Source organism: Cibotium barometz, chromosome 31, assembly GCF_041138505.1.
Source record: "Cibotium barometz isolate CiBa-2024 chromosome 31, ASM4113850v1, whole genome shotgun sequence".
NCBI lineage: Eukaryota > Viridiplantae > Streptophyta > Polypodiopsida > Cyatheales > Cibotiaceae > Cibotium > Cibotium barometz.
In genome coordinates, this window is record NC_141076.1 from 46,165,386 (window position 1) to 46,309,564 (window position 144,179).

Consider the following 144,179-nt stretch of genomic DNA (forward strand, 5'->3'; position numbering starts at 1 on the left):
GAAAGGTTTGAGAGAAGAATCAAGCACTATCTTCACTTGAGAGCATACAAGAATGAGGATTTAGAGTTACAATTTGACCTTTATACTTGGCTCATAGTGTTCACACTTTGCCAGCCAATGTAAAAAAGAGGTCCTAGTGCATCCAAGAATGCCTACACTAGTGCAAACACCTTGTCCTAGCTAGTAACTCTAACCTTATTATCCCATGGTGTGCCTTTCATATGCAAGCAGTGATCACACATGTAAAATAATCCATTACAAGAGAAAAATGAATTCTCAAGTGCCTAGGCCAATGAATGTGAAAAATATGTGGTGGCCGATGTGGTGCACCATAGAAGTCTTTGACAACACTAACATACCCCCCTTCTGATGCAGATTCCATCCTCGAAAGATGTCGTTGAAGAAGATTTGAGGTCACAAGATGAAAGAAATGCAAGGCTTGGGATGATCAAAGAAGGCAGCAAAAGAGAGTCGAAGAAAACAGTTATGTCAAAGAAATCTTCGTGTGGGGAAGTACACACACATAGGCACACCTTCTGCCAATTTCCCATGCATGTTACCTATGTATTTCACTACGAGCATCACAATATTTTTCACTTCTCACACCTTACAACATGCACAAATACATGCAACTACAACTAACCTCATCAACCCTGCAGGTCCATCTTTGGATGGGTGGACCATGGCAAGTGCAAGTCTTGCCATGGTATGACCCATCGCATGGAGAACCCTTGACCTTATAGGTACCTCCAATGATCTTTAATGCATGTAATCTCTACTTTGACTACACTTCCTCACCAACATGTCCTTGCCCTAACCCTTGTGAGATCAAGACTTACTTTCATGTCGTGCCATGAAGATCTGGACTGCTATATATCTATACAAATCACTCCATGTGGGTCGTGGCACTCATTCCATAAATCATAGGGTGTAGACCACTTGGTGTAGACCACTTCTACCAACTATCTCATGATGAAGGGTCCACGCTCCATAACCTAGCATGAAGAAGCTCTATATCGCCTATCACTCTCCATGCTCCCTTAACATGCTATCTGCCACCATCACGGCTAACCAAAGCTTCCCAACACTTTTCCCTACATCCAATCACAGATCAGTCCTCCCGAACGATCCCACTTAATGCCCACCCTGCCAACTTTATGGTGTATCTTGGACCATCTACACCACACCTGGCAGCAACTTCACCCATCAACTTGAGTGACACAAGAATGCAGCTACCATCAGGACAGAGGGTATGTTAATCACTCCATATGTTAACATGGTTTCACCCGCCCAAGCTACCATAAGGCACCTAACCATCTTACCTGCTCAAATGGGCACTCATCTTTTATAAGACGATGTTGGTACATATGAAGCAACCTTACCTTATGCTTACTATCAAATAGAAAAAGTCTACGAACTCTGTGTACATAGTTGCTTATGGTTGGTAATAGAGACCGGATCATTTTAAGTTTTTTTTAAACTTGTGAGCTCTCCTTTTCCCTCTTCTTACTTGCTTGTATTCCATTGAATATTGCTTGCTTGATGGGGATGCATACTAGATAGTTTTGATTGTAATTTTTCTTCTTGCATTAGCTTCCCCTTCATTCCCCACATATTGTTGAGAGAGAACCATCATGAAAGACCATCTCTTTTTTCCTCCATCTAGGCATAAAGAGCTCTCAACCTTCACCCCATTGGTAAAGGAGCATTATGGTGTGACAACGGAATGCAAACGTGATGGAATGTGATAGATGAGCTAGCACTCCCACATAGGGAAGTTACAATTTGTAGCTCTAAGGCTACATCAAACGACACATGCTTTGGCAAGGCTAAGGTAAGCTCTTGACTTAAACACAGGGTTAGCCTTAATATTACTTTATCTTTGACTAGGCAAAGAAAAGAAGATAAACAGTATAAATATATATATTTTTTAAGGGTTATGTATCATTGGTTAATCATAACAATGTCATAGAGATGCTGCACAAACCCTATATATATATATATATATATATATATATATATATATATATATATATATCTACCATAAAGCACCTAACCATCTTACCTGCTCAAATGGGCACTCATCTTTTATAAGACGATGTTGGTACATATGAAGCAACCTTACCTTATGCTTACTGTCAAATAGAAAAAGTCTATGAACTCTGTGTACATAGTTGCTTATGGTTGGTAATAGAGACCGGATCATTTTAAGTTTTTTTTAAACTTGTGAGCTCTCCTTTTCCCTCTTTTTACTTGCTTGTATTCCATTGAATATTGCTTGCTTGATGGGGATGCATACTAGATCGTTTTGATTGTAAGTTTTCTTCTTGCATTAGCTTCCCCTTCATTCCCCACATATTGTTGAGAGAGAACCATCATGAAAGACCATCTCTTTTTTCCTCCATCTAGGCATAAAGAGCTCTCAACCTTCACCCCATTGGTAAAGGAGCATTATGGTGTGACAACGGAATGCAAACGTGATGGAATGTGATAGATGAGCTAGCACTCCCACATAGGGAAGCTACAATTTGTAGCTCTAAGGCTACACCAAACGACACATGCTTTGGCAAGGCTAAGGTAAGCTCTTGACTTAAACACAGGGTTAGCCTTAATATTACTTTATCTTTGACTAGGCAAAGAAAAGAAGATAAACAGTATAAATATATATATATATTTTAAAGGTTATGTATCATTGGTTAATCATAACAATGTCATAGAGATGCTGCGCAAACCCTATATATATATATATATATATATATATATATATATATATATATATATATATACCATAAGGCACCTAACCATCTTACCTGCTCAAATGGGCACTCATCTTTTATAAGACGATGTTGGTACATATGAAGCAACCTTACCTTATGCTTACTGTCAAATAGAAAAAGTCTATGAACTCTGTGTACATAGTTGCTTATGGTTGGGGTAATAGGAGACCGGATCATTTTAAGTTTTTTTTTAAACTTGTGAGCTCTCCTTTTCCCTCTTCTTACTTGCTTGTATTCCATTGAATATTGCTTGCTTGATGGGGATGCATACTAGATAGTTTTGATTATAAGTTTTCTTCTTGCATTAGCTTCCCCTTCATTCCCCACATATTGTTGAGAGAGAACCATCATGAAAGACCATCTCTTTTTTCCTCCATCTAGGCATAAAGAGCTCTCAACCTTCACCCCATTGGTAAAGGAGCATTATGGTGTGACAACGGAATGCAAACATGATGGAATGTGATAGATGAGCCCACATAGGGAAGTTACAATTTGTAGCTCTAAGGCTACATCAAACGACACATGCTTTGGCAAGGCTAAGGTAAGCTCTTGACTTAAACACAGGGTTAGCCTTAATATTACTTTATCTTTGACTAGGCAAAGAAAAGAAGATAAACAGTATAAATATATATATATTTTTAAGGGTTATGTATCATTGGTTAATCATAACAATGTCATAGAGATGCTGCGCAAACCCTATATATATATATATATATATATGAACAAAAAAAAATAACCTTTATACCAAACCAAATTGAGCATGGGTTCCTAGAAACATCAAACTTAACATCATTGAATCCCACTCCCCAATAAACCCAATTGTAGAGTCTTAATAAACCAATCATAGAGTCTTGACTTTTAGGATTTTCCACATCTTTATGACTACAATCTTAGAGTTTATTATTTTTATTTTCAAATGTCCAACCCTTAACAACTGAAGTAAGCGTGCTTCCTACGCTTGTTTTTTGTTTACAATTCTCTTGTTTTCACTTTAAAAAAAAAGAAGAAAACTACCCTTAAGCAAACCATTTTTATGCTAATAACTAGTAGTAATTCCCTCGGCCTGTGGATGTCCGAGTCTTGGATTCAAATTCAAATACTAACATAGTAAAATAATAACAGTTTAGACTCTTTATTATTTTGTGTCCTATTCACATTTTATTTCGTGTATTCACATTTTATCAAAAGATGCCACTGTGATGTGGCATCTTTTAATAAAATTTCTACCTAGGGTGTCTAACCTCATTCCCAGCCGCCTCTCTGTCACTCTCTCTCCTCCTTGTAGCACCCCCCTCTCTCTGTCCTTCTCTGTCCCCCCTCTCTGAGCCCTTGGCCTCCTGCCTTGCCCTCCCCTCTCCCTATCCCTCTCTCACTCTCTCTCTCTCTTGCATGGCTAGGAAGGAAAACAAGATGCCCTCATGCCTCCCCATCAAGATCATCACTACCCAACTACAAAAGAGAGAAAACCAGACATATCAAGATCATGAGAGAGAGAGAGAGAGAGAGAGAGAGGGAGGGAGGGGGAGACAGACTCTATAGAGCAGAGGGCGAGAGAAGCATGCGATGCACAGAGAGAAAGGGAAAGAGGAAAATCTGTAGGAAAATCGGCCCACACCACACCAAGCGTAGGCATCCAAGGATATCGAAGGCATCCATGCTTCCCCATCTCGTTAGAGATCCCATGAATTGTTACAATACTACAAGATTCCTAGAACAACAAAGCATGTAAGGGGACTACAAACACTATAATGACGATGAATGGAGAGAGTCACTAGCACGCATGAGAGTTCATACCTGTGTTTTTGCTTTCCCAAAAGCGCGAGACGGAGGTGATCAATGTTGGAGCTCAAAACTAAGTGCAGGGGGGTCCACCACAATGGGACGGTAGTCTTCATTTAGACAACACCAAATACATGTGAACTAATGAATGTTCAAACATGTTAAATTACTAGATCCCAAGAGGTCCGCCTCATCATCTTTTAAACTCTTCGACCCTTGCCCTTTTCTATCACCATGTGAAGTGGTCACCTGCTCTTCGCCCTATGCAGACTGATGCTCATCATCCTTGGAATGACTGTCCTTAGATTCCCCATCAATGTCATCCTCTTACCACTCTGGCTGGGACATTTTTTGGGATGATGGAGGCTCTTCGTTTGTGGATTTCTTGCCCTTTTTCTTCTCGGGGACCGATTGTTGGTAGGATTCTTGCCCTTTTTGGCTACTGCATTCAACTAACATTAGAACTTTAAATTCCCAAAAAACAAGCTTCATACTTCATACAAATTAAATACTATACACAAGGAAACGTACTCTGAAACTTCTCTGCCTCCTTTGGATGAAACTGCTGCTCTGGGTAGTCTAACCACCATGGGAAAAGTATCCATGTGTCCTTGCCTCGAAGCTCGTCGATCCACTCTTCACAGTACAATCCTATCTCCTCTGTCCCCCCAGACAGCACCCATGTTTGTGAAGGGTGCTTGGGAATGTAGACCCGATCACATACTCTACTTCTCCACCACCTAATACAGAAACATTAAAGAAGTCTAAGAAACCAATATAATACAAATGACAACTTCTCCACTATGTAAGGCAAAAAAAAAAAGAGTTATGCTACATACCTATACAAGAGGCATCGTGTTGTGCACGGAAGGTGTGGTTTGCTGGTCAGGATTCAAGGTGGCACACATTTTTCCTTTCCACCTTATGAATGCCTTCTCAAAATGAGACTTCCTGTGTAAGATTTCTGGCCATCCATGATACCTACTCCAGATTCACTATGGCTCTCTCATGCATGCTGGGAGCCTGCCTCCAACATCACGTACAATTGTAGCGTGTACTCGGTCAATTGGAACCAATACACATGACGATGGATCCACATACAGTCGAATGGCGGAATCTGTGCGTCCCTCATATAGCAAACTTGCCACCAGCCAATATGTCAAGGAGCCTACATTTCTTGCATTGTAAACAAGCATTATGTTTCTACTTACTTAAAAAAAAGAATGTAATGCATCGAGAGTTAGAGATCTTACTCTTCATTTGAAATATGTGCTCGAGCAATCTCTGCTAGCTTCGGAGTAGTGAATTTGCTAGCCTTTTCACACCGAGATCACTTTAAAAAAAACTATTTCCCCAGTCGGGGTTGGCAATTTGTGTGCGAGCTCGTCCCCTCTTAGTGAAAAGTGCCTCCATCTTCTCTTGAGGGCATCCCTATAGTTCTTGTCAAACATTTATATTCATCATTTATTCTCTACTCTCTCACTCAAGCTAGCCACTGATCTTGGCTTGGTACGTGGCATCAAACTCTGACTGCAATTTATATTTAAGAAACATATTTGGAAATCAAAACATGCTTTGAGAAAGAGACATGCACACACCTTGAAAACTAATTGTGATAGGAGTTCCCATCAAAAGCTTCAGCCACTTGGATCTGTTAGGTCCCCGATGGGTAAGCCCTTTTTGGACAACCCATGTACGATCAACGTCATTAAACTTTGACAACAATGATTGTGGATCGGAAAGACCCACACGCTGCATCATAAATATATCATGTGCTGTTGTGTTCGTGGCACATGAATGGTACTGACCCTAAAAAATTTGCATACATTTTAAACAAGGTAAATGATGACATATACAATGTTTGTTCATTTCATCCACAAGAAAACAATGTACAATCCACTTACTTGTTGATCATGTGCAGCACTAACAAGAACTCTGCCTTCTCATCCAAAAGGAATCAAACCACTCTGTAATTCACCTTGGGAATCCTCTCTTTTTTGACTCGATTGGTATTCACCCATTCTTGCCAAGCTTTGAGTCAATGGTTGCCATCCCAAACAATAAAAATCTTCCTAAACATGTGTTGCCATCCGGTCGAATGGAACGGGTGATTTGCCAAGGAATCCCTTAGAGATAATGAATGCCGCCATTGTCGATTGGTATGTGACCTCCTCGATGATTCTGATTAATCCCTCGATGGAATCCTCGTTCGTGCGAATTGTTGGGTTTGCAAGGAGGCGACAAAATGGCACTCTAGGAAGGTGGTTTTGGTTATCGGCCGACCAAGTGGTCCTCCACCCAATTTGTAGAGATGTGTCGATCAACCACTTGGCTGAAACTCTCTTTTACAGACTCCTCTTCTTCTACAATCATAGCACTACTGCTGGCCACATGATTGTCGACAGGCATTGAAGAACCGGCTCCCATAGTCAACTGCAATTGAGAGGTGTTAGTTACCTCGCTTGATGTGGCCACTTATGATATGCCCACGTCTTGCGAGAGAGTGGTCTCATCTTGCGATCCAGTGAACCCCTTCGATTGCAAACAAGTGCGTGGAGGAATTTTGTCTTGAATAGTTCTAAAATTGATATGCAACCATATTTAAGAATAGTTCTTAAATTATTGATTCAAATAAGATGTGATGCAACTATCTAAATTAGCATTGTATTAAATATTCCATTTATTTAGAAATTATGTCATTTATATAAATCGAAAGAAGATTACCTCGAGAATTTGGATGATTGAGGACTCTTGGGCGTTAAGGGCCTTGAGGGTGCATGAGGACCGCTTGAGCTTGAGAGCGTTGAGGGCACATGAGGACCACTTGAGCTTGAGAGCATTGAGGGAGCTTGAGGACACGTGAGGGGGCCGCTTGAGCTTGAAGGCATCGAGGGCGCTTGAGGGCTAGAGAGGGCAAGAGAGGGTGAGAGGTCTTGCATTGAAGGTCTTGCATTGATGAGGGCTCACAAAATGTGAGCCCTCAATGTTGGTTGTGCAATGGCTTTAAAGCCGTTGCACAGCCACGCAGGCCATGTGGCCTGCATGGTGGACAGCCACGAGGGCCATGCTGCGTCGTCGCCATGTGGAGTGCTCAGTCTACATGGTGGTGGACATGCAGAGTCATCAACGATGAGAATGAGAAACTAATTAGGAATTTGGCCCAATCAATGGTTGCACGTTGTAGAGCCTAATGAGTGTGTTTCCTAAGTATTGAATGTAGTAATAATGCTAGCGCTACTTCATAATGCCAACTTCTTTAACGTATTTGTCGAGTTTTTTATAGCTTAATGATGATTATGTTTTTCGATGTTCATCTTATAAACCGTGATCAGGGAGAGAGAGGAGAGAAAGAGGAGAGAGATGAGGGAGAGAGAAGAGGAGAAAGAGACCCTTTCTTTGTCCCCAAAGGTATTTCCTTGGTCTATATATATATATATATATATATATATATATATATATATATATATATATATATATATATATAATATTTATATTACAAGATTTAAAATTTTTGAAATTAATTTTTAAAAAACTTATTTTTTTTTTAAAAAAAATAATTAATTTAAAACAGTCGAATTAAAAATGGCCAACTTATTTAAGGGTTTTAACCACCATTCAATACTTGTGTGTACTCCCTACCTGTTGTTTGTGTGCCATTCTTTCTTGTTCTTGAGTACTTCTTTTTTGTTCCTCTTTACAATGAGCTATACAATCACATTCCCATCTTCTAAGAAGATTTTAAGTTTCAAAAATGGACTAGTTTTGGTGAGTGTAAAGTTTTTACATGAACAAGTAGCTCTCCACTCATTTTATGGATTGCAAGCCATAGTAAATATTGGGTCCCGAGAGTTTCATATCCCTCTTGAGGCAACCTATAGTCATGAGATGGAGGAGTTCTATATACTTAAGGACTCTCCTTCAGCCAATTACTTGGAAATAGTTGATGCTTCATTAAGCTCAAACCCACAACTAATAGCCTGTTAACAATCCTAATATGGGATTGATCATGGTGATAGACACAGGATTAAGCATAAGATTAAGGTGGATTATACCACACTAAAAACTCCATGAGAGAGAGAGAGAGAGAGAGAGAGAGATTGCACACTCAACATATCACCAAACAATGAACCATACAATGATATAAGCCTTCTAGTCTTATCCCACTTTACACATCATCATCCATGTGGCACTCCCTTTTCCACTCTTTTGGTCAACTCAGACACCATACAATATCATATGTGTCATTCTTATCTTACCACAATATCTTGCACCTCTAAGGTGCTTTCCCACACTCAACCAAATAACCCATTCATTTTACATTGCACATTTCAACACCCCTCCTTAATGTAAACTTGGGTGTGTGCATACAATCTCTTGATTTGACCAACTCACTTGTCACCTCCATCAATTTGGCATTGCCAATCTCAACACTCCCCCTCAATGCAAATTGGAGTGTTTAATAAGTGTGTGTGCATTTGTTTACCATCCTAGACACAAAGTCCATTTTGAGCCCACTTGCTCACAGCGGAACCACTGAGTCCAATTTGAACATAAATGTTCGGGTGGGAACCAACCCATGAAGTGTGACGCCTATGGGTGCACAACTCAACACACACCATAATTACAAACCATTTCAAGCACCCATGGGCTTGGGCAGGGGACCCTCATAAATTTGGGTGAGAAAATTTACATCTATTTTTATGCATATAAGCAAGGGCAGGGGACCCAACCATATGACATTGTGGTCAAAAAAATGCATGCCCATGAAAATGTGGACAGTAGGAGAAATTTTAATCTTGTACAAAAACTGTGTAGTAACATGCAATTTCAAGACTGTAGCTTCCCTAAAAACTTCATACAAAGAGCACCTTTATCCCATGGTGTGAACAACCTTTAAATTTTAGGGTTTCAAACCCTTATCCTTTACTCTTTAAAGATAACGTGAGGCCTATATTATCTCTCTTCTTGCCTTGCAATCATGGAGGCCACCTCCGCGCTCTATCTCTGTGATGCACTCTTGTTGTGGATGTTAGTCGTCTTGTCGCTCTGCCTCTACAATGGAATGATCACTAACTTCTCTCTTACAAGGTGTTATCGGTTCTTCTTTTTCTGAGGCGGATTGGTTGCTCAACCATCCACAAGTCATGCTCTTCCCATGTTGCTTGCTTTGTTGCTTCGTATTGTGCAGTAGAGGTCACTGTCACAACTACACTACTATCCCTCTCAATTACATTCATTGGATCATATGTATGGCAACCTCATTCTCTATGTGACTGTATGCTCTTTTTGTCTTTCTTAGGTGATTTCAATACTGACGTGAGGCTTTTGTCGACGACGACGACTACCACTGCTTCTTACCCTCCAACTTACTATTTTCCTACGTGCAGGTGCCATGCCACTTGTTATCTTCATGATGTGTGTAGATCTCACACACAAACTGCATACCATTTCCTTCTTTGCGACCCTCACCTCCTGTGCGTCTTCTCTTAGGCTTTACTACCACAATGACACACGCGGACTTCCCAATGGACGTGGCTATTTTAATGGACTGTCTTCAATGCCACCACCTTCACCGACCCTTTCTTCCAAGCCTAGCTTGGTCACCTCTTTTTCTTTATCACAATTTCTAGCCAAATTCATAGCTTCCAAAAAACTTCTCCTTGAATCCCTCATTCATGAGTTATTCTTACTGGTTCAACTCTTTTGTGTGTATGATATCTGCATATTATGAATCTATCTTTTGAGGCTTTTCAAAGCTTCCACAAGCTTTTCCACCATGACTATTGGTTGCACTCATCTACAGAGCTTCCAATCCAATGTAAGATTGCCCCCCAAGTGAGGCATCCAAATACTTCATTTGCCTTTGCACCAAGGCTCTTAAGGCGACTATGGCCTTCACCATTGCTCGTTAGAAAGAGTCCCCTCTCTTTTCACAAGCTTGCTATTCAAGCTTCCATTATGCACCCATTTGTGCACCAAAATGTGCTCTTTTCCACATGAAAGCACCCAAATATATGCTCAACCACCTTGAGCACATTCTAAGAGATTTCTTGCAGCAATAGTGCTTTCCATTAAAACATTGTCCATGTGTCCAACCAAGATGAGCACTAAAATGAGCTGTAAATAGACCACACTCTCTTGTTGATGCTAACACCGACAAGCATGCACCTGCTCCATCTTTTCCCACAAGCAAAGAACTATGGGATTCATGATCCCATCGCATATAGCAACCCTTTCATAGAGTATTCTTCCATGCTCAAACACCAAATTAGATGCAAAATCACCAAAATACCTTCACAAATCTCCTTGGCAGCTTCTCCTTGATGATGCCAACTCGATTTTGCATTCCCCATGATGCAAATATTCACTTTAATCTTGATGATGGTGGCTTCATTGCATCTCCCTTGATGCAATCTTCAATTGGCAACTTCTAGTCTAGATCTTCTAATGAAAATCTCTCTCAAATCCTCACAAATGCAAATATAAATGATAATATGAGTGCATAATTTTTTTCCTTAATCAAAATGCTAATACATAATGAAATGCTTAATCAAATAACCTCATAAATAAGAAAATTATACATAGATATTCACCATGACCAAGAGCCCACCCTAGCTCTGATACCATGTTAACAATCCTAATGTGGAATTGATCATGGTGATAGACACAGGATTAAGCATAAGATTAAGGTGGATTATACCACACTAAAAACTCCATGAGAGAGAGAGAGAGAGAGAGAGAGAGAGAGAGAGAGAGAGACTTCACACTCAACAGTTGCATATCACCAATGAACCATACAATGGTATAGATCTTCTAGCCTTATCCCACTTTACACATCATCATCCATGTTGCACTCCCTTTTCTACTTTTTTGGTCAGCACTCACACACCATACAATATCATATGTGGCGTTCTTATCTTACCACAATATCTTGCACCTCTAGGGTGCTTTCCCCCCACACTCAACCAAATAACCCATTCATTTTATATTGCACATTTCAACATAGCCATCTTAGACAGTCCGCCCCAGAGGTCTTCTAACTCAGAAGAATGTGATAGATTTATGCAGCCCTTTTCAAGATAACAATAAAACCACATATATCAATCTCATCCCACTGTTGCAACAAGAGGAGATGGTAAGAGGATTTTGGAATACCTTTGGAGCATGAATAAGGGAAACACATTAACAACGATTTTGTTGAATGTCAAAGAGGTTATCACTCAAGGCCGTGGAGATTCCTAGACAATATAATGGTGATATTACATTTGAGTTCCCACCGACCATGGAAACACGCTTAGGAATGGACTCCATGGAGCATAAGTATGATCCCCACTAGTGGTCAAAGCCGCAAACCTCTAACATTACCTTCCCTGGAGGAGTATGTCGGAGAATCCATTGCCTAGGTAGTTCAAAGTGTGTTACTGAACTTTGCCCACGTTTAAAGAACCATAGGGTGTCAAGTACATCACATTTTACTGGAAGCATGCTAAAGGCACCAACCGCCACTGAAGAGGAGTGTAGCAATACATCTAGAAAGCTCCTTTGCCATCTAGAAGAGTTATTAAAATCTAGATAAGTAAATTGTGATATTTGAACAATTTGATTTTTAGGTTTCGGAGGTCATGCACTCTACAGCGACAAGGGCCTTCAAAGGAGAGCTTTGGCTTGGATGCACTTCTGAAGTTGAAGCGAGAGTGCACTTACAACTTCTTCCACGGAAGCAAGTTCCCGGGTCAAGGGTCCTCATGTGAGAAGTGCTATGTTTTCAAGATGTCCACCATTGGACTTGCTTTAGGATGGCTTGTCATGGGTATGATCCAAGGTAGAATATTACCAATGTAGAGTATTTAGATAGTTAGAGCTAACTAATTTTGTAACCTCTTAAATGACTAGAGTTTTCATGCAACATACAAGATCTTCTCATGATTGTTGCAACATGTGAAATGAAAGAGGAGGATATGGAGGCCCAATGTCTGTTCTGGGAATGCATTAATGAATTGATGGCCAACCATTGTTGTGAGAGGGTAGATTTCTATGGTTTCATGGCAGATGAGGCTCAAGCTAATGGGAATGTAGTTCAGCATGTATTCAATGGTGGAAAAACAACGTCCTGAGATAGATAAGGAGAGGTCTTGCCTATTTCATTGTTTTTGGGAGTAGAGCATGGTTACCCACACAAAAAAGTATGTGGGTGTTACGTCTAAAGGAGAGCACAGCCAGAAGTGGCACATGGCTCCTACTAGTGAAACTGCATTAGTGGAGGCTCAACTAATACATTAATGGTGGTGCAATGGTCATGTGATGATAGGAATTTGTCAACAAATGGACTCTTGGTTGAGCTGGTGGGAGGTGTGCATATCACATTGGGGTTCAGTCATGAGACAACGATAGAGAGAAGTAATGATGGTCCAAATACCCCAAGAACAAACCTAGCAGAAAGCAAGCATGGAAGCTGGCAGGGGAAGGATATAGACGCAAGATTTCTCTTTATACTACCCATATGGCGAATGCAATGTTGCAAAGCACAAAAAGAGTCTCTTACTCTCAAGGCAAGCACAATGGGGGAGAGGTCCAAGGAGAAACTAAAAGAACGGTGCTCTATAAGCCCAACCCAAGTTGTCCAAACAGTTAATCAAGAAACTGAAGGAACACCCATGTATAAGGCGCCTACCCCTCTAACCGATAACAAAGAAAGTGCACATTATAAGAGACCATTTGTTGTGGTCATTGATATTGATGATGAGGCCATGCATCGACCAGAGTACAACACACGTGTAAGAGACCACAAGTATGTTGGGAGGCCATGAAAGATCAATTTCAAGGAACATGATACAAGCAGTACTCTAGAAAGAACAGCGAAAGTCATAGAGGGCAATGCTATTGAATGCAAGGTGAATGAACCAATGTGGGAAATCCAAAGGACAAGCATTGGCAGCAAGGTCACATGCAGCGGAATGCCTCATGGGGGTAAGAGGTGTGGGCAACGGATAGTCGAATCTGCTAAGGGTGTGCTTGCACCTTCCTTTGAAGGCTATCGCAAACAAGCACCCTAATGGTCTCATTAGACAATGGATGTGGTTCTTCCATGACCACATGCTTCATTACTATATTGTGGACACCAACATAGACCCAAAGTCCAATCCACCACCCAAGATATGGCCAGTTGCTATAGGAACCAACCTCACAGACGAGGAGGCATATTCATTATAGGAAGGTGGACACCATGTGGAGAGCAAGAATGCAAAAGGTTTTATGCCCACCCCATTGTGTAGCAGTGGGGCTTCAAGGTTATTTATAAAACTGCAACTTCAAAAGATCCGCCATATGGGTCCACTACTAGAATGGAGGCTGGTGGCTCAGGCATGAAAAATGGCATAAGAGTCAAATACCACACATCGATATATCAGAGGAAGCAGCCAAAAAAAATAAAGGCCGCTTTGAAAATGAAAGCTATGGTAGTAGAAGAAGTGCAAAGAGTGGAGCACAAGTATGAAGTTTTCAAGATCGAATCGCATGGGGATAATGCACACAAGGAAAAATATGATGTGCATGTGAAAGATGAACCGTGTTATGCATGTCCAGATTTTGCAGATAGAGAATCCAAGAAGAAGCCATATCTTGCATGCAAGCACTTCTACTTCATTTATTTACGTGTGCTAGGCTTAAGCCAGAGTGAGAATATGTTCATCCATCAACCCATCCTATCCGACCTTGAGCTTTACAATGCCTTGTCTTGTAGAAGAATGTACCCTAATTTAGATAATTGAATACATGGATAATCAGTTGACCTCTAGTATTTTTGGGACCTATGTAACCTTTGTGGAAGTAACCTCATTGTCGAGGATTCAATTGTGCAATATCTATATCCCCCCCCTCCCTCCCTCTTCCCCCTCTCGCTATGGGTTGTGAATTTTCAAGCAGGTCCAGTATTGTAGAATGTTATGTATTGATGAATGGTGTTCATGTTACGAGCATTCATGGGTTTGAAATCCTGCAAGAGGAGAGAAGAGAGAGAGGGTGAAGGTGCTCCAATACATACTCCCTCTTTCCCAAACAAGTTCAAAAGATGCCTTTATTATTGTGGTGTAGAAATTTACGAAAAGATGCTTTTATTATTAATATTAAAAAAGACATATTATTTTTTATTTTGTTTGTTGAAAAAGAAGAGTGCACCTCTCCCAATGCTATAAATATAGAGGTAAGCTCCAAATCACTTTGTTATACACCATTGCCACAAAGCCTTGTTAGTAGAGTACACCACTCTAAACCCTCCTTCGTTTTGTTTGTGATGGCCTCATCAAATGTTAGCATTGAAGTTGTTGCTGCGCGTATCCACCAAAGGGAGGCCACCAATGTGGAGGTCAAGTAGAAGACCATAGATGGTGCACAATCATGGAAAGGTCTCACACCGTTTCCACTTCCTGGAAATGATGATGCTATTTCTCAAGTTAAGGACAAAGTGGTAGGCTTAATTGCGATATGGCGAGCCCATGGTTTTATCGATGAACTGGCTAAGCGTGTCTTGCTAGAGGAAGTGCGGAAGGGTACGAACACCATTTGCTTACTTTGTGACTACACCTCGGGAGAACAAGCGAGGCCCATAGTAGTAAAGATGATGGTTCACATTTCTATATGTCGAAGGTGTACGTGAATGAACTTGGTTTTATTTTCAGTTTGAACCTATAACCTCAATGTAGAGGACGTGTTCACTCTCTCTAACTCACTATCGCCCTCTCTTCAAATAATTATGTCATGTTACTCTCTCCAACTTGCTTTGCCCCTCTCCTCTTCATGGAGAGGGGTTTCACAATTCTGTATTTGGAAGTAGGTGAATGAACTTAGTTTTATTTTCAGTTTGAACCAATAACCTCAATGTAGAGGATGTGATGTTGACATGTTTTTCTGTGTTCACTCCCTCTGGCTCACTATCGCCCTCTCCCTCTCAAATAATTATGTCATGTTGCTCTCTCCAACTTGCTTCGCCCCTCTCTCTCTCTTCATGGAGAGGGGGGGTATCTTTTTGGAATCTACTCGCCCGATTCCCAAAAAGCGCTTGCTCAAAAATGCTCGCCAAAAAAACCCCTCGGGGGCAGAGGGGGGGAGGATTTGAAGAGAGAACAAAGCACCAAACAATGAGTGTGAGGTGCTTTACACAAGGAGAAAGCCACCAAAAGGAAGAGATCTCCCCCACCCATTCTCATGGACGGGGAATCTCCGTGGCCCATCCGAGTGAGTCTAAAGTTACCCTAAGCTCAATAAGCACGTGTACACACACACCCCCCTCTTATTAAGTGGGTCACCACCTTTACCTTCACCTTCTCTAGCAGAACCACCACTTATATTAATGCTAAGCCTACCTCTTTCATCTGACTATGAAGGGTCTAACCCACCCATCCCAGCAACGACATAATTGGGAATCCCTAGTGATGCCCTGACCATTTAAAGCCACGCTTTGCTGCAAGTTTAACGTGCAGACGAATCATTGCTGAACATCTCAACATGTTAGTTGCAATGGTCATGTTAATGGAATAATAAAGTTAGGAACAAATGCAAAATTAGAGAATTTTTAGGTGTGAAAAACTAGGATGGTTTTTCATACGTGAATTTTAGGTAGAAATTCACGAGTAAGAAGAGTTAGTTTTATAGTGGAGAAATGGTTGGGGCCAGCTGGCGTGCACCACAAGTGTGAATATCAAAGATATTCACGCTAAAACTTCAAGGATGAAAACACCAAATTTATGCTCTAGGAAAGGCTGCCAAACGAGCAGTCCAGCTGTAAGCGCCCCCCTTCAAACTGCGCTGCCGCCTCATCTCCTCCTTCCGCACTACCTACGCTTGCGCCCCCTCTCTGTCGCTGTCGTCTCGCTGCTCCCTCTGCGCCTCCTCTCGACCCCCTCTACCTTGCGCCCGTCCCCTCTCCTCCTTCGTTCTGCCCTTGCCTGCGCCCCCTCTCTCCTCCCTTTGCTCTGCCCCCGCTTGGGCCCCCGTCTCACAATGCCCCCACCTTTGCCCCCTCTCTCTCTCGTGCTACCCCCACATGTGCCCCCTCTCTCTCGCTTACGCCCCCTCGCTCCAGCTCGCTACCTCCCTCCCTCGCTTCCGTCCTCCTCTCCCCCACGGCCTTGCCAATCCCTCCCCCCCCCCCTCTTCCTTCGGCTCCATCTCTCCACCCCGACTCGTCTCCTCCATTCTCATCTGGTAGTTTTTCTAGTTCTTGGTCCTTCAGCAAGTTTTGGCCTCTTCTGTTCTTTACCCTTCAAAAGGATTCCATGGCTACAGCTCCTTCATCCCCGATCGAGGCTATTGTCCCTTGCCTATCTTCTTAGAAGAGGACCTCGAGATCCTTGCTTCAACAATTGCATCCCTAGAGGCCTCCACTCTGGTGTGCAAGATTGTTGGTAGCCGCTCGGTGCACGGACAACAACTCAAGAATCCTAGCCTCTTGGAACGCTTGTAAATATTACCGATATTCATCCTTTGGGACACGGCTACTACTAGGTTGAGTTTCGCTCGTTAGCGACATCATATAGAGTCATGAAGCTGAGCCTTGTCGCATTGCGTATGGCCTAGGCTTTCTTTGCGAGGTGGCAGCATGGCTTCGACCCCGCATCCAGCCCATTGTGGTTGGCGTTCTAGGCTTTCTCATGAACAGTGTGCTTCCCAGGCCTCAAGAAAGAATACTTCCTCTTCTCTCGGCGTTGGTGGAGCCATTGGGACAGTGATGGAATTCTCCCCCTACTACTGCTTCTTTGGCCCTCGCATCCCTTCGCATCTGTATTGCCTCGCTGGAGACAGTGCCTCACGTCATATCCCTCCCTTGTCGCCTCCGGGGAAACCCCATTCTTCATAGAGTAGAGTACTCAGGCCTCCTAGGCCAATGCTTCATATGCATGCAGATGGGGCATCTTGCTAGAGCTTGTCCACTGGGCGAGCTCAGTGGATTACCATGAGGATCGAAGAGGACTGTGTGGGCTTCCTCAATGTTTTGCCCTGAACGTCAGGTAGAGCCACCTTCTAGAGTATACTCCATCAGTCCCTCCATCAGGCTGACTTTTGGTGCATGGGTGGAGACTTAACATGATCCAGTCACAGCAGCAGCAGAGGACAAACTTGGAGGAGACACGGCTAGAGTCTCAGGCTCAGAGTACTCTACTTGGGAGGAGTTGATCTTGGCACTTAGGGGACAGAATCCTTGGCACTTGCCAGAGTTTGGGCGCAGCCCCGAGAGTGTGTGCTTCTCACGGTTTGACAGGAGGAGCACCGGCCCCAATCTCCCTTAACTTGATAGATCCTATGCGGATGAGTGGGCTTGCGGCCGGGGGCGCATGATTGGTATCTTGGCAGGCACTACTTTCTCTGATCAATGCATGGTTATTTTTTCCTTGGAGGCAGGACATGCACTTGAGCACTAGGATTCCGAGACAGCTTCATACAAGACTCTGAGATATGGGAGGGACTGGACTTTATCTCAGGTTCTATCGCATGCACCTTGGATGCAGGCCTCAGCGAGATCAATAGCTTATTGCAAGAGGCAACACAGAGCAGATCGGCAGGATACCGAGCAAGAGAGGAGCATTCGATCGGGTCTTGCTGCTCTCCAGTGTCTTTAGGAGAGTTTCCCCGATAGCCCATGGATTAAGAGTTAGCTGGCTATCGCCTGTACAGAGATTAGATCCATAGAGGAGAGGAGGGTGGAGTACAGATACCATGCCAAAGCTTCCTTTTGGACCCAAGCCAGAGATAGTCATCACTGGGGATTTCTTTGCGATTGCAATTCCTCACAGGCAGAGAGATGGTATTTGCAGGTTATGAGGCCAACATGGAGCTATCGTTTTTCACTTCCCCCCCCCTCCCATGTGAGAGCCATGACCACATATTTTTTCAAATCCCTCCTCACGCGGGTGCCCCATTATCCTCACGAGTGGTGGACGCGCGAGAGAGGATCTACCGACACATGAGAGAGGTGGTACCCCCTACTCTCTCTAGACCTTCTTGTTGACTCCCTTCACATCAGAGGAGCTAGCAGAGGCCTTGACGACTCTTCCTAGGCTCGAGGGCAAGACGGGCTTCCAGTTTCCTTTTTTCTTCGCCACACAGAGATCTCATGACGGCGGCCTTCGAGCAACCTTCAATAGATTATGACTACAGGCGTCATGCCAGAGAGATTCTCAGAGAGGGTCTGATTCACTTGATTCCTAAGGAGGGTGGTGACAGATTATTGGAGATTCAGTAGTGGAGACCCATCCAATCCTTGGGACCACCTACAAGATTTTGGCCAAGGCCATCAGCCGGAGACTCCCCGACTTGATCCACGACACTAAGGCAGGTTTTGTTTAGGATCGGAGAATTTTGGACAATATCTTCACTTTCTGGGAGGCGACATCTTTGACTAGGATGCGGTAACATGACCTCATTGTGTTCCTTCTAGATTTTGAGAAAGCTTATGATAAAGTTGATTGGGGCTTTTGGAGGGCATGATGTATCGGATGGGGAGGTGACAGATTTCCCCTTTCTCGCTTGGTCCAGCAGAGCAGGGCTATCCACTAGGACCATACGTCTTCCTATTTGCCACCCAAGCCATGAGCGGTTTTCTCTCAGCTTAGGAGATGAGGCTCTAGGGATTGCATCACCCCATCCGTACTCAAAGAGGAGCTGTTGGACTCCGACTTTGCAGATGACACACTAGCATACTTATCCGGAGATGTGGGGAATCTCCAGAGATTCGTAGAGACGATAGAGATCTTTTGTCGTGCATGAGGAGCGTTGACCAATTGGCACAAGTCGTGTGGTTTTTGGGTAGGCTCTCCACCCACCTCGATTTGACGTCTAAATGAGGCTTTCCAGTGGATCCCGAGGGGCACTCGAGTCCTTAGCCGACCATGGGAGGCCTGCCCAGGCCAAGGTGGCCTAGAGAGTGATCATTCAATCACGACACAGAGGGGGCCTAGGCATCATAGACCCCACCATTCAAAGTCGTGCCATGATGGGCAAGTTGATGGTTAGAGCACTTCTCCCAAGTGGTGAGCCTTGGAAGGACACTCTTAGCCAGGATTTTAGCCCGCCGCCTAGGGGACCCTTGGCCGCAAAGCACTAGCTGGATCTTTATAAAGATGCAGGCTCACGACTTTAGCCCAGCTTTTGAGGAAAAATTTGCCACCAGCCTACTTTGAGCTTGGGATCACCCTAGGCGGCCCTCCAGCAATTAGTTCTAGTAACCTCAGAGAAGAATCTTCAACAACCCCTGATCTAGAACCCCATGATCCGTTTACCCAGTCGTCACACATGCTAGTGGCCTGGCCACATGTATATTGAGCATAGGACTTGCCATATCCCTTAGAGATTGGCTTGCATTCAAGCAGCTTTTCCACGAGGCTTAGGAGAGAGGCTTGAGTGGGATCCGGGGTGGGGACACACTCAACTGGGATCCAGGGTGGGGACACACTCAACTTTGACATCGACTTGGCTATTCCTCAGGAGTGGCTAACCCCATCCTTGACCCGACCCAACCCCCCCCCACAATGTCTAGGCGTGTTTACTAGGCATGATATTCTCTTGGGAGTTCATGGCACGAATGAGAGTTGTGCTTTGCTCACTTTTTCGATTGGACCCCATGGCAAATTAGAGAGATTAGAGCCCCCTTTGGATCACTTCAATGGATGCACCTTATAGAGAGTGAGGATGATCAGATTTCAAGCACATGAGTGGCACATTGAGGAGACTCTGGTGCTTATAGATTTAGGAGAGCCGGCCCACCACGAACCTCTAGTGGGACCCAAGGGAGTGGACTTGGCGTGATCCTACTGATAGGAAGGAGACGTTGGATACCGCGTTCTGCACTGCATGGCTAGGCCGCAAGATCCAGATGCCCGAGGTCGAGGACACCCTAGCAACAGTAGTAATTGGCAATCACAAGGCCTCTCACAACAATTTCTCTTAGATTTTTGGAAGAGGCTCTGGGACAATTTTATGCCTCGAAAGATCACCCTCTTTCTTTGGCTGCTAGCACACAAGAGTTTGGTGGTTGGCACATGGTTGGCCATTGGTGATCGATCAACAGCTTGTCCGAGGTGCTACCACCCTTAGGAGTCTCAGCGACATTGTCTTTGGGATTGCCAGAAGGCTCAACACGTTTGGCAACGGATTATCTGCAATAGATAGGACCTCGACCCATATCATTTCATGAGGCACTCTCGCTTGTGCCACTAAGACTGAGTTTGCCATGGCTTATGAGGAAGGTGTGGAGTTATCCATGTAGTTCTCTCACCTTCGCATTTCGACAATACCAATCCTAGTCCCATCTACTAATCATTGGACTTCGGGTTCGTGCTAGAGATGGAAGATTTGTAGCAGCATTACATGGCACATCTAGAGAACTCGATGCAACGAAGCCATTGAAGGCACCCACACTCTACATGCGTAGTCCATCAAGAGCATTTGGCTCAACATCATTCATACTCTCCGCGGCCAGTGGGGAAAGTTGCAAGGTGTCTCTAATCGCATGCGAAAGGGGTGACAAACCTTCTTGACGCTCTGGCAACCTGGCCCTTTCTCCAAATAGAGGTGGTGAACCCACTTGGCACTTCAGACCTGTGTGGTTATTCCCTCCCCCTCTCCCTATACCATGAGATAGCCTTCTCCTCATAGAGCGGCCAGCCGAAGGAAGAGTGCATCTTTCTCCACCCCTTGATTCTTTGATTCTCGCCCCGTACATAGAGGCAAGTTTGTATCTAGCCCTTCGTGGTTGTATTTAGCCCTTCATGGTTGGTTTTTGTTAACTAATAGAAGGATCTTTTTCCCCAAAAAAAAAATTATACTCTAAGGGGTGGTAATGGTTCATTTATGTCACTTGCCCCTTCTTTTTGGGATGGTGGATTTGGAATGAAAAACCAATCTGATTTTTCAAGAGCGTAAAAAACTAGACTAGTTTTTCACGTAGGATGTTGACATGCAAGCTAATGATTTAACGGACAAATAACATATTTAGATCTTCGAATTTTGTGCAAAAAAGCTTCCTCATTCTACGACCTCCGTGAAAACTCACGGCCCCCGACCATGAGGAATAGATGGTTATCCATGGGGTCACCTCCTTTGACAATTAGCATGATTTCAGCTTTTGGACTACTATTTTGGCCACGAAACAGTCCCCCTCTCTAGACATTTCACTCAAAGCATGCATTCATAAGGTTCACTTCCTAGTCTACTGGTCAGGATTTACCGAAGATAAGTGATAAGAGAACAGGTTGCACTCCATGCTTTCCTCGAAACGAGGGCATCAATGATAGTCCTTGATGGTGGTGGTGAGGCTGGTTGTGCATAAGTGAGGGGACCCTCCTCCATATGAGTTGGCACTTAAACAGTCCAGATACTAGAGGCCTTGGGGTGGCAGGCAAGTTAGAGTGAGTTTGAAAGCAAAATGTGAGAAGGCTTAACTCCATGCAAAATTTTGTATCATGGTAAAGGTTGATCTTGGTCTATGACTTGATAGGAAGGAAAGTGGACCACTTGTGGGTGTTGTGTTAGTTTTATCCATCAGCTCCCCACCCATCATTTTAGCATGTTAGAAATAGTTTTTTCCCGAGTTAAACAGCATGTTGGAAGTTTCTTAGCAGGTTCTCTCTTTAACTTTTATGTACATGAAACATTTAGTGACAGTATACAAAGCCCCTGGAGCCATATATGAATACATAGTTTGAGTGTCCATCTCATCACAAACCAAGGTCCCATTATAGAAGGAACCTTCTAGATCTTACAACTGCACCATCAGCAGACGTTCTTATTGGGATCTCAATTGGAACCATCGACCTCTAGGCCTTACTTACGAAATTGATTAGTTTTTTGGAGTTTCATGCATGTAAGATGGCTGGCATTCCAAGGCATTCCCATCAGGATCACGTGTGAAGATAACTGGCCTTCCCGACTTGCTCATGGTGTATGGTATACCTGTCACAGTACACATATACATTGTAAACAACACTGCTTATCACAAACTCGAGAGAGATTCTCATCAAGAAAATACACATGGCCTAAAATACCTGCATTCTCTAGTACTAATCTCAGCCGCATGGGATTTTTTATGGATACACAAATGTGTCGATCTTCACCACCATGTGCAGGGCGCCCAGTCACAGGGTCAGGGTTCGGAAGCTCCATCAAATGAATCATTTGATTGCCCACCCACAACCAAGCCCCTCGATAGCGGAGCCTTTCATTCGGCCTCAGATTGCACGTTTCCAAACCTGGTTCATCAACCGCATACATGCCTCCATTAGGTTATAATCTCACAGTAATGAGGGCAAAATGCAATCACAACTAGAAGAATCAAAGGAGCTTCATTGACAGCCAGTTGAAGACTGGGGGGTCGGAAACCATTGTGATATGAAGCTACTGCAACCATATGCTCAGTTATATGACTAATAAAAGGGTATGTTTATGAGCCAAAAATAGCACTCTTGGGTTCAGTGCATAAGCAGCTAGTACAAACCCTCCATGGTATGCCTAAAAAAAAGGGTCGTGCGTTTATGAGCCAAAAATAGCAGATTCTTTTGCGCGCAGTGTGTGTGTTTTGTGCAGTTCTCCAGGGATGAATGCCAAGTTTCTAGAGTTCCCACCGTTAGAGAACCAGACTTTGGCCCTCTCCCTCCGACAACCAAAGCTCTGCAGGTGCATGTCTACATGTGCTGCGTGTTCATGTTGAGTATGTGATCAACTTTAATATGAAGTCACATACCAAGTAAACCACAATAAAACTCCAACGAACGCTCCAAGTTCTCACATAAGATCCCCACATGATGAATTCCAATAAAGCCAATGCCTGCAAGCAAGCACTCACTTATTCTTAAATCTACACATTACACAAGAGAAGGATTTAATCATTGAGCACAAGGACAAAAAGGATTTCTTACTCTCATCTTCAGAATCGGTGGAGGATTCTGAGATGTCTAGGGGAACAGTAGATGCATTGATCAAACTTTGCCCCCTCTGTGCGCATGAAAATTTCCTACTATCAATTGTCTTGTGCCTGCTCGCACTCCCCCCGCTGAAGAGAAGTCCAGAATAATGCTTCTTCTGGCATTTTAAAAAGCACACTTTATGCATATAAAAAATCAAGCTCAATTCAAATGTAACATGCACTTGCTTGCGGATGCGTTTTTATGATAAGATATTGATGCTTGACACTCATCACTGAAAACTGTTTAGGTTTGAAAGACGTACACATGAACACCATATTTGGTTCCAATCCACCCTCTCAAGGGCACCCACCTTACAGGTGTATTTGCTTTATTGCTTGCAAGAGAATGACAGAGTACACTGCTGTCCACTGGACTGCACTTGACTTGGATTACACGGGACTCTTAGGACCAGAATATGATCTGATTTGGGCCACCCCTTTGAGGTGCATGTGACACACCTTGCCTGTGGTACACAGAAGATAGGCCCATGGCCAGGCGTGTTGGGGTAAAGGCACTATGCCCACCCTTATAGTGTGTACAAGCCCATAAGTTATAGTACATAGTACACTTAGTACTTTTAATGTACTAAGTGCACTAAGTGTACTAGTGCAATATACATGTGTGATAGGGGAGTCACACACTAATATCATTATGAGTCCCACAACTCTCTCTCTCTCTCCCTTGTTCTCTCTGTGTATGTCTCCCACATGAATCTCTAACCCTAATTCTTCATACTCCCACACAACTGGTATCAGAGCCTGTAGAAGAGCTTGACCGATGCAGGGAGAGGGCTGGCAATGCTTTTTCAACCCAAGCCTCAAATGAGGTGTCATTGAAGGGTTCAGCTCCGAAACTGTGCTGGGCGTAATAGGCGACAGTGAGTGAGGCCGGAGGAGGTCCAGTCGGCGGCAACAAGAAGCTGGGCAGCAATACGTGAGCTGTAGCGCTGACAGAAGGCCATATAGTGCAAGGCAGCAAGCATTGGTCGCTAATTGTGTAGCGCTACTAGGAAGGCGGCGAAGGCAGCGCTGGGCGTCAAAAGGCGTGGAACAGTCGCAGCAGCCATGCGTCAAGCGTGGAGCGAACACAAGCGCACAGCACTCCACCAGCCACGCCTCCTGCTATCAGCGACTTGCAGACAGTCACGACGTTGCTTCCAGGCGCCTCGACATCAGCCGTTGCGAGCTTCGCTTTTCCAGCAAGTGTAGCCAGGGTGGAGGCCGCAGATTCCTCACCATTAATATACAGAGGAGATCGTTGGCAGAAGGCTACGTTATCCTCTTCTGTACGAGCTTGGCTGCCATACTCCTTCCGTAGACTGGACGTTGTGGCCTCCGTCTGAGAAACCATCGAGAGCAGGCAAAGAACCGGAGCTACTCTAAGAGGCGAAAGCCGTAGCTGATTAGGGCAAAGAATCTGCAGCACGCCTGAAGAGCCCTCCAACAGCATCAGATTTTTGCAGAGCAGCACCAAATTCAGCACACCCCCCTTTCCTGCAACAAAATTCAGAAATTTACGAGGTACATGCTTCAATTTTTTTTTTGGGATTTGCAATTGAGCAGATACAATCATCAATTGAGTAGGTACAGGTGCCAAATTGCTCAATTTTTGAGCAAAATTGGCAAAATTGGGTGACATTGGTCACAATCAGGATCAATTTGCAGGAAATTGGTCACAATCAGGATCAATTTGCAAGAAATTGGATGTCGAAATTTGGGGCTTTTGATGTAATTGTGCAATTAAGCACTCATACATGCTGTATGATGTGAGAAATCGCACATTTGGGCAAAATTGCAGCAAATTGCAGTGCAAATCAAGGGGCTTTTGTGCCGATTAAGTTGATTTGCATGCAGGCACTCGCAGTTGATGCTGTGGATAATGTGTTGATGCCTTACAAGCACTCAATGTGCCTGTAAATCAAAGGGCTTTCATTTTTCGGATGTATATGTGGCCAGGGGGAAGCATCGTGAACACTCTGGATGCCTTCATGTGCTCAGAAATTGATCTTAAATCAAGGGGCTTTTCAAGTTCGTATGCTTGTTGAGCTTGGCAAAGCAGCAGGCAAGACTTTTATGCCTTGAATCCTCAGAAATCAGCTTGCAGTCAAGGGGCTTTTGCCCAATTTCTGTTCGGAACTGTTGTATGCAGTGTTCGGGACTGTAAAAGTCTGATTTTCACTCATTTGGACAGCCAGGAGAGCTTTTTTGCTACTGTACCTGCTGGTACAGATTTGGCACAACTTTGTGCAAGTTTTGGCATGGCTGTACACTGTTTTGAGTGACCAAAAGGCTCAATTTCAGCTGCTGTACTTGCCGGTACAGGTTTGGTACATCATTGGTGAGCACTTGGTACTGCTGTACAGTACTTTGGAAGGGCAACAGAGCACATTTAAGGTGCTGTCCAAAATCTGCAGCAACCAGATTTTGGTGATTTCATCACATAAAGTGGGAGAAAAGTTGCATTCTTGCTTCCGCAGTGGGAGATAAAGCTTGGGAGAACAACTGTGAGCACTTTGTGTGCTTTTGGTGCAGTGTTTGCACATTTTGCAGGGAGTCAGGCATTGACAGGTTGCATATTGCTATGGCAACCACAGCTGAGAGCTCTTCATTGCTTCACATCAAGAAGCTTGAAGGCTCGCATAATTATGATATTTGGCAAACCCAGTGCTACAATGTGTTGCTCCAGAAAAAGCAGCACAAGCCTATCAAAGAAAGGGGTGTAATGCCCGCTTCTCTTACTGCTGAAGAGTGGGAAGATATGGATGAGCTGGCAAGATCTACTATCATGTTGTCTGTGTCAGACTCATTACTTTTCAGCATTCGTGAAGAGAAGACAGCTTGGGGAATGTGGCAGAGATTGCAGGACTTGTATGCCCAACAAAGTGCCTCAAGCAAAGTGTATTGGTTGAAGAAACTCATAGGTCTTCAGATGAAGGAAGGGGCGTCTATGACAGCCCATCTAAATGAGTTTAATGGTATTGTCAGCCAGGTCATTAATCAAAAGTTGGCAATGGACGATGAGTTCAAAGCCACTTTTCTGTTATGCACTTTGCCACAGAGTTGGGACACATTCAGGACAGCCACTAGCAATTCGCATGCTATGCTGTCATATGCAGATGTTGAGGGTGCTCTTCTTCAAGAAGAGATGAACAGGAAAAACAACTCTGTTGGAAAGTCCAATGCAATGAATGCACGTGGGAGATCCCAGCAAAGGGGAAAAGCCAAGAACGGGGAAGGAGCAAGTCTCGCTCCAAAAAGGATTTGGAATGCCATTATTGTGGCAAGAAGGGACACATTAAAAAGCAATGCTACAAATGGAAAAATGATCAAAAGGAAAAGGGAAAAGGCAAAGACAAAGAGAAAGATGAAGCCAAAGATGTAAAGCCAAAGGGCAAAAGTGGAGTCAAGATTGAAGAAATCAATGTGTCACATGCAGGTGGCAGTGAGGATGAGGTCCTATTTACGTCTTCACTTGATGCCCATTCACTTCTTACAGGTGGTCATGGTATGCACTCATGGATCATTGATTCAGGTGCCTCCTTTCATGTCACAGGTTGCAGAGACTTGTTTGTCAGGTATACTGCTGGCAATGAAGGAGTGGTTTATTTGGGTGATAACCATGCATGCAAGATTCTTGGCAGAGGTGATGTGAGGCTTGTGTTTTCAGATGGCTCACAGCTTATGCTCCATGATGTCAGGCATGTGCCTGAGATCAAGAAGAATTTGCTTTCTACTGGACAGCTTGATGATGCTGATTATGTTACCACATTTGGTCGTGGAAAGTGGAAAATTAGTAAGGGCTCACTGGTTGTTGCCAGAAGCTCTAAGGTGGACACTCTTTACTTCATGCATACAGGTGTTTGTCACCATGCTAATGTAAATGCAACCGAGCTGGCGGAAATTTCTATGTGGCATAGCCGGTTGGGACACATGAGTGTCAAAGGAATGGAGCAATTGTCTCGTTTGGGTTACTTGCCTTCTCTAAAGTTTTCAAGTTTTCAGTTTTGTGAGCATTGTATATATGGTAGGCAACTACAGTGCCCCCACAAGAAAGCTCTTGGACAGAAAGATGCTCAGTTAGAGCTTGTGCATACAGATGTATGTGAGATGCCTCAGCTTTCTTTGGGAGGGGCAAAATATTTTGTGTCTTTTATTGATGATGCCACACGCAAGGTGTGGGTTTATCCTCTTCGCTTGAAGAGTGATACATTCTCAGTGTTTCAGAAGTTTGTTGCTCTTGTTGAGAATCAAACTGGCAAAACACTGAAGGCTTTGCGTTCCGACAATGGTGGAGAGTATATGTCCAAACAGTTTCAGGACTTTTGTGATGCTAAAGGCATCAAGAGGGAGCTCTCTACTCCTTATGATCCTCCACAAAACGGGACAGCAGAGAGGATGAACAGGACCATTCAGGAGAAGGTCCGTTCTATGTTGTCACATGCTGCGTTACCTCATGGTTTTTGGGCTGAAGCTGTTATGACAGCCGTTCATCTTACAAATAGGTCACCTAACACGAGGCTTGGTGGGAAAGTGCCAGAAGAAGTATGGACAGGGAAGCCTCCGTCATACAAGCACTTGAGAGTGTTTGGTTGCGTTGCGTACGTGCACATACGCAGGGAAATGCGCACCAAACTTGATCCTAAGTCTCACAAATGCATATTCCTAGGATATGGTGACAGAGGTGAAATGGGGTATAGACTTTGGGATCCCGTGAATAGAAAGATTATACGCAGCAATGATGTCATTTTTGATGAAACATGCATGTATAAGGAGCCTGCAAGGCAACAGGAGCCTGGCAGAGTCATCTTTGATGATGATGGACATCATGGACAACAACCAAGGGCTGTAAATCAGCCATTACAGCAGGAAAACCAGCCCTTAAATGGTGCTGAAAATGGTCCAAATGGACAGCCAGAGATGGCAGAAGATATCCCTACGGATATACCACAGTTAGAAGAAATACCGGGCATGATATTTCAGCCTTATGGCATGGAACAGGAGCCACCAATGGGTGATATGCAGGCTGGACAGCAACCTGCAAATGATGGTCATTGGGTACGGAGGTCCACAAGACCCTCCAGAGCCCCTGACAGGTTTGTTCCAGGGGTTGACTACTTGATGCTCACTGACTGTGGGGAGCCCTCATGTTATAAGGAGGCTTTACAGAGGGCAGACAAGGCTCTATGGGAGCGTGCCATGAAGTCAGAGATGGATTCTCTGCATAAAAATGGAACTTGGAAGTTGGTGCATTTGCCTGCAGGCAAGAAGGTTTTGCCATGCAAGTGGGTTTACAGGCTCAAAGTTGCACCAGATGCAAAGCCAAGATACAAAGCCAGGTTAGTGGCTAAGGGCTTCAAGCAGGAATATGGTGTGGACTTTGATGAGATCTTCTCTCCAGTGGTCAAAATGACCACACTTAGAGCTGTGTTGGCTTTGGTTGCGCATCATGATCTGGACTTGATTCAGATGGATGTGAAGACTGCTTTTCTTCACGGTGATCTCCATGAGGAGATATATATGCAACAGCCAGAGGGTTATGCAGTAAGTGGAAAGGAGAAGCTTGTATGCAAGCTGAAAAAGAGTCTTTATGGGCTCAAACAGGCACCAAGGGAATGGTATCATAAATTTGATACATTCATGAAATCACAGAAATTCAGGAGAAGTGACATAGATCACTGCTTGTACACCAAGAAAGCTTTGGATGGCAGTCTATTGATCCTCATCTTGTATGTTGATGATATGTTGATTGCCGGGAAATCTCGTAAAGAGATGGATGCCTTAAAGCAGAGGCTGCATCAAACCTTTGATATGAAGGATTTGGGTGATGCAAATCACATTTTGGGTATGCGGATACTTCGGGACAGAAATCAGCATGTGTTGTATTTGTCTCAGAAGGAATACATTGGCAAAGTCTTGCAGAGGTTCAATATGGACGGGGGGAAGAAGACTAGTACTCCTTTGCCTCCATATGTGAAACTCAGTGCTACGGACAGCCCACAGTCGGATAGTGACAGGGCTGATATGGCCAAGATTCCGTATGCTTCAGCTTGTGGCAGTCTCATGTATGCCATGGTTGCTACTAGGCCGTACATTGCATTTGCAGTGGGAGTGGTTTCTAGATACATGGCCAACCCTGGCAAGAAGCATTGGGAAGCAGTGAAAGGTGTCATGAGATACCTGAAGGGCACACAGGATATGTGCATTTGCTTTGGCAAACAGGATGCATTAGTGCATGGTTACACGGATTCGGATTATGCCGGTCATCCAGATAACCGGAAGTCTACTACCGGTTATGTGTTTACATTCACAGGAGGTGCTGTGTCATGGATATCCAGGATGCAGAAGTGCACTGCCTTATCTACTACAGAGGCCGAGTATATTGCAGCCACAGAGGCTTGCAAGGAGGCATTATGGCTATCTCGGTTAGTGGTTGATTTGGGTTATACAGGGGATATTCCATTGTTGCATTGTGATAGTCAGAGTGCCATCCAGTTGGCAAAGAACCCTGTCTTTCATGCAAAGACGAAGCATGTGGATGTGAAGTATCACTTCATCAGAGAGGTGATAGAGAACAAGCAAATTCAGCTTGTTAAGATTCATACGGATGACAACCCGGCTGATCTGTTGACAAAGAGTTTGCCTCCGGAGCGGTTTGCTCATTGCAGACACTTGATGGGCATTGGATGAGGCCAGTTTCAGCCTTGATATGGCCTTGTATATTATCATGTACATGCTGATTTTTCTTTTCCTTCATTTAAGGGCACTTTGCCTTTAAGTGGGAGGTTGTTGGGGTAAAGGCACTATGCCCACCCTTATAGTGTGTACAAGCCCATAAGTTATAGTACATAGTACACTTAGTACTTTTAATGTACTAAGTGCACTAAGTGTACTAGTGCAATATACATGTGTGATAGGGAAGTCACACACTAATATCATTATGAGTTGACTTATCCCCACAACTCTCTCTCTCTCTCCCTTGTTCTCTCTGTGTATGTCTCCCACATGAATCTCTAACCCTAATTCTTCATACTCCCACACAAGGCGCATGTGCCACATGGCACTGCCACGTGGTAGGTGATGATGTGGCACATCGTGGACCTAGCCTGACAGCAGCAAAACAAGCCGACTGTTGGGTGTTGGACTCACACACTCACACACACAAACCTGCACATTAGGGTTAGGTGCAGGGTGGAGAAGCTCACACACAGAAATGAGAGAGAGAGAGAGAGCCAAAAGTGTGGTATCCACAAAATGCAAGTCAACCCTTGCATGTGTGCCACATCCATATAATATAGAAGTACAAAATATTATATGTTAAGAGTGTCCTTTCACACTTGATGTCCAAGGGGAAAAACGACATGGGAAAAAGTGCCCTTGGTTAAGCCCTGTTCACACATAGTACTACCATAAGTGAGCATATGCCTACAAATCCCCCCTGTAGTGGAAGTGTGAACCTGCACAAGGTAGCAGATCACTCTCTGTATGAGAGTAAGCCCAAAGCTTTGCGGAAAGCTTCAAACCTTTTCTCGAGGTAAAGCCTTTGTGAATAGATCTGCAACATTATCCTGTGTAGGGCAATAAGATAAACTGATCTCCCCTGCATGTAGCCTCTCTCTGACATAGTGATAATGAATCTCTATGTGCTTGGTACGTGCATGAAATACTGGATTTCGTGCCACGGCCATAGCACTCTGGCTATCAGTGAGAATGGTGGTGGGTGTCTGCTGACACTCACGAAGATCAGCCAATAGTCTCCTCAACCATACACAATCTACTGTAGCTGTAAAGACTGCCCTGTACTCAACCTCACAAGTAGATGTAGCAACAGTGGGTTGCTTTTTACTCAACCAAGATATGCATGAACTGCCAAGAAAAAAACAATTCCCACTAGTGGATTGCCTGGTATCATAATCACCAGCCCAATCTGAATCACTGTATGCATAAAGCTGCAAGCTGCCCCCCCTGGGATAGAACAAACCAAGATCCAGGGTACCCTTAAGATATCGAAAAATGCGTTTGACTGCTTGCCAATGCTTTGTGCCTAGGCTGTGCATGAATTTGCTCAACAAAGACACCCCAAAAGATATGTCTGGCCTCGTGTTACACAAGTAAATGAGGCATCCCACTGCCTGGCTGTAAATGCCGGCCTCAAAAGGCTCTCCAATATCATGCATAGTAAGCCGTACACCAGGTTCTACCGGAGTAGAAATGGGCTTACATTCATCCATGTGAAACCTTTTTAGCAAACTTTTTATGTACTTAGTTTGCTACATAACAATGCCATCATCTCTATGCATAAACTGTATGCCGAGATAGTAGTGTTAAGGCCCCAAATCTGACATATCAAATTCAGCTTTCAAATCAGCTTTGAAATCTGAAATTTGTGCTTTGCTTGTACCTGTAATGAGCATGTCATCTACATACAAGATGACTATGAGAATATCGGCATCGGTTTTCTTCACATACAATGTGCTTTCAGCTGGACTATTCTCATAACCTTGGCTGGTTAGATGAGCATGTATCTTATCATACCAAGCTCTTGGAGCTTGCTTTAACCCATACAATGCTTTGTGCAACCTGCATACTTTATGTTCCTCACCAAGAACTACAAAACCAATGGGCTGATTTACATATATTTTCTCCTGTAAATCCCCATTTAAGAATGCAGTTTTGATATCCAATTGATGCACTTTCCATCCTTTATGGGCAGCCAATGCAATCACAGATCTTATTGTGGTCATTCTCGAAGTAGGAGCAAAAGTCTCTTCATAATCTATTCCCTTTTTCTGGGAGTAGCCTTTAGCCACAAGTCTTGCTTTGTACCTGTCAATAGTACCATCAGACTTTCTTTTGACTTTGTACACCCACTTTGTGCCAATTACATGCTTGCCTTTAGGCAATTCCACAAGATCCCATGTATTATTCTTCATGATAGAAGAAATTTCAGCTTGCATAGCTTGCAACCAATGCTCATTCTCATGTGCTTCTTCATAAGAAGAAGGCTCTTCTGAATCAAAGAGACCACCCATTGCGAATGCAGACTCCCCACGATGTACATTCAAAGCATGGCTGGAACTAGCCCTTGTTCTACCTGTGAGTGGAGCTGCAAGTTTGCTTTCTTGCAAAGTTTTCAGCAACCATCTCGGCACTGACTTGGCTGTGTCTACGGCTGTTTGCTCTTCCCTGACAAGATCTTCCACTTCTTCCATAGAAGGGGGCTGAATGGCTGGCTGGTCCACATGTTCTACATGTGGAGTTTCTTGTGTAGGGGCTGGCTGATCTGAATCCCCCCTAATTGCAATGGGTAAAAGTCCATCAAACATTTCCTGTAAGCCTGTATCATTGCTTTTATACAAGCTGTACATGGGCTGTTCTGAATTTTCAGCAAATACCACATCTCTACTGACAAAAATCCTTCGTGTAGTTGGATTATAAAGACGGTATCCTTTGCTTTCATTGCTGTAGCCCACAAAAATGCATTTAATTGCTTTGTCATCTAGCTTTGTTCGGAGTTGTTCTGGCACATGTGCATATGCCAAACACCCAAATGTACGCATATAATCAATTGTTGGCTTTCGGCTATACCAAGTCTCAAATGGTGTTATGGTTTTCAAAGCTTTTGTTGGACACCTGTTCAGGACACCTGTTCAACACATGAGTTGCACACATTATAGCTTCCATCCAAAATTTGTGAGGCAACTTTTGTGCTTTCACCATGCATCTTGCCATCTCCATGAGAGATCTATTTTTCCTTTTCAGCTACACCATTCTGCTGCGGTGTATAAGGCACAGTACATTGGTGTTTGATGCCCTTTTGAAGCATAATGCATTTGACATGTATTCTCCACCTCTATCTCAGCGGAGTGTTTGGACTTTACATCCACACATATTTTCAGCCATTGCTACAAAGTGTCGAAAGCATGTAAACACATCTGCTTTCGCTTTCAAAGGGTAAGCCCAAGCAAACCTGGAGTAGTCATCAATGAATGTGATGAAGTAAAGATGCCCCCCTATGGATGGTGTCCGCATTGGACCACATACATCACTATGTATGAGCTGTAATTTACTTTCAGCTCTAACAGCTCCATCTTTGGGGAATGGTTTTCGTTGCATCTTTCCCAAAATACACCCCTCACATACATGTCTTGGTGGAGACTCAAGAGGCGGCATATTATCAACCATATGATGCTTCTGCAAAAGCATCAAACTCTGAAAATTTACATGCCCAAAACGAGCATGCCATAGCTCTGCATCATGCATAGCAGGAGTGTGGGCAGCCACTGTATTTGCATCATAAGTGCGCTTGTCATAGCTGTCCAGCTTATACAAGCCTTTGTATCGTGTTCCAGAAGTGACTATTTCCTAACCCTTTGATGGGTCTTTTACCAAACACTTCCCCTCTTCAAATTCAACCTTTAAACCTTGGTCGTTTATGGCTGAGACGGAGAGCAGATTTTTCTTTTTTCCTAGAACATACAATACATTTTTCATACATATATTGGCACCATTGGCTGCAACAAGTATGACATTACCAATTCCCTTTACTGGATATGTGGTATGATCTGCACATGATACAGTGCGGCCATTTGAAGCATAAACCAAGTGCTGAAATACATCTTTGCATGAAGTGATGTGGCTCGAAGCACCACTATCAAAATACCATGATGCATTTTGTCTGTCAGATGCAATGCAAGACATATCAGTGTCTGAAGCACTTGGTGTGTCACTAGTGCATGTGACCAAAAAAGTGTACTCTTCCTGGATTACATTAGCTGATTGCTGTGCTTTGTCATCCGAAGAGTCTGCTACTGCATTGCCTGCTTCTTTCTTTTTCTCTTTTGCAATCCTTTTCCTACATTCACTCATGTAGTGTCCAGGCTCATGGCAGTAGTGACATTTTCCCTTCTTTTTGGGCTTGTTTGCATCCCCTTTGTCAGACTTTTCACCACTAGAAGAGGTGTCCATGACCAGCCTTGCTAGACTGTTGTCCCCCATGCCTAAAGCTCTTTGCTTTACCCTTATCCTTGGCTGTAAATGCCTTTTCTCCACCACGGTTGCTCGATAAGTTTGCTCTTGTTTGCTCTTCCTGCAAGAGTAAACCCACGAGCTCTTCAAAGGTGACGGGATCACCACCTCCTCTCATTGAGAGGTTGAGAGAGGTGTGAAAGCCCAAGTAGGAAGGCGGTAAAGAATGAAGAGTGTTGGTAACCATCTGTCTGTCTGGGATAACCTCATCAATGTTGAGCAATTGTTCCTGCAAATCTTTCACTTTGGTGAGATGATCTGCCATGGAGTCACCCTCATCCATAGAAAGAAGATCCAATTGCCTCTTCAAGTAGGCAACTCTTGCCTCGTTGCGTACCTGATACATTGCTTCCAATGTGTCCCATGCAAGCTTCGATGTCTTGCACGAACGAATGTGCGGAATAATAGTCCTTTTCACTGAAAGGGCTATCAATGACATGGCCTGAGCATCTCTAGAGTCCCATCTCTTCTGCTCTTGTGTGGGAGCAGGATCCCCCCAAAGCCCTTTGGCTACCAGCAAATTACGGATCATAAAACTCCAGAGGGAGTAGTTAGATCCATCCAGCTTGTCCTCCTGGGTGAGCACACCAAATACATCTGTAGCATTCTGTGCCATGTCAACAAAATATATCTGCAAGCAAACCAAGCACCAATGTGCACTGCCAGGCAACCAAATGTCCTGTGCAAATGTATGCCTGCAAACCAAAGCAAGTGTAAACCTGCACCAAATTGTCCAATTACACACAATGTGTATACATACGCGACAAATCGCAGCTGTAATGCCCAATTACATGCTCCAATCTGAAAATCCCCAGTTTTTATGCACTCCAATCGCTTCAATGTGCATCTAATTGGCCAATTTTCACAAAAGCCCCAAATTTCTACAAATGTAAGAGGTTCAATTTGCTGATTTTGACCTCAATTTCGAGAACCCCCAAATTTTTGCAAATAGGAGAGGTTCAATTTGCTGATTTTGACCTCAATTTCAAAAACCCCCAAATTGCAGGCAAAGCAAAATGCCCAATTTTTTTCAATTTGTCTTGAAATTGGTAAATTTCCCAAATTGGACCTGCAATTTTCCTGTGAATTTGATTTGCACAGAAGTGTCTGCTAAATCTGCATATGACCTGCACTGGAATGGCTGCAAAATATTGTATTTGTATTTGACCCAAAATGTGCACAGAGAAATACCTTCATGCAAGGGCAGCAGGCTTGGAGCATACAATCTAATAGAGTTGACGGCGGGAGCCAGTGGAGCTGTGCAGAGCTGCAGGTGTCGAGGAGGGCAGAGCTGCAGACGGTTGCAGTCGTTGCAGGTGGAGGCATTGGAGGGAGTGTTGCAGGGCGACGGTTGGCTGTGGGCAGCCGACGGGCCAGTCATAGGCGAGCAGCAGGCAGACGTGCAGGGAGGCCTGGAACGATGAGGATGTGTCGGACCCAGCTGCTGCAGGTGTCGAGCGAGCAGGTCAGAAGCGGAAGCCACTGTAGTCGCTGGCGGGAGCGAGCCGGAACGGAACGTCGAGCAGGTCGGCGCTGGACGACGGCGGTCGGGGTGCGGAGCAAGACGGACGTGAACGGGACGGAGGGGCGACGCCGCGTGCACGGAACACACCGTTGGAGTAGCGCCGGCGGAACGGGACAGCAACGTGAACGGGCGACGGTGAGCAGGGCAGTCGCGAGGAGACGGCCGGAACGGAGGGGCGACGTGTGGACCGTTGACGGCTTAGGCCGGAACAGAGTCGACGAAGGCATAGACTGGCCGGAACGGAGTCGACGGTGGGCACCGACGGACGGACGGACGGACCTGGCCGGAGGCTTTGCTGGGACGCCGGCTGCAGAGGAGGTGCCGCCCGGGAGGCTGGGCGGAGGTGGTGGGCTCCCCACTAGTGCCGCCCGTTCCCGACGGCCGGACGGTGGAGCAGTGACGGAACCGGCGGACGGAAACCACGGACGGACGGCGACGGAAATCCGCAGTCGACGGAAAAACACAGCGTCGACGGAATTTCGTAGTTTTTTCTGCAGATTCTGCACAGTCACTACTCCAGGGCCAGCTCCTAGCTCTGATACCAAATGTTGGGTGTTGGACTCACACACTCACACACACAAACCTGCACATTAGGGTTAGGTGCAGGGTGGAGAAGCTCACACACAGAAATGAGAGAGAGAGAGAGAGAGAGAGCCAAAAGTGTGGTATCCACAAAATGCAAGTCAACCCTTGCATGTGTGCCACATCCATATAATATAGAAGTACAAAATATTATATGTTAGAGTGTCCTGATGTCCAAGGGGAAAAAGCACATGGGAAAAAGTGCCCTTGGTTAAGCCCTGTTCACACATAGCACTACCATAAGTGAGCATATGCCTACACCGACCAGTAGCATTAGTGCATATATATATATATATATATATACGTGGGTAGCACCATGAAGCTTCCCCCAATGTCCACGGAGGGTGTGGATGATATCGAGCCATGTGCTCCAGATGGACTCCACTAGTGGGATGGGGGTGCTGTTACATGCACGGAAACTGTGTCGTCTTTCAGCCCTAAACACCTTTCATTGGAACACATAGATGCAGCCATGTAGAAGCAATGGAGAGAAGAGAGAGAAAAATGCAAAGTTTTCAAATGACCTACAGTATATTCAAAATATCCAAAAGAGTATATATGTCTATACAAATTCTTGGTGGCCTTATGCACACCTAAAAAGGAATCTTGAATATCAAAAAGCCCTACATCTGTCCTAGTCTACGAAGAGCCAGGAAGTGACCAGCCAACCAGCAACAAATCTGAGAAGAAAAAAACGCAGGAGGGAGAGGAGGGAGCATCCAACGTTGCATGTCACCAGCGCTCTGATACCATGATAGAATGCACAACGGAAGATGGAAAGTGAAAACACGAGAGAGAGTGAGAGAGAGAGATGGAGAGGAAACATAGATATAGACCTGCTCTCAATATCACCAACCAAGAATACAAGTCCTAAGCAAGAGGGGAGAAGGGCTCGTATGTGAGGGACTGCAGCAAACAATGCTAAGCAATGAATATGAGGGAGGGGATGCCCGGCTATATATATGCCCATGTAGAGGCAGCCGACCAGCCCTCCACGACTAGGATAAATGTCCAAGACTCCATAAAATGGAGAAAAATATGGGTACCGATGTGAGGGGTGACCAACCCCTCAAGCTAACATGGTCAGCCCTAAAGGCTAAAACAGGACACCACACAGGAAGCCAGCAGCAAGGGGATGATGATGTCTAACAAAGATTGCCAAGGTGGAGGCGGATCTTGAGAAGATTTCCATCAGTGAATCTGACAATATCGCTGATAAGATTGGGGACTTTACTCACATCAAGCGGCAACTTGAAGAATATGGAAGCGCAATCAACAACCCAATCCACAAGCTGCTTGGTAAATTGCCTCCCTCTTTGATTCCTTCAAAGATCGTATTTACTTTCGCCAGCCTCTTCCTTCTTTTGAAGAAGTTGTGAGTTATCTACATGACAAGTGTTTGATGAGAGGCAAAGGAAAGTTGGAATCTACATTTGTTGCCCAAGATAAGGGCAAGAACAAAGGAGGACGAGGAGGCCACAACAACAACAAAGCTGCCTAAGGAAAGGGCAAGAAGGATACTACAGAGGCCAAAGGTAATAAAACCTTGGAGTGTTCTTTTTGTGGCAAAGCATGCCATATGGAGGGACAGTGCTTTGCTTGACATGACAGTTCTCGGGCAGCCAAAGCCAAAGATAACTCTCAGGATTCTGACAAGGATTCTGATAAGAACAAAGGCAAGGAAAAGGTGAAGGATGAGGCAATGCCAAAGTGGCATATATGTAGGCATATGCTCACTTACGGTAGTGCTATGTGTGAACAGGGCTTAACCAAGGGCACTTTTTCCCATGTGGTTTTTCCCCTTGGATATCAAGTGTGAAAGGACACTCTACCTATAATATTTTGTACTTCTATATTATATGGATGTGGCACACATGCAAGAGTTGACTTGCATTTTGTGGATACCACACTTTTGGCTCTCTCTCTCTCTCTCATTACTGTGTGTGAGCTTCTCTATCCTGCACCTAACCCTAATGTGCAGGTTTGTGTGTGTGAGTGTGTGAGTCCAACACCAACGATTGGTATCAGAGCTTCAATCCAGGGCCTGCAGCTCACTGTGGCGTACCGCCGGCGAAATTGCCGTTCCGGCCGATTCCTTGTTTCCGCCGCCTGACCTGCCACTCTACCCCGCCGGCTTCCACAATGCTCAGCTCTCCGCCACCACCTAGCCCCGCCGGCGGTCTTACTGCGCAGAGAGTCGCCACCGCCCAGTCCAGCCGGCTGCAATAGTTGCTGGCCCTCTGCCGCCGCCGGGTCCCTGGCGCAGCTACGCCTGCTTGCGCCGCCTCCGCCTGGCCCGTCCACTCTATGCGCCGCCGCCTCCACGTCCGTCGATCCTGCGCTCCGGCTCCCCGTCGACTCTGCAGCTCCGGCGGCTCCCTCTCGCTCCATCTTCACTTGGGCTTGTCTATTGCTGCTCGAATGCCTCTGCACGCCCAGTACCTTGCGTGGCCAGCAACGCCCCCGACTGATGCCTGCGTGCTGCAGGTACTCTTTTGACAGAATTCTGCTCACGTAAAAATATGCAAATTTTGCAGACAAAACAGTGCAAGTCATATACAAAGAAAGGTTGCATGTGGTAAAGGGTTCAGGCGATTTGGGGGATTTCTCAATTTGAGGCCAAATTGAAAAATTGGACATGTTGCTTTGCTTGCAATTTGGGGGTTTTCCAAATTGAGGTCAAAATCAGCAAATTGAGCCTCTTTCAGTTGCAAAAATTTGGGGCTTTTGTGAAAATTGGCCAATTAAATGCACATTGAAGCCATTGGAGTGCATAGAAATTGGGGCTTTTGAGATTGGAGCATGTAATTGGGCATTACAGCTGTGATTTGTCGCGTATGTATACACATTGTGTGTAATTGGACAATTTGGTGCAGGTTTACACTTGCTTCGGTTTGCAGGCATACATTTGCACAGGACATTTGGTTGCCTGGCAGTGCACATTGGTGTTTGGTTTGCTTGCAGGTATATTTTGTTGACATGGCACACAATGCTACAGATGTATTTGGTGTGCTCACCCAGGAGGACAATTGACGAGGTTATCCCAGACAAACAGATGGTCACCAACACTCTTCATTCTTTACCACCTTCCTACTTGGGCTTTCACACCTCTCTCAACCTCTCAATGAGAGGAGATGGTGATCCCGTCACTTTTGAAGAGCTAGTGGGTTTACTCCTGCAGGAAGAGCAAACAAGAGCAAACTTATCGAGCAACCGTGGTGGAGCCAAGGCATTTACAGCCAAGGATAAGGATAATGCAAAGAGCTTTAAGCATGGAGAACAACAGTCTAGCAAGGCTGGTCATGGACAGCCCTCTTCTGGTGGTGAAAAGTCTGACAAAGGGAATGCAAACAAGCCCAAAAAGAAGGGCAAATGTCACTACTGCCATAAGCCTGGACACTACATCAGTGAATGTAGAAAGCAGATTGCAAAAGAGAAAAGGAAAGAAGCAGGCAATGCAGTAGCAGACTCTTCTGATGACAAAGCACAGCAATCGGCTAATGTAATCCAAGAAGAGTACACTTTTTTGGTCACATGCACTAGTGGCACACCAAGTGCTTCAGCCAATGATATGTCTTGCATTGCATCTGACAGACAAAATGCATCATGGTATTTTGATAGTGGTGCTTCGAGCCACATCACTTCATACAAAAATGTATTTCAGCACTTGGTTTATGCTTCAAATGGCCGTACTATATCATGCGCAGATCATACCACATATCCAGTAAAGGGAATTAGCAATGTCATACTTATTGCAACCAATGGTGCCAATTTTTGTATGAAAAATGTATTGTATGTTCCAGGGATAAAGAAAAATCTGCTCTCCATCTCAGCCATAAACGACCAAGGTTTAAAGGTTGAATTTGAAGATGGGAAGTGTTTGGTAAAAGACCCATCAAAGGGTTATGAAATAGTCACTTCTGAAACACGATACAAAGGCTTGTATAAGCTGGACAGCTATGACAAGCGTACTTATGATGCAAATACAGTGGCTGCCCACACTTCTGCTATGCATGATGCAGAGCTATGGCATGCTCGTTTTTGGCATGTAAATTTTCGGAGTTTGATACTTATGCAGAAGCATCATATGGTTGATAATATGCCGCCTCTTGAGTCTCCAACAAGACATGTATGTGAGGGGTGTATTTTGGGAAAGATGCAACGAAAACCATTCCCCAAAGATGGAGCTGTTAGAGCTGAAAGTAAATTACAGCTCATACATAGTGATGTATGTGGTCCAATGCGGACACCATCCATAGGGGGGCATCTTTACTTCGTCACATTCATTGATGACTACTCCAGGTTTGCTTGGGCTTACCCCTTGAAAGCGAAAGCAGATGTGTTTACATGCTTTCGACACTTTGTAGCAATGGCTGAAAATATGTGTGGATGTTAAGTCCAAACACTCCGCTCAGATAGAGGTGGAGAATACATGTCAAATGCATTCAAGGATTATATGCTTCAAAAGGGCATCAAACACCAATGTACTGTGTCTTATACACCGCAGTAAAATAGTGTAGCTGAAAGGAAAAATAGATCTCTCATGGAGATGGCAAGATACATGGTGAAATCACAAAAGTTGCCTCACAAATTTTGGATGGAAGCTATAATGTGTGCAACTCAAAAGCTTTGAAAACCATAACACCATTTGAGACTTGGTATAGCCGAAAGCCAACAGTGGATTATATGCGTACATTTGGGTGTTTGGCATATGCACATGTGCCAGAACAACTCCGAACAAAGCTAGATGACAAAGCAATAAAATGCATTTTTGTGGGCTACAGCAATGAGAGCAAAGGATACCGTCTTTATAATCCAACTTTTGTCAGTAGAGATGTGGTATTTGCTGAAAATTCAGAACAGCCCATGTACAGCTTGTATAAAAGCTTGTATAAAAGTAATGATCCAGGCATACAAGACATGTTTGATGGACTTTTACCCATTGCAATTAGGGGGGATTCAGATCAGCCAGCCCCTACACAAGAAAATCCTCATGTAGAACATGTGGAACAGCCAGCCATTCAGCCCCCTTCTATGGAAGAAGTGGAAGATCTTGTCACGGAAGAGCAAACAGCCATAGACACAGCCAAGTCAGTGCCAAGATGGTTGCTGAAAACTTTGCAAGAAAGCAAACTTGCCACTCCACTTACAGGTAGAACGAGGACTAGTTCCAGCCATGCTTTGAATATACATCGTGGGGAGTCTACATTAGCAATGGGTGGTCTCTGTGATTCAGAAGAGCCTTCTTCTTATGAAGAAGCACATGAGAATGAGCATTGGGTGCAAGCTATGAAAGCTGAAATCTCTTCTATCATGAAGAAGAATACTTGGGATCTTGTGGAATTGCCTAAAGGCAAGCATGTCATTGGAACAAAGTGGGTGTACAAAGTCAAAAGAAAGTCTGATGGTACTATTGACAGGTACAAAGCAAGACTTGTGGCTAAAGGCTACTCCCAGAAAAAGGGAATAGATTATGAAGAGACTTTTGCTCCTACTTCGAGAATGACCACAATAAGATCAGTGATTGCATTGGCTGCACATAAAGGATGGAAAGTGCATCAATTGGACATCAAAACTGCATTCTTAAATGGGGATTTACAGGAGGAAGTATATGTAAATCAGCCCATTGGTTTTGTAGTTCCTGGTGAGGAACATAAAGTATGCAGGTTACACAAAGCATTGTATGGGTTAAAGCAAGCTCCAAGAGCTTGGTATGATAGGATACATGCTCATCTAACCAGCCAAGGTTATGTGAATAGTCTAGCTGAAAGCACATTGTATGTGAAGAAAACCGATGCCGATATTCTCAGTCATCTTGTATGTAGATGACATGCTCATTACAGGTACTAGCAAAGCACAAATTTCAGATTTCAAAGCTGATTTGAAAGCTGAATTTGATATGTCACATTTGGGGCCTTTACACTACTATCTCGGCATACAGTTTATGCATATAGATGATGGCATTGTTATGCAGCAAACTAAGTACATAAAAAGTTTGCTAAAAAGGTTTTACATGGATGAATGTAAGCCCATTTCTACTCCAGTAGAACCAAGTGTACGGCTTACTATGCATGATATTGGAGAGCCTTTTGAGGCCGGCATTTACAGCCAGGCAGTGGGATGTCTCATTTACTTGTGTAACACGAGGCCAGACTTATCTTTTGGGGTGTCTTTGTTGAGCAAATTCATGCACAGCCCAGGCACAAAGCATTGGCAAGCAGTCAAACGCATTTTTTGTTATCTTAAGGGTACCCTGGATCTTGGTTTGTTCTATCCCAGGGGGGCAGCTTGCAGCTTTATGCATACAGCGATTGAGATTGGGCTGGTGATTATGATACCAGACAATCCACCAGTGGGAATTGTTTTTTCTTGGCAGTTCATGCATATCTTGGTTGAGTAAAAAGCAACCCACTGTTGCCACATCTACTTGTGAGGATGAGTACAGGGCAGTCTTCACACCCACAGTAGATTGTGTATGGTCGAGGAGACTATTGGCTGATCTTCGTGAGTGTCAGCAGACACCCACCACCATTCTCACTGACAGCCAGAGTACTATGGCCGTGGCACGAAATCCAGTATTTCATGCACGTACCAAGCACATTGAGATTCATTATCACTATGTCAAAGAGAGACTACATGCAGGGGAGATTAGTTTATCTTACTGCCCTACACAGGATAATGTTGCAGATCTATTCACAAAGGCTTTACCTCGAGAAAAGTTTGAAGCTTTCTGCAAAGCTTTGGGCTTACTCTCATACAGAGAGTGATCTGCTACCTTGTACAGGTTCACACTTCCACTACAGGGGGGATTTGTAGGCATATGCTCACTTATGGTAGTGCTATGTGTGAACAGGGCTTAACCAAGGGCACTTTTTTCCATGTGGTTTTTCCCCTTGGATATCAAGTGTGAAAGGACACTCTACCTATAATATTTTGTACTTCTATATTATATGGATGTGGCACACATGCAAGAGTTGACTTGCATTTTGTGGATACCACACTTTTGGCTCTCTCTCTCTCTCATTACTGTGTGTGAGCTTCTCTATCCTGCACCTAACCCTAATGTGCAGGTTTGTGTGTGTGAGTGTGTGAGTCCAACACCAACAATATATGGCAATTACAAATTCTCCCCCTACCTCTCCTCAGGATACTTTCCTCATGATCACAGATATAACTTCTTCCACAGAGGCTAGTGACCACTGACACACCAACAAAGGTTGAGTGGGCCAACGACAACGGTGCTTCCCCCATATGACCAAACATTCACATATTTTGGAGGATTACTAGCTGCCCTCTTCTTCGGTTCGCATTGGAGATGATTCTTCCTTACCCATTCTTGGTATTGGTGATGTTTCTCTTGGTTCCTCTACTACTCTCCATGAAGTTTTACATGTGCATCGGCTTTCAAAGAACTTGTTTTCAATTCACATGGCTGCTTAGAAGGGACGAATTTATTTTGATGATGAGGTGGTTGAGGTCATTGACAGAATGACACTCTCAATTGTAGCCATGGAGTTCATGATGGAGGCCTCAACAAAATCACCACTTTCTCTTCACAGATTCCCTCATCCAACTTTCATATCCATCAACTATTCTCTCCTTCTCATGCCTTAGTCTCCGTTGATGAGACGAGACCTCTTTGTGGCATTCACACTTTGGTCATGTACATGTTTCTGCTTTGTAGAAAATTTCTTCCCAGCATTTGGTTCTTGGTTTACCTAAGCTCCGACATCTATCACATATATGCTCGTCTTGCATGATGAGCAACATCACAGAGATGCTTTTCTAGAGGAGGCTACAGATCGGGCTACACAAAAGCTCGAGCTTATACATGCAGACTTGGCTAGACCTATGGAGGTCGAGTCCCTTGAAGGAGCTAAGTACTTCATGCTTTTGGTGGATGATTATACTCAGAAAGTATGGGTATCTTTCTTGGCTTGGAAGTCTGATGCTTTTGCCAGTTTTCGGGCTTGGATAGCCATGGTTGAGAATCACTACAGTTTCATTCTTGCGGACTGACAATGGTGGTGAGTTTGTACCCTTTGATGAGTTTCTTGCATCGAAAGGTATTTAACGGCAAACAACAGTTCCTTATACTCCTCAACAGAATACAGTTGAGAGGAAAGACCAAACCGCGAAGAAGATGGCGAGATCTTTATTGCATCATTCTCGTCTTTCTCCCACGTTTTGGGGAGAAGCTGTGGCTACTTCTGTTGATCTCATAAACCGCTCACTCACGAAGGCAATTGACGGGTTGACATCGGAGGAGGCATTTTCTGAACACAAGCCATCTGTATCACATCTTCGTGTTTTTGGTTGTGTTGCTTTTGTTCATGTGTCACAAGAGGAAGCTTTGGGAGTCTTCTTTCAGCCCTAAACACCATCTTGGAACATGCTGATGCAAAACGCATGCAAAAGAGAGAGAAGAGAGAAAGAAAGAAAGAAAGAAAGATTTTATTAACGTCTTCCAAAAGACCGAACTCGGCCTATGAGACAAATCGGAGTACATGTATGGGGTATCCTCTGTCATCCCAACAAAATGAAAAAGTACTGAATAAAAAAGCTGAATCTGGGTGTGCAGGGGATGGAGCTCTACTACTAGGAGAATGCAAAGCTATATGCATGGAGTATACAATCATGATATGCAACCTAGCTAGCTCCATCCTGTACCATACTGGGGGTATAAAATGGTATACATCAGTGAAGAGGGTGTCCACAGCTCCCTGAAGAACATGCCTGGGTGTGCTCTGAAGCGAGCCAGTCGCTCCGCACCCTCTCTGTGAAACTGAGCTCTGATCTCTGTCATCTCTCTCTGGTATAGGCGTGGTGTCCGAAAGCTAGGTGTCCTCTGTCTCCTGCGGGCTCTAAGTGTCTCTGCTCTCTGGAGAGTAATTCCCTGCCGTGTAGGGGCTGGGAGGGGTATGGATCTCTGAAAAAATGTAGTAATCTGTGTCTGTCGCCCCCCCTCTGGAGCTGTCTGAGCCTGTAATAATGTCTCTCTGTGGCACTGTATGTCTAGAATATATCTCCCCAGTATGCGCTGGTCTGCTGCCTCAAAGATCTGGCGTAGGGAATGTGGCTCTCTGAATAAAATGGGATATCTCTCTCTGATGGTTGTATATGCTCTGCATCTGCATACATAATGCTCCTCACTCTCCACCTCCTCTCTGCACAATCTGCATACCCTCTCCTCTCGGGGGATCCGTGCTGCTCTGCCAGTCTCAATCTCCAATCGGTGTGATGAAACTCTGAGCTGACCAATAGCCACTCGGGAGCCGTGTGGTAAAAAGCCCTCCATGTATCTAGGCCTCTCTATAAATCCATCATCAGTGATACTCATGAAGTGATCTCTGTAGTATAGCATCTTCGGTGGAAGAGGCTGTGTAGGCGATATCCATGTCTCTCGTGTATAGAGCTGCCATAGATCCTGTCTCAATACTCTGTTCCTCTCACTATGAGAGAGACGGATATGTGGTGCATCCCTGTCATACTGGAATGGTGGTAGATGATCCATGTCTAGGCCATGCTGTGAGAACCAATGTGTGACCTGTGCATACCATGATCCTCTGTCTCCTGCCTCAGCCAACTGTCTAGATGCCTGAAAAGCTCTGTATGATAATCTGTCCTATGGCATCTCTCTGAATCTGTCTAGCAGGCATATAGTCTGAAATATGGCCTCTACCATCATAGGAGGCGCAGCAAACTCTCCTCGGATAATGTCATGAGGTACTGACGGTTTGCTGCGTATCATGCGTGCCATCATGAGGGCCTGTGGTCTCTCTATCTGTGTCCACCAATGGGTAGCAAGGCCTGGCGCCCATACTGCTGCTCCATACATCAATGCCGGTGTGACTAATGTGTCAAATAGCCACCCCTTCGTCCGAGGCTCCTGAAAATGCGCCTGGTGGCACTAACTCTCTAGCATAGCCAATGCTGCATATCCCCGTGTCAATCTAGCTCTGGCTGCTGAACCCATGGTAAAGCGTGTGGCTACTGCAGAGAAGGTAACCCCTAGGTACACGTATGATGTCACCACCTCCACCTGGCATCCTGCGAGAGTGAATGTCAGCTGACTCCTGCCCTGTCTCGATGTATGAAAGACCATAACCTTGGTTTTCCCAAGGTTTCCAGTAAGACCCCTCTGTGTGCAGAAATCATCGAGTGCATGTAGATGCTGCTGTAGACCACCTGGGGACTCAGACACTAATACAATATCATCAGCATAGAGCATAATATGTACTGAGGTACCTGCTAAATCAACTCCATCTCCGCCTCCCCGTGTAATGAAGTCAGCCACCTCATCAATGTATAACCCAAATAGCGTGGGGGAAAGTGGGCATCCTTGCTTCACACCAATGGTGCTAGCAATAGTCTCGGATATACCTCCTGGACATCTGACTCGCCCAAAAACCTGCTCATATAATGCATAGATGCCCCATGTCATATCTGCTGGTATGCCAAGAGACTGCAGGCGCTGAAAGAGCCTCTCTCGTGGTACTGTGTCAAATGCCTTGCGGAAATCCACAAAGCAGCAATAGAGCTTTCTCTTCCTCACTCTGGCCTGATCAATCATACATCTCAAAGTGAATACATGGTCAGTGGTAGAGAAAGCTCTCCTGAAGCCTGCCTGCCCTGATGAGCGTAAACCTGCTCGCTCAGCATATAAGCTAAGCTCTTGCTCCAGCACTGCACCATAGAGTTTGGCCAGCACGTGGCCAACCATAACCGTCCTGTAGTTGCTCGGATCGAGCATATCCCCTGTTTTGTGAATCGGCACAATTGTGTGCATCGTCCACTCCGCAGGCAAACCCTCTGCTAGAGAGAGAGAGAGATGGCGAAGTATTCAGTATATTCATAATGTACAAAAAGGTAGTACAAGTCCTATAGCCATAGGCTGTCTTGGAAAAGGTAGAAAACCTAATCTAATCTCTTGAATCTGTGATCCAGCCCATCGAGAACTGAATACTCCAAAATGATGAGCATCATTGGCTTTTATAGGCCTTGGGATTTACCAGTGAACTGGCCGACTGCTGGTCGGCCAGATCCTGGACAAAACCAAGTACTCTTGCTGAAACCGGCAGGTGTTCTTCTCCATCATGCACTGGCCGACAGCCACTCTTGTCCACCACGAGTCCTTCCCTTGCCAATGACAACGACCAATGCTCCAAACTCAGGTTCTGAACTGGTTCTTTATCTTGTTGCCCTTCAAGATTAGCCCCTGGGATTAGCCAGTGCATATCTTGTATACGACATCCCCCATTGCTAAACTTGATGACAGGATTCCGGGATTCCAACTTCTGTTCTTGGATGACTGTCTGATGTCATCCCATTATCTATTCACGGAATCCCAACCTGTCATCCTTCCCTTCCCGACAACCTTTCCACTCAAAACCCTGCCCGGTCTTCAAATCCACTCTAACTCTCATGAAGATCTATGCATCTATTCCATCCTGTCTGTCACCATTTGGCCACCCAAATGGTTCACTCTTGCTTTCACACTATGTACATATTGGATTGGTGTCCATGGCTTATGGAATATGCCTATGCAGGTGATTGACACGTGTCATGCTGTATAGTTGGATATGATATTCCGCTGGGACTTGATGTTATCATGCCCGGAATATCTGGAGGACTTGGCTTTCCACTGGGACTTGTGCCTTTGTGTACATGCCCGGAAACGCCTGGAGGACTTGGCTTTCCGCTGGGACTTGTGCCTTTGTGTACATGCCCGGAAACGCATGGAGGATTGGCTTTCCACTGGGTCTGGTATTGCATATACTTGCCTGGAAACGCCTGGTCTTATATGGTTTCATGAACGGAAATTGCTCATGCCAATGCTGCATTGCATAGCATCTTTATGTGCTTGCCTGCAAATGAAATTGCATGCTGTTTTCATGCCTGCATGACCTATGTGTAGTTCCGGGTAAGGGGACGCCCGCCCGTGAACCGTGCGTGTGAAACTGTCTACTGACATGGTTGTGTGGCATGTGAACAGGTGGTAAGTATTTCCCGATGTAGGCTCAAATAGCCCTTAGGACTTAGTCAATATTTATAAGTGAGTGCGTTCCCATTTCATTAAAGTTTGGGCGCCCAAAAGTCACTTATAAATTATGACCTCTTCCAAGTTCACACTCACTGAAGTCCCGAGGAGGCGGACAAGACTCAATGTCCAGGACCTGATCCTCCCCTTTTACTCATAAATGGGCATCTCCCCATGTCCCTTCACCTGATTGGACCCCAATTCACTTACTTATTAAGAGAAATTCGTGTTTTCTCTTCATGAGGATTTTTGGAGGCTGAAAACTCTGTTTTTCCACCATTTCTCTCCATTTCCAAGCTCTCCATAGCCATACCCAACTTGCTAGGGTGTTTTCCAAGCCTCCAAGAGTGTTTCCAAGTGCTAATCACTCTCCTACTCACTCCCAATGACTGAAATTCAGCAAAACAGCTCTCATTTTTGCTGTAATTTCTGGTCTTTTTGCTGAAACCCCTAATTTCAGCCTTCCTTTCTCAAGTTGAACCATAGGGGAAGCTTTCCCAGGGTTCCCTTCATCCTCTTGAAGACTTTTGTCGCGAAGGATTGCGGCAAATCGAAGATATCAACACTTCTAAAGCTTCCAACGCGAAGGCTTCCGCTTGCAACAACTTCTATGAAGACTGGTAAGCTAATTGGACAATGTGTTGTCATTACTTACTCAGTAGAAGGGCAGGACTCCTTGTTTAGCCGCCCTGTGTAGTATTTCTCTTGTCCTATGTGCTCTTGAAGATGTTGCTACCTTGCTTGGTAGAACATAGAGCCAATGGTAGAGAATATGGGCACTGAAGTCGGGCCGGGCATCAAGGCAGCTCCTTGGTGATCTACATCGACATACCATTGTTTTCTAAATGCTGAATTTCATATGCATTGGCATGGAGGATTTGGCAATGGATGCCCGTGAAGCTATGTATTGAATTTCTCCAATAGTAATACAATTAACTCAAGGGAGGGGTCGGCCGTTCCGGCTCATTGTGTCTCTTGTCAAATTCAGCAATTTTACTTCTTGTATTTGAGCAAGTGTCCTTCAAATCTTAGTGTATTTAAGTGTATTGATTAGCATTGTGTTCAACCAAGTTACATTGGTATCAGAGCATACGGTTCTCTTTCACTTCTATCGTGAGAGACGATCACCGTGAACACTAGCTATCTCTACACTTAGAACATTATGGACAGCCATACAATGAATGTTGGAGATGCTAATACAAGAGGCAGGGACAATGAAATGCATGCCTCCAATGCTTTACAGGATGAGCAAACTCATGTGGTGCACAATAGGGAACATGAATATGTGGGACAGCCGTCTCGTGGCAAAGAGAAGATGCAAGAAGACGAGTCCATAGTCTTGAGAGCTGAACTTACTCGTATGCAGGCTCTTCTCCATGCACAACAAGAAGAATTGAATCTCTATCGCCGCGAGGATCCATTGGTACATGATCGTTTGAAGGCCAAGAAAGCTGAATCTTATATGGATCGGCATGCTTTAGCCGAATTGATCTCAAGAGTGGATATCATCAAGTGCGTGTAGTCCCTCAGGATGTACACAAAACTGCTTTCAGGACAGCATTTGGGCTTTATGAGTATCTTGTTATGCCTTTTGGTCTTACAAATGCCCCGGCTACATTCAATAGAATGATGGATCGCATATTCCGTGGGTACAGGAAATTTACAGGTGTCTTCTTTGATGACATCCTAGTCTTCTCGAAGACCGAAGAAGATCTTTGATGACATCCTAGTCTTCTCGAAGACCGAAGAAGAGCATAAAGCTCATTTGGCTATTGTTTTTGAAGAGCTCCATAAGCATAAACTCTTCATAAATGCAAAGAAGAGTGAGTTCTTCTTGTCAGAGATACATTATCTTGGGCATATTGTGTCCAAAGATGGAGTGCGGATGGATCCTGCAAAGATTGATGCAATTCGGAATTGGCCCGAATTGAGTTCGGTGCATGAGATCCGAAGTTTTCTTGGATTATGCTCTTACTACCGCAGGTTCATTCGGCACTTTGCATGGATTGCTTCTCCTTTACATGATTTGACAAAGAAGAAGGCCGTGTTCAAATGGACTAATGTAGAGAGAGATGCATTCCTCAAATTGAAAGATGCAACTACTCATGGTCCAGTGTTGATCGTTCCAGATTTGCAAAAGCCTTTTTGTGTGGAATGTGATGCATCTGGAAATTGCATAGGGACTGTCCTTAATCAAGAGGGACATGCCGTGGCTTATGAGAGTCGTAGATTGCATGATGCAGAGCTATCTCTTGGCATTTATGAGAAAGAGCTCTTGGCTGTAATTCATGCACTTACTATATGGAAACATTACCTTCTTGGGCTGATTTCACTGTGAAGACAGATCACCAGAGTTTGAGATATTTTCTTACTCAAACTAAATTGTCAGAGAAGCATATGAGGATGGCCAATTTCCTCTCTATGTTTCATTTTCAGATCTTGCACACCCCGGGAAAGAAGAATGTAGTGGCCGATGCATTGTCACGAAAGCCGTATGTAGCAGCTATCTCGGTTGCCTCTCATGGGGACTTGTCTACCATGCATGATTTGTATCATACGGATGCTGATTTTGCCACTATTTGGGCTGATTTGATGGCTGGTCATGCACATGCCTCATATGTGATCAAAGAGGGTTATCTCATGAAAGATAATTGCCTATGTGTGGTGTCTGACATGAGGCAAAAGGTTTTGGATGAGTGCCATGCTCCTCCATATGCTGGTCATAGAGGCATAATGCCTACTACGCACATGATTGAGCGGTATTTCTTTTGGCCAGGTATGCGGAAGGACATAGAGGCACATGTACGTGCATGTATCACCTGTCAAAAGGTCAAATTTGATAGGCAAAAGGCACCAGGTTTGCTTCAGCCATTGCCTATTCCCACGCAGCCATGGGAAAGTATTACAATGGATTTCATTATGGACTTGCCACGTACCCAACAGGGTAATGATGCAATTTGGACAATTGTGGACAGGTTTAGCAAGCAAGCTCATTTCTTGCTGGTCAAAAAGACCATCAAAGCTGAGCATATGGTTAAAATATATCTTGCACAAGTGTTCAAACATCATGGAATGCCGAAGTCCATTGTGGGGGATAGAGATCCCAGGACTACAAGTCTCTTTTGGCGGGCCTTATTTGATAATATGGGTACCAAATTGGACTTCTCATCAGCTTATCACCCTCAAACGGATGGGCAAAGTGAGGCTGCAAATTCAGCCGTGTTGGATCTCTTAAAATGTTATGTGGCGGATCAGAAGTCTTCTTGGGAGAAGTACTTACCGCTTGTGGAATTTGCATACAACAACACGGTGCATGCATCTACGGGAAAGGCCCCTTTTGAGATTGTTTATGGTAAGGTGGTTTTGCCACCCATCCTTCGCACAAAGGATGAGATATTTGCAGCTGATGAGTATGTAAGAGACTTGGATATTGCTTTTGCTCAGGTGCAGACAGCCATTGCAAGGTCACAAGACAAGCATAAAAAGGCTGCCGACAAGCATAGAAGGCAATTGGATGTTAAAGAGAATGATTGGGTATTGCTGAAATTTGAGAAAGCAAGACTTGCAAAGAGGCCTGGCAAAGAGGGTGCATATCCTAAGCTTGCAACTAGGTACTATGGACCTTTTCGAGTGATCGAGAAGATCAATGAAGTGGCTTTCAGATTGGCATTACCTAGTCATTGGCACATACACAATGCTTTTCATGTGAGTCTCCTTCGCAAGTATGTAGGGCCGGAGCCCAGTGAAATGGTCATTGAGGATCCACCAGAAGTGGATGAGCTTGAGGAGATCTTGCAGCCAGAGCAGATTGTGTATCACAAGGAACGCAAGCTTGCTGCAGGCAAAGTTGTGAGGCGTTACCTTGTGAAGTTTAAGAACTATCTTCCCATTGATGCTAAATGGGTAGATGAAGAGTTCTTCAAAGATTGCCCGCATGTGCTTCAGACATATTTGGATGCATTTCAGTTGCGGACAACTGTTTAGAAGCGGGGGGGAATGTCACCATTTGGCCACCCAAATGGTTCACTCTTGCTTTCACACTATGTACATATTGGATTGGTGTCCATGGCTTATGGAATATGCCTATGCAGGTGATTGACACGTGTCATGCTGTATAGTTGGATATGATATTCCGCTGGGACTTGATGTTATCATGCCCGGAATATCTGGAGGACTTGGCTTTCCGCTGGGACTTGTGCCTTTGTGTACATGCCCGGAAACGCCTGGAGGACTTGGCTTTCCGCTGGGACTTGTGCCTTTGTGTACATGCCCGGAAACGCCTGGAGGATTGGCTTTCCACTGGGTCTGGTATATTGCATATACTTGCCTGGAAACGCCTGGTCTTATATGGTTTCATGAACGGAAATTGCTCATGCCAATGCTGCATTGCATAGCATCTTTATGTGCTTGCCTGCAAATGAAATTGCATGCTGTTTTCATGCCTGCATGACCTATGTGTAGTTCCAGGTAAGGGGACGCCCGCCCCTGAACCGTGCGTGTGAAACTGTCTGCTGACATAGTTGTGTGGCATGTGAACAGGTGGTAAGTATTTTCCGATCTAGGCTCAAATAGCCCTTAGGACTTAGCCAATATTTATAAGTGAGTGCGTTCCCATTTCATTACCAAAAGTCACTTATAAATTATGACCTCTTCCAAGTTCACACTCACTGAAGTCCCGAGGAGGCGGACAAGACTCAATGTCCAGGACCTGATCCTCCCCTTTTACTCATAAATGGGCATCTCCCCATGTCCCTTCACCTGATTGGACCCCAATTCACTTACTTATTAAGAGAAATTCGTGTTTTCTCTTCATGAGGATTTTTGGAGGCTGAAAACTCTGTTTTTCCACCATTTCTCTCCATTTCCAAGCTCTCCATAGCCATACCCAACTTGCTAGGGTGTTTTCCAAGCCTCCAAGAGTGTTTCCAAGTGCTAATCACTCTCCTACTCACTCCCAATGACTGAAATTCAACAAAACAGCTCTCATTTTTGCTGTAATTTCTGGTCTTTTTGCTGAAAACCCTAATTTCAGCCTTCCTTTCTCAAGTTGAACCATAGGGGAAGCTTTCCCAAGGTTCCCTTCATCCTCTTGAAGACTTTTGTCGCAAAGGATTGCGGCAAATCGAAGATATCAATACTTCTAAAGCTTCCAACGCGAAGGCTTCCGCTTGCAACAACTTCTATGAAGACTGGTAAGCTAATTGGACAATGTGTTGTCATTACTTACTCAGTAGAAGGGCAGGACTCCTTGTTTAGCCGCCCTGTGTAGTATTTCTCTTGTCCTATGTGCTCTTGAAGATGTTGCTACCTTGCTTGGTAGAACATAGAGCCAATGGTAGAGAATATGGGCACTGAAGTCGGGCCGGGCATCAAGGCAGCTCCTTGGTGATCTACATCGACATACCATTGTTTTCTAAATGCTGAATTTCATATGCATTGGCATGGAGGATTTGGCAATGGATGCCCGTGAAGCTATGTATTGAATTTCTCCAATAGTAATACAATTTACTCAAGGGAGGGGTCGGCCGTTCCGGTTCATTGTGTGTCTCTTGTCAAATTCAGCAATTTTACTTCTTGTATTTGAGCAAGTGTCCTTCAAATCTTAGTGTATTTAAGTGTATTGATTAGCATTGTGTTCAACCAAGTTACACTGTCCCCTTTCCATTCTTGCCCTGTCCTTGAACACTTTCTCTAGTCTTCTTTTCTTGAGTATTGAGTCTGGCACACTCACTCACCCCTTGGAGGATCATACTCCCTTGGAACCGTTGCCTGAAAGCTTTTCCTAGTGTGCCCCAAGTGGCAACCGACTCACAGGACTGCCATTTCCTTGGGTCTTGTGGAACACCACCAACCGACCTCCTCGGAATTTCTTCCATGTCTTGTGTTCCTTTCCTTGGGCCCCGTACCTGTGCACTTTCCTGTACCTTAGACCTGTGCACCTTCATCTAGGACTGAATCACTATTTAGCCTGGCTCAGCCTGATGCTAAAACAATGTTGCATGGTCCCCACACCACCAAAAGATGAAGACATGGGTGATGGTTTCATCCATGCACGATGCAGTAAGGGTGGGTGGGACATGGACAGCAACAATATCTCAGAATCAGCCTGAAGCTCTGATACCAATGTCACAAGCAGAAGCTTTGGGAGTCTTCTTTCAGCCCTAAACATCATCTTGGCACTCGCTGATGCAAAATGCATGCAGAAGAGAGAGAAGAGAGAGAGAGAGAGAGAGAGAGAGAGAGAGCTAAGTATTCAGTATATTCATGATGTACAAAAAGATAGTACGAGTCCTATAGCCATAGGGCTGTCTTGGAAAAGGTAGAAAACCCAATCTAATCTCCTAAATCCCATGGAGGACTGAATACTCCAAAATGATGAGCATCATTGCCTTTTATAGGCCTTGGGATTTACTAGTGAATTGGCCGACCAGCAATTTACTAGTGAACTGGCCGACTGCTGGTCGGCCAGATCTTGGACAAAACCAAGTACTCTTGCTGCAGCCGACAGGTTCTTGTCCATCATGCGCTGGTCAACAGCCACTCTTGTCCACCACCAATCCTTCCCTTGCCAATGACAACAACCTATGCTCCAAACTCAGGTTCTAAACTGGTTCTTTATCTTGTTGCCCTTTAGGATTAGCCAGTGCATGTCCTGCACATGATATCATGTCCCCAATAAGAAGCGGACTACACTTGCTCCTAAGTCCAAGAGGATGATTTTCACAGGCTACAGCTTGAGATCCAAAGGATACTGGTTTTGGGATCCGGAGGTGGAGGATATTATCATATCTCGAGATGCTTGATTCGATGAGACATTATTTGGACATAATTCTTCTTCCATGACCTCTTCTGAGCAGAAGAGATTTAGAGGAGGTATATGTTGAGCAACCTCCAGGATTTGAGATTCAAGGACACACAGATCATGTTTTCCTTTTCCAAGAAAAAGATCCTTCTATTAGTTACTGGAAAAAAAAAACAGCCTCGTAGGGCTAAAAACAGCCACGAAGGGCTAGGTACAAACTCGCCTCATGTATAGGGCGAGAAGTAGTGAGGAGATAGTGAAACTCGCGGCGGCGGTGCCCGGGGGACTAGGGCCTTTGACACACTTGTTGATACCATCAATGCATATTAAAACATTTAAACATTTAAACATGGCCACAGCCTTAACACATATCCATCATCACTTTGCATAAAATATAAAGCTGGACAAAACATCCACAAATGCTGAAAATGGATCTTGCACATGTGACACCACATAGAGGCCGGAATGGGCCGACCCCCCCCCTTGGAGTATTTTATTACCCAAGGAGAATAATATCATGTACAAGCTTTGAGGGCCTTACTCTCCCCACGGGAGATGCCGGATTATCCATATACAAATGCCATAACACAGCCCAACACAAGGCTACCAATCCGGAACATAGGCTGTAGAAATGCCGAGCCATCAATATAATCCACATACCTCCGTGTGGGTACTGATTCTTCCCCAAAAACCACGGGTCTTCATGCAATAGAGAGGGTACAGCAAGTACAACTCTCCATTTAGCCGGTACAGTAGGTACAGTGGCTGGTACAATAGGTACAGCAAGTACAACAAGTACAGAAGCTGGTACAACCGGTACAATGGGTGGTACAAGTACAAAAGCTGGTACAGCCAGTACAAGTGCTGGTACAGTAGGTACAGTGGCTGGTACAGCCGGTACGGTGGCTGGTACAGCAAGTACAGAAGCTGGTACAGCCAGTACAAGGGCTGGTACAGCTTGTACAACAAGTACAAATGCTGGAACAACAAGTATAATGGCTAGAAATCATAATAAATGATTAAATACCCTTGCCTTCAGTATTTCTTCGCGATGGAAGCCTCCAAAACAGTCCCCAACAGCCGGTATTCTTCATGGGCAGCCTTCAAGAGAGAGAGAAAGAGAGTATCCATCATTAGAGAAACCTTCAACGGTGGTAGAGGCTAGTGTGCAGCAAGAGAGCCTTCATTAATGAAGAGAGAGGGCTCCAATTTATAGATTTGGGCCTCCCATGAGCTAAAATGGCAAGAGAAGGTTACGATGACAAGTGGAGAGCCACACAATAGCTGAAGTGACAAGTGTGAGGCCACTTGTCTCACTTTGATCCATTTTCTAACAAGTGTCAGGCCACTTGTCTCACTTTGATCCACTTTCTTGCCACATGTCCCAATCTAAGAGATGGGTCCTTCCATAATCTTTACCTCTAAAAATATCCCAACTCGTAGACATTCTGTCATAGGCACTTTGCCAACTCTTGGTATCTGCTCAATTCCAGATGTAATGACGCGAACAGAATTTCCATCGGAGTCGGGCCAAAAATAGCAACTCTCCTAAATTTTAGGAGTGTGGTCCTTTGTATTCTAGGATAATCCCCCATTCCCAAAGCTTGTACTTTCCAAATATTTAAACATCCTGGAGTCCACCAGACCCCTTTCAGACTGGGAAATGTCCAGGCTGGTGACATCCTCCCCAACTTCTTAAAAGTTGTCCGCAACTTTAAGCTTCAAGCCATATATTCAAGATATAATCATGTCCCATCGATTGGGCGAGACGAGACAGTCTCAAAAATCCAATTTAACTGAAGAATCCATGTCCCAAAGAAATGGGCGAGACTAAATAAGTCTCCATAATACCAATATCAAAATCATGTCCCAAGATAATGTTGGGGTAAAGGCGTTATGCCCACCCTTATAGTGTGTACAAGCCCATAAGTTATAGTACATAGTGATTGTCGTTTAGCTCGCTGAAGCTCCCGCCTCCACCCTGCTCTGCGCGCCATCGCTCCCCCCCCTCCTCGCGGCCTTTTCTTTCCTTCCGCCCCCCGCTTGCTCCCCTCTGCTCGCCGCTGCGCCCCCCCCTCCTTCCTCGCTGCTGCGCCGCCCCCCCCTCCTTCCGCGCTGCTGCGCCTCCCCCCCCTCTTCGCCAGTTCGCCCCCCTCCCCTCTTCGCCAGTTCGCCCCCCTCCCCGCTGCCGCCAGTTCGCCCTCCCTCCCCGCTGCCGCCAGTTCGCCCCCCCGCCTCTTCGCCTCTTCACGCCCGCCTCCCTTCAACAGCGCCCCGCCCCCCTCCTCCTCGCGTTGTCGCCGCCCCCCCCCCTCTGGGCCTCTCCTCCGTTTTTCGCCCCCCCCCTCCCTCCTCTGTCGTGCTGCTTTTCACCCCTTGGGGGTTTTTGTTTTTTTTTCCTCATTGTCATCCGTCCTTCCGCCTCTTGGTGTGCAGCCCGCTTCTTGCAGGTTTCCCGCTTTCGCCTCGCCTTCGCTTGAGCTTCAGACTCTGATGGAGACTCCTCCCGCCTCGCCTCAGAGGGACTCTTCCGCAGCCCCCTCGCCCGCCCCTGAGGTCATCCCCATCAGGCTTTCTCTTTCGCCGGAAGAGGAAGCGAGCCTCACCGCAGAGGTGGAACGCCTTCAGGCTCACTCCACCATCTGCCGTATAGTCGGCACTCGCCCCAGCAGAGGGGAGATCAGGGATCTACTTCAGGCTCGCCTTCTTGCAGATGTGGGCAAGATCCTGGATGTACAGCTCTTGGGCCGGGGACATTATCAGATCGAGTTCGAGGCCGCCCAGAGCGTTGCCAAGGTCCTTGCCATGAGTCCTCTGGATATCAGGGGTGCTCGGGCTTTCTTCAGGCCTTGGCAGCATGGATTTGACCCAGCTGCGGCGGAGCAGGGAGAGCGCCTCTTCCATATTACAGTTTGTTTCCCTGGTCTCCGCCGGGAGTATCTTCCGCTCCTCTCCAGGCTCGGAGCATTGGTGGGCTCGGTTCTTGAGACGGGCCCCTCAGCAGCTTCAGTGGTGGCCAGAGCAGCTGGGCTACCTTCGGTCAGAGTGTTGGTATCTGACATCTCCTCCCTTCCTAAGGTCATTCAGCTACCTAGGATAGGGGGGGGGTGGATAGATCAGAGAGTGGAGTTCTCGGGGCTCCCGAACCAGTGCTTCATTTGCAGGCAGGTCGGTCATTTGGCCAAGGCCTGCCCTCGCAGGAGACCTCGGCCCTCACCACAGCAGCAGGCCACGGATGGCCCGCCCACAGATTCGGCTCGGCAGGCTGCCTCAGGGACACCTGCTCAGGCCACAGAGACCTCGGAGTGGCAGCCTGGACAGGGGCGCCGTCGAGGGAGACAGCCACAGCAGCACGCCCAGATACCGCTGCAGCAGCAGCCACAGTCTCAGCCTCACTGGGTTCCCGTGAGGAACAGATTTGCTCCCCTTCAAGAGGAGACCCCTGCAGCGACCGAGGACCAGGAGATGCCAGCTCCCCCTCCTTCACCTCCCCCACACCCATCCCCTCCCACCGCCTCGCTTCCACCATCGCCTCCTCCCGCCCCCGCTCCGGTCTCGGCAGCGGCTCCCTCTCCTCCTCCCTCGCCTCCCCCTCCTCCCCCTCCGCCCGCCTCGCCTTCCCGGGAGGTCCTGGCAGTTCCCTGGCGCTCACCTGCAGTCCGGAGGGCGCTGAGCACTGACCTCGCTCGAGCATCACAGAGGAGACCTATGCCGATTAGGGCCTCACGGATTTCATCTATCCGCAGTCGGCTGAGTCGCCTCGGCATTCGACAGCGCTCGGAGGCGTTTGATTATACCTTCACACGGCTTTTTGGAGCAGAGGGCCCCCATGAGCCAGCACCCATCCGAGTGCATGTAGTGATACCTCCGGCCCGCGGGGAGGAGGCACTAGACTCAGCGGTGGCCTTCTCGTTCCCTCTATGTGCACCTTGTGACCGGGAGTGGACTCTAGAGCTCGCTCTCAGCACGTTGAAGACTCAGGCAGTTGAGTTTTCTCATCACATGAGCGATTTGGAGGTTACAGATGTGATAGGCCGACTTTGGGAGTTGGCTCATTTTTTCTTGGATCCCGGGAGTGTGGATACATCCGGGATTCGGCATTTGGTCGTGCGCATAGTTGCAGATTTGGCACGCGACCCAGGATATGTGAGTATACACGAGGTTACTATGTCAGAGCAGGAGGCAGTCGCCATGGGTCACAGCCACTGGCGCCTGATCCGGGATTCTTGCAGTACACCGGGTGGGCAGACTCGCAGCCGTTCGGATGGGGACTACTCTCCATCCAAGCCGCTTGCGAAGGCCCGCCGCACGGCTGAGACAGCATCCACCTCAGTAGGACATCCATGAGGATCATCTCATGGAATGTACAGGGCCTTGGCGGAGCACACTTTATACGCTATCGAGGCTGCTTGAGGCAGGAGCTACAGAGATGCCTGGTTGGTGGCAGCATTGACATTCTGATGATGCAGGAGCACCACTTGGGTGAGAGCAGGATCCGGAGATATGGTTCGGTGATGCCTGGTAGATGGGACACTTTCTGGTCTGCAGGGTTTGGTCCTTTGGGTGGACAGGGAGGAGTATGCATGGTTATTGCAGATGCATGGCGGCAGGCCATTGTGGATCGAGGGATCATTGTGCCTGGTAGAGCACAGTATGTCATTCTGAGGATGCATGATGAGCTATTGGGTGTGCTCAACATCTATGCGCCCAATCATGCTAGTGCCAGAGCAGAGTTCTGGACTCAGGTTACAGATGCATTGCCAGAGGCCGCACATTGGTGTGTTGGGGGAGACTTCAACATGCTTGAGGACCCGGCAGATAGGGTGGGAGGCAGTCATGTTACAGTGCACGGCACGGAGCTTGCAGCTTGGGACCGGTTTTGCATGTCACTGAGGATCACTGATGCATGGCAGCATGGGGCTTTCTCCCGGTCTCAGGACAGTCTTAGTTTCTCTCAGTCGGATCGCCGGCAGGGAGGGACTAATCTATCTCGGATTGATCGCTTTTATGTGGGCGATTGGTTGGGGGAGCGAGGGGGCTCCGTCGGCATTCTTGCTGGCACCTCATTTTCAGATCATGCGCCAGTTATATTGACTTTGGAGGAGGGGACACGGGAGCCCAGCTTGCAGTTGAGGATCCCAGAGAGGGTACTTGCAGACCCCAGTCTCGCTGAGGACATTGAGAGGATCTGGCATGATAGTCAGTGCTCTGACCAGGATGCAGCGGGCCAGTGTGCCCAGGGACTCATTGATCTTAGCTCTTTTCTACACGCTGCAGCTTTGACACGACTGGGAGAGATTCGCGAGTGGGAGCAACGGCTGAGACGCAGCCTTGCTTCGCTACAGCGCCTTCAGGAGCAGCAGCCTGCATGTGAGTGGGTGGCGTCCCAGCTGAGCCAGGCACGCCAGGAGGTTAGAGAGGCAGAGGAGCAGAGACATGAGTTTTACTATCGTCGTCAGGCCTCTCAGTGGACGCAGCTTGGTGATAGAGTGACTGGGGAGTTTTTTGAGATCACTGGACCCCGTCATGCGCGAGCAGGGGTTCGCCAGCTTGGTAGACCGGATGGATCGATAGCTACTGAGCTCGGGGAGATCAGAGCCATTGCCACTGCTTTTTATAGTGACTTGCTTTCAGCGGAGCCAGCCACTGAGGATCGAGATGTATGCAGACAGACTGTGTGGGCCCATGTGCAGAGGAGGGTCACAGACCATATGCGCACAGTTCTAGGTGCGCCTCTGTCAGAGATTGAGCTTGCCAAGGCCTTGAGGGTCCTGCCGCGACATAGTTGCCCAGGGGAGGACGGACTGACGCCGGCCTTTTTTATGCGCTATTGGGACCTTTTGGGGCCAGGCCTCCGCAGGGGCTTTCAGCATGTTTTGGACACTGGGGTGATGCCGCAGAGCTTTTCAGAGGGCTTGATCTATCTTATCCCCAAGGGAGAGGGAGTATCAGATGATATTCGGCATTGGAGGCCTATTACGATCCTCAATACTGTCTACAAGGTCTTGGCAAAGGCCTTGAGTTTGAGGATCCAGCCCTTCCTGGGGGAGTTGATTCATGCTACTCAGACAGGATTTGTCAAGGAGCGCAGTATCCTTGACAACATCTTTACTTTCTGGGAGGCGACGGCCCGAGCTAGGTTTCTTGGCGAGGACTTGGTCGTGATGCTTCTCGATTTTGAGAAGGCATACGATAGAGTTGATTGGGGATTCTTAGAGGGCACTATGCTACGCCTGGGCTTTGAGCCAGGATGGATCAGAGGGGTGGCAGCTTTGTATTCCACAGCTCGCAGCCAGGTGCTGATTGCAGGAGGTCGGGGGCCGAGTTTTGAGCTGACCAGATCAGTCCGTCAGGGGTGTCCTCTCGCCCCTTTCCTTTTTCTCTTCTTTGCGGAGGCTATGAGTATGTATTTGACGGCAGAGGAGGTTGGTTTGAGAGGACTTCAGCTCCCAGTCCGGGGGGAGGATTTGCTTGATGCTGAGTTTGCAGACGACACGGGCTTATTTTTGCATGGCCAAGAGGCCAATCTTATTCGGGCAGAGCAGTCGCTCCAGGTTTTTAGTGCAGCTTCGGGAGCATTGATCAATTGGCGCAAGACAGTGGCCTTTTGGATCAGTAGTGCTCCCACTCCGGCATGGAGTCCGGACCCCGGTTTTAGATGGATTCCTCCCGGCACAGCAGTGCGGTATTTGGGATGCCAGATTGGCCTCGATTTGTCACCTGAGCAGCAGATTGCCCCGCTTCTTCTGAGCATTCGGAAGAAGCTATTGTATTGGAGTACAGCTCGACTATCCTTGGCTGGGAGGGTGGTGGTGGCAAATCAGGTGCTGTTAGCGACTATGTGGTACATTACGTCTTGCTGGATTTTCTCGAGCTCTTGCATCAGCCAGGTACAGAGGCTGATCAGGAACTTTCTGTGGTCTGGGCGGGACGGTCAGCCAGCTCGAGCAAAGGTTGCATGGGCAGTTATTACACTTCCGCTGGCTCAGGGCGGTTTGGGCATTATAGATCCAGTCGATCAGAGTAGAGCCTTATTGGGGAAGCTTATTGTTCGGGGGTTGCTTCCAGGCGCGCTGAGCCTTGGAAAGAGCTCCTCTTGCAGCGACTGCAGGCCCGGGCGCCTCCTGCAGGGGGTACTTGGGCACCAGAGATTCGCTGGATCTTCATAGAGATGAGGAGGACAGGCCTCAGTAGAGGATGGGAGGACAGATTTGCTTTGAGTATCCTGAGAGCTTGGGAGCTGCTGAGACCGGGGCTCTCTCAGCGGCCTCCTTCTTGTGTTCAGGAGCGGGCCAGGCAGCCGCTCATCTGGAGCCCAGCGGTTCGTACAGAGCAGGGTCATATGCTGGGTTCTCGGCCTCGTCTAGCCTGGGGACCTTTAGCGGCAGGCCCAGCTCGTAGTTTTGGAGACTGGCAGGCTTTCTGCAGTCTACCAGAGGAGACCCAGGTGGAGAGGCTGAGTCACTTCAGAGGGGGGTTGATTATGAGGGATGATATTCAGGAGGCACTTACAGAGGAGTGGTTCACACCTCTCGAGCCAGTGGCCCCACGGTGGATGGGAGCCTTTACACAGTTGGAGATCCTGATTGCTGTCAGAGCTAGCACTGAGGATGGCAGATGCCTCTATTATGAGATTCAGGACGAGGGCAGACTCCAGAGAGTGGAGGTGGAGTCGCCTTTGGTTGCAGAGTGCACCTTTCAGAGGATTCGGGTAGTGGCTGCCGCTTCTCGGAAGTGGCATATTGACCCCGACCCTGCTGACGTGCTCCCGGATTGGCGCATATGGGCATATGCAGCGCGCCCCTTGGCCCGGCTACAGTGGGACCCCGGAGAGTACGAGTGGCATGATCCTTATGCATCCCTTGAGGCCACAGAGATCACATTTTTCCAGTATACTGTTCGGCTGGGACGGCATATTTTGACGGCGAGGAGGACGGTTTCTCCAGCGGCAGCGGGGCATTGGCGATTGCAGGGACTATCACAGGAGTTCCTGGAGGATTTCTCGGCTCGGCTCTGGGCTAGTCGACAGGCCCGCAGGATCTCGGCTTTTCAGTGGCTGGTCGCCCACAGGGGCTCAGCAGTTGGCACTTGGCTTGTTTACAGCGGTCTTCCGGCGGCCTGCGTCAGATGCGGCCACCCTATGGAGACACAGAGACATTGCCTTTGGGACTGCCCTCAGGCACAGCAAATTTGGCTGCGGATGCTGCGTATTCTGGCCCCCCTCTCTCCAGAGGGTATGTTTACGTGGGGTGCCGCTGCTTGGTCGACTTCGTCAGGGCCTGCTATGGGCTATGAGATGGAGCAGGGCAGTCAGGCCATCAGATTTATTAGGGGCCAGCCTCGCCTGGTTCCGGCACCGGATTTCTCGTCTGCCAGCTGGACACAGGAGAGGGATTTACGATGGGAGCTCCTCAGCAGCCTCACCATCTGGTTCACCTGGAGGGCCCGGTGCTTTACGGCCTTTGAGAGGAGATTAGAGCCACCAGCAGAGACTGTTCGGGGGATTTGGCAGGAGTTGATCCACACCCTGCGAGGACAGTACGACCGCATCCGGGGAGACTCGGATGAGGCGATCTTACGGCGCCAGGCCTTTCATACCACTTGGCGCTGCGGCCCGTTCTACACCCTACACACAGGATCCCCCCGTTGGCACTACAGGCCACCTGTTTGGCTCTTCCCCCCCCCATTGTATGATTTAGCCGCTCAGTCCTTTAGACTGATGCTTGTATTTTGCAGCACCTAGGGAGAGTCTCCCGGGCTGCCATGATGTATTCACTGCTCTTCTCTCTGGTAGGAGCAGGAGAGATCTCTTTTGTAGCCCTACGGGCGTTTTTTACATAACTAATGAAAGGATCTTTTCTCGGAAAAAAAAAAAAAGTTATAGTACATAGTACACTTAGTACTTTTAACTTAGTACTTTTAATGTACTAAGTGCACTATGTGTACTAGTGCAATATACATGTGTGATAGGGGAGTCACACACTCACTTGGTGAGTTGACTTATCCCCACAACTCTCTCTCTCTCTCTCTCCCTTGCTTCTCTGTGTATGTCTCCCACATGACCTAACCCTAATTCTCCCCCATCAACTGGTATCAGAGCTTAGTGATCCCTCCCTCTTCCCTCTTCTCCTTGATAGCTGAACGAGCTGCTTGCTTTGCTGCTGTCATACTACAGGGCATCAACACTCGCAGCAAAGCCCTTCAGTGTGAGCAGCTTGTATCAAGGTCACAGTAGCCAGGCGGACAAGGAGTCAGGCGCAGCCAATCAAGTGAAGAAGCGCAAGAGCACGCACGGGTGTAGCTGGCGCTAGGCGAATACGTGGCAAACGTGTAGCGCTGGATCTGACGGAGCTGTCCCGAGCAAGTCCAACGGAGCGAAGAAGCGATAGGCGAGAAGCGGTGAGTCGTCGGCTGGCAATCGAAACATAAGCGAAGGCAGTGAACCCAACGTAATCACTGGAGCCAGGCGAGCGAAGCGACCTGTGCTAGGCGAAGTGTTGGGCGGATGAGCGTGGAACGAACACGCGAGAGCAACGGTGGTGCCTTCAAGCGTACCCCTTCCACCTTCCGACACTTCATCTCTCGCGAGAGCTCCGCTGCGTTCCCTGCCGTCGCCGGCCGATACCACCTCTACATCTCTTACGCTTGCCCCTGGGCCTCCCGCTGCTACGCCTTCATCAAGCTTAAAGGCCTCGACCACGCAATCGGCATCACTAGACTAGTCGCACAGCACCAGCATTAGAAGTGCCCCCCCACCTACACAGAACAGCAGCAGCATCATCATCCCTTTTCCTGCAACAACAAAACCCGCCTGCAAATCAGAGAAAAATCAGAAATTACAAGGTATCTTGCTTCAATTTTTTTTTGGGATTTGCAATTGAGCAGGTCAATCATCAATTGAGCAGGTACAGGTGCCAAATTGCTCAATTTTGAGCAAAATTGGCAAAATTGGGTACTCATACATGCAGTATGATGTGAAAAATCGCACATTTGGGCAAAATTGCAGCAAATTGCAGTGCAAATCAAGGGGCTTTTGTGCCGATTTGGTTGATTTGCATGCAGGCAATCGCATTTGATGCCGTGGATAATGTGTTGATGCCTTACAAGCACTCAATGTGCCTGCAAATCAAGGGGCTTTCATGTATTTGATGTATATGTGGCCAGGGGGAAGCATCGTGAACACTTTGGATGCCTTCATGTGCGTCAATGTACCATGTATGATCAGAAATTGATCTTAAATCAAGGGGCTTTTCAAGTTCGTATGCTTGTTGAGCTTGGCAAAGCAGCAGGCAAGACATTTATGCCTTGAATCCTCAAAAATCAGCTTGCAGTCAAGGGGCTTTTGCCCAATTTCTGTTCGGGACCGTTTTATGCAGTGTTCGGGACTGTAAAAGTCTGATTTTCACTCATTTGGACAGCCAGGAGAGCATTTATTGCTACTGTACCTGCTGGTACAGATTTGGCACAGCTTTGTGCAAGTTTTGGCATGGCTGTACACTGTTTTGAGTGACCAAAGAGTTCAATTTCAGCTGCTGTACTTGCCGGTACAGGTTTGGTACATCATTGGAGAGCACTTGGTACTGCTGTACAGTACTTTCGAAGAGCAACAGAGCACATTTAAGGTGCTGTCCAAAATCTGCAGCAACCAGATTTTGGTGTTTTCATCACATAAAGTGGGAGAAAAGTTGCATTTGTGCTTCCGCAGTGGGAGATAAACTTTGGGAGAAAAACTGTGAGCACTTTGTGTGTTTTTGGTGCAGTGTTTGCACATTTTGCAGGGAGTCAGGCATTGACAGGTTGCATTTTGCTATGGCAACCACAGGTGAGAGCTCTTCATTGCTTCACATTAAGAAGCTTGAAGGCTCGCATAATTATGATATTTGGCAAACCCAGTGCTACAATGTGTTGCTCCAGAAAAAGCAGCACAAGCCTATCAAAGAAAGGGGTGTGATGCCCGCTTCTCTTACTGCTGAAGAGTGGGAAGATATGGATGAGCTGGCAAGATCTACTATCATGTTGTCTGTGTCAGACTCTTTACTTTTCAGCATTCGTGAAGAGAAGACAGCTTGGGGAATGTGGCAGAGATTGCAGGACTTGTATGCCCAACAAAGTGCCTCAAGCAAAGTGTATTGGTTGAACAAACTCATAGGTCTTCAGATGAAGGAAGGGGCGTCTATGACAGCCCATCTAAATGAGTTTAATGGTATTGTCAGCCAGGTCATTAATCAAAAGTTGGCAATGGACGATGAGTTCAAAGCCACTTTTTTGTTATGCACTTTGCCACAGAGTTGGGACACATTCCGGACAGCCACTAGCAATTCGCATGCTATGCTGTCATATGCAGATGTTGAGGGTGCTCTTCTTCAAGAAGAGATGAACAGGAAAAACAACTCTGTTGGAAAGTCCAATGCAATGAATGCACGTGGGAGATCCCAGCAAAGGGGGAAAAGCCAAGAAAGGGGAAGGAGCAAGTCTCGCTCCAAAAAGGATTTGGAATGCCATTATTGTGGCAAGAAGGGACACATTAAAAAGCAATGCTACAAATGGAAAAATGATCAAAAGGAAAAGGGAAAAGGCAAAGACAAAGAGAAAGATGAAGCCAAAGATGTAAAGCCAAAGGGCAAAAGTGCAGTCAAGATTGAAGAAATCAATGTGTCACATGCAGGTGGCAGTGAGGATGAGGTCCTCTTTACGTCTTCACTTGATGCCCATTCACTTCTTACAGGTGGTCATGGTATGCACTCATGGATCATTGATTCAGGTGCCTCCTTTCATGTCACAGGTTGCAGAGACTTGTTTGTCAGGTATACTGCTGGCAATGAAGGAGTGGTTTATTTGGGTGATAACCATGCAGGCAAGATTCTTGGCAGAGGTGATGTGAGGCTTGTGTTTTCAGATGGCTCACAGCTTATGCTCCATGATGTCAGGCATGTGCCTGAGATCAAGAAGAATCTGCTTTCTACTCGACAGCTTGATGATGCTGATTATGTTACCACATTTGGTAGTGGAAAGTGGAAAATTAGTAAGGGCTCACTGGTTGTTGCCAGAGGCTCTAAGGTGGACACTCTTTACTTTATGCATGCAGGTGTTTGTCACCATGCTAATGTAAATGCAACCGAGCTGCCGGAAATCTCTATGTGGCATAGCCGGTTGGGACACATGAGTGTCAAGGGAATGGAGCAATTGTCTCGTTTGGGTTACTTGCCTTCTCTAAAGTTTTCAAGTTTTCAGTTTTGTGAGCATTGTATATATGGCAGGCAACTGCAGTGCCCCCACAAGAAAGCTCTTGGACAAAAAGATGCTCAGTTAGAGCTTGTGCATACAGATGTATGTGAGATGCCTCAGCTTTCTTTGGGAGGGGCAAAATATTTTGTGTCTTTTATTGATGATGCCACACGCAAGGTGTGGGTCTATCCTCTTCGTTTGAAGAGTGATACATTCTCAGTGTTTCAGAAGTTTGTTGCTCATGTTGAGAATCAAACTGGCAAAACACTGAAGGCTTTGCGTTCCGACAATGGTGGAGAGTATATGTCCAAACAGTTTCAGGACTTTTGTGATGCTAAAGGCATCAAGAGGGAGCTCTCTACTCCTTATGATCCTCCACAAAACGGGACAGCAGAGAGGATGAACAGGACCATTCAGGAGAAGGTCCGTTCTATGTTGTCACATGCTGCATTACCTCATGGTTTTTGGGCTGAAGCTGTTATGACAGCCGTTCACCTTATAAACAGGTCACCTAACACGAGGCTTGGTGGGAAAGTGCCAGAAGAAGTATGGACAGGGAAGCCTCCGTCATACAAGCACTTGAGAGTGTTTGGTTGCGTTGCGTACGTGCACATACGCAGGGAAATGCGCACCAAACTTGATCCTAAGTCTCACAAATGCATATTCCTAGGATATGGTGACAGAGGTGAAATGGGGTATAGACTTTGGGATCCCTTGAATAGAAAGATTATACGCAGCAATGATGTCATTTTTTATGAAACATGCATGTATAAGGAGCCTGCAAGGCAACAGGAGCCTGGCAGAGTCATCTTTGATGATGATGGACATCATGGACAACAACAAAGGGCTGTAAATCAGCCATTACAGCAGGAAAACCAGCCCTTAAATGGTGCTGAAAATGGTCCAAATGGACAGCCAGAGATGGCAGAAGATATCCCTATGGATATACCACAGTTAGAGGAGATACCGGGCATGATTTTTCAGCCTTATGGCATGGAACACGAGCCACCAATGGGTGATATGCAGGCTGGACAGCAACCTGCAAATGATGGTCATTGGGTACGGAGGTCCACTAGACCCTCCAGAGCCCCTGGCAGGTTTGTTCCAGGGGTTGACTACTTGATGCTTACTGACTGTGGGGAGCCCTCATGTTATAAGGAGGCTTTACAGAAGGCAGACAAGGCTCTTTGGGAGCTTGCCATGAAGTCAGAGATGGATTCTCTGCACAAAAATGGAACTTGGAAGTTGGTGCATTTGCCTGCAGGCAAGAAGGTTTTGCCATGCAAGTGGGTATACAGGCTTAAAGTTGCACCAGATGCAAAGTCAAGATACAAAGCCAGGTTAGTGGCTAAGGGCTTCAAGCAGGAATATGGTGTGGACTTTGATGAGATCTTCTCTCCAGTGGTCAAAATGACCACACTTAGAGCTGTGTTGGCTTTGGTTGCGCATCATGATCTGGACTTGATTCAGATGGATGTGAAGACTGCTTTTCTTCACGGTGATCTCCATGAGGAGATATATATGCAGCAGCCAGAGGGTTATGCAGTAAGTGGAAAGGAGAAGCTTGTATGCAAGCTGCAAAAGAGTCTTTATGGACTCAAACAGGCACCAAGAGAATGGTAAGTGACATAGATCACTGCTTGTACACCAAGAAAGCTTTGGATGGCAGTCTATTGATCCTCATCTTGTATGTTGATGATATGTTGATTGCCGGGAAATCTCGTAAGGAGATGGATGCCTTGAAGCAGAGGCTGCATCAAACCTTTGATATGAAGGATTTGGGTGATGCAAATCACATCTTGGGTATGCGGATACTTCGGGACAGAAATCAGCATGTGTTGTATTTGTCTCAGAAGGAATACATTGGCAAAGTCTTGCAGAGGTTCAATATGGACGGGGGGAAGAAGACTAGTACTCCTTTGCCTCCATATGTGAAACTCAGTGCTATGGACAGCCCACAGTCAGATAGAGACAGGGCTGATATGGCCAAGATTCCGTATGCTTCAGCTTGTGGCAGTCTCATGTATGCCATGGTTGCTACTAGGCCGGACATTGCATTTGCAGTGGGAGTGGTTTCTAGATACATGGCCAACCCTGGCAAGAAGCATTGGGAAGCAGTGAAAGGTGTCATGAGATACCTGAAGGGCACACAGGATATGTGCATTTGCTTTGGCAAACAGGATGCATTAGTGCATGGTTACACGGATTCGGATTATGCCGGTCATCCAGATAACCGGAAGTCTACTACCGGTTATGTATTTACATTCACAGGAGGTGCTGTGTCATGGATATCCAGGATGCAGAAGTGCACAGCCTTATCTACTACAGAGGCCGAGTATATTGCAGCCACAGAGGCTTGCAAGGAGGCATTATGGCTATCTCGGTTAGTGGTTGATTTGGGTTTTACAGGGGATATTCCATTGTTGCATTGTGATAGTCAGAGTGCCATCCAGTTGGCAAAGAACCCTGTCTTTCATGCAAAGACGAAGCATGTGGATGTGAAGTATCACTTCATCAGAGAGGTGATAGAGAACAAGCAAATTCAGCTTGTTAAGATTCATACGGATGACAACCCGGCTGATCTGTTGACAAAGAGTTTGCCTCCGGAGCGGTTTGCTCATTGCAGACACTTGATGGGCATTGGATGAGGCCAGTTTCAGCCTTGATATGGCCTTGTATATTATCATGTACATGCTGATTTTTTCTTTTCCTTTACTTAAGGGCACTTTGCCTTTAAGTGGGAGGTTGTTGGGGTAAAGGCGTTATGCCCACCCTTATAGTGTGTACAAGCCCATAAGTTATAGTACATAGTACACTTAGTACTTTTAATGTACTAAGTGCACTATGTGTACTAGTGCAATATACATGTGTGATAGGGGAGTCACACACTCACTTGGTGAGTTGACTTATCCCCACAACTCTCTCTCTCTCTCTCTCTCTCCCTTGCTTCTCTGTGTATGTCTCCCACATGACCTAACCCTAATTCTCCCCCATCAGATAAATGGGCGAGACAAAAGCAGTCCCATAAGTCCAGATATCATAATCATGTCCCAAGATAAATGGGCGAGGCAAATCAGTCCCATAAGTCCAGATATCATAATCCATGTCCCAAGTAAATGGGCGAGACAAAACAGTCCCATAAGTCCAGATATCATAATCCATGTCCCAAGTAAATGGGCGAGACAAAACAATCCCATAAGTCCAGATATCATAATCCATGTCCCAAGTAAATGGGCGAGACAAAATAAGTCTCCTGCCAACAAGACATCGGTCCACATGACCCTTGGCATAGACATAAGTCCCGTCATGTCCACTTTACCACTTGCACTCCGTGTTGGTACTCTGACCACACACCTTGGATGAGAGATGGGCTCAAGTAACAAGATAAAACAATCACTCGCAGGCATAGATAACCTGGTGTTCCATAAGCATTTCTGCTACACATAGTTTATAGGCATTTCGGCCACCAACTCACACTACCCTCTCAAGTGCCCATGTTCCCTTCCATCTGCTCTCTATTGTTCCACCCACACATGGTAGAAACAATCTTCAAGAGAGCACGTAGGACAAGAAAACACTACACAGGGTATGTTGTGCTTGTCACTACCCTTTGAAGTGCCCATGTTCCCTTCCATCTGCTCTCTATTGTTCCACCCACACATGGTAGAAACAATCTTCCTGAGAGCACGTAGGACAAGAGAACACTACACAGGGTATGTGAATCATGAGTTTCATAAGTCCAATGCATCCCAAATAAAGGGAGCCAAAAGGAATAATCCATCCCAGTAAAAGGGAGCCATAAACATAATCCATAAACCTGAGGATGGATCCAAATTCCTAGAAAAGAAGTCCAAGAATCCATAGACCTGTATACCATAATCCTTGTATACCATAACTCTTACCACATACTCCGTGCTAACCACACACCTTGGAGTAGAGGTGGACTTTATCCATAAAAGCATCTATCCATGAGATATCCAAAGATTTCTTCTCTATAAACTCGGACAGATTCGTCCATAGAAATTGCTTGTGAAGCCCAATATCTATATAAATCTCGTCCAAGAAAGAAATCTCCATAGATATATTCCATCCCAATAAAGGGAGCCATAAACAATGTTTCCCTGAAACCATCTCAAGGCAAACAACACCACCTTTCTCCTTGCATAGCTATACAAGGATTAGTGAACATCAAAAACACTTCATAGCAAAAGCACTAACTTTGCAAACTCAAAGTATACTTAGCTTTTCTTTGCCAGGTTGGTCATGAAGCCAAAAGAAATATCTCGTCACCATATCGTTAAGATATCCTGAGATATAACTCCATAGAGCTTGCCTGTAAGCTTGATAATATAATCCACAATATCCATATGGAAAGAGTGCTAAACGTGTGCACATAAAGCCAACTCCATACTTCCAAGATAAATTTTGTGAATTCATAAATCCTTAGACCAAGCTGTCTATTGCTCATGCTCTTGCTTCATAGGCTCTGAAGTGGCTGGCCATGCTTAACAGCAATGATGGTAAGTGTGGTCCCCACTTGAGATCTTTTCTCTTCCTTATTGATAGAAGGAAGCCTCCGCTTCCAAGAAAGCCTATGCTCTGATACCAATGAAACTCGCGGCGGCGGTGCCCGGGGGACTAGGGCCTTTGACACACTTGTTGATACCATCAATGCATATTAAAACATTTAAACATTTAAACATGGCCACAGCCTTAACACATATCCATCATCACTTTGCATAAAATATAAAGCTGGACAAAACATCCACAAATGCTGAAAATGGATCTTGCACATGTGACACCACATAGAGGCCGGAATGGGCCGACCCCCCCCTTGGAGTATTTTATTACCCAAGGAGAATAATATCATGTACAAGCTTTGAGGGCCTTACTCTCCCCACGGGAGATGCCGGATTATCCATATACAAATGCCATAACACAGCCCAACACAAGGCTACCAATCCGGAACATAGGCTGTAGAAATGCCGAGCCATCAATATAATCCACATACCTCCGTGTGGGTACTGATTCTTCCCCAAAAACCACGGGTCTTCATGCAATAGAGAGGGTACAGCAAGTACAACTCTCCATTTAGCCGGTACATCAGGTACAGTGGCTGGTACAGCAAGTACAACAAGTACAAAAGTTGGTACAGCCGGTACAATGGGTGGTACAAGTACAAAAGCTGGTACAGCCAGTACAAGGGCTGGTACAGCAGGTACAGTGGCTGGTACAGTCGGTACGGTGGCTGGTACAGCAGGTACAGCAAGTACAGAAGCTGGTACAGCCAGTACAAGGGCTGGTACAGCAGGTGCAGAAGCTGGTACAGCCAGTACAAGGGCTGGTACAGCTTGTACAACAAGTACAAATGCTGGAACAACAAGTATAATGGCTAGAAATCATAATAAATGATTAAATACCCTTGCCTTCAGTATTTCTTCGCGATGGAAGCCTCCAAAACACTCCCCAACAACCGGTATTCTTCATGAGCAGCCTTCAAGAGAGAGAGAGAGAGAGAGTAGCCATCATTAGAGAACCTTCAACGGTGGTAGAGGCTAGTGTGCAGCAAGAGAGCCTCCATTAATGAAGAGAGAGGGCTCCAATTTATAGATTTGGGCCTCCCATGAGCTAAAATGGCAAGAGAAGGTTACGATGACAAGTGGAGAGCCACACAATAGCTGAAGTGACAAGTGTGAGGCCACTTGTCTCACTTTGATCCATTTTCTAACAAGTGTCAGGCCACTTGTCTCACTTTGATCCACTTTCTTGCCACATGTCCCAATCTAAGAGATGGGTCCTTCCATAATCTTTACCTCTAAAAATATCCCAACTCGTAGACATTCTGTCATAGGCACTTTGCCAACTCTTGGTATCTGCTCAATTCCAGATGTAATGACGCGAACAGAATTTCCATCGGAGTCGGGCCAAAAATAGCAACTCTCCTAAATTTTAGGAGTGTGGTCCTTTGTATTCTAGGATAATCCCCCATTCCCAAAGCTTGTACTTTCCAAATATTTAAACATCCTAGAGTCCACCAGACCCCTTTCAGACTGGGAAATGTCCAGGCTGGTGACAGATAGAGGACATGGGAGAGTAATCAACAGAGGGGAAAGAGATGCTTCTCCTCCGGCTGGCCGCTCTCTGAGGAGAAGGCTATCTCATACAAGGGGAGGGGGGGGGGGGGGGGAACAACCACACTGGTGGTCTATAATGCCAAGTGGGGTCACCACCTCTATCATTGAGAAAAGGACCTGGCCGCCAGAGCCTCAAGAAAGCATCCCGCCGCTTCCTCATGCGGTCAGATCCACCCTGTAACTTCCAAGTTCCCCCACTAGCCACAGAGGGTAATGGCGTCGTTGTTAGCAGTCATCTCCTGTCTGTACCATATCACTTAGTAGGGAGTGAGGGCCTCTGTTGTGGGTGTGCCCGCCCAAGTTAGAAGTAGTCTCCATTTTTCCTCATTTTCCGTGTTGTTTTCCCAGTTTTTGCTAGTCGTGGGGGGACTTCATGTGCTGGTCGACTACTGTGATGCTAGCCAACTTAATCATGATCTAGCCCACTGCTTTTTCTGCTGGCCGACCGATGATTTCCAATCGTGGACATCTCTACAGCTTGTCGACTGTTTTTGGGCTGGCCAACCAACAGCATAGAGTGGTATAAATACCACCCTTGTCTCCCACTTGTATTTCGTACCGGATCTTGTTGTATATAGCAAAGTTTGTACAGCTTCTCTCTCTCTATTTGTCACATGCACTCTGCACTGTAGTGCATGGTGACAAGATGGCTCATCATCATCAATGCAACATTGTAGAGTATTAGCACCCTTTAGAATGATATCTGTCGTACGCCATGACCCCATTGTAATCCTCAGTCCAGGATAAATCAGGCATGAGCTACGTAGGTCATTCCTCAGCCATATCGAGTCACTCAGTCAATCAAGTCTCTTAACCCACTCGAAGAGATTCATTCATGCATATAGATGTCATAGAAGCCTTAAAGTGAATTTATGCATAGCATTCATTCCATATGCATGTAGGCCATCTAGACCATTGCAGAAGCATCTGAACTTTATCTAGTATTCTTAGGATATTTATTAGCATTTATCTGGCATTTTTTCCATAATTTACAGCATTTAAATATCATTATTTGACATGAACAAGTAATGTAGCACTTTATGCTACAGTCGGCCAGCATTAAATGCCAACCGACCAGCACTTGTGCATATAAATAAGCATGCTTTTGCACCATTCCATCATTCATATCATAATTCAGCAATCAAGCCTTCAACGTTGGAGCCTTCGACACAAGGAGCATAAGCGATTGAAGCATTCATCACCTCAGCCCTCAGCGTTTCATCCTTCAGCATCTAGGAGCATCAACGCATGTGTATTCAGCCTTCATCAACTTAAACGCATCAGCATACAACATTCAGCCTTCAGAATTCCTTGCGTTTTCCGCATAGGAGTAGTTCTCAGCCTACATATCTTCATCATTTTGCTACAGCACTTTGGTGAAGGTAAAAATTCAGCATTCATTCACAGCCTAGAAACGGTCCCAATCAGCCCACACCTCAACCTCGGATTTGCAGCCTTCCCTCATTCCATTGGGAAGAGTGCATAGGCTCGAGACTCAGAGCTCATAACCAACTTCTTATGGAGCGTCTCCAACTCTTGGAGGCAACAGCAACACAACCTCCTCCTCCTCTAGCAACCCCCGACTACATCTCCCTCTTCTTTCAAATGGAACAACAAAGAAGAGAAGACGAGGTTCAATGGAGAGAAGAAAAAGCTAAAGCTGAAGCAAGAAAGCAACAAGAAAAAGCAGATAGACGGGACTATGAGGAACTTCAACACAGGATCGACGAAGACCGGCGTCACGCTAAACTCACCGCTCGTGAGCACCAACAAGAGCTCGATCGAGAACGTATGTTACTCGAGCACCGAAGGGAAAAGAAGGCCATGCATCTTAGGTATCAGCACCTCTCGTCAGTTTCCCTAGCCTTAGGTGCCACCAGCCAGCAGCCCGTTACACCGACTACCGTCATTCGAACTCGACCAAATTTTAGTAAGTATGATGGTAAGTGTGATCATTTAGCAGTTAATCAGTTCATTCATCAATGTATTGCTCATTTTCCTTTAGCTAGGATTATACATCCGCAAGATAGAGTCCACGTATGTCAAATCCCCACTGGATCTCCTCGTGATCGTTCCTGGTACTAGACTCGAATCCTGCAAACAAACAAACAAACGACAAGGGGGTGCAGGCCTGACTCACCTCCCAACCATGACAGCCGTGGGCAAGCCCACAGTCTTGGCTGTCCCCACCGAGCCACGAGCTGAGCTAACTAGGTTGACGTACCGACCAATCTCCTCCTCGCGACGTCCCATACCGCCACGAAACTGCCCTCGGCCTCGAGATTGCTGCCGGCCTCAGCTACGTAAAGCAAGTGCACGTCTGCACTAGATCCAGGCTCCAAGACCATAGAGCTCTCACAAACTCGCGAGACTCTCTATATCCCAATAACTAACCTTGGCCACCCTTTTATAGGCTCTTGGCCGGTCATCGGGTATCCACACTTGGGCGCCCGCCCATCCATACTTGGGTGCCCGCCCGTTAGTCTATCCCTAACTCAGCTCGTCAATCAGTCTGCCTAGCTCCAAGCTTCCCCAAGCCTCGAAACTAGCCTTGCATGCGTGTAGCACACGGTAGATACACACTGTGCACATGACATACTCCCCTTCCTCTAAGAGCTCACTCTTGAGCTCACTAAAAAGCCAGGGTAATCTCTTTGACGAGTAGTCAATGTCTCCCATGTAGCGTCCTCCTCAACACGATCCTTCCACTTGATCTTGTATTCCGTGATAAGCGTATTACGCAATCTTCTTTCACGAAATCCAAGAATCCTTTCAGGTTCGTGCGGAACAAATGTCCTGTCCTCGACATCTATAATTTCTTGAGGAGTAACTAACTGATCTGCTCCACCCAGTACTTCCTTAAGTCTACTGACATGAAATACAGGATGAACTTTCACATGAGAAGGCAAATCCAATTCATATGCAACTGAACCAATCCGTCGTGTAATACAAAATGGTCCACAGTATCTAGGGGATAATTTCGGAGATCGACTTGTCCGTAAAGTCTCGGAATCTTTCGGAACTCGCAAATACGCCATCGTTCCTTCAGAGAACTCTCTCGGTGAACGATGTCTATTAGAAAAAAACCTGTCTCGGTCTTGAGCACTTCTAATAGATTCCTTTGCAACCTGTAACATTTCCTGCATATCTTGCAAAAAATTACGTGCTGCATCATGCTGAAGTCCTGAGAATCCTACTGTAACAGGTGATCGAGGTTGAAAACCATACATAAGCATGAAAGGACTAAAACCTGTACTCGTATGCTTAGTACTGTTATATGCAAATTCTAACATAGGAAGATAATCCTCCCATGAACTCTGTCTTTTGGATACATATGCTCGAAGCATATCCTCCAAAATCTGATTCACTCTTTCAGTCTGGCCATCAGATTGAGGATGATCTGAGGAACTCAAATTCAAAGTTATTTCCAACTTCTCAAAAACAAGTTTCCAAAAATCACTCGTAAACTTAGAGTCCCTATCACTGACTATGTCCTGCGGTAACCCGTACAGCCTAAACAATTGCTCGATAAACTGCCGTGCTAATTGCGTAGCTGTAATAGTCTTCCGGATCGGTAAAAATCTAGCCATTTTTGTCAAGCGATCTACCACAACCCAAATAGTATCGTGGCCTTGATGTGTTCTTGGCAATCCGGTAATAAAATCCATGGAAATACTTTCCCATTTATTACCTGGGATTTGCAAAGGATGCAACAACCCAGCCAGTCTAAAGCGTTCAGCTTTATTTGCCTGACAAATTTGACAATTGAGAACGTAATCTTCTACATACCCTTTCATCTTTGGCCAATAAAAAGTGTGTTTCACTAACGATAGCATCCTGTGTACCCCAGGGTGTCCAGCAGAAGGGGCTTCGTGACACTTCTTAAGAATCTTGGACCTAATGTCCGGGATCTGTGGTACACAAATTTTGTCATTACGGAATAGTAAACCATTCCGAATCATCCACTGGCCTCCTGCAGCCTGAATGGTAGACTGCTCAGTCATTGAGTCTTGGTCAATCAATGAGCTCCCGTCTTGGATCTTGAAACCGGCCTCTGATAGAAACCAGAGTGCGGTGGATTTAGCAATCACCCGTCCACTTGTAGTCTAGATGATAAAACAAAACACATTGGAGCTAGAGTGCCCAAATCTGAAAACACAGCGACACCTGTTGGCCCCAAAGCTTGGCGCCCCTTGCGGTATTTCTTTATTCAATTATAATAAAATGAATGGCTGAGTACAACACAAAGATCAGCCAAGAGTTTACACCTGTATATCCAAACTGACGGCCCACAAATCCTTCTTAGCACAGAGGATCTATGCACACAGATCTGTGTCTCCAGATAACACACTGTGCCTCCCTCTGATCAGCCAAGATCACTAAGCAGGCCAGCCATGGGCATACATCTGGCATAACTCAAGTGCATGATACATCATCTCAACTCAAACATACATGTGCTGTCCAAACTCTGTCTCAACCCTTGTCAATCTGCCATACCCCTCCTCTCACAAGGGGCCAGATAACTCATATCTGCATAAGACATCAAGCAGCAGAAAGAGAGATAGATGAACAAAAACAGAGCTTACCAAGTTCAACTCGTGAAACAGCACTGGAGGAAGCACCGGTACCAATCTGTACTTGCAGGCACTTGTATCTACAACCCTGCTTCACACATGTGCTTGTACTTGCTTGTACCCTCCTCCTGATGTTCACTCTTATGCTGTCCTTGAAAGTACAGACCCGTACCCGTCTGTACCACCTCGGGATACGTGCCAGGAGTTGTACTTGCACAAGTAGTCGGCTGTCCACACTTATACTCGCCTGAATCTGAATATTCAGTTCTGTCCAGCACCTGTCTGCACCGCCTGCAGCAACCGTACTTGCTGTACCGGGCTGTCCGTACACTGTACGGCAGCCGTACAGTACTGTACTGGCTGTGTACTTGCTGGTACAGCCTGCACAGGACCTGTGTGCAGAGAATCCAGCAGAGAAAAGAATCAGCAGCAACTCCTGTGTGAAGCGTGGACCAAGAAGAAGCCTGCAGCCTGTCCGTACAGGGCTGTACGGCTGGTTTGCACAGAGAAAACAGCAGCAAACAATCTCCAGCAGTCGCCTCCTCCTTCCACAGCTTTTCCACGCATGAAATCTCACTTTTGCTCCACGACTCCCCAAAAGGGAAGAGAGAGAGAGAGAGAGGAGAGAGAAACACTCCAAAAGTGGCTCCTCCCCAAAATAATCCCTAGGGCCCCAAACTTTAATAAGTTCCTAGGGCCACTAAGGCCTAGGGGCAAACTTTAATAAACATTAAAGTTTAATGTTTCTAGTTCCCCCCTTCACACCTAGGGATGTCCACACATCTTAAACTCTGTCCGGGCACTCCCCATGTGAATCATAAAATATTCTGACTCTGCAACCACCATGCCCACACTTGTGCTGTTGCTTTTTCACAGGGCCATGACATACCCCCCTCTTGAAAAATGGCAAGCGTCCTCGATTGCATTCTGGTGATGCATCAAAATATCCAAAGTGAAATATACAATATGGCAAGATCAGCGTCCCAATCTCTCTAAGCCATACACATGTATCATCATTCACTGTAAAGCAATGGCATAGTAATAGTTCAAGTTGTATACCACTGTGAACCATACATATCCACAAAAATCTCATGTGACTAGTACACATATATCATAGAAGTCCCATAAACAGATGTACTGTCAGCCTCAGTACCTTCGGGTGAGATAAAATCTGCACCAAGCGACCTCTAGATGTCATCTGAGCCTGTCTGTATCAAGGGAGTGGAGGTGCTACCCCCCTCTTGAGCATCAGGTAATGCTCCAGACCCATGCTCTGCTGAACCTGAATGAGCCACAATAAGAGTCGGCTCTAACTCAAAGGCATCGAGATAAAGCTGCAAAACCTGAGGTGAATCTATTAAGTCACCTTCCTCCATCCACTTCGCATCCATCGGTGAATAGTTCTTGAACTTCACAAGATAGCGACGGGAAACTTTACCTCGTACCTTCCTTTCTTTATGTGCCAGTATCTGCTCTGGAATCAAAACCTCATCAAGTTCCTCAACTTCCGGCTGAGCCTCATCTGATACATCCTCAGGCACATCCCCACGGAAAGGTCTAAAAAGACTCACGTGAAAAGCATTGTGAATCCTCCAGTGATCTGGTAACTTCAAACGATAGGTTACCTCACCAATCTTTTCCAAAACCTGAAAAGGCCCATAATATCGCATGCTCAACTTAGGGAATAAGCGCTCTTTACCCTTCATCTTCTTGAGTCTAGCCTTTTCAAAGCGCAAAAGAACCCAATCACCCAATGCAAACTGTAAATCACGTCTGTGACGGTCTGCGGCTTTCTTTTGCTTCTGCTGAGTTTTCTGGAGGGCCAACTTAACTCTCCGATAAGCTTCATCCAAGCTCTCCACATACTGATCAGCCTCAAAGATCTTATCCTTTGTATGCAAAATGGGTGGTACTTTCTTCCCTCCTCCTACAATCTCAAAAGGCGCCTTGCCTGTCGAGCTATGTACAGTGTTGTTATATGCAAACTCCACCAAAGGAAGATACTTTTCCCATTGTTGCTTGTGCTCTGACACATAACACTTGAGAAGATCCAATACTGTAGAGTTAGCCTCTTCTGACTGACCATCTGTCTGTGGATGAAATGACGATGAAAACTTGAGAGTTGTACCCATGTTGTCAAACAACCCTCTCCAAAACAAACTCGTCATCCGTGGATCACGGTCACTAATGATAGACGTAGGCAAGTCATGATACTTGAAGATGTTCGCCATGAACAACTTCACCATATGATCCACTTTAATTGTCTTCCTCACGGGAATGAAATGTGCCTGCTTACTGAACCTGCATTTGATAGTCCAGATGCCATCATTTCCCGTTTGTGTCCGTGGAAGATCAAATACAAAATCCATGGCAATGCTCTCCCAAGGTCTATCCGGAATAGGTAAAGGCTGTAATAACCCTGGTGTCTTCTGACGGTCAAACTTTACCTTCTGACATACGATGCATTGCCTCACAAAGGCATCAACATCTCTTCTCAAGGTTGGCCAATAAAAGAAAGTCTCCACTGCTTTGACCGTGGCGTCAATACCTCTATGACCTGCATATGGTGGAGCATGACTTTCAATCATAACCTTGAGTCGCAATGGCCTGGTAACACACAGTCTGCCATGCATCAATAAAAACCCATCTCTGAGAGTATAATGCTCATGCCGCTGACCCTCAGACATCTGATCATACAATCTTTCAAAATCCTCATCATGGGCATACTGCTCTTTCATTTCATCAAGCTCATGATGATAAGCAAGTGAAACTGCAGAGACCTGTGGCTTGCGTGACAAAGCATCTGCCACTACATTCTTTTTGCCTTCCACATGCACAATCTGGAAGTGAAACATTGACAAAAAGTTTGCCCAACGCATATGCTTCTCTGAAAGCTTAGTCTGCGTGAGGAAATATCGCAAGGTCTGATGATCTGTCTGTACAGTAAAATCAGCCCCAAGCAAGTAGTGTTTCCATGCAGAAAGAGCGTGAATTACAGCCAACATCTCTTTCTCATACACCTGTAAATGCTTCTCCAGCATCTTGCAAAACTCTACTCTCATAGGCTATCACATGTCCCTCTTGCATGAGAACTGCACCAATGCTACTTCCACATGCATCACACTGGACAACAAAAGCCTTTCGGAGGTCCGGTAACACCAATACTGGGTCCGAAGTAAGCTTTTCTTTGAGCTTTTTGAATGCTGTAATTTCCCAATCAGCCCATCTAAACGGAGTTGCCTTCTTCGTCAAAGCATGAAGAGGCGAAGCAATTTCAGCAAAGTGCCGTATGTAACGCCTGTAATAGAAACACAATCCTAGAAAACTGCGTACATCATGCACTGTCCTCAAAGCTGGCCAATTAAGTATTGCTTCTACCTTGGCTGGATCCATACGGACTCCATGACCAGACACAATATGCCCCAAGAAATGTATGTCCTGCAAGAAAAACTCACTCTTCTTGCCATTAACAACCAACCTATGGTTTCTGAGTTCTGCAAACACAATGGCCAAATGCCTTCTATGCTCTTCCTCAGTTTGTGAATGCACAATCATGTCATCAAAGAATGTGCCCACAAACTCTCTATGAGGCCTGAAAATCCTGTCCATCATTCTGTTAAATGAGGCAAGCGCATTCGTCAAACCAAAGGGCATAACCAAGAACTCATACAACCCAAACGTGGTTCGGAATGCTGTCTTATGCACATCCTCGGGTCTAATGCGTATCTGATGATACCCGCTTTTCAAGTCAATACGACTAAAAACTGTGGAGCCCTGTAAGCGGTCCAAGATGTCATCGATCCTCGGTATGGGAAATCGATTCTTGATGGTATTCTTGTTCAGCGCCCTGTAATCAATACACATGCGCCCAGAACCATCCTTCTTCTGCACTAAGAGTACAGGTGAGCAAAAGGGTGATGAGCTAGGCTGTATCAACCCTTTATTCAAAAGCTCCTGCACCTGACTCATAATCTCTTCCTGTTGGGCTGCACTAACACGATACGGCGGTCTATTCGGTGGAGTACTACCAGGAATCAGATCTATGGCATGATCTTCTGGCCTCTCAGGAGGTAATTCTCCTGGTAATGACTCGGAAAAATAGTCTTGAAACCCACATAAGAAATCAGTCCTGTCCTTATCTAACATAGACAAATTAGACTTAGACTCATCATCCTGTGCATCCTTTACATAGATCAAGTACGCGGAAAGATGCTTTTTCATTACTGATGAAATCGCCGAATCGGATACAATAGGAACAGATTCCCCTTTGAGTTTTACATCCAATACATACTCTTTCCCTCTATGAGTCAGAGTAATTTTCCTATTGTAAGTATCCACCACCGCATGTACCCTGTGGCACCATGGCATCCCCAACAAAACATCACAGCCATCCAAAGGCATGATGAAGAACTCTTCGCTGTCCACATAACCCTGCAAATGAAGCCGAAGCTTCCCAATGATAGGAGTAACGGGTTCTGCATACCCTGGACAAGCCATATTTGCCTCATGTAACGGCCCCATCTCCTCTGCGCGAATCCCCAATCGGCCAGCCAAATCTGGTGAAATGAAGTTGGCTCTAGCACCTGTGTCAAAGAAGATCAAAGCATTCTGATCTCTCACTTTGCCCCATGCCCTGCACAACTCTGTAGCTTCACCACCTAGCTGCTCCCCCACAAGATCAGGAACTAAGCCTGCAGAAGGCTTTGGTTTCTTTGGCTTGGGCTCTCCTTTATTGTCAGGATCCTTTTGGGACTTTCTTTTGGGACAATTGAATGACATATGCCCCTCTTCAGTACAGTAAAAACACTTTTGAGCATCTCTCAAAGCCTGTCTTTCCTCAGAAGTCCTCTTGGGCATTGGCAACTTCTTATACTTTGTCTCTGAAGACCCTTTAGCATCACGAGAAGCATGCCCAAATTTTTCAGCTTTCTTGCCCAATTTCTTACTGCCTTTAAATCCAAATGAACCACCTGTGAGTAACGCATTAGCTGTCATAGCATTCTCAATCATCTGTGACATGTTCGTTACTCTTGTCTTTATACAATAATCTCGTACCTCCTTGGGCAGCCCACAACAATACTTCTCTACCTGGTCAGATAATGGCACGGCACGGTAAGAAGTCACTGGGAGTAAAGCTTCCCAAAACTTCTTGTTATAATCCTCCAAACTATCACACTTTGAAGCATCCAGCTTGTGCCATGCGGTCATAACATCCACCTCAAATGTAGATGTGAGCCATACGGAAGAGAAAACCTGTTTGAATTGGACCCATGTAGTGGGTGCTATGCCCTGCAAAAGAAGAGTAGACCACCACTGCAAAGCATTGCCCTTGAGAAAAGTGGCAGCTTTCCTCACCTTAGAGGACTCTGTGTAATTCCCACCAGAAAAAGCAGCATCAAACTGCTGTAAATAGGCGTTAGATTATCATATGGAAGTGGTTTCGTAAGATTGCTGCCCCCAACATTCATACCCAACATTGGGTCAACATTCCCCTTCCAACACCAGGCATACCATACATCCCAGCCATGTTTCCATACATTCCATTATGCATACCTGGCTGCATGCCACCAAACATATTGCCTTGCATCCCAGGTTGCATGCTTCCAAACATATTTCCTTGCATACCGGACTGCATACCACCATACATATTCCCTTGCATGCCAGGCTGAAAATTGGCTCCAAAAGGCCCATACATACCCATGCCTCCCTGAGGATAACCCCCAGTCATGGATTGGAACACCGAGCCACCACCAAAATAACCTGGATGCATGTTCTGCTGAGGAATAGGTGGCTGTCCATAGAAGGAACTCTGTGGATTAGCACCAAAAGCATGCTGCATATTCGGAAACTGTGCAGGAGATGGATCCTGTGAAGTGGTACCACTATGACCTTGAGGAAGATTCTTTGAACGAACCTTCTTCTTCTTTTTCTGGGGCTCTGTGCGGGGCTCTGTGCGAGATCTCATAAATTCAGCAAATCTCTCGCTCTGTGTGAGCTGCATAAAAGTATCCATAACACTAGCCAAGCGATCTTTGAACCGAGCATCATCATCCTCTTTACCATGCACATCTTCTGGCTGTGTTACATCCTCATAAGGCTCAACATCTGCAGCCTGTTCTCCTGCAAAAATATCCTCAGATACATCTCTCTCAGGAGAAGTCTCTTGCTCTTCTTCTTCATGATAGAAGTACTCATCCTCTGTATCAAACATGTTTGCTGAATTTTCAGCGATGGCTTTCTTCAAAGCAACCACGAGCTCACCCCCTTCAGAAAGTTGATGATTGGTCCCGGCAACGGAACCTTGAAACCGGCCTCTGATAGAAACCAGAGTGCGGTGGATTTAGCAATCACCCGTCCACTTGTAGTCTAGATGATAAAACAAAACAGATTGGAGCTAGAGTGCCCAAATCTGAAAACACAGCGACACCTGTTGGCCCCAAAGCTTGGCGCCCCTTGCGGTATTTCTTTATTCAATTATAATAAAATGAATGGCTGAGTACAACACAAAGATCAGCCAAGAGTTTACACACGGCCCACAAATCCTTCTTAGCACAGAGGATCTATGCACACAGATCTGTGTCTCCAGATAACACACTGTGCCTCCCTCTGATCAGCCAAGATCACTAAGCAGGCCAGCCATGGGCATACATTTGGCATAACTCAAGTGCATGATACATCATCTCAGCTCAAACATACATGTGCTGTCCAAACTCTGTCTCAACCCTTGTCAATCTGCCATACCCCTCCTCTCACAAGGGGCCAGATAACTCATATCTGCAACAGACATCAAGCAGCAGAAAGAGAGATAGATGAACAGAAACAGAGCTTACCAAGTTCAGCTCGTGAAACAGCACTGGAGGAAGCACCGGTACCAATCTGTACTTGCAGGCACTTGTATCTACAACCCTGCTTCACACATGTGCTTGTACTTGCTTGTACCCTCCTCCTGATGTTCACTCTTATGCTGTCCTTGAAAGTACAGATCTGAAAAACAGCCCCGTACCCGTCTGTACCACCTCGGGATACGTGCCAGGAGTTGTACTTGCACAAGCAGTCGGCTGTCCACACTTATACTCGCCTGAATCTGAATATTCAGTTCTGTCCAGCACCTGTCTGCACCGCCTGCAGCAACTGTACTTGCTGTACCTGGCTGTCCGTACACTGTACGGCAGCCATACAGTACTGTACTGGCTGTGTACTTGCTGGTACAGCCTGCACAGGACCTGTGTGCAGAGAATCCAGCAGAGAAAAGAATCAGCAGCAACTCCTGTGTGAAGCGTGGACCAAGAAGAAGCCTGCAGCCTGTCCGTACAGGGCTGTACGGCTGGTTTGCACAGAGAAAACAGCAGCAAACAATCTCCAGCAGTCGCCTCCTCCTTCCACAGCTTTTCCACGCATGAAATCTCACTTTTGCTCCACGACTCCCCAAAAGGGAAGAGAGAGAGAGAGAGGAGAGAGAAACACTCCAAAAGTGGCTCCTCCCCAAAATAATCCCTAGGGCCCCAAACTTTAATAAGTTCCTAGGGCCACTAAGGCCTAGGGGCAAACTTTAATAAACATTAAAGTTTAATGTTTCTAGTTCCCCCCCTTCACACCTAGGGATGTCCACACATCTTAAACTCTGTCCGGGCACTCCCCATGTGAATCATAAAATATTCTGACTCTGCAACCACCATGCCCACACTTGTGCTGTTCCTTTTTCACAGGGCCATGACAGATCTTCTGCCAAAATGGACCAAAATAACTATCAGTCCTGCAAAGCCCTCTCAATGACTGAAATAAGCTAGTAGAAATCTCGGTGAACGACAAAGAATTCACCTCTCTAATTCGACTAAGCGCATCTGCAACACTATTCATGGACCCTTTTCGATAACGGATCTCAAAATCAAAATCTTGCATTAACTCCGCCCAACGAGCTTTCCTTCCTCTCAAATCATCCGCATCACACACATACTTGATTGACTGTCCTTCCTCTCAAATCATCCGCATCACACACATACTTGATTGACTGATGATCAGTCAATACCACAAAGTTGGAGCCATATAAATAATGTCTCCAAACCTTGAGAGCATAAAGCTCCTTCTCAAGGGTTGGCCAACGAGATTGAGTGTCGTCTAGCTTTTTACTTTCAAAAGCAACCGGTCTACCATCTTGAAATAGAGCAACCCTGATAGCATAGTCACTGGCATCAGTTTCAAGAACATAAGGCCGACTAGGATCAGGTAATGCTAAGATAGGTGCTTCCTTGACTTTATCTTTCAAAAGTCTGAAGGCCATATCCAAATCGATATTCCAAGTGATAGGCTGATTTGACTTACGTCCACGACCTTTCAATAAGTCGGTCATCGGTAGTGTGAGCTGAGAGTACTCCCGCACAGATTTCCGAAGAAAAACTACAAAACCGAGAAAAGAACGAAGTTGTTTCACTGTTCGCGGTACAGGCCAGTCCAGAACCTTCTGAACTCGGTCATAGTCAATGCTCAATCCATCTCTAGTGATCTTGTGTCTCAAGTAAATTATTTCGGTCATAAAGAACTCACATTTACTTAATTTAGCATATAGTCGATTCTGTCTTAAAAAAGATAAGACAATCGTGAGGTGTTGACATGATCATAACAAGGGCAAAGGGAAGTCTTCACAAGCGAAGTCTTCTGAGCAGGAATCCGACTCGGATCATGACGCCTTGAAGGCAAAGCGGACTTGTAACCATTGTGGCGAGAAAGGTCACTATTAGAGGAAATGTCCACACCAGAGCACCGAGAAAGGTGCAGATTCCTTAGCTGTAACCGTGAAGACTCCAACTTTTGTGCACTTGGAGATTATGGGCACCGGAGTTTCATCTTCTTCGGGCAGGGAGGCGGTTGGACTCACCGCTAGGGATACTCGGGATTGGATTCCAGGCACATGAATCCTTCCTGAGAGTTATTACAGAATCTTAAAAGGCACACAGGTCACATCCTTATTGGTGACAAGTCCACTATTCCTATGGGCAGGTTGGAGATCATTCCGGATGGCAGAGAGGAGAAGCATTCCTCCCAGATTCTTTATGTCCCATCTCTTGGTTTTCATCTTTTGTCAGTGCATGAGGTTTGCAAGACTGGCATACGGGTAGAGTTTGATGAGCATGTTGTTGCTCTCCGAGACATAGCAATAAGCCAGGTTGTTTGGGAAGGCGGAGTGGAGAATGGGATTTATAGACTCTCAGCACTCTCTCTTACAGGTCCTCAATTAGGTGATTTGTGGCAACTTCGTCATGGCCAGTTAAATGTGGATACACTGCGACGGGCTTTCCGGGACCAGATGGTGGATGGCTTGCCAAATGTTGGCAGCAAGTAGGGACATTCCAGTTCTTGCGTTCGTCAGTCAAAGGAGCCTTTACAGGTGAACTATGCATTGATGTCTCGTATCATTCGGGACAAAGATCCCACTTCCATTAAGGAAGCTCTTTCCCAGGAGACTTGGAGGAAAGCCATGCAAGTGGAACTTGAAGCCATTGAGAAGAATAACACTTGGGAGTTGGTTCCGAGGCTGTCAAAACGGTCAGTCATTAGTGTCAAGTGGGTCTATAAGACCAAGTATACGTCTGATGGTTCGGTGGACAAGCATAAGGCCACACTTGTGGCTAAGGGCTATGCTCAGCGGCCTAGCATCGCTATGAGGATACCTTTGCACCGACAGCGAGGATGACCACAATTCGGATAGTTCTTGCCCTTGCCTCTTCTCAACGGTGGCCGGTGTATCAGATGGATGTAAAATCTGTGTTCCTTAATGGTGACTTGCAAGAGGAGATGTATGTTGAGCAACCTCCACGCTTTGAGGTTCTGAGATCAAAGGGGATGGTTTATAGGTTACGGAAGGCCTTGTATGGTCTTAAGCAGGCTCTCGGGGCTTGGACTCGAAAGATTGATTCCTTCTTTCTGCGGAAAGGTTTTCAGAGATAGGTTGCAGATCCTAACTTGTATCTCTTTTGAGAACGCGGTATGGTCACTTTGATTATCCTTTGTGGATGATCTTATTCTCACTGGCGGTTATGTGGAGCACATAGCTGTGACGAAGGCTGCCTTGTAAAAGGAGTTTGAGATGACCAACTTAGGCTTACTCCATTTCTTTTTGGGATTGGAGATTTGGCAGACCCAGAAAGGATCCTTGTTTCTCAACAGCGTATGTTCATGAGTTGCTGGAGACCTTTGGGATGGAGAACTGCAAGCCTATTTCTTCACCGATGGACCGAATACCAAACTTACAGTTAATGATCCTTGTGAGCAAGTTGATGCCTCCTTGTATCGGAAGCTTGTTGGTTCACTGATTTGGTTGCTGAGCACCATATTGGACTTGAGCTTTCTAGTGGGGCTGTTGAGCTCATTCATGCAGACACCTTTGAAGACTCATTGGGACGCAAGATCGTGGATCTTGCAGTATCTGCAAGGTACGAAGGATCTTGGACTCTTCTATGTTACCGAAGGGGGAACGAAGGAACGAGGAGATCTACATCAAGCTACGGATTTACCCTTGGCTCGGGAGCTATTTCTTGGAGCAGCAAGAGATGGCCAACTATTGCCTTGTCTTCTACTAAGGCAAAGTACCGGGCTACTTGTGGTGCTGCTTGCGAGGTGGTGTGGTTGCGGGGGTTACTTGGCGAGATTGGGTTTCCACAAGAGGAACCCGCGGTCATCCAGAGTCACTTTGTTCGTGAGAAGATTTTGGCTGATGACATCTTGCTAGTGTTTTGTTTGACAAAGGACAATGCAGCGGACCTCTTTACAAAGTCTCTGCCTCGGGCGATGCTCTAGTAGCACCCCAGCTCACTAGGGTTGGTTCCACATCCAAGAGCTGAGAGGGGGTGTTAGCAGTCATCTCCTGTCTGTACCATATTACTCAGTAGGGAGTGAGGGCCCACCCGAGTTAGGAGTAGTCTCCATTTTTCCTCATTTTCCTTGTTGTTTTTCCAATTTTTGCTAGTCGTGGGGAGACTTTCGGTGCTGGCCGACTGATGATTTGCAGCCGTGGACATCTCTCCAACTTGTCAGCTGTTTTTGGGCTGGCCGACCAACAACGTAGGGTGGTATAAATACCACCCTTGCCCCCCACTTGTATTTTGTACCAGATCTTGTTGTATATAGCAAAGTTTATACAGCTTCACTCTCTCTCTACTTCTGCGTTTTCTTTCTCACAGCAGTTGTCTCATTTTTCGATGTGCATTCCGACAGTCGCTACATCGAGCTCGCCATATGTGCCAGGTTACAATGCTACTGCAAATCTCCCATCTTTGGCAAGAGCCTGGTCGCCAGTGATCTGCAGGTGGGATTGTGACTGGTACTGCCGAAATGCAGTGGTGAGAGCCCTGAAGGGCTAGCGCAATCCCAAAGACAATGTCGCTGAGACTCCTAGGAGTGGCCGCACCTCGGGCAAGCAGCTGCCCGACCTCCAACTGCCAACCAAGTGTCGACCGCCAAGCTCCTGTGTGCCAACAACCAAAGAAAAAGGGTGATCTTTCTAGGCCAAAAACTGTCCCACAGCCTCTTCCAAAAATCTGAGAGTAAGCGTTGTGAGAGGCCCTGTATGACTGCCAGTGTGCTGCTGCTGCTGGGGTGCCATCAATCTCTGGCATCTGAATCCTGCGGCCTAGCCGCGTTTATGGAAAGAAAGGGGCATCCAGAGTCTCCTCCCGATCAATGGGATCATGCCAAGTCCCCTCGCCCACATCCTACTGAAGGCGCGTGAAAGGTCGGCACTCTCATATCCATAGCCACCAGAATCTCTCCCTGGCCACCTTGGCCAGAGGTGGGTCTATGTGCCACTCCCGTGCCTGAAATCCAATCACTCTCACCCTCTATAAGGTGCAGCCATTGAAATCCTCTAAGGGAAGCTCGGATCTCTCTAATCTACCATGGGATCCAATAGAAAAGGTGAGCGGACCGCTGCCCTCATCCACTCCATGGACAGCCACAAGAATATCATGCCTGGTAAACACGTCAAGCCATACTGGGGGAGTCGGGTCTGGGATAGGAGTCAGCCACTCTTGAGGAAAAGCTGAGTCGATGTCAATGCTGAGCCTGTCTCTACCCTGGATCCCTGTCGAGTCTCTCTCCTGCACCTCCGGGGTTTACTATCTGTGTGTGATCAAATCTCCAAGGGACCTAGCAGGTCCCATGCTCAACGCTCCCCATGATACATGAGGTCAGGCCCCCAACATGTGGCCACTAGGTAAACGAATCAGGGGTCCATACCAATGGTTGCCGAAGCCGCTCCTCTAAGGCTACCGGAGCAATCTGTCTAAGGACCAGCTAGAGGTGATCCCAAGCTCGACGTAAATTGGCTGCAAATCTGTCCTCAAAAGTTGGAGTAAAACCGCGGGCCTGCATCTCTGTGAAGATCCATCTGGTACTCTGCGGCCAAGGGCTCCCTAGACTCGGGGTGCGGGCTGAAATCCAGGCCAAGAGGAAGTCCTTCCAAGGATCACCACCGGGAAGGAGTCCTCGAACAATCAGCTTGCCCAGCAGGGCACGGCTCTAAATAGCTAGGTCAATGAGGCCTAGCCCCCCTCTACGTCGTGGCTGAATGATCACTCTCCATGCCACCTTGGCCCTGGTAGGCCTTGAACGAGATAGCACAGGCGGAAGCATAAATAATAAATATATGAGAAAGTGCAAAGGAGATTAAGAGAGTTGGACAAGATCCCCTTTTATAAGGGCAGTAAAGCTTTACAATGGCAATAGCCAACAACTGAGTGTTGAACAATGTGCAAGAGAAGTGGATGAATGAGTGAATAATCAGGAACTCCTTATATGGTGCAATAGGGACCTGGCCGACTGCCTCTAGGGCTGGCCGACTGGCCCTGGACAAATAAATAGGAGAAAATCCAATAAAATACAAAATAAATGGTAAAGCCCCAAAACAAAGAGATGCACAAATTCTAACACCCTCTCTGCAGCTCATAGTGTGCAAGAGTCCGAAGAAGATAAGTCGATGAAGATGCAACCATGGACCCTCCAGCACAGCAAATATTGGAATCACCTCAGAGAGAGCATCCACCAACCTGTTTCCTCCAAACAAAATGCCACCACGAACAGCAAGGAACTTTGCTTGGCCACGAGTTCCCACACAAGTGTGCAATGAACTCCAAGAATAGATGATGAGCTGTTGGACACACCACGCCCATAATCCCCAACAGTGGACGGAACACATCACATCCCAAAAGCCTCGAATCGATTTTGTAAAAAAAAACACAAATTTTGAAATTTGGGGGTTTTCATGCCAGGGTGCCAATCCAGCCCTGCTTTTGTCGAGATGCCTCGCACTAAGGATGCCATGTGGGCCCATGTCACTCTCGTATCTAAATATCGTGGTTCAGGCACACAAAAGTGGAAATGCAATTTTTGCGGGGTTTGCTCAAGAGGGTCCATAATCCGTGTTAAGGCCCATTTCACAGGTTTAACCGGGGAAGGCATTGGTGCATGCAAACTTGTGCCTGCAAACATCAAAGCCGAGCTACAAGAATGGAAAAGACAGCAACTGGCAGGACGCCGTTGTGGGCCTGTGCTCGAGGATATTGGGGTTAGTGAGGATACATGTGAGGCATCAAAGAGAACACGATTGGGTTCAGAGGAAGATGCACAGAGCCAAGCAAGATTTGGGGGTGCTGGTAGTTCCACTCCCACAGCAACACTTTGCCCGTAGCACCCAAAGCCTCTCTAAAGAGAGCAAGCATTCAAGCAAGCATGCAAAAGCAGGCAATTAAAGATGCAACTAGGGAACTCACTAGGCTTTTCATCCAATGTGCTTTGTCTTTTCACATTGTGCGCACACCACGATGGAAAAAGGCCATGAGGGCAATCAGCCGCATTGGATGTGAGTGGGAGGGACCCTCCTATGAGACCTTGCGCACTAAAGAGCTCAGAAGAGAGTAACGAGCAGTGGAGGAGGAGATGGAGCCATTAAAAGCCACTTGGAGCAAGTATGGTTGCACATTGTTATGTGACGGGTGGTCAGATATACGCAAGAGGAATGTGTACAATATTTTGGTGTCCTCTTGTAAGGGCACTATGTTTTTGCGTGCCATTGATGCATCTATGCCTAGGACAGTGGTGACACGAGCATTTATATGGTCACACCTCCGCGAGGCTATCATGGAGATAGGCCCACAAAACATAGTGCAAGTGGTCTCTGATAATGGTAGCAACTGTGTCTCTATGGGACGGATGCTAGAGGATGAGTTCCCGTAGATTGTATGGACTCCATGTGCATCCCACAACCTAGACTTGCTCATTGAAGATCTTGCCACAAGATTAGGTGGATTGCTGACATCTTTGACACTGCGCGTAGCTTGGTGAAGTTTGTTACCAAGAGGCCCAAGGTCTTGGCAATGTTCCGTGCCAATAGTGACCTTGAGCTTTTGAAGCCCTCATAAACCAGGTTTGCATATATGTTCATTGTGGTTGAGAGGGTAGAGAGAGTCCGACGGGGACTCATGCACACAGTGGTTAGTCGAGAGTGGATGAGCTGGGAGGACCATGAGCACCCGAAGGCAATTGCTTTTGCACGTAGAGTGATGCAAGAAGATTGGTGGAAGGAGGCAGAGGCTTTATTGAGAGCTCTTCAACCAATCTCTAGTAATCTTCGCATCACTAACATGGAGGGCAGCACTCTTGGACTCTTGTACGAGTTCATGGACCGGATTGAAGAGGCTCTTAACTGATTCACTCTCTTGACAGATGAGAGGTACTGAACTTCCAACTAGTTGTCTTCTTGTTGTAACTTGTAAGTTGTATTGTACTATGATCTATCGTAGCCTGTAGGAGTGAGCTAATAGCTTTGATCATTCATGGCTAATTTTCAAGGTTGAGGACATTCGACGGGTTTGGAATGACCGGTGGGACTGGTTCCATAGACCAATCCACGCGGTGCCCACATATTGCACCCTCTCTAGCGTAATGAGGCCAGTATATTAATGAAGAGTTGGAAGATGGATGGCAAGATTACATTCAGAAATGGACAGGAGGAGACATGGAGCTCATGAGACGCTTGGAGGATGAGCGGCTAGTGTATCGGAATGCCAGCCACGCATTTGGTAGACAGACTGCATGCATGCGAGAGAGACAGCTTCAGCCAGTCTCATGGTGGGAGAAGTATGGGATCAGTAGCCCTCACTTGGTGAGTACAACTCTAAAAGACAAGTCTGTTATTTACATTAATACATTGATCAATGATGATTATACTTAGACTTTAGGACCCTATACTTACAAAGTTTCTGCATTTTAATGGCAGAAACGCCTCGCCATTGGAGTCCTCTCACAGGATTGCAGTTCGGGTCCTGCTAAGAGGAAATGAAGCACATGGGCCCTCTTCCATACAAAGAAGAGGAAAGGGTTGTCTACTGCTCAGTTGGAGCGGTTGGTGTATTGCCATTGCAATCTCCGCCTAATTGAGCAATCGGGCAATCCGATAGAGCCTCGTCAGGTCAATGTCGATAAAATCGACATTGAGAAGATGAAAGATGTCCCAGAGATTCCTCACGAGGAGCGCGACATATGTGCCATGTTGTATGAGGAGTTGATGGCACCTGCTCATGGCACACGAGCATCTACAATAGCATTATCAGGAGGTGCTAGTACTAGTGCAGCAGCTGAGATGAGTGCGGCAGCTGAGCCAGCATCATCCTCTTCTGAGAGTGACATTGAGTCTACCGAGGAGAGTACTGATGAGGACATCGAGGATGTTGAGGATTGAGTGCCCAATTGGTGTTAGCACTTTCATCCCCAGTTTCTGCTCTGTATGGTGCCCATTTGGTCCCCTTTTGTATGGCCCTTGCTTGTGGGCTGGCCACCCCTTTTTTAGTATTTTTCCGGGATTTTTCCCAGCCATTCTGGCATTTTTCTAGGGAGCCATGTCCAACAGCTCCAGTCGGCCTGTTTCTATGCTCCAGTCGGCCAGCTCTTCCCCACTATAAATAGTGGGTGCTGGCCTCTCATTTTTCATAGAGTCTTGTACTTATTTGCTCCCTCACTTATGAGACTATCACTGTCTCTTGCTTGGGACTGTTTTGGTTCAGTATATTCAGCATAGTTTGCTCCATATCTCTCTCTCTTGCACTCTCTTTCAGCACATTCTAGTGCCACTCTGCTTCCGCTCTGTGCACTCTTTCATGGTATCATCGCTCTAGGTTTAGCAACCTTTCTGCTGCCCCAGATTCAGCCCTGTTTTCAGCACCTTCTCCTCTGCGTTTTCTTCCAGATCCATAGCTTTTTGCTGCTGCGTTTTCTGGACAGCACTCTGCTGGTCAGTTTTTCTTCAGATTGGCTTCACCGATTCAGCCGTCTGGCTCTTGGAGATCAGCGTTTCATTGCCCACTTGGAGATTGGACTGCAGGCGGCCTGTTTTCTACAGGACAGCACTTGTTCACTGCTGCGTTTTCCTCTCCAGTGGTCCTTTCCCTTTGCAGAGGGGGCTTGTGGTGTTGCAGGCTTTGGTGGCACTCTTGGTACCTGTGGAGGACACCTTTTCTTCAGAGATTGTGCATTTCTTGAGATTGAGCCCAAGCTCTTGTGATGGCTGCTCCCACTTCTCTTCATATGTTTGCTGAGACTGCCAAGTTGGATGGTTCCAACTACACCCTATGGAAGGTGAAGGTGAAATCGGCCTTGCGTGGCGTGGATCTCTGGGATTGGCTTGTTACACCAGCCAATGCCACCCCTCCCACCCTTGCTTCCGGTGGTGTGACTCAGGCACAGATTGATATTTGGCAGTCGAATGATCGACGTGTTTTCTCCTTCCTGATGTTGAACTGTCAGGATGCTGTTCTCTCTCATGTGCGTACAGCAGATGCTGCACATGAAGTTTGGAAGGCTTTTGCAGATCTCTATGAGATTAAGTCTCCGGGTCGGATTTTGGCATTGGAAAAGCAACTTATGAACTTATCAGTTTCTGCGTTTCCATCGTTATCTGCTTTCATCTCAAAGATGAAAGATCTCCGGGACGAGCTTGCTGTTTGTGGCAAGGATATCTCCACAGAGGATATGGCTATTCGGCTGCTCTCCAAACTTCCAGAGAGGTTTGATGCATACTTTCAGTCTCTGGTTTCTTCTCCTCGTCCTGTTCCAGTTACTTGGGAGGAAGTTCTCCCCTCCATTATGCAGATAGAGTCTCGCTTTGAGGAGCGGACTGGCACCTCCGGTGGCCCTGATGGAGCTTTGGCAGCACGAGATAAAGGGAAGTCTCAACAAAAGAAAGGTAAAGGGGGTTCTGACAAGAACTCCAAGGATTCCGATAAGGATAAAGACAACAAATCTTCAAAGAATAAGGACATTGAATGTCACTATTGTGGCAAGAAGGGTCACAAGTCACCCCAATGTCACAAGAAGAAGCGTGATGAAGCAGCAAAGAACTCTTCCTCAACGGCGGTGTCTCAACCCAAGAAGGATGATGGAATACTTCTCTTAGCAGGTACTCGGCGTATACTTGCTCTTGTGACTTCTCAGTCACGGTCTTGGATTGTTGATAGCGGTGCTACTGCTCATATGACACCCCATCGAGATTGGTTCGAGGACTTCACTGCCAGATCAGGCGAGATCACTCTGGGTGATTCTTCTTCTGTGCCAGTGCATGGTCATGGCACTATCCCCATCTTCCGTTCTGAAGAGGACAAGAGGTACTTCTCTGACGTTCTGTATATTCCAGATTTGGCTTTTAACCTTTTGTCAGTGAGTGCTCTTACAGCTCAGGGTGCGGAGGTGATCTTTTCTCGTTATGAGATTACCATTCGTGATAAAGCGACTGGTAGCATCTTGGCTCAGGGAGTCCAAGATAGTGGCCTCTACAAACTGACCGCTCTGCTTTCTTCTGGTGCTTCTTCTGCTCTTTGGCATGCTCGGTTTGGCCATTTGAGCTATCAGCTTCTGCAGCGAGCTTCGAAGGATGGGTTGGTTGATGGATTACCAACCATCAAGGCTCCATCTTCTCCTTGTTCCTCTTGTTTACAGGGGAAGCAGCACCGAGCCGCCTTTCCGAAGGAGGCGACACACAGATCTTCGACATCACTTGCTCTCATTCATGCAGACTTATGTGGTCCTATGAGTACCGCGTCTTTGAGTAAGGCGTTGTACATGCTCGTGATGGTGGATGATTTTACCAGATATACTTGGGTTTTCTTTCTGAAGACCAAGGATGAGACTTTTCATCACTTCTGTGATTGGAAAGCTGAGGTGGAAAAAGAGACCGGTCACTCGGTCAAGGCTCTCAGGACCGATGGAGGGGGTGAGTTTACATCCCAGGAGTTTCAGCAATATTGCAAGACACATGGCATTCGGAGACAACTTACTACTGCATATACTCCATCTCAGAATGGAGTTGCCGAGAGGAAGAATAGGACCATTATGGAGATGGCCCGTGCTATGCTTGAGCATTCTTCATTACCTCGACGTTTCTGGGCTGAGGCGGCTTCCACTGCTGTCTACATTCAGAATAGGTCTCCTACTGCTGCTCTTCCCGACAAAACTCCATATGAGGCTTTCCATGGTGAGAAGCCCTCCGTTGTTCATTTCCGGATATTTGGATGTACGGCGAATGTTCATGTGCCTAAGGAGCAGCGCTCCAAGTTGGACTCGAAGTCTCAGCGCATGACTTTTCTCGGATACAGCACTGTGTCCAAGGCATATCGTCTTTATGATCCTCAAGCCGGTAAAGTTGTTGTGAGCCGTGATGTGGTGTTCGACGAGACTCCTACATCTTCAGAGGGGGGTGGTGAGCTTCTTCTTCCTGCACCTCCTTCTCCTCCTCCTACTCCTCCTCCTGCTCCCGCTGTTACTGTTATACCTCCAGCTGAGGATTCTCAGTCAGATGATGATGACCCTGCTCCTCCTCCGGCGAGTTCGAGCAGATCTGTACCTGGTTGGTATTATCAGACAGTTCGTGACTCTGGGTTACGTGAGCTTCCTTCTGCTCCTCCGCCTGGCTCTCTTCGGCGTTCTTCCAGAGTTACAGGGAAACAAATTCATGAGGGCAACATGTTTGTTAATTATGCTCTTATGTCTACAATCATTAATGGTCCTTCTGATCCCACTTCTGTAGACGAGGCTCTTTCACATGAGTCTTGGCGTCATGCTATGCAGACAGAGCTGGATGCTATCGAACGGAATGGCACTTGGATTTTGGTGCCTCGGCCTCTGCAGCGTAAGGTGATTGGTGTGCGTTGGATTTTCAAATCAAAGTTCCGAGCTGATGGCAGCTTGGACAAGCACAAGGCGAGGTTGGTTGCCAAGGGTTATGCTCAGCACCCTGGTGTCGACTTCGATGAGACTTTCGCTCCAACGGCCCGGATGACTACCATTCGCACCGTTCTTGCACTTGCAGGACATCATAGATGGCCCGTTTTCCAGATGGACGTCAAGTCGGCTTTCTTGAATGGAGAGCTTACACAGGAGGTTTATGTTGATCAGCCGCCAGGATTTGTTGTTCCGGGCAAACAGGATCATGTGTACCGGCTGAAGAAGGCTTTATATGGTCTAAAGCAGGCTCCGCGGGCTTGGTACCAGCGGATTGATGAGTTTTTTCAGAAGCTCGGCCTGCGCCGTTCTCATGCAGATTCGAACCTTTATATCCTCCTTGAGAGGGGGTTGATTGTTATCATTGTGGTCTATGTTGATGACCTCATCTTTACAGGTTCTTATTCTGTGCGGATCCGTTCTGTCATGGATGCTTTGGAGACAGAGTTTGAGATGACGGATCTGGGCCTCTTGCACTATTTTCTTGGTTTTGAGATTTGGCAGACCTCGAAGGGCATTTTCTTCTCTCAGCAGTACACTCGGGAGATTCTCGACAGATTTCAGATGACTGGGTGCAAACCAGTATCTTCTCCTTTGGATATTGGTGAGAAGCTTTCTTCACTTGATGCTTCTCCAGGGACTGATCAGGGACAGTATCGGGTTCTCGTCGGTTGTTTGGTATGGTTGACCTACTCCCGATTGGACATATGCTTCGCAGTCAGTTTATTGAGTTCCTTCTCATCCAAAGCCCGTCAGTAACATTGGCGGTGTGCTCTCAGAGTTCTTCGGTACTTACGTGGCACTCTGGATTTTGGCATCTTTTATGGCCAAGGATGCACTCTTGTTGGATGGTCTGATTCAGACTGGGCTGGAGATCCAGATACACGGCGTTCGACCACTGGTTGTGTTTTTTCACCTGGGTCTGGAGCCATTTCTTGGAGCAGTAAAAAGCAGCCTACTATGGCGCTTTCCTCTACCGAGGCGGAGTACCGTGCAGTTTGCTATGCTGCATGTGAGGCGATATGGTTGCGGAGATTATTGGAGGAGCTTGGCTGTCCTCCTACCGGATCTACTCTTCTTTGGTGTGACAATCAGAGTTGCATCGCCATCGCCAAGAACCCTGTGTTTCATGCTCGTACGAAACACATTGAGATTCAGTATCACTATGTTCGTGAACGGGTTCTTGCTGGAGATTTGCGTTTGGAGTATTGTCCTTCCGCAGAGAATGCTGCAGATTTGTTCACCAAGCCGGTTTCTCGGGCTTCCTTGGCTCCTCATCTTCGGATTCTCGGAGTTTGTTCAGCATCTGGTGCTGAGAGGGGGTGTTAGCACTTTCATCCCCAGTTTCTGCTCTGTATGGTGCCCATTTGGTCCCCTTTTGTATGGCCCTTGCTTGTGGGCTGGCCACCCCTTTTTTAGTATTTTTCCGGGATTTTTCCCAGCCATTCTGGCATTTTTCTAGGGAGCCATGTCCAACAGCTCCAGTCGGCCTGTTTCTATGCTCCAGTCGGCCAGCTCTTCCCCACTATAAATAGTGGGTGCTGGCCTCTCATTTTTCATAGAGTCTTGTACTTATTTGCTCCCTCACTTATGAGACTATCACTGTCTCTTGCTTGGGACTGTTTTGGTTCAGTATATTCAGCATAGTTTGCTCCATATCTCTCTCTCTCTTGCACTCTCTTTCAGCACATTCTAGTGCCACTCTGCTTCCGCTCTGTGCACTCTTTCAATTGGCAGTGCCCACACTCTCTATTGAGGACTCTAGTCTTTGGGACTATCAAGCTCCTCTAGTTTACTATTTGTCATCATTCATGCATGATTGTATCTTTCAGGCTGCTTCAGCACGCTTTACTTTGTGTATTTCAGACTTCAATTTACTTTTTTTGTATCAGCTCTGGAGTCTTTTTGTGATCACTTTGAGTGCCATTATTGAGTTGCCATTATTGATGATGAAATCCAGATCTTGATTCTTGATGTTGCCAATTTATTTATGCCAATTGGTCAGTGACTCAATTGGGTGCCCACTATAACTGGGTCACCCAGATTCTTTAGTTTTAGCTTGTAAACATGTTTTAATGTGTAAATGATGCATGTTTAATATTGTTTTGCAAGGAAGGCAACATATTTTTAACATATTATAAACCTGTATATAAATTTTGAGGCCTGTACCCCCCCTTTTTGTATGAAACGTTTTTGAAACTTCTGGAAAATGAATGAAACGTTTATGAAACGTTTCTAAAACGCCTCGCAACTATGGGCCGAAGGATGGCAACCTTGCAGACATCTTCACCAAACCACTCCCTCGTGCTTCTTTGGAGGTCTTACTTCAGTGTGTCGGCGTTGGTCCGCCCATCTGGCGCTACAGAGGAGGTGTTGGAAATATTGTTCATCCCCAAATGGACTCCCTGCATGCTTGTATCTAGCCCATTTATGAGGCCCTGCACTGCATATTTTCATATTTTATCTGCTATTTTTGCACCATTTTTAGGTGCCTTTTTTAGCATTTTATGGATTTTTGTCCAGGTCAGCCTGTAGCACCTGGCCGACCAGCTCATGAGGACCTATATAAATAGGTGCCTCATTCCCACATCATATCATCTCTGATTTCAGCCCTGACTTGTACATACCAGCACTCACAGGCCTTCATTCATATTCAAGTTCTTGATCATTTGTAGTCTATTGTCTACACATATATGCTGTTTTATTCTCTATTTTCAGATTTACAGCAATAGCACAGATTTCTCACAAGCCCATAGCATGGCCAGCCCATGGGATGGGTTAGTACCCAGTCGACAGCCATCAACTACTTGCCAACAGCATAAAGAAACATATACTTCAAGTCCGCCAGCATCAAGGATGGATAGGGCAGCCAATCATGAAGCAGACACTCAGCCAGCATCAAAGGAGGTATCATTAATGTCAAGCACAGCATATTATGGCATTTAATGCCTATTTCTTGTCCAAGCAGCAGGCCAACAACAGTCTTGCTGGCCAACCTGTACCTCAGCATAGTATATAAGCATGAAGACATCATTCAGCAAGGGCATTCAGTATTCTCATCATTGTAGAAAGTCTAGAAGTCAGTAGAAGTTAAGTAAGGGGCCAAAGGGCTCAACCACGTACAAACATAAACTTTTCGGGCTGACCAAAGGCTCCAACAACATCATCATTAGTCCCAGATTCGGCAACATTTTAGGGGAGATTTAGGGTCAGATCATAGGCAGTCAATAGAAGGTCTCTCTCTCTCTCTCTCTCTCTCTCTCTCTCTCTCTCTCTCTCTCTCTCTCTTCGCTTCTCTCTTCCCACCCTCCTTCTCTCTCTTCGCCCCCTTTCTCTTCGCTTCTCTCTCTCTCTCTCTGCCTGCACCTCTGCGCCCCCTTTCTCTTCGCTTCTCTCTTCCCACCCGCCTTCTCTCTCTTCGCCCCTCTCTCTCTCTCTCTCTCTGCATTTCGCCCGCCTGCACCTCTGCGCCCCCTTTCTCTTTGCTTCTCTCTTCCCACCCGCCCTCTCTCTCTCTCTCTCTTTGCCTGCAGTTCGCCCTCTTCCCAGCCACCCTTGCTCAGGCCCCCAAGGCAGCAGCATAACTCTCCCCTGCACCTGTAGCTGAGCATCTTGTAGGTCGCATTTTCTGAGTCTCCCCCAAAGGGGAGAGGGTACCCTTGAGGGGGGACTCGTTCCACCAACAGCCCTCTCCTTTATCAGCAGCAACACATGGAAAGTAAGAAGTCTTTTGCCTCAGTCATCGCTTCATGATTACCGCCCATTCCTCCACCCGTGAGCAAGCCGACACCATGGGAAGCCTACCTCATGCAAGAACTGAAGAAACTCCAAGGAGAATTAGCAACACTGAAACACGAGACTATCAAGAAAGATGAACAAATCAACGAACTGAAAGTGCAAGTGCAAGCCATGAAGACGAAGCAAGAGGAAGCACGAGAAGGACCCATACCTACAACACTACAAACAGAAACGACAAACCATGTTTCAAAGGTAAATTCAGTTAACTCACAAGATTTTGTTAAAGAAGTCATATAAGCGGTCAAAGAAAAGGAACGAATGGAAAGTAACAAAAAGGTAATCAGAGTCGGTGGTCTTCCTCAAGGCTGGGATAGGGCAGACATAGCTCAAGAGCTTCGAGAAGACTACATACTAGATACAGATGTACTTACAGCACAACTGAGCAAAGTAGTCCCCTTCGTGGACTTAGGAGACCCTATCTCTATTATAGTAAAGGGTACACAGGCAAAAGTCTCCTATATGGACAACAATGAGAAAATAGCAGTGGTGAAGCAAACAAGGTCTCTCCAAGGGACAAAGGTATGGATAGCTGATGAACTCACCCCGCTACAACTCAAGAACAGATCGGCAGAGCTGAATAAAGTTAAAGAAGCAAGAAAGAATGGCAAATGGGCAATATACAGAGGAGGACAAGCAATCATTAAAGAATTCCGTACCCCACCCCCCTCAAGAGCAAATCCATCCATGGATGAAATATAGCTATTTTTATTTTGAACCTCAATTTCGAACTAGATGCAATAGAACCCATTGTAACTTAAACTCTTAAGAGTCTTAAGAGTTCATTTTGAGTTTTTTTTTTTCAGTTTTATGCCTCTTTGGCATCGATACCCAGAGTGGAATGTAAATGGATGTACCTGATCTGTCCCATAGGTCGGATTCGGCCTCCCGTGGACGTTAATATAACTTTCTTTCTTTCTTTCTTCTCTCTCTCTCTCTCTCTCATCATCATCATCATCATTAAAGTTTACATCGTTGTTCGGTATGTGTTCAATACACTATATGGTACAAAAAGATGATGATGTCTTTACAATTTCTGCCTGACCAAAAGGTTGACTTTAGACTAGGGGGATGAGGATCAAGTAAGCAAGGCTTCCGTGCATGCAACATCTGTTATTAATCCCTCTGCAGCTGCTCGTGAGGTCTCTCTCTCTCTCTCTCTCTCTCTCTCTCTCTCTCTCTCTCTCCGTCACCGAGAGATAGCAGCTATCCAAATGAGACACCAGATGGAGACACAGGAGAGGCTAGCTCGCTTTCATTCAGACTCAGGGTACATGTTCATGCCATTCACAGCCTCAACATCGGCGATGTATGATATCTTATATCCCTCTTATGGCACTGGATGGAGTTAGACATAGATCTGCATAGCATGCTTGTACTACCCCTTCAGCATATAGAGATGCATCTTGCCTTAGCACTCCATCCACATCCCCACCCCCCTTATATTGTTTGTATATGGGCTCCACCGATCCATGATGATTCACAGTTGTATCCAGACACATGCACACTTTTTCTTTTGTTTCTTTTCTTCCGATGACCGGAAGAACACAGTTGTATTATTTTTTGTCTCATAGGCCGACTTTGGCCTCTCGTAGACGTTAATATATCTTTCTTTCTTTCTCTCTAACAATTGGTATCAAAGCAAGCTGGGCATTTTTGTTCATGAGAAGAGACCAGCTGCATACATCTATCACTTTTCCATCCAGAGGCTCCATTAGAAACTCCATCAGCCAACGATTCTGTCATAGCTCCTATCGTCTGTTGTTGGTACTACATCGTCGGTTCTGTTAAACAAGTCTAAAGTGTGCCATCTCTGCACTGCCCTCTGCCAACTCCAACAGTTACTGCCCGCCTTGCTGTGGGCTGCCTCTTGTCCAGCAAAAGTGTTGCCAACTCCAGTCTCTTAATTAAGTGTAAGGTTAGTGTGAATACACATTAGTGCACGCACTTTTGAGGCTAGGTCCAGTGCATATATAAAGGATCCTCATGTAACATTATTCATAAGTTCAATCAAGCTGAAGCAAGTTCCCTTGTGCTCTCTCTCTCTCTCTTTTTTTCGTGAAATGGTGTTTTATATTATATGTAAAAATGTACATCAGCCACACGGCTCAGACAGAACCTATGGCCCCAAAAAAACCCCCACAAAAGATCCTCTAAAGGATCATGACCATGCAAACCTGTACACTAATAAGGAAGCCTCCTAGCCAAATAAGCATCCCAGATAAAAGCATCAAAGATGAGCCAGCCGAGCCGCCGTAGACCATAACGAAATAACATCTGCATCCAGTAGCTGAGCTGAGAGAAGAGAAGAAAACTGCCAAAGCAGCAAACTGCGGATACGTAGAATGTGCCCATGTATTCCAGACAAGGAATCAAAGATGAACCCATTCCGTGTAGTCCAAATATGCCAAAGTCCTGTCCATCTAAGGAAATGGAATATCACAAGGTGACTGTCCGAAGTAATGACTTGAGGACAAATCCCAAATATCCACTAATGAGCCGAAACAGTAGACCTCTCTACTGCCTCCCAAACGCGAGAGACAAAAGACCAAATCTGACGGGCCACTGGACAACTCATGAACAGATGCATAACTGTTTCAGTGCATGTCGTGCAGAAGAAGCAAGAGACCAATGTAATTTTACGACGGCTGAGCTGATCCCGTGTAGGTAACCCTTCCACCAACATCCTCCAAATGAAAACCTTACCTTGGTAAGGGAGTTTAGACTGCCAACCACGCATAAGAGTTTTCTGCCACCATGATTTAGACTTGTGCAATCCCCACACCTTATTGGCCTTGGCTGAAACCCAATCTTTCTCTGATTCGAGCTTATGATAGACCTGGTTAGCTGAAAGTGATATCAAGTCACCAGATTTGCATAGTGCCCAATCAACCCAAGGCTGATCTGCAGATGGCCGAGGCAATGGAGTAAAAGGCTCAACTGCATGCATGATGTCAACCCATAGTGGCTGAAATGTCCGAGGAACCCTAAAGTGCTGCCGAATACGACGAAACGAATATGGCCTGTCACGACCAGGTATCACAGCATCTCGGATTCTAACCAAGCCTAACCTGACCATGCGGTTGAGTCGTATGCATGAAGCATCTCTGTCTGGCCAAACAACGACACGCGACTCCACAAATGTTTCGAACTGCAAAGAGTTCAAAAGTAGTCTTTTATGACCAGGATCCCACTGAGCCAATAGTAGAACTTCATGCCAAGAAAGAAGAATATGCGATAAAATGTGAGATGAGCGAATACAGACAGGATGAGCCGCATTCACAATGTCCCACCATGAAGCCTGCACACGTGTCCGTCCATGTGACAATCCCTCCAACTCAATCAAGTCACGAGCCATGAATACCCAAGGCTGCTCCTGCAAACACATATCCTGAAAAAGCATCCACCTACGCGCCACCATATGCAAGCGGACATCCAGTAAAGCAGCCCCACCCATTCTTTTGCCGTCGTAATGTAATTCCAAGCTATCCATGTTTGACCCATAATATTTCCTTGCCTCTTCCACAGCATAAACCGAATGGGATCAACCAAACGAAGAAGAGATTTGTGCGTCCAAGGTAGCAAAGGCAAAAAATAGGAAATCATGCTAAGCATAATAACCTGAGCTACCTTAACCCTCACGTGCATAGGCCACCCTTGAGCTGCTCTCTCTCTCTCTCTCTCTCTCTCTCTCTCTCTCTCTCTCTCTTGTGCAAGAGCATGTGTTCATGTAATCAAGTGTTTCTCTATCTCCTCTTCTCTCCCATTGACTGTGTGTTTTCTAACATTGCCCTATATGCCTAAATACCCAAAACGCAGCACCAGGCTGCGATAACAGCCTCTAGGCTGCCCTGTATGTGCCTTTCGTGACACCTTTGACTACCCTCACAGAGGGGCTGCATTTCTGCTTGGATGGCTGCCGTGATGATGGGTGTTTGGCTGCCCATTTTTCTACTCCATTTACAGCCCTTTGGCCTCCCCTTGAAGGCCCTACTTGGGTGCTTATGCTGCCCATATAGGGCTGCGCTTTTGCTTCTACACGCCGCCCTGATGATGATGATGATGATGATGATGACCTTGCAGAAAACCTTGCTGAATGCTGATTCTGGCCGCACTATTCTTGCGTTGTGTGCCCACCACTAGTCCCCCCTTGATGCACCTTCTTCACCCCTTGATTTGGCTGTGTTGGAATCACCAACCAGCTACCTTGCCTTGCTTGCTCTGTCCACCCTCTCATGGCGCATTTGGCCCTCCTTGCCCTTTGGCTGAGCGCTCCTTGCACACATGCGATGGATCTCCACACCCCTAAAATTTGCAGCCCTTCCTCCATCAAAGCCTGACGCTCTAATGCTGATGTAACATGGGTGCTTTGCGGAGGATTAGTGTATCGCCATAAAAACCCCTAATCAGAGTCTTGAACCCATGCATGTACTTCTTCTTCATGCAAGAAACACAATAGATAAAGAGATGACCTAACCTACTCGTGTATTCATGTGCATGCGCATGGACATGCTAATCCATGGGGGGCTAATCCCTGACTCAATGATGAATGAATGAATCACCCTCAGCCATAGCCCTCTATTTATAGTGGCTTTTGGGCTAGTTGGCTGGCCAAACCTACTCTAGGGTGTTCACACCATAATAATAATGATGTTGTCCACACTTGGCTGCTCATTGGGCACCTCGACAAGAATACAATGAATTGGCATAAATGCCCTTACATACACATGAATCCCGCCATGCACTCGACCTCGAAGCTAGCCAATGGGTAGAAGCATGTCCATGTCACACCTCGGAAGAGTGTGCTCATGACATGCACATCTTCTCTCTTTCTCCATTCTCTTTATTTCTCATCATTAAAACGTGACATTCCCTCTACCATGAAATCACTTCTAGCCGAGGTGGGTATCGTAATTAGTTGATCACATATCTCGCTCTACAAACACGGGATCATCTTGACAGCTCTAGGGGGAGGGCGGGGAGAGCCACACTAGGGGCCTATAGTGCCACATTGGTCCATTGCTCCGTCTAGTGAAGGACCCAGACTCCATGTGTAAGAAGGTGGTGCGGCAACACTGCATCTATTCCGAATTACCAATAAGGCACTCCTAACGCCCCCGCAAGGTGTGAATGATGTCTAACCAAATGGAACAGATCGTCTCTGCAGGGCGAGTGGCTGCACCATCATCAATGGCCTCTCTGCATATAGCCCACCAGATATGGCAAGCGGTAATGATCTCCCATCGCTATCAAAATCCAAATCTGGGAGTCCACTGGATAACCAGGACCGTGAAGGCTGGAATGGCTATGATCCGAGAGCTGCAAGGCGAGACAATGCCGTCCTTGTATGGTAGAGCCGTCCCCTCCTTTATAGCCCATGCAATCACACCCCAAGTGAGAACATGGAGGGCCACCCAAATAAATAAATAAAACTCAAAAACCACACCTGGAGGATTATTTTTAATGCTTGGTCTACTAGTTGATTAGTAAGATGTTTTTTTCCCTCTTTTCTTCTTTGCTAGACTACAGACCAACATGATGTTTTTTTCCCTCTTTTCTTCTTTGCTAGACTACAGACCAACATGATCTTTTCTTCTTTGCTAGACTACAGACCAACATGATCTTTACGATACATATTGTCTCTCAGAGTAATTTTGGCCTTCAGTAGACATTAACATAATTTCCTTCCCCCTCTCTCTTTCTCTCTCTCTCTCTCTCTCCCTCTCTCTCCCTCTCTGTCTCGGTAATAATCTCTCTCTCTCTCTCAGTCTATGGAGGGCTCCTCTACTACAAGGCCATAAGTGCACCAGAGACATCCAAAGCTCGCCGCATCCCCACACCCCCCCTCCCCCCTCTTCTTCCCCAAAAACACATACACACACACACACACTGACAGGTACGATAGCCTAAATCGAGTAAAACGTTTAGTTGGTGAGACCAGGATAAGCTGCACGTTACCAGAAGCGGCCGATATGTTGTCAAAGGAATGCGAGGCGGGAGCATAGATGGCGACGACGCGACCGCAGAAGCTACTGCCATGATTATCGTGCTGCGCCGTGTTGTTCTGCGAACACAAGACGGGCTCGTCGAAGCGTACCAATAGGGATTAATGTGGCACCAATAGCAATAGGGGCTGATAACGATGAAAAAAATCGTATTCATTAATTAACCAAGCAAGAGACATCGTGTAAAAGGAGTAATTTGGAGAAAGCTATGGAGGAGCAGGAAGTTCTTTACACAAGTACATCAAGGTTTTGTATGGTCACACATCCACTTCATGCCTTCTTTCTTGCAAGTTCTTTACACAAGTACATCAAGGTTTTGCATGGTCACACATCCACGTCATGCCTTCTTTCCTGCAACCATGGACAAGGAGCTTTGCCTAGTTAAGGTTTGGGCAGCCATTCGGGAGCAAATCACAACCTCTCTTCTACACATTTACTCCTCTCTAAACCACTTCTATATGTATGTATGCATGGAGCTTGGTAATCCTTCTTTTTCCTTTGATTCCAAACAACCTATGCATACCTTCATTAATGGTCACACAATATATTTGCACTAGCCACCATCACTATCCGGACATAACTGGATTTGCACAATGTGTCAACTTTTTTAAAATGAAGTGATGGTGGGGCAATGTTTGTGGACCGTGCATTCAGCTGACTTGTTTGTATTTGATGGCCCTTCTTCACGATCTTTTCAATTGAGATATCAAGTTTACTCCGGCATTAGCCTAGGGACAACTTAGACAACCAACCTTAGCATTTTCAAACTTGATCATATCATATGAAAATACATCATTAACAACATTCTTGTTTGTCCATTATAATGTCATTACCACACTAGTACATGCAACACACACACAATTCAGGCACCAACTCATGCATCATAGCAGCTTTTTATTCAACATAACATGTACTAGCTCTCATGGGGTAGTGTGAATTCACCCATATTTAATATAAATCCTATGAACTTTCTTCTTAGCTCCATAAGAGTTCAGTACCATCAATGTTCACACAAGAATTCATTGGTAACATTCTCCACCTATTTTTTCTTATGATTATTGTGTAGATTTGGGTTCACATACAAAAGGATTAGGCAGATTTAATTCACATGCAAAAGGTCCAAACATGCCAGCGCACCCTTATCGACTTCCTCAGAGCAGAGCGACCCTGCGCACCGTTGACCACGAGTCAACTGGGCCCACACAGCCACCTTGAGGAGTCACCCTGGACAAAGCTGGAGAGCTATGTAGAGCACGGTGTCCATGACCTGCTGGGCTACGGCCCCAGCCAAGACATTATCAGAGGATAGAGGCGATGTTGGCACGATGTTATGCAGCACGACCTCGGTGCTTCAGCTTGTTTATGTTAGATCGACCTATGCGCGACATTATGGGATGAGTCTATCTCAGCTGCTTCCCATAGCCTACCATTTTTCCAATTCCACACTTTTATTGAATATGCCTTTTTCTGGCAATTGTATTAGGCCACTAGTTCCTCTTTGGCCACATGTTATAGCTAGTTCCTCTTTGGCCACATGTTATAGCTAGTTGTTTTTCAATTTATGCTTTTCATTTTCTACTCGGGACATTTAGTTTCCTTGAGTTTTGTATGTATTGGTACTTTAGTCTCATAGGCCACTTTGGCCTCTTGTAGACGTTAATCTCTCTCTCTCTCTCTCTCTCTCTCTCTCTCTCTCTCACACACACACACACACAAAACATATACAGGCATCATATATTGGTTAAGCTTGTGGGTTAATCATTTACAATGGGATGTCTAGATGGCGTAAATAATGAGGCCTCACATGTTTCCCACAGTGTGATGGTTTGATATGTAATACAGAGTTTTTGGCAATCTAATTTTATCTTTGTAAATTTTGACCTTATCTCACGTTAACATTACTAGCCAAGGAAAAAAAGGTTGACCTTATCACACGTGAACATTACTAGCCAAGGAAAAAAAGGTTGACCTTATCACACGTGAACATTACTAGCTAAGGAAAAATATACGGGCTAATAGTCACAAAAAAGTGGTGGGCTATTTTACATGGAAAATTATAGCTTTTAGAAAAATCCTTTGAGTATGTCAAAAATCAATCCTACACCCTTTCTATTGTGATTATGCAAGTAATGGGTTGTTGTATTTTGTAAGGGCCCCTTTATGAGGAGAAACCACTTTGCATTTTGCTTTTGAGCATGCCCAAATGCCTAACAAGGCCTATTAAGACATTGGGGTTGGCCATAGGTGGCCGGATGGTTAGGAGGCCAGGCTTATATAGGTTCTACACCATGCCAAATAGGATACATATAAGTGTGGGATGTTAAATCGCACTCAAGGGTAAAAAGAGATCTTCTTAAGTCAACATGTCCTTATCTTATAAGGCTCAAATAGGCACCCAAACAATCTTGAATGGGCCTAGAAGTCTTATGTTTAGTCTAATATTCTCCAAATCAGGTTATGTGGTTGGTTTGCTATTGAATCAATCATAGGGTGGCCAACCTACGATACGATTCCCATTAGGTAGTAGTATATATAGACTGGTTCAACAACCTCCTTAGATAAATTATGATCATCAATTTGAGATCTGACTTGATTGTGTTATACACCCTTACTCATGCATGACATCCTCCATCTCGGAGTCTACCACCTATGTTTCCAGCTCAAAGCTCCCTATCGAAGTGCATAGCGAGGTAGATGCCATCAATATAATATTCTCCATCTCTCTTACTTTAAGTTCTTTGTCTTGTGGAAGATCCTATTATATGTGTCAACACACAAGTATTTTCTTGTATAGTATTGGAGCTCAGGCTTTAGACAAGGCTTGTTTACAAGCGGCTTTATGGTAGTAGATCTAGAGAAATAGCTCAACTTGCAAATGTTGCAGGCCCAAGGGCTTGACCACCACCGTGCAGAAAGTTCGATGGGACCAATAACACCCGTTTTAACTTGAGGTCAATTCTTGCCTCTTATAAGATGTGGCAGGCCACTATTAGGGTTGATAGGATGTCGGAGGCTACTTTCAATCAGATAAGTCGATGTTGTTGTTGGATGCATGAAATGTCGGAGGTTCTGGAAGGTCTGCAAAGCAACATGGTACCACAAGTAAGGTGCATTTAAACATAATGCAAACACCAATCATGCAGTGTGAGGAATGATATTTACAACAGGTTAACTTTTCTAGTTAAGACAAGGGTAATATGAAGGTTAGTCCAAATTCGATCTAAAACAAGAGGGAGCAAAAATGCCTCGGGTTATGACCTTAGTCTCAACACACTATCACTTGGTGAGACTATCTCTAGTTATTATCTAGCCTCCTAAATGGAGCTGCGAAGTGATTATTATAAGCATTCATTTTGATTTCTAAAAATATACAAGTAGGGCACCACCCTGCAGAGACCCAAGCAATGGTCCATAGACCTTATATAAGAGAATCTAAGAGCCGCTAAGTACCTCCACCAGCGATGGTTTTTTTTAAGGCCCTTTATTAATAGGTTTTTACCCACAAGGTCCCATCGCATGGAAATTAAGGCTACGGTCTCAAGGATCCATCACTAAGAGCCAAAAGTCCTACCTAGATCGCACATGACGATGGTTATCTTCTTGTGGGTTTTTTTTTTTTGGCTTTGTTTGTTATAAACTAAATTCACTTCATAATTCACCTAGAAGGCTCTATTCTAACTAAAGAGGGCACACTAAGGAAGGTGGAGTACTTGGCATACTCCAAGGTCGATCTCAGGGAAGATCGAACTAGGACCAAAGCCTAAATGTTACCAAGTAATTGTTGAGATTCAAGCTCGATGTCAGCTTGTGTCAGTTGCACTATGTGCTGGCATGTTAGGTAGTAACATGTGTGAGATATAAATGACGGTGTCTAGCTAGGGTTAGTTGTGTGTGGAAACAATACATGTGTGTTGTAGCTTATAGATTATGGCTTTATGCATTGTGTGAGTAGGGACATGGCTTCCCTCTATGGTTAGGGTTTGACTAATACATTAGGGTTTGCTCCTGTGGGTGTGTCTCCTCTCCCTCTACGTGTTTTTCATCATGGTATCAGAGTCATTAGGGTTTATGAGTGAGTGAGAGAAGAGGGAGAAGAAGCTGTGAAGCTTGCCATTGGAGCTATAAAGCTTGGAGCACATTAATTTTCATCAAATTTGAGAGCTTGGCCTACCGGGTAAGGAATACTAAACATCCTTGAGCGGATTGCAGGTGCAAAAACACAAACAACATCAGATTTGAGTTACCCAAAGTAAAGGAAAAATTTCTGTTTTGCAAGCTCTCCATTGAAGCTTGAGTGTGGTGAATGTATGAGGCAAATAGTTACAAATCTGACAAAGAATCATGTATCTGGCAAATGGGAATGTATTGGCAACTCATGTGCAAGCCCTACAATGAATTTGGAGCAAGTTTGATGCATTTGAGTGATTGGAAATTCACTGTTTTGAAGCCCTCACGAAAACAGAGAATAGAGGCCCATTGTTTTGATGCAATTGAAGTCGGTATTTTGCAAAAATCAACACATTGATGGATTGTGTGCATGCCTAGGAGTGTTGGGAATCTACATATCCATTCAATAGCCATAACAAACTCACCAATTCTCCTCTACAACAGGTGGCGCAGCCTGAAGGCCAGAAACAGGGTAGTTTTTTGCTTATCTTCAAAAGTGGAGGTCAAATACAAGTATTGTGATTGATTAACTTCAAAATTTTCTTAGAAATTTTAAGATACACATAGATGAGAAGGTTGCTATGTTGTTGGTTGGAGCAATTATGCATTTTGGAGCTGATTATGAGCTGATTAAACAGGCTATATACAGTGATTAGTGAAAGAGAGGGTCATTAATTGGCTAATTACTCTCTAGACTTTTATAATTGGTCCAATTCCTTTTATATGGAGTTAGTAGACATCATTGCTAAGCTAATGAATGCCTGGTTCCCCAATTTGGACAAGAATTGAAGAAATTAGAGCACTTTTCCTACTGGTTTTTACTGGGTTTACTCAAAACAGAGAAGGGGATTTGATATTTTTGGTATGTACGCACCTTGGTTGGTGTTAATATGCAACATTAAGCTTGTTTAGGTGTCAATGCAAGTTATCCACACTTGATTGAACCACTACATTGCAATTTGAAGCCTTGGAAAGTGCACCAAAATAGGGTACTTTGGACTGCGTATGCCAGTTCACTCTGAATGCAATCAGAGTGATTTTCTACATCAACAGTGTAGTTCGTTGAGTACTTTGGAGTATCTGGAACACTTATTAGAGTGTGGTTGAGCTGAGGAAGGCTCATTTATAGAATTGGACGTGTGCAGAAGGTGTATTTGCATTGCAAATATGTCAGACAACCCAGTACAGATTGTGGGTGAGAAGTTGGATAGAAAGAACTTCCAGGTATGGAAGTACAGGATTCAAAGTTTTTTGAAAGGAAAAGGATTTCGGAACCTTGTTACAGGTGACGAGCCAAAGCCGATCTACCCCAACAAGCTACACAACAACAAGTTGTAGCTCATAAACAGTGGTCAAAGAGAGCATACAAAGTTTTGCATTACCTGTCTATATGTATCTCAGATGCTATACTCATACATATACATGATGTTGAGAATCCCAAGGATGCATAGGATACGTTGGTAAAGCTATTTGATACAGATACTAGTGCTCGTAAGTCTTAGTTGAGACAATAGATTCATAATGTGAAGCGGAAAGGAAGGAGTATTCATGATTATGTACAAGAGATAAAGAAGTATGCGGATGCATTGGCAACTATCAATGCCCCCATGCCTGATGATGATTTGGTAGACATTGCCTTGCGTGGTCTTGGCAACAAGGAGTACAAGTCTTTTGATACATCTATCTCTGTTCGGATGTTTACTAGATTTTGATGAGTTGGTTTCACTCTTGCTTGTTGAGGAGATCAAACTCAGTGACTCTTTTCATGATGCCTCTACTAGCCATGATGATAATGGCAGGAATCAGGCTTTCTATTCACAAAGGGGATTTAGAGGCAAGGCAAGATTTGCATCACGAGGTCGTGGTAATGGTCGTGGTAATGGTCGTGGATGGCAGGATAGGCCACCACAACATAATTTTCAGCCTTCATATGGTGCTAGAGGTGGTCGTGGGTATACACCTCAAAGAGGCAGAGGTAATCCTCATGGAAGAGGACTTTTTGGCAAGGCCAACAAGCATCTATGCAAAATGTGGAATGCCATTACTATGGAAAGCTTGGTCATATGGCACGTGATTGTTACCACCGCAAACAAAATGATTTGAGAGGGGGAAGAGCACAACATGGTGGACATTATGCACAACATGGTGGAAATTATGCAAATGGTGGAAATTTTGCATCAAGCAGTGCAACGCAAATCACTTGTTTGCCATGAAACATGTCGTGGGATCTATGATGACAAATGGTGGCAGTGATGACACTTGGTATATGGAATCTCGAGCATCAAACCATATGACTTGTCATGGCGAATGGTTTGAACATATGAAGCCAATGGATGTAAAAGGCTATGTGGAGACATGTGATGATTCCGAGCATGCTATCACTCATGCTGGAAGTGTACCATTGGTGATGCACAATGGTGAAACAAAGTCTATGGCGGCAGATGTCTTGTACGTGCCTTCTATTACAAAAAGTTTGGCCTCAGTTGGTCAAATGATTGAACAAGGTTTATAGTTCGTTTCAACGAGCATGGTTACTTCGTTGAGGATTTCAAAAATGGATGTAGAGTCATTGCCAAAGGCAAGAAAGAAGGCAGGTTATTTAAGTTGGATGTTGGGATCCCTGAGTTGAAATCGGCCATGTTCTCTAAAAGCCGAAATGTGGTTAAAGGACATTGACATGTGGCATAAAAGGATTGGACATGTGAACATACAAAGGTTAAAGAACATATAGGCAAGAGGCATTGTTAGTGGGATGCCTAGATTCAAGTACGATGGGAATATGCATGTCTGTGATGCTTGACAGTTTGGAAAGCAAGCAAGGTTGCCATTTTCTAAAGAAGGCAACATGAGTAGCAGGCCACTTGAAATAGTTCATAGTGATGTATGGGGTCCTGCACAAAACCCATCCATTAAAGGCAGCTTGTATTATGTGACATTCATTGATGATTTCAGCAGAATGACTTGGATTTACTATCTCAGAGAGAAAAGTGAAGTGTTGGGAAAGTTTATGGACTTCAAAGCTTTTACAGAGAAGCAATATGGCTCTTGGATAAAATGTTTGAGAACAGATGGAGGTGGTGAATACACCTCACATGCTTTTGAGAATTTCTTGAGAAAGCATGGCATAAGAAGGCAATTAACTTGCAGGTACACACCTCAGCAAAATGGTGTTGCTGAGAGGAAAAATAGAGTCATTTGTGATCTGGCTAGGGCAATGCTCAATGAAAAGAGCATGCCATACTATTATTAGGCAGAAGCGTGTGCCACAGCGGTGTATGTACTTAATAAGACACCCATAGCAGCTATACATGGAAGTACGCCAGAGATGCGTCTTACAGGTTTTAGAGGCCAGACATTGGACACCTCAAAGTGTTTGGTAGCATAGCTTATGTGCATGTGCTAGATGAGAGAAGGAAGAAGTTGGATCCTAAGGCAGAAAAGTGCATTTTTGTTGGATATGCACATGATTGCAAGGCATATAAATGTTATAATCCACATACTAGGCAAGTGGTTATCTCACGAGATGTGGTGTTTGATGAACTTGCTAGTTGGTAAGGATGAGGGTGTCATTGATTCCGTTGATGTTGATGTGCATGTGAACTTGCCACAAACAAGTTCTATTTCTATGTCTGGGCCAACAGAGTCTGAGAGTAGTATTATACGTCCATGGTCAGGACGCTTGAGACATGAGAGTGTGAGCACTGGGAGTAGTGCTATGGATAAAGGGAAAAAGAAGGTTGAAGGAATTGGCATTACAGGTTATGAGTCGTCAAGTTCAAAAATTTTGGATGAAAAACTTGGCATACCAGTTTTACGCACACCAGGTGTAAGGCAAGATAGATATGTGCCTCCACATGCTAGAGTGACAGGTGTTCAAAGTGATCCGCATGCATTGCGGAGATCCTAAAGGGTCAGGTATCCAGTTGATAGGTTGACATATCGTGACTTTGCTATGCATTACGCATATATGACCTCTTTGGTGAAGCATGTGGAACCTACATGCTTTATAGAAGCTATTGGGAAGCATGTATGGGAGAAGGCAATGGATGTTGAGATGGACACATTGGTCCATAATGGTTGCCTTACCACAAGGTAAAAATGTCATTGGTTTGCAAATGGGTTTATAAGGTGAAATGCAAATCAGATGGTTTCATTGAGCACCATAAAGTGCAGTTTTGGTAGCTAAGGGTTATGCACAAACCCAAGGCTTGGACTATGATGAAACATTTAGTCGAGTTGCAAAGATGGGAACAGTGAGAGCAGTCATTGCTATGGCTGCAGCAAATGGTTGGGAAAATGCATCAAATGGATGTGAAAAATGCATTTCTAAATGGTGATTTACAAGAGGAAGTTTATATGGCACAGCCAAAAGGATATGTACACCCGAGGTACCCCACTCATGTATGCAGGTTAAAGAAAGCATTATATGGTTTGAAGCAAGCACCTCGTGCTTGGAGTGATAAGATACAAGCTGATATCTTATCTCCCTTGGGTTTCAGGTTTCTTCAGTAGATTCTTTACAGAAAACAGATCATGGGATTGTCTTACTTGTCATCTATGTGGATGACTTGATTGTCACAGGAGATCATGCTACAAATGTTATGCATGTTAAAAAGGCATTGAGTGGGCAGTTTGATATGAAAGACTTGGGTGAATTGAGATATTTTCTTGGGATTGAAGTGATCAAAGACCATGCACGGACATGGGTAATGCAATGCCAATATGCATTGGATATGTTGGCAAAATATGGGATGACAGGGTGTAAGCCAATGAGCACACCTTTGGAGCAGAATGTGAAGCTGCGGGCTGATTTTGGTGAAGAGTTGGATGATCCATCTATGTATAGGAAGATGGTTTGGCAGTCTTATTTACATGACTATCACACGACCGGATCTCAGTTATGCTATGGGGCTAGTAAGCCAATTTATGCAAAGCCCCAGAAAACCTCATTTGGATGCAGTGAGACGCATTATGCGCTATGTAAAGACCACTGCACATTATGGTCTTTTTTATGAGCATGGTAAAGGCTTGGATGTACATGGCTACACAGACATAGATTGGGCAGGTAGCTCGTATGACAGGAGATCTACTAGTGGTTATGCCTTTACATTTGGTAGTGCAGTGGTGAGTTGGAGTAGTAAGAAGCAACCTACTGTTGCTTTATCTAGTACAGAGGCTGAATACAGGGATGCAGCCATTGCTACATGTGAAGGAGTATGGTTAAAGAGTCTCTTGGCTGATTTGGGTGAGCCTATTGTGATGGCAAGGTTATCATTCATTGTGACAACATGAGCAGCATACAGTTGGCCAAGAATCCAGTTTTTCATGCGCGGACCAAACATATAGACGTCCACTATCATTTTGTTAGAGAGAAAGTGTTGGTTGGTATATTGGATTTGCAGTATGTGAAGACTGAAGAGCACGTGGCCGACATCTTAGCCACTTAGCAAAGGAGAAGTTTGAGTACCGTACTATGTTGGGAGTACATGGGATGAGCTTGAGGGGGAGTGTTGAGAGCTTTGATAACCCAAGCTCATCTACATCTTCATCTATGGCAGTACATCATGAGCTTGAGAGGGGCTGTTGAGATTCAAGCTCGATGTCAGCTTGAATGATCTACTCATAAACCCCTACCACCTCTCACTATTATCAAGGGTCGCAAAGAGGAGGAAGCTTCAACATCCACAAAATCTATGGAAGCTTCAACCCCCTCCACTTCAGCATCCAATATCCAAAAAACTCTCAATCCTTCTCCCTCCACACAGTAAATACTTTCATATATCAAAAGAACTAATAGATTTGACGAGCTACAAGTGGTAACCCAAATCTACCTGGAAATAGGTTCCCAAGGTTTCTCAATCCATACCACCTCCACTGACCAAGAAAAGAGGACCTCAACACAAGAATCGATGCAGGAAGTATTAGTTCTGTGATCATTTATGGGGAACGACTTAACATTTTTTGATTTTTGTATTTTGAAGATTCTCTCCCATGAGTCACTTATTACAAAGACCACACATTCTGCAGCCATGCCGTCAAGGGAGCTCGCTGATTAGAATAGCAGTGGCAATTTCTCGGTGAATCATGGCCAAGCGACTTGGCAATTCCTAGCTGGGCACGCACCTTGCCTCTATAGCCGCTTCCAAAAGTGGTCATGATGATGACTAATGAATTTTTAACTAGGATTACAAAACGAACCGACCAGCCAATCGTGGCCACGCAGAGTTTCTTTGAGAAGGTCTTTAATGCAAAAAGGGGGAAGCTGGCATTGAGTGTGTGAATTCTTTGTGAATAATCACAAAGTCATTGGGTGGGAGGTGTTTGATGTAGTGGCCAAGAGTTGGATATGGTCCTATAGTAGTACGCGTTCCCCTGCCTCGCATAGCACAACTATCCATCTCTAGCACATTCTCTTGCTTACCATCTTCGTATGCATTATCCTTTTGCTCCAAGTCAATGTTGGACTTGGACTCGTCGATATTATGTATTGGAGTCAGTGTCCAAGACACGATTGTGCGAGAGAAAATTTGTAGCGCCGCTTGGAACTCCTTCTCGGTGACATTTGCTTGCTCTACATTCCTGGCTACCTCCAAAGCAATGACCATCATCTCCTCCAGAGTAATGACCACAGTCTCCTCCTCCAGAGCAATGACTACCGTCCCCAAGTCTGTTGAGTGGAAGGAGGTTCTCCTCCATGTTACTTGTGTTAGAGTCATCTAATGGGAACTCCACTTTCACCTTCAGCATGCTCAAGCACTCATCCATGCGGAGGTCACATGACTTTTCAATATCATGCAAAAAAATGAGAACCTCTCACCCTATCACAACCAAACATAGAGAGTCAATCTCTATCTTAGGAAGGGGGGGGAAGAGTCAACTTTATCTTCAATTGCTATGCCACTTCCACTGGCGTCGAAGCGGCACGGATTTTTTGCGATCCCTAGCGCAGCTCCTGGAAATTGTTGTGTGACGATCCGGCTTTCACTTACATTTATGTGCGCTGCACTCTTGAGGCTCTTTCTGGCTGTGGTGGATGAATCCTCCAAGGTGCAGTTGCGGCATTTCGACCTCCTTTTCTTCCTCTCCTTCTAAAAGGAAGAAAACAAAGCAGGCCAGCCATGATAGGAAGCGATGGACAAAGGCACCTTTGTTGAGCTTGCGTACTTGCTTCTTGTCAAGCTCTAGGAAGTGTCTAGATTTCATTGCCATTGCTTCAAATCTTCTGAGCAACTTTTGGAAAAGGGCCTCTCCCCAAGGAGTGAAGTGAGCATGTGGGATAAAGCCTTCACCCTTTCCTCCACAAGCAAATAGGCTTTCGCCCCTTCCCCCATAAGGAAACAGACTGTTTTGAGGACTACAGGAGCTCTGGATAGGCGAACACGGTGCTGTAAAGCACACTAGGACCCTTTGAACGATACGCTCATTTCGAGCTATCACACGCCCTAGTCCAAGGGGGTCAAAAACGGGTTAAAAACAATCTAAAAACAAGTAAAAACTTGTGTGGGCTTCAAGGGTAGTTACCAACGCACGTAGGGTACCCATGTCACATGCATATACGCTCTGGTCGGGTGCTGGAGTCTGAGCCACTAGAAAGCGTTTCGGTTTACGCAAGCTCACACCATCCCTCCACGTTAGCATCTTGGCCTTCCGCTGGGACCCAAGGAAGTGCAACCCAAGATCCACGAATAGTGGATAGTGACTCGTCCTCTGACTCAGAAGCCATGGAAGGGCACCCTACCAAGAACCCTGAGAAAACAAGCCAAAACATGCCAGTTTGGGCCCCACAACCCGGATCTAGCATGTTTAGTCATCTAATAGAGACCTTTAGTAGAGCTACACGCTCTGAACATGCGACAAGCGAAGTAAATGAAGAAGGAGGGGTAGTGGATTCGCCATTCACATCTTATGTAGACCCTACCCTCCCAAAGAGTGTCCATGTGGATATTCTACCCACATCGTTTAATGAGGGCCCTACTGAGCTACCACCTTCCGGCGCGCTTCCTAAAGTAGAGGTCCCTAGAAGTCAATCCATAAGAAGTGACATTGCGTCCACTTCAAGAGAACCGTTTGGCACACCAAGTCTAGATGGGATATTTCTCAATGAAAATTGGGACTATGATCTATACACAAAGACTCTAACTGACCTATACACGGGTTACACATACCATGTAGGTTGGTTAGAAGTCCTACGATCTACATCTAGCGCCACTAATCTAGAGGAGCAACAACAAATGATATGTGAGGTTATTCATAGAATTATCCAAATCGAGAGGCAAAATAGGGGAGTGAACTTAATTTCCACTGGCCCTATGAGATTTTTGGATACGGGCAAGGCCAAACAACCAACCCTATCACAATTGGAGACTCCCTCGGTGAGTCCCATAGACCCTTCGTATGTTGTTTCGCCTGGAGTCTCAATGCAGGTTGAGCCCACGAGTAGTAACTTTAGCTTTCCAACCTTGGCTCAACTTTCCATTAAGGAATCCACAATGCCTACCCCAATGATGAGCATAACGAAAAGTGCACCTGTTACCGCTGTAGTTAGTATGATGCCGCTACCTAGTGGAACAGTACATATAACAGTGCGTGCCAGTGCCTATCGACCATATGTACCTATCGCTACTCATGCTCATGTAGCTCCTACGCCTCTTAGTATACCAATGGTGTATGCTCCACGACCGCCTTATCACAACCCTTATCCAAGAGGAGCTAGGCCTACTAGCCACATATCATATCCTACGTCATTTGCCAACATACCCAGACCAATGCCAACTCCTATCAGCCAGGCTATCCCGGAAGTGCCTCCACCAGCTATACCTGCTCACCTAGGTGATCTCGCAGCGTTTGCTCAGATGATCGGACGATCTATTGCGGAAAACATGAGGGGCATGCCTGAGAGAGAACCTAGAAGTAAGGCAGTACAAGTGGCTAAGCTCACTTAAAACTTCAGTGGTAATAATGAGGATGTTAGGAAGCACATTGAAGTCTTTGAACACGTGTGTGATTCCTTGGAAGAGAACAATGAGCTGCATAAGTGTAAAGCCTTAGGCTTAACCTTAAGTGGGAAGGCCGGAGATTGGTATCGAACCTTAAGGGTTGAAGAGCGCACTCACTACCCCACTCTCAAGAGATTGTTCTTGAAAGAATACATACGTGAGGGTGTGCTTTGGGGAGTAGCATCTCAACTCCAAAAAGCTGAACGCGAGGAAGGGGAGTCAGTGAGAGACTTTATAAGTTGATTGAAGCATCTAAATTCTCGCTGCACTCCCGATGAGCGCTTCAATAATAACCAACTGCTCGATAGATTCATCCGAGGATTGCGCCACGAGGACATATACAAGTGCCTAGTCATTAGAGGTCTTATGACGTGGGAAGCAGTCACTGCCAATGCAATCCAGTTAGAAGACAACTTGATGATTGCAGGTAAAAAGGTGTCTTCGGAGATAAAATTCGTTAGTTCGCAAGTATCTGGGCACGAGCCAATGACAGTGAAACCTATTGCCAAGGAGCCCAAGATATCTGAAATGTCTGTGACCGACCTTACTAAGGCTCTCCAAGAATACTTTAGGGATAATCGAGCTCCTCAAAATAGCCATATGTACCCAAGGAGAGAGTAACAATGGTGTTCGGTTTGCTTAGGACCACATAGCACTAGGGAATGTCCCACATTCAGAGTCAAATTCAATGGAAATTGCAATGCATGTGGTAAGTATGGCCATCAATCTAAAGATTGCCTAGTACTTAAGCGAATGTTGGCAAATCAGGCACCACTAGCCTGGTCAAACACACCTCAAGTACCCGCACTGATGCCTGCACAACCTGTCGAGCAACCATCACAGCACATAGTTCTAAGGAATCTGAATGTAGTCCAGTCTGTGCCATTACCACCGCCAGTGCTAGGACCACAGCCTCCACATCCACCAAGGATTACCCCAATAAACCAGATGGGTTGTGAGTCACATAGTGCGTGTGGGGATTATGAAGAGGAGATAGACCCCACTGCTCCATATGGGATTGATACGTTTGAAATGATTCCCCAGTACTACATGGAGGATCATTTCGGGCAAGTCAAGCCTGTATATCAAGCGGCTGCTCTCGCCACAAGAGGGCAAAACCTTAATACCTTGGCGAGGAGACCACCTCTTCAATGCTATGAGTGTGGTGGACCGCATCGTGTAGCGGAGTGCCCTAATAGGCTATAGAAGATCGCTACTCAGATGCAACCAAATCAAGGGAGCACATCGGGAATGCCGGTACTTACATGTAATCGTTGTGGCATAGATCATTTGATCGCTCAATGTCCACATAATCCTAATGCACCCAAGATTACGCCATTGAATTTGGTTGAGGTCACTAACCAGGCACGAGGAACCACCCCCGTTGTACCCGCGAATGTAGTTACACGGTCAATGCTTCAAAATCAGAACTACATTCTTGAAGAGAGGGATACTGCATCAATCGCTCAGGCAAAGAAAAAGAAAACACGGCGGAAGAGATCGCTTAATGCCACGAGCTCCAAGCCTAGTTCAAAGACTAACATAGGGACAGGAGACGACCCCGTGTATATGAATGATCCTGAAGATGATTCTAATTCAATAGAAACCATGGGGACCAAAGCCACCACCTTAAGGGAGGAACCCACTCGGGAGCTCAACGAGGGAGAATCAAGCGAGTACATAAATAAGGGAAAACAGAAGGAAACTTCCTCGGTCCCACAACCAAGTCAGTTAATGTCCTCTCGACCACCCAAACTGACTGAGACTCCCCAAGACAAGCCACGTGGGCCAAAAACCCTCAAGAAAAAGATTGGAACTTACCCAAACCCAGTTGAGGAGATTGAACAAGTGCAACACTTAAGGGGTTTGGTGGAAGAAACACAAAGAGAACTGGAGCCAAACCTGAGAAAAATCAAAATTCCAGACACAGTGTTTCCTACACAAGTTCAGCCTCAGAGGAACCATAAACCGTTAGCTATAACTAGTATCATTCGGGAAGAAAGTGAGGATAGGACATCAGGAAGTGGGCAAACACCCTTTTTGCTTGAAAGAATGTTTAGTGAGGGAATGCCTGACCCCATCGAAGAGGAAGTGATTCCATCTTCACCAGTCCCTAGTCAAGGGGCGATGTCTCGAAAAGTACCGTTGAATGTGTCTAAGCTAATGGATTTCATGTCCTCTCAAATCAGAACCACGATCATATCCAAATTATATGGAGATCCTGAGCTATTCTTAGCTCTTTGAGCATTTCTCAATGGAGAACTAAAGGCGGGGCTACCACAATTTGCAAATATGGATAGACCCGACACACTTCAAGATGAAGGGGAACATTGGGATCTACAACCCAACCTAGATGAAGACTCGGTCTCGTTGAAATACCTGTGAACAAGTTGGGGTAGTACTTTGAAGGTGACGAATCTAATGCCACCCTCCCCATTACTACCAAGGGATTAACTCTAAAGGGAATCCTTGATGGTGCTGCTGGAGTGAGCATTGTGACTAAAAACTGTTGGGAATCTATGGGGAAACCTCACCTTGAAGTCACAAACATAGTGGTTAAGATGGCAAACGAAACTATTGCTAAACCTATTGGAATGTTAAGGGACCTTAAGATCAAGGTTCTGAGATACAAGGTAAGACATACCTTCATTGTAATGGATTTCTCCAAGCATCCTATGTCATATCAAATGATCTTAGGACGTCCTTTCATGAGGGAAGCACAAATGGTGCATGACTGGTCGAAAAACCATGTCTACCTATAATTCCAGGACTCTGTCATTTGAGTTGATCTTGATAATGGTCGTGCACATCCTTTAGGAAGCAAGGTTATCATTGATAATCGATCGGATACCACTATTCACTCCGCCCCATTAAGGTATTGCTATACATGCAAAAAAGAGACTGATGATGGGAAAGATTCTCCTTATATGGATGTCCTACCGGGTATGACTGAGTCGGATAACGTGGATTGGGTACACCTAGCGGCAACCATAGACACATGGGGAAATAGAGGCACAAGTTGGGTAACACCTGCGGGGCAAGATATGCCACCGTTAGTGCCAATAAACATGATAGGTGTTATGCACTTTGACTCCTGATGGCGAGAAAGTGGAAAACTCCACTGACACTAAAAGTAGAGAGAAGACTCTGACCAATGCAACTCTGAGTATGAATCTCAAGAAGAAACTGACTCTGAGCCTGATGGGGGGGATGAATCAAATATTCACCCAAATGTGGAAGCAAGGTGCTCAAAGCGGCCTAGGACAGTGACCTCCTACAGTTCATCCGAAAGTGACACAACTGAACATCGACCAAGTGAGTCCGAATCTGACAGAAACAAAAACCAAAAACTTGGTAAGAAGAAAACAAGACATAAGCGACAACGCTATCGAGCTAATGTACGAACTGCAATAAACAAAGAAAGATCCACGGCAGAATGGCTTAGTTATGTAGGAGCTATTGACGCTCATCGGAAGATAGCGGATAATTGGGGACAATACCTCCAAAGTGTCATGTGGTGTATTCCGCAACCTCATGACGTCGCCCAATTAGAGATCAAAGAGGAGCCGAAACTAAGTCGTACTGCAAGAAGGCGGCAAAACCAAGAGTTAGCTCAGCAACAAAAGGAAGCGGATTGAAAGAAAAAAGCCTGGCACAACAAGAACCAGTAGACTTACACCCCGCACCCGAGCATTTCAAATCATTCACCACCACAGGGGAATGTAAAGTGGTCTACACAAAAGCCCAACGAACGCCTATCAATGGGAGTAGCGGTGTCTACGATGGCCCTGCGGTAGTTAAGGAGATAGACTTAGCATATCCGAGTGAGGAGTCTAAACCAGTTTTTATTGCTCAAGACCTCACCAAGGCGGAAGAAGCTGCACTTACGAAGCTTCTTAAGGAATTCAAGGACATATTTGCCTGGACATATCATGATATGAAGGGTGTTCCACCCTCGGTGGTGCAACACACGATTCCAATGATTAGCACTGCTAAACCAGTCCAGCAACGTCCCTACCCCCAATGAATCCTAAGTACACAAAGATTGTAGAAGAGAAAATTGAAAAGCTTGTAAAATGTGGATTCATATACCCTATTGAGCACTCAGAATGGGTTTCTCCGATAGTCATCGTACCAAAGAAGAATGGGAAACTCAGAGTGTGCGTTGATCTCAAAAAGGTTAATGCAGCCACTAGAAGGGATCATTACCCCCTGCCATATTCTGAACATGTGCTTGAAAGAGTGGCAGGCAAGGAGGCATATAGCTTTTTAGATGGGTACTCGGGTTACAATCAGATCACAATTGCAGTCGAGGACCAAGCTAAAACAGCATTTATCACGGAGTTTGGAGTGTTTGCCTTTCGCGTCATGGCTTTTGGCTTGACCAATGCACCTGCAATATTCCAATGATTGATAAACACGGCCTTTAAGGAATATCTAAGGGACTTCTGTGAAGCTTTCTTAGATGATCTTTGTGTTCACTCCTCTTGGGACGAGCACTTGATGTGTTTTCGAAAAATATTTGAAAGGTGTAGATTATATCGCATCTCATTGAATCCTTTCAAATGCCAATTCTGGGTTAAACACGGAGTTATCTTAGGGCATATAGTGTCTAAAAATGGGATTTCCACTGACGAGAGTAAAATCAAGGTCATTCTGGATTTACCCCCACCCACCAACTATAAGGGAGTCCAATGCTTTTTGGGCCACGATGGTTATTATCGAAGATTTATTCTATTCTTCACTGAGATAGCTCGACCATTGTATAAGCTTCTCATCGAGTTTATTTGGACCGAAGAATGTGACCGTGCCTATGAGCTATTAAAGAAGGCCTTGGCGAGTGCTCCAATCTTGAGAATGCCTAACTGGGATTTACTCTTCCATGTGCATATTGATGCATCAAACTTTGCTATTGGTGGGTGTGTGTTAACTCAACCTGGAGAACACAAGCTAGACTACCCCATTAGCTTTGCTAGTCGTCGCCAGTTGAACGATGTTGAGATGAACTACACCACTACGGAGAGAGAAGGGTTGGCAATGATATATGCAGTAAGGAAATTTCGTTATTACCTCCTTGCCACCAAGTTTGTTTTCTATGTGGATCATCAAGCATTGTTGTATCTGGTAAACAAACCATGCTCCACAGGAAGAATCACACGATGGCTATTGATTCTTCTTGAGTTTGATTTCACTGTTGTTGTGAGACCTGGCAAAAAACATGTTATGGCTGATCTCTTGTCTCGCATACCTAATGGTGAGGCTCCTACGGGAGTTGATGATGACTTACCTGACACTTCCCTGTTCATGGTGGAGACAATGCCTGAATGGAGTGAGACGATTGTTAACTTTTTGGTTAATGGCTTTCCACCCAAGGAGTTTCGTAAAGATCTAGCTCGAAAGTGATCAAGGAATGCGAACCTTATTGCCTGATAGCCGGGACTCTTTATAAAAGAGGAAAGGATGACGTTCTTAGGCGTTGTGCTCGAGAGGATGAGTATCTATACATTTTGCAAGAGGCACATATGGGCGTAGCCGGTGGTCACTTCTCAAGAGACTTAACTACGCGAAAGATCTTACAATCAGGGTATTGGTGGCCCACTATGTTCCAAGATGCATCACTCTTTGTGAAGGGTTGCTATGAATGCCAACGATACAAGAAACCCCAACGGAAAGATCAGATGCCCCTACATCCAATCAAAGTAAACCAACCATTTGAAAAGTGGGGTTTAGACTTTGTAGGTCCAATTAGCCTAGCGGCCCGAAACACACAATCTCGCTATATTATTGTGGCCACTAACTATATGACCAAATGGGCTGAAGCGAAAGCGACACGTAAGGCAGATGCAAGGACAACAGCCAAGTTCCTCTTTGAAAATATAATCACACGCTTCGGTTGTCCTTTTGAACTTGTGAGCGACAATGGGATGCATTTTATAAATGACGTGATTAAGGAGCTCACAACAAATTTCATGATATCCCATCATAAATCTACTCCTTATTATCCGCAACAAGCGAATGGCCAAGCCAAGAGTACAAACAAGACATTAATCTCTGTTTTGACAAAGACAGTTGAAGCTCATCGCACGGATTGGGATCTAAAGCTTACGACAGCTTTATGGGCCTATCGTACTGCGTACAAAGTGGCTATTAATTGCACACCATTCAAAATGGTATATGGCCAAGAAGCAGTCATGCCATGGGAATTTGTCATTCCTAGTCTTCGTGTTGCTACTCAAGAGGGTTGGGATGGTAATCCCTTAGTAGAGCGTCTACATATCCTTGAGCGGCTAAACGAAGGACAATTGGCTGTATACAATGTCCTTGTGGAGAAGGATAGAAGGAAAAAATGGTTTGATCGCCACCTGAAGGACAAGGACATCAAGGTTGGGGATAAATTCCTGATGTATGGAGTGCATAACAAAAAGAAGAAGCTCAAATATGCTGGTAAGGGACCGTATAGAGTATGTGAAATTACCCCGCAAGGTACCATCAGAGTGGAGACTCTCGACGGAGTTGAAACCATTGGATTCCTTAATGGGAGTAAATTTAAAAGATACTATGACCCCCTGAGCCAAGATGAGTTACATGCAATCCATCAAAAGAAGGCAGCTAAAGAACAAGCTGAGCTTAAAAAGATACAAGCGAGAGTCGAAGCCAAAGAACGTCAACAGCGTGCTAGGAGACAACGAGAAGCCAACTTGGGAATTACGCAAGTATTTTTCGAGGAAGCAGACGAGGATTCACTGGAATCTGACCTGCCTCTAAGATACCCAATTGAGTTACAGAGTCCTTACGGGGAGGTGCTGTATAATGCATTATTGGATATAGGAGCTCAACACAATTTGTTATCATATGGCGTGTGGTGTCAACTTGGAAAACCACCTTTATCCAAGAGTGCTATCCAAGTTCAAGGAATTAACAAGAAGAAAATCCCTGTCTCAGGAATTCTGCACACTCCGGTTGCCTATGACAAGGGGACCGTAATTCAAAGCTTTTTGGTTATGCCTGCGGGTACCATGGAAGGGACTGTAAACTTAGGGCGCAAATGGATGATGGCCACCAAGTGCAATATCGATTGGGCAACTAGACGAGTCACAATGCAAGAACCAACACTAGGTCTGACCGCTCAAAATCCCGCACCTAAGTCATCCACTCAAATGCTAGATAATGAAAAATCACAAAGTCTAGTGGCAAAACCATCTTTGATTGTTTGCCACCCCTCTAACGCTTCAACGCCAAGAGTGGAAACATGCAAGGTGGTCTCTAAAGCTCCGCTTACTATGCCAAAGAGTACATACAAATGGGTCCCAAAAGCTTCGTTAACAGCTACTTCCCCTGCTCAATCTCGTTCAGACAAGAAGCCTCGTAGGAGCAAAACAGCTACCCACCCGAAAAAGGGCAATGTGACATCATGATGGATCCCTAAAAAATTATTAGTAGCCCAAGGGTATTACGAAGGAAATGACCAGATTTGGGTCCCTAAGCATAAGCTGAATCCCTCTACATCACCTGTAAAACCTTGCAAACCAAATGTTGCCACCCCAATGACAATTCAAGACCGTGGTAAGGGAAAGGTAACAGAGTGATCCGCACCACTTCTTCACGTCTTTAGTTAACCTTGGAATACGATTGTCTTAGGTCTAGGGTCAAACCATCTTAATGTTTGACACCTGGCCATGTGTGTGTTGACCTCTAGGACATAGCTTTTACCCCTTTGTCGAAAGGATGCAAGAAAAAATATAGTTCAGGAGCGAAGATCAAAAGAAATAAATTTTAAAAAAAAGCCTATAATAAATGGCAATACAAGTCTATGATGTGCTTTAATGTTGGCCTATCGCCTTATTGATACTTGGTAGGCGAGGAGTATTCTACTCCAGACCGATGCCTTGGTTGGTAGGGGGTAGCCTTGCCTAAGGTGAACTAATAGATTCTTGGATAATGCCTTGTGTTAAACATGGTACCAGGGTCGATGTTAGTTTTGTCTTAGGAAGGTCGCCATTATGTGTAAAAATTCACGTGCATAAAAAAAATTAAGGCAAAAGGCTCCTGTAACTCTGATGTTTCTTGTGTCCCTAGGCTCGCGGTATTAACCTGTTCTTAGAGTAGACACAGTGTGGTCATCTGTTTATTTATTAAGCTTGGTTATTTTCCTTGACTTAGGCCAGTTATAAACCTTGATTAACCTTTGACACCTTGCTAACTATTGATTTACTTTCAATAATTTTAACTCTTGTTAATTTGCTACACTAGCTCATTCATGTGACCCCTTAAACTAAGTCTCATAGCAACATCCATTGTGGTCTAACATGCTTGAATTTATACACTTTATATCTTTTGAATTCCAGCATACTTTCACTCTACTTCCTTGTTTTACAGACGGTCTACCATAACAACCCTATCGAGCTTACCATACCATAGCTTCCGAGGACGGAATCTACATCAGGAAGGGGGGCATGTGAACCTATGATGGACATTGAGACGTACTATGTTAATTTAAATATTCTGAGTCATGGGCCGGGCTTGTCGGCACCATATGTTAAGGATAAAGGGATTGGGTGATCGCCGATGAGAGGTGCACCTTGAATATCAGTAGGGTAAGGGTTAGGATCGGCCGGCCATGTATGGGCGCCCATGTGTGAACGGCCAAGTCACATATAAGAGTCAAATGTAACCCTAAAACCCTCATTCTCATGTGTTGTGAATACAAGAGTGCTTTTGCCTTATCTTCTTGGTTTCCTTCTCCTGCGTGTGTGCGAGAGAGAGAGAGAGAGAGAGAGAGAGAGAGAGCGATCGAGCACTGTGTAGCGGCACGGCGGCGGTGAGGCGGTAGAGCGGCGACAGCGGCTCCTCCTTCACTACTGCGACGCGAGAATCCTTCACGGGGCGGCGGTTAGAGCGGTGAGTGAGACACCTTTGCATTCTGTTTGAGCTTGCTTTCTTGGTTGTATGCTTGTAGCCATTCGTGGCTCGCATACGGTGCTCGGTAAGTCCCCAGCTACGACCTGTGCGGCAAAAGTGCACACCCTATGTGTTCACTCACATTGCTTATCTCTCTCCCATTTGATGAACTACTTAAGCCTTTTTAAGCTCTTCCTCATGACTCTCGTATGTATACTAGATACCATCATATGTCAATTCCAACTAACAGAAGCTCTATAAGGCTTACATCCCATAACATGTATCTAGTTTCCTCCACTATGACGAATTCATGGTTCTATCTTGTGTTAGTGTCCGGAGCTACTTGAGGGAGGTTAGATAAATACGTGGTCCCATTTCACTCCCTAGTGTTGGAATGTGAGACGAAGTCCCATTTTCAAAGGTTGGGTTTGAGAATGATGATGCAATTATTCAACTGGATTGCAAATGCATAAGCACTTGATCAAGAGCCAAAATCACTTGGTGTGAAACTTTTCATGTGTTTTATGGTTTTTTGTGTTTTTGGTCTTTCATAGTCTTTTTAAATGTTTTTGGGTTTTTAGATTTTCCACTTTTGTGAGTTTTTAGGCCTTGTTTATTTTTAAGGGTTTTTCAAGATTTTTTGATATTTTTGAAATTTTACATTAGGAAACCTTTGGACATCATTTGGGCCCTTTGCTAATGACCTTCATTAGCAATGGACCAATAGGAAGAGAGGTGTGTGCACATTTGGTCTCCTCCAAAAGTAGGGGCAGCTAGGCTTGTATCCCTATAAATTAGGGAGATGGAGTGGAAAAAGGGAGTGGCCTTCATAAATTAGGGAGGTGGAGTGCAAAAAGTAGGAGGGTGCCATAAAGCAAGGAGATAGCTTCTAAAAAGTAGAGGGCTCCACCAATTTCAGCCCCATCAATCTCGTGGGTCAAAAAACCCTTAAAAATAGGATTTTTCAAAAAATTCAAAAGTGCATTTTTCCCTCGCAAAACCAAACCCAAATCATATTATATCAAAAAACTTTTTTTTTCACCTCAGATTTCTCTCCCTACACATTATTCTTCTCTCCAACATCATCCTCTTCACCCCAAACCTCAAATCTCCATAGCTCATTCTCTCTCTATTGGGCAACCTTCTCTCTCTCTCTCTCTCTCTCTCTCTCTCTCTCTCACACACACACACACACACACACACACACACACACACTCACTCTCTCTATACTATGAGAAGATCTTCAACCTATCTCTCTACTGTGCAACCCTCTCTCTCTCTCTCTCTCTCTCTCTCTCTCTCTCTCTCTCTCTCTCTCTCTCTCTCTACTGTGCTCAGATTTGTAGCCTCCTTCTCTATCTCTATCATGCGCGCATGCACACATTCGAATTTTCTCACACCCACATCTACCTCCCTCTCCCCAACAACCTTAAATCTCTCTCTCTCTCTCTCTCTCTCTCTCTCTCTCCCCCCCCCCCTAAAACCTTTCTAGTAGAACACACCATGCAGGATGATGCATCTTTATCAAGGAAGGCCAAGGGATGAGGTTGGGGCTTTGCTCATGCACAATACGAGGGATGAACATGGTGCTTGGGTTGAAAAACAATTTTAAAAGGGAGATTAGGTGTATTTGTAGCCCAGTGCCATTGGACCACATCGAGTTTGACGTCAAGATGTGGTTGAGCACCATTGGAAGGGGCATCTACTAGGATTCAAGGAAACAAGGCATGATGGATTGGTGGCCCTAGTGCAACATGTGCACTCAGCATCGGAAATTTCTTTGCCCACATTGTCCTAGTCCTCGTTTCCCTTGAAAATGTATGCTTTCACTTTAGTATATAGTGTACATGGTATGTGAACTGTTCTTTTCAACTTTATTTAATAGTTTCCTCATTTCCATATATTTTCCCTTCCAACATCATTGAGGAGCAGCCCATAATAAGGAGCCTAACAGGAACATTATATACCGTACCCGCGCACATTGAGGATGGTGTATTCTCTGACAGTGCCCCTTCTAACCTTGCTAGTCAAAAGATTTTCTTCTATACCCACAAATATGTAGTCCCGACACACATCAACGGGTTTGGTAAGCTTGAAGAAGTCCCCTCTCCTTCCCTGTCTAGTGTTGAATGGCCAATGCTTGATGTTTGGACTATTGTTTCTCTTAAAGAAAAGATGGCCAATGATATACATTCTTCTTTTTAAAGTACACAAAAGCCTTAAGATTGGTTGTTCTTAGATGGGCATGCCCTAAGCATGTGTTTACCCACATGTTTCGAGCCATTACTAGCACATGAACACCAACAATGTACATGTACAAGGTGGTAGACGTTGAAGAGATTGTCAATTTGCTTGGCCAAGGGTGGGACATTGTGGAGGGGGACCACAAAGGAGAGAATGTCAGGTGCAATGTAGTACATTCCAGTGTCTCCTTTTGATTCTTGCAAGCTCATACTCATTTCTGTTACGAGCGGTGGATGAGGAAGAAGGGTGCATGGATACCCTTACAAGGTCAAGAGGAGGTTGTAGAGCCTGGTTAAACTCTCGGAGATAACTCCCCGGGTCTTCTCTTTCCGATCCTTGGAACACCGGAATGTTGAACATCTTGCACCAAAAGATGTAGTAACAAGGGAAATTTACTTATTTCAAAATAACTTTTCTTTAATCATGCGGGACCTTGAGGTTAAAATAAAATAATTCTAAGTAAAACCTGCCCGTCCACCGCCTCCACCAAAAGATGTGACACACAAAGTTGGGGTTTTGACTTCGGTCACTTCTTAGAATCAAAACATACTTGTATGAAACCTCACAGCCTCCTCACCTCCCTTTCTCTCCCTAGGTTAAACACATCAAAGGTGAGATCATAATTCATGGAAGGAAAGATGAAAGGCTCAGGAGAAGCAAGAATTTCTGCCAATCTTGCAGCTCCAAACAAGAGGGCAATTCTTTGTTGGAAGAAAATCTTCTGACTCAGGATTATGTGAACGGAAACATACGGGGAATGTTAAGGCCACACCCTCCAAGAAATTTGGAAGTATTTCTACCCTTTCCTTCATAGATCAACCCGTCAAGCGGGATGTTCCCTCAATAAAAGACTCAAGTACATTTGATAGGCAAATATGGTCCCCCTTTGCATATGCAGTAGTGTAGAACCTTGTACCCACATCATCAATGTCACTAATCATCTCTTTCTCATCTTCATACCTGGCTCTTGATAGCATATCTGCAACTGAATTATCTTTTCCCGCAATATTCTCAAACTCAGGATTTAGTGACTTGATATAAGCAATCCATCTAAGCATAGCAATATCTGGAGTGGTACAACTTGCTATCATCCCAAGAAGTGGCAAGCAATCAGTTTCCACAAGTATAGATGCCCCAATAAGATATTCTTTTTCACATTTTAGAGCAGTGACTATTCCCCATAACTCTCTCTTGATCTGTGGATACTTTCGTTGTCGAAAGCTTAATACCTTTGCTCCAAATCTGATTACATACCTGTGATCATCCTCATCATCTTGCCCTACTGCCCATCCTATCCCAGTAGGACTAGTATCAACTGTAACAATCACAGGCCTGCCACACTCATAATCTGCCTTTCTCAGAGTGGGTGATGATTGGAGCAAACATTTCAGCTTCCGCATAGCTTTAATATGTACTGCACTCCACAGAAATTTTTGATTTTTCCTCAAAAGTTGATAAAGAGGATCTGCTACATGTGCATAATGTGGGATCCAAATAACATAAAAGACACATGCTCCAAGAAATCTCCTCAGCTCTGTAACATTAATGCATGTCTCTTTCATTCTTTGTATTGCATCTATCTTGGCTGGACAAGGTCGGCGTCCACTAGTACTACAAAGATGTCCCACTATTAGCACTTCACCAACTCCAAACACTGATTTCAGCCCAGATAAAGTAAGATTCACTTCTTCAAGCCTGGATAGAATCATGTCACAATCCTTTATATGATTTGCCACAAACTTGCGGCACCCCTTTGAATCCAAATCCCCATCTTTGTCCTTCTCATCACAGCCTTTTATTGGCACATCATCCAGAAATGGCATAGTTTTTTGTGGTATGAAGTCTCGTAAGACTTTATTCATTCCATTCATCATATGTGCCACTGAGTTGGTGGCTCCTTGTGGTAAAGTACACATCCTTACTAGTCCCAAAGGAGTTCTCATTGTAGTCAAGTCCCTGCTTTGTATATCCAGCTGGAACTGACAAATACAGATCACCCATAGAGTATATAGCTTTCCCTGCAAATGCTTCTGCAAACTCATCCACAATCGGACCTGCTCCCACATTCCTGATTGTGACTTTGTTTACAGGTTGCATGTCTTGAATAAAGCGCAATGTCCCATTTTTCTTTGGTACAGTAAACCATCTGTTGGAATATGGGGCACATGATGGCTCCAAGATTCCCATCCTAATCTTTTCTTTTAGTAATTCCATCAGCTTTGGCAAGAGAGCCTTTGGTACTGGAATTGGCCGCAGGTTCCAGGGCACATGTGGAACAGTAAAGATCACCATTGGTGCTGTTACACTTGGATCAACACAGCCTATCTCATGCGGCTGAAAAGCAAAGGCTTTCCCATGTTTTACAAGCATCTCCTCAAAGCATTCCCTTTCAACTGGCAACAGAAAATCCTTCTCACCAATCTTCAGCTCTTTTAGAGTTTCTTGAGTAAATTTATGCCCAATTTTCTTCGGATCTCTAAGATTTGGTTGCATAGAAGCTTCATCTATCTTCTCCTTGCTTCCTGGTGGCAAGGGCAAGGCAACTGGTTTCACCTTCTTTGCAACCGTTTTGTACTTTGTATCAACATGAGCATCCATCTCGCAATTCATGTTTCTACATTCCACCCCCTCAAATTCCTGGATTATATCATACATCTCCACAGATGACACCTTTATCATTTCATTTCCACCCTGTAAGCATGCTCTTCCCATATCAAAAAGCACATCCATAGTATCTACAAATGACACCTCATCAAGCACCCCTGAAATAAACTCATTCTTCTCCAAAAGACCACACTGCTCAAAACTTTTTTGTTCATTTTGTATATGTTTTCGCATGCCACGCTTCAAATCCTTGCTTTTTACAAAAACCAATGACCCATAGCTGGAGAATCCCTGAAAATTTGCTGAAAAGCTATTTACATTGATTGAGTCCTGTGAGAACTCATTTTCCCTTGTACCATTGGAATCCCGCTTTACAATGGCACCTGGCCAAAATCCCTCATTTCCCTGTAATTCATGAATTCTCTATTTATCTTTGGGAGTGACTGTGCCCGAAGAGACTCACGATTCCTTTCATGGTTAATACAAACTGTCAAAAACTGAACAGCTTTTTTGCCATCTTTACTCCTTATTCTTGCATATGCTGAACCATCATCCAAAACCTTTGTTTCCATCCTTACAGCTGTAATGTAGGGTTGCCCAAGAATGAGGGGATACGATGACATCTCCTGAACAAAGAAGTTCTGATCATCTTTCACATCCCCTATAGTTACCCTTACATTTGGACATGCTGCATAAAGCTCTCCAGATGAGTTATTAGCTGCTTTAATCATCCACCCATGATCCACATCCATTGGCCACTTACATTTGTTGTAGAGATTTTTAGCCATAAGATTTATTTCAGACCCATGATCAATTAGAGCGACATATGGCTCTTCCAAATCACCTATCTTGACAAGGGTTTCAGTAGTTGCTCTTGCCCAATGACTCCTGGAGTAATGACTTTTTGTAAGAACTTCTTTTTCATCATCCTCTTCCACAAAGCGCACTTGTCGTGCCCCATCAGCAGAGTGATTACATTCCACCACATTTTCTCTCTCTTCCTTTTTCTGTACCTGTACTCCATGAGTCTTGGAAGTGCTTGCCTCCCCTTGTGATGGAATAGATTCAATTATGGACTGCCTTTTCCTTCGTATAATATCAATTATCTCATCATGAAATTCTTTCTTTGCAATCCCCAAGACTTCCCCTACTAGTGTAAATTCCACCCTACTATTTAGAATCCTCTCTTCAAGCACCTTTTTGAGATCTGTTGCAGCTTCAATATCAGATTGAAGCTTGTAGAGTGGACTTTTCCCTTTACCCTTCTCCTTCTCATGCTTCATTTTTGCTGGCACTTCTTCCATTGATACTTCCTGTGGAAGTCTGCTATGCGGTGGAGGCATTTGTGATGGCCCAGAATCCTTCTTTTCACTTCCACGTGTAACTCTTTTTGATGGCTCTCCTTCCTCATTTTCCCTTTTTCGCTTCTCCTCTACCTGTGCCTCATTATTTTGGCATTTGGCAATATAGGCATGAATAGATAAAGAATCCACAGGCTCCTCCCAGCCAGTCTCAAGACGTATACAATCACCTGCCTCATGCAAAGCTTGCTTAGACACTTTCTTTGACGCAATTAATTCCATTGTTGATGGCCAAAAATCCTCATTCTCATAATCCTCATCATTCTCAAATCCTTGCTTTAATTGACCAACCTTTAATCCATAGGTTGCTGCCTCAACCATAGAAATGGCATGACTAGCAGCCATATCCTCTACCAGCTTTTTCATCCCTCCTTTTCCAAAGTTTGTACTCAATGGAAGACCAGTCTCTGTAAGATGGATTTTCCCATCTTTGAAAAACACAAGTTGATTTTTAAGAGCTTCTTTATAGCTAGCACAATCCTTCTTTGCATGTTCTGGGTCATCACACCATATGCATCTATATGTAAACCCTTCTTTGCTTTGAGGCCTTTGCATAGAAGCCTGCCCCAATGGTAGACCTTTTTCTTCAATCCTGGACATCTTCAATTTTAGGTCACGCATACCCTTGATAAGCTCATCCATCGGCCCATCTACCTTTGGAATTGTAGTAGCTGGTTTGGGTAGATTCTCAGGGGTAACAGCAGTTATGGGGGTTGCAGAGCCCATCACCATTTTATCCCTCCTCCGCTGCCGCTTTGCTAACATGGTGACTGCATCCTCAACATCATTCCAATCACTCTTTAATCCCTGCTCTGTATCCTTATCCTCAAGGAGGATTTTGAATTTCTCTTGGAGATCTTTCCCAGCTGCTTGTAAGAAGAGCTCTGTTTTTTCTCTGTCCAAAGTTGTACGCTCTATCCTTGACAGCTGGGCATAGCGCTTCTCAAACTCTCTTAGCAATTCTGTGGCAAAAATTCCCATTTTAGGTTTTGTGACCCATTCCAAGAAAGTTCGTTTGGTCACTCGCTCAGAATCCTCCATGAAATATTCATCCTTTAAAGCAAGCTTGAACTCCTCCCAATTTCTGCCACCATGTGCTGTCTGCAATCCTCTTATGCGCTCTCTTATTTCAGGAACACATACCAGCTCGAAACTTCGAACCATATCCTCCTCAGTCACCCTATTTAGCTCCATCTCCTTTATATAATTGCGCAGGTACTTCGTGATGTCCTTCCCATCAAATTGATCCACCTTTTTCACAATTGATTGTAATGCTTTGGTCGTGGAAATTTGTCCTCTCTCAGCAGCTTGTTGCTGTTGCATGTACATGGTAAACATCTGAAACATCTGCATAACTCCGGGGTCAAAATGAACCCCTTGGCCCTCAGAATTCTCAGCCATAAGCTTCCCTGTATATTTCACCACACTCTCACCCCAGCAGTTTCACGTCGGGTTCACCAAAAGCTGTCGTGATGTGTGCGGTATAGCCAGGAAAGTACGAGACTTCTAGCTGTGAGAGTAGGTACCAAACCTAACAAGGAAGCTCACACACAAAATTTTCCAAGGAGTATTGGACATCTCCATTTTTTTTTAATGACATATACATGTGTCAATTCACCTCAACACATCTTTGAATTCATCCTGATGATTGCACAAAATTGTATACCAAGTGCTCGTCCCTTTTTAGGCATAGATTCACTGGCTCCTTTTTCCAAATCCTTCAAGCCAATCACATGTAGGCATAGCTTAACCTTCAAATATTTCCAACATACATGTGTCCATTCACATTCCATACATCCAGTACCATTGATTCCATCATTTCAAGATGTCCTTTATCACCTGAAAGCCTGCTTTTAAATTCTAACATCATGCAAACAAAAGATAGCATATGGCATAACTATAACATGCTCATGAATTCCGAAATTGGATTGAGTAGAAGTAGAACCAACTTCCCACGGCTTGAATATATTTTTGATGCTTTTTTTTCCACAATTCTCCAAGTTCCAAAGCCTTTAAATTTTTCTCCAAAGCCTTTCTCTCATTTTCCAAATCCTTAAGGATTTATGAGATATGCCCTTTTTCTAAAAAAAAAGTAGAACAAAGAAAACACTTATCTGAACGAGTGAATTTTCTTTTTGTTTTTATTTTTGCTAATCTCAAAGTCGCCTTAGTACACATGCGATGGAGGTCGCCTCAGTACACATGCGATGGAGGTCGCCTCAGTACACACGCGATGGAGATCGCCTCAGTACACACGCGATGGAGGTCGCCTCACAGAAGATAGCTCGATGGAGAAAAAAACATGAAAATGGCTGAAGCATCTCTTCATATAGCTCTCAACTCCCTCTTCAATTCTAGCACCTACACGGTGTAGACAGTAGATATATTTTTCGTTTAAAATTAACTGGTAGATAGATGCACTGGTTTTTTCTGCAGAGTTCTCCCCCTTCTCTCTGATATGCGCCGTCCGCCCCAACTCTGGTTATTTCCTCTTTTTCCCGCAACAAATGCGGCGCCTCACCACCTTTTGCAGCTTAAGAATCGGAATTCCATTTTAAAAAAGCTGCGCTCGTTTATAGTTTGCATAACATCCAGAAATTTCCCCAAGGTATTCCTTTTTATACACGTAGGCTGCCACCCGCCTGTGATTGTGTGATGTTCAGTTCATTATCGATTTCTCTTTGTTTTAAAGATCACCATGACACAAGTGGTGGCAGTGCTCATGACCTATACCTTGCTCTCTTGTTTCAATCACCTGTGACAGTGGCCCATGCTTGCAGTGAGCCCATTGCACTAGTTTCTTGAAATTGAAGCTAGAAACTCGACTCTGGCTTCTCATCTACTTACTGCTCAGAATTTCCCCTTCTTGCTCTCTCGGCAGCCTCGGCAGCTTTCATGAGGATTTGAGCAGTCTCCTGGCCAGTATTGGCCACCATATTTGCAAAAAGATGATCTCCCTCCTCAAAAGATTCTTCTGCATGTCGTAAAAGATTTGCTGGAGAGTCAAACTCCGAAATGTGCCCCGCATGTGCCAAAACCAAGAGTCTATCACAATAAATGACAGTGTTGATTCTGTGGGCAATAGTAAGAACTGTGCACCATTGCAACTGCCCATTTATATAGTCAAAATCTGCCCATGCCAGCTCTGGACCAACAAGCTGAGAGAAGCTCTTTTTGATGGCTCGACGGACTTGGATGAGTTCTCGCAACACTGGCTCCCACTGAATTTCTTTTAACTCATCTGGCATCAAACCTTTGCATTTCCATACATGTTAAGAAGGGTGTTCCCTACTACAAGGTCCACCATATGCATAAAACTCCATAATTCACACCACACTCATGTACAAAAACTCCTAGATCTGGCTCAGCCTCAGCTCGTCTTATTGAACCTCATTTACAATATGAACATATGTACATGGCATCATATAATGACTCGTCATGGCACTTAACTCATGCATCTGGATTTGTATTTGATGGCCTCACATGCATGGTTTCACACCATAGACGTGCCATGGCACGACAACGTCCGGAAACCTCCTGGGCCACTTGCATCCTCTAGAAGATAGGTGTTATTTTTGAACTTTTGCTTTATCCTGAAGGGGCCTTCCCAACATCGAAGAAGCTTTTTATCTAGCCGTTTCTCCACACGGCCATGATACCTCATGACTAAGCTTCCTTGCTTGAGTTCTGGCTTCTTCTTCTTCTTCATGAGAGTGTCATGCCTTGCCTTGCGTCGTTGTTGTGGAGCCTCCAAATTTTGAAGTGCTTGAAGTTGCCTCTCATCCAAGGTCTCTAGTTGTACTAGGCATTGGGCATGTGTTTCTTCTTAATTATTCAAGCGTGCAAAAGATGTGCGAAGGCTTGTGATTTCCAATTCTATTGGCAAAATAGCCTCCATTCCATAAACTAATTGAAAAGGTGTGAAACCCAGAGAGAGTTTGTGAGTTGTCCTATAGGCCCATAGGACCTCTCGCAAATGCACATCCCACTTTCTCTTCATAGTATCCACTAGTATAGACAAAGATCCACAAAGCAGTCCATTAGTTTTTTCTTCTAAACCATTACATTGGGGATAATAGGGAGTTGACATAGCATGCTTTATTTTTAAATTCTGCACCAAAGCTTCAATCAAGTCATTCCTGAAAGACCTCCCCCCATCCATAAGGATTTCTAATGAACACCCAAATCGGGCACATATGTATTCCCTGAGAAAGGATGCCACAGCCACTGCTTTATTATTGACCATGGCCTTTGCTTCTGCCCACCTTGTTGCATAATTTGTGGCCACCAATATGTAATACTTTCCATGTGAGGAACGAGGAAGTGGGCCCACAAAATCTAGTCTCCACCTTTCAAATGGACCATATGCTGGGATAGGGTTTAAGGGTCCGGGAACTAATTGCTTATGCCCATATGCCTGGCATACTTCACAACTTCTGCACCACTCATAGAAATCTTTGCTGAGTCAAGGCCAATAATAACCTGTGTTAAGGATCCTCCGGGCTAAGGCAAAGTGACTTGAACATTCATGACATAATTCCATAATCCTTTTAGATTCTTCCAGGCTCACTACCCTCCTAAGAATCTTATCCTTACCTTGCTTGTAAAGAACATCCCCTAGAATTGTGTAAGGATGAGCTTTCCTTGTAAGCCTTTACTTCTGTTGAGGATTCAATCCAGGAGGGAAGTATCATGTATCTAAATAGTGTTGAACATCTTGGAGCTCAGGCCAACCTGTATCCATTAATGCAAGAATAACTACTTTGAAAGAAGCCAAAGTTTTAGTAGCCAATTCATCAGCCTTTTGATTATTCTTCCTGTTAACATGCACAAATTTACAAAACTCAAAAGCTTCTTTTAACTCCATTGCCTTTTTTATACAATTCTTGGAGATTAGGACTCCTTGCCTTATATTCTCCTTTCATTTGTCGAATGACCAATTGCGAATCCCCTTTAACCTCTACCTCTTTAATTCCATTTTCTATGCAATCTTCTAATCCCCAAATTAATGCATTCTACTCAGCCACATTATTTGATAAAGCCTTTGGAAATTCCCTACCCTTGGCCCATACCTCTTTTCCTTCTAGATCAAATAAAACTATCCCCCCCAGCCCCACGTTGCCTGGAAGGGCTAAAGGCTCCATCAAAATGTATAATGAAAGCAGTTGGTGGTGTCTCCAAATCTTCATATACTTCTTCCTTTGTTCCTGTCCCTTCTTCCTCTTCCTTCCTAAGCAAATCTGCAAGAGAGGCCCTAGTGGTGTTTTCTGTAATAAAAGTGAAAGAGAATTCTTGAAGCTCACAAATCCACTTTGCAAACTTCCCTCCTGCAGGATTGGGTTTGCGGACCAAGAATTGTAAAGAAGGTTGAGATGTGAGGAAGAAAAAAGGGCGAGGTAACAAGTATGACCTGAACTTCTTTACTGCAAAAACAAGAGACAAACCACCTTTCTCCATTTCACCATACCTCTCCTCGGCATCAGTGAGTTGTCGGCTTGCATAATACACTGGTTACATACACCCTTGCTCTCCCTTTTGCAAGAGTATAGCACCCACTGAATGTGATGAGACACTTGGATTCACATAAAAGTCCTCCCCCCACCTAGGAGGCTGCACAATTGGACTTTGACTCATGCATTCCTTGAGCAAACAAAAAGATTGAATTTGATTAGGCCCCCATTGGAAAGAAACATTCTTCTTTGTCAATAGATTTATAGGATACATCTTCTCAGAGAACATGTCAATAAAGCATTGGTAATACTTTGTTTAACCCAAAATCCTCCTTACCTCCCTTACATTGGTAGGTGGTGGGAGGGCCACCATTGCCTGCACCTTCTCAGGATCCATCTCTATGCCTTCTTCTGAGATAACATGTCCAAAGAGAACCACCTTCCTTCGTGCCAAGCGGCATTTTCCAGGATAAGTGATCCATACGGCTTGAATAAATGCAAAAATCATCCAAAAAGACTTATAAACTTTCCCAAGTAAGGTGTAAATACCTGACTCATGAAGCGTTAAAAAGTTACTAGTGCATTGGTCACGCCGAATGGCATCACCCTATAGGCATACACTCCCCAAGGGGTGATAAATGAGGTTTTCCTTTGATCTTCTTCACAAATCCGGATTTGAAAGTATCCAGAGTATCCATCACACACTGAATACAACTCATGACCTACAACTTGATCCAAAATCTCATCTTGAAAGTGTAGAGGATAATAATCCCTCTTTGTGCATGCATTCAGAGGGCAAAAGTCCACACACACACATGCCATTTTCCACCCTTTTTGGGAGTGACTACAACTGGGGAAATCCACTTTGAATTCTCTCTACTGGAAAAATAAATCTAGCTTCAAGCAAATTAGTTATCTCATTCTTGAGCACCTCTGCTTGCACTACTCCCAAATGCCTTAGCCGTTGTACCACTGGCTTACTTTTTGGGGCTTGAGATCAATCTTGTGCTCTACTAGGGTAACTTGGCATACTTGTGAATAGCTATTTGTAAAAAGGTTAGGAAATCCATCCAATATTTTTAAGTAATTCTCCCTTTCAGTACCTGCTATGGACTCATCAAGAAGAAGTTCATTCTGTTGGTGAAGACTAGTGAGGTCCGCATCTCCTTTCTTGAACATGGTTAAAGAAGCTTCCCCTTCCAAGGCTCCATTGTCTTCAGCATCCCCTCGATCCCTTCCTAGGGAAAGACCAAATGCAACTCCCTCCACCTCCCCTTCTTAGATGGGATCCTCGGAGCTACCACTTGTCTCCTATTCATCGGATGACTCTGACTTTGAACTTTTGGAAGTTGAAGGTTCACCTCTTACCACTTTCTTGCGATGACTCTTGATATTGTAGTGGACCTTCTTATTCTCACCTTGTAGAATAAGATCACCTGTCTCCCACTTTTGAATGGCCTTCACTTGGCGAAGCCATGGCCTACCCAATATCAATGGGTAAGCCCTAGCATCAGGCTTTGTAGGAATGACCTAGAAAGTTGTAGGCATAGAAATACCACATACATCCACTCCCAAATTCCTGACAATTCCTAAGGTTTTCACCCTAGTATTATCAGCAAGTTTGATGCGATAGGGAGAGTTAGCAGAAGACAACTTTAAATCGGCATCTTTCATTGTTTTTTCACTCATGACATTGATTGATGCACCTCCATCAATGTATGCATTAGAAATTGTTTGCCCCTCAATGATGACATCAATCACAGGCACATCATCTCCTACATCAATATCCACCTTTTGAGTCATAGGAGTCCCATTATCCCTCTTCTTCTTTTTCTTAGATTCCCTTGTGCTAGCCAGCTTACCTCATTCTTTTATGAGCTTTGGAGAGAGTGCCAAAAGCTGCCCAAATGTGATTTGTGCCATTTTCTCTCCCCTAAGATCTGTTAAGATGTCATAACTAAGATATCCTTGTCCAAGAGGAAAGCCAGATTGTCCAATTTTTCTCCTAGACGACTTCTTCTTCTTCTTATTTTTCTCCTAGATGACTTCTTCTTCTTCTTATTATTTTTCTCCTCTTCTTCAAATTTATCTTCTTGTTCTTCTTCTTCTTGGCTCCTAGTTTTACGACCCCCTTTTTGCCATTAATGGCATCAATGTTTCCTCTTCTTCTTTTCTAAGCATGTTTCCTCTAAAAGTGCTAAAATTTTATCCTCTCTTTTCCTCAATTTTGGACACTCAGTGGCGATAGTGCCCCTTCTCTTGACATTCAAAGCATGTGACACTACTTCTATCCCTAGGTTTATCCTCAACTCGTGGAACCCTAGGTGGCCTTGTGTTGACTAAGTGTAACTTCAAATCAACAAACTCTGCCATAAGTTGTGCAATGTTATGATCCAAGGATGGAGCTTGTACCTGAGATGTTGAGGCTATCTCTACTCGTGGTGGGATCGGCACACTCGGAGAAGATTGGAATGTGGACTCAATATGAAGAGTGACCTCTTTCTTTAAAGCAATACAAAGAGCCTCTTTAAAATTAGTGGGATCTTTGCTAAGAACTTTTCCATACAAGCGGGGATCCAAAGCCATGAGATAAACTTGCTCATCTTAAGGTGCTCCATTGCTAAAGAACTCTTTGAATCTCCCATAGAAGGTGAAAAAGAAGAAGCAATAACATGTAAAGCCGCTTGTTGATATTTGATGAACAAAGCTTCATACCTCATTGAAAAGGCAAAAATTGACTCTCCTTCCTTTTGGAAAATCTGATCCAATTGCAATAGTAAAGCATTTGGTGACTCCCCTGTCCCAAATCTCTCCTTCATTACTTTGGTCAACCTTTCCCAATCATTTTTGGACTCCTCTGGCAAAGCCTCATGCCGTATGAAGGAGATTGGTTGCTTATTGGTCAATATTTGAGTACTCTGACAAGGCAAGAAAATTGGTCTGACTCATAATTTAAGAGGATCCGCAGAAAAGCATATGGTTATTTTCTA

The 144,179-nt window shown here is 45.2% G+C and overlaps 2 protein-coding genes across 2 annotated transcripts; both read right to left on the reverse strand.

Annotated features, from left to right (window-relative positions):
* Positions 1-22,145: 22,145 nt before the first annotated feature.
* On the reverse strand, positions 22,146-107,600 carry LOC147620934 (glyoxylase I 4-like). The gene is made up of 5 exons (XM_086825211.1): positions 107,423-107,600; positions 23,459-23,621; positions 23,284-23,367; positions 22,589-22,792; positions 22,146-22,496 (listed from the first exon to the last, which is right to left on the reverse strand). Exons 1-5 carry the CDS (start codon positions 107,501-107,503, stop codon positions 22,384-22,386), a joined length of 645 nt encoding a protein of 214 aa, XP_086681337.1. The 5' UTR covers positions 107,504-107,600; the 3' UTR covers positions 22,146-22,383.
* Positions 107,601-138,383: 30,783 nt separating this feature from the next.
* On the reverse strand, positions 138,384-139,038 carry LOC147620935 (uncharacterized). The gene is made up of 2 exons (XM_086825484.1): positions 138,587-139,038; positions 138,384-138,494 (listed from the first exon to the last, which is right to left on the reverse strand). The coding sequence occupies exons 1-2, from the start codon at positions 138,985-138,987 to the stop codon at positions 138,491-138,493; spliced, it is 405 nt and encodes a 134-aa protein (XP_086681610.1). The 5' UTR covers positions 138,988-139,038; the 3' UTR covers positions 138,384-138,490.
* Between the last annotated feature and the right edge of the window lie 5,141 nt (positions 139,039-144,179).

Bases quoted from the DNA above. Each gene is read 5' to 3' on its own strand.
- LOC147620934 (XM_086825211.1), bottom strand. From the start codon at position 107,503: ATGGCAGTAGCTTCTGCGGTCGCGTCGTCGCCATCTATGCTCCCGCCT. The intron at 23,368-23,458 runs GTAAGAAATCCT...GCTTGCTTGCAG, and splicing joins CACCGATTCTGAAGATGAGA to GCATTGGCTTTATTGGAATT. The intron at 22,497-22,588 runs GTATTTTAGGCC...GTACTGTGACAG, and splicing joins ATTAGTACTAGAGAATGCAG to GTATACCATACACCATGAGC.
- LOC147620935 (XM_086825484.1), bottom strand. From the start codon at position 138,987: ATGCCAGATGAGTTAAAAGAAATTCAGTGGGAGCCAGTGTTGCGAGAA.